This window comes from Copadichromis virginalis, linkage group LG23, assembly GCF_057382275.1.
Source record: "Copadichromis virginalis isolate Kocher_CV1m ecotype Utaka linkage group LG23, C_Virginalis_male_GT1.1, whole genome shotgun sequence".
Classification (NCBI taxonomy): domain Eukaryota; kingdom Metazoa; phylum Chordata; class Actinopteri; order Cichliformes; family Cichlidae; genus Copadichromis; species Copadichromis virginalis.
This window is the reverse complement of record NC_140639.1, coordinates 53,796,606-53,940,784: the sequence shown is the minus strand read 5'-3', so window position 1 is coordinate 53,940,784 and position 144,179 is coordinate 53,796,606. Positions and strand designations below refer to the sequence as shown.

Genomic DNA, 144,179 nt, shown 5'->3' with positions numbered 1-144,179 from the left:
TTACAACTCTTCTCCTGTCCTGTTGTCACCACAGAAAAAGCTTTGTAAAGGAAATTGGATCAAGGTGTTTTGATCTTCTTGGCTCAAAACCTCAAGTGTTCATGATGTAAATGTAGACAAAAGGCTTCTCTGTTTACATCCTTCTTGCAGAAGACAAAAGAATAAGTGATGTTGCCATGTTCCATGGTTAATCTCCAACTTGGGCTAATCCATTGTCCTTCGTACACATAGGCAATTGGCCTGTTTCCAGTTCGTTTAACTGTATAATGTCCTGCAACAAGTCATATTCTTTGAGTCAGACGAGCAGGTCTGTCCTACCAGAGCAGTTCACCTTCCCAGCTACTGGTGAATCAACCTTCCATTCAGGTTCAGAGCAGTTGAAAAGTTGGCAGTGTTCCTGGATGTGTTGCTAAAGCAACCAAACAAACTGTCTCGCTCTCAGTGATGCTACAGGGCCACAGTCCAGAAGAATGTGTAGCCAGTGGCATCACAAGCATAACCATTGGTCTCGTTCTTTATGTGAGTGGTTGTGTTCTTAAACTGCCACCAGTAGTTGTTGAAAACCCATGCTGGTACTGGGTGTGGTTTGCTCTGTTCCAGTGCGCTCCCTGTCATCCCACTCAGGGTCCACAGGCACAAGAAGATGCACAGCACATTCCCAGCCATTCTGATGAGTACCTGTGGCTCAGTTGGTTTCTTCACCGGATTGAGACGAGGGGCCCTGGAGGCTTTCCCCCCCCTTTGTTCCCGGTCTTCCTGCCACTTACTCCGAGCTGGCCTGGATGTGTGTCACCTTCTTGCAGTGCGCTTGATATATCCAAGTGTTCCTTCCAGCAATCTTCACTGCTGTGGTCGTCGTCAGCAGCATCCGATATGGACCTTCCCACCATGGACTGGACCAGCACTTCCTCTCCATGGCCTTATCATCATCCAATCTCCAGACTTCAGGCTCTGCTCCTGCGAAGAAACAGAATCATCTGGCAGATCATTTGTTCTCATGACTACTTTACTTTTAAACATTTTCAAGCATCTAATCTGCTAATATGCTCTCTCTTCTGCTTTTCTATCATCACTACAGAAGACTGGAACTCTAAATGCTCTAACATGTGTAATCTCAAAGAGTCAGACCATTCTCTGTTGGAGTAATCCTCGTGTACTTATTCTATACAGTCTAACCATGTCCTGCCTGTCTTCCTAAATCTTAACTTTACTATTCCATTAGTTCTCTCTGCAAAAAAGTTTTTTTTTAAAAGTATTTAATAATCCTAGAGTGAGTATAACGACTGCTCATCTCCCTCCTGTTTGAGACATGGCATAGCCAATGGCTCAAAATAGCAGCAGTCTTATACAAATTATTAGGCAGTACTGGTTTATCACACAGATAAAAAATCATCCTGCAAGCTTGCTCCCTCTGTAAGTCACAACTATTGTCCTGCAGTAGGTGAGTGGGCCTGCATGTCTGCTAATGCTGTACTGATAAAAGGTTAACACCATGTTTAACTAAAGCTGCCTCTTTTGCGATCTTATCTGCAAAAACTTTCCCTAATGCAACCGGATCTTTCCCTCACATGTGTGCTGCACATTTACAAACGGCAATTCCACTGGTTAATAACGCTGCCTCCAGCAGATTTTGCAAGAGTTTGGTGTGTTCTGCAGGTTTCCCTGTAGAGGTTGTCACCCCTCGTCTCACTCACTGCACTACAAAGAAATGTACAGTAGCAAATGTATACTGCCTATCAGTGTATATTGTCTCTCTACAGCTTTACACGCTTCCGTTAAAGCTAGCATCTCTGCTGCTCAAGCAAACATGAAACATGCTAGTTGTCCTACATAGATAACTCTCTCTCACTGTCAGCTACAGTAAAACGTGTTCTAGTCTGTCCCTCTGCTGTTGTAAAACTCAAATCATCAACAAACCAAACCTTTCCCTCAACGAGTGGCACATCTATTAAGTCATCCCTCAGCTTACACTTCTTCTCCTCGCGCTCTCTACACTCATGAGAAGTGCCCTCCTCCGTTGGCAAAAAGGGTTGGACAGATTCAGAATTCTGCACCACTTTATGGTAATATGTGTGGTTGTGAGAGTAACATTAAAGACAAGTGTCTTGTAGGTGTCAGAAATGTAAGTTTAGTCTGCAATAGTAAACATCTACCTCGTGTGGAACTAACAATTGCAAAAGGTGAAATAAACTATTGAAACATTGTACAGCTTAAGCTGCTGCACATACTGATCTCACGCATGGAGGTAAAGCACGAGCAACTAGAGCTAATCTTTTAGGATAGTGAGTTACTGGCTTCACTTGTGGATAAAGTGCTGTTAGTTATTTTACAGTCACCTGGCATTTGTGCTGTTCACAGAACCACAAGTCCATCGCTGGACCTCCTCTGCGCTGTCACTTTTTGGAGCTTGGCACGCTCCCTCAGGTTCCATTTTCCAACGCTGAAAGTCTCCTTGTGACAATCCTTTGGAAGCCCAGTAGCACAGCTCTCTGTGCTGAAGGTGATCTCCGATCCTCCTGAAGACTCTCTCCAGGCCTCAGCTTCCATCTTGTGGACGATCCTCTCAGTCACTCCTTCTCATCATGGCACCTCATGACATCTACAAATTGAAAAAATGACACTCCTCTCGCCACACGGCTTTCGCCATGTGTCAACTCCCCAATGAGACATGTACAAGAGTGTTGCACAGTCTCCCTAAAACAATCTCCAGGGTTTGTCCCTTGGAGCAGCTTCACTCCAAGCTGTAACCCTGTGTAAGAACATTAATCAGCACTTAAATGTTCAGCTTGTTTAACTCCCAGCTCCTGTATCACAGAAGACAAAGTCTTAAATTTAAACAACTTCACATTTGCAACCAACTGTAGATCATAAGAGTAATAAAGTATTCAGCATCACAGAGACAAGTATCATTGCGGGTTTATTCTAAACTCATTAAACTTCTACTTTTTCCCATAATTTATTCCAAATTATTTAACATCTCAACGTCATTCCACATTATAATCAGTGAACTTCACTTATAGGCCATCAAAGCCTCATCTGAACATGGATGCACCACTTGCATAGGTTTAATACTTGTAAATAAACAGCTAATCACACAAATCACTGCAACAATAATAGTAAACATTGTTTAATATTAATTCTGGACCCCACCTCTTGACGCATGGACACTTCTCATGCATCAACTCACCAAACCTGGATCCCTGTCTTAAAAACTGGCTCCACCAGGAGCCTGCATACACAAAATCTGGAATAAAATCAAACTTCACACGTATAAACAATTATATCAAAAAAGTAATACGCATTCAGCACGGGCGAGACAAGTGTCATGTGCAGGTTTTCTCAAATCATTAAATCACTATCATTACCATAATTCGCCTCAAACATGGATCATCCCATGTGCTCAGTTAACATTAATGTAATCGGTGACTTCTCTTAAGCAAAGTCACTCCACTCATATATTTATTATGGGTCCAAAAGTGGCCAGCAAATGAGCCCATAATAAACTATTCCATAAATATCGTAATCTCTTATTCGTTTTACTCATGTCACTTGACCGCTTCTGCCGAATCCTCCACAGCATTCTCAGAGAAACAAACATTAACAATACCCATTGACTGTGGTCAGACGGAGGTCAGACACAGGTCAACAGGTTCCAGAGGTGCCATAAAAACACCATAAAGTTAGCTAACCCTAGCCGTGGAAAGAATGTCATTCACATATAAACCCAGAAATCCTGTAGTGGGAAAGAACATCAACCAGTTGTCCTGGTATAAATCGCATCATCAATTCACATGAAGAACTGGCATGCTGTAAGAAAAGAAAATGCAAATATTAGCACTGCGCAGGTGTGTGCATACTTTGTCACAGTTATCTCTGTGAGCAACACAAGCCTATGAATAACACACACATGGTAAATTCACAGACACAGAAAAATATAAACTAAAAGGTTAAATTTTCAGAGTTCACATAGTCATGTGACCCAAGTTTCCTCCTGTGGTCTCCTGCTCCTGCAACAGAGACACACACAGAGATACATCCACACCTTTGTCAGGTGGGGGTTAACTTCACACAATGGTGTTAAGTCAGTCAGTCTTGTCAGCTTTTGTCAGTCAGTCAGTTCCCCATTTATTTTAAAATTCTTACTCATTCACTCAGTGATTCCTTCTTTTGCTAATTGTGGAAATTATCGTCGCATTCGTTTCCACGCTCAGCAAAACAACGTCATTTCAAAAAGAAAAATAATTTAGACTGGATTTCCTCGTTGAATCCTTTTGGACAGGAATTTGTTTCCTGATTGTCCCAAATAAGAGCCCATTTTAATTTTGGAGAAGCTCACTTTGCAACAGTTTTCTCGACGACGCTTCGATTCTAATCGTGCAGATCTGCTCAAACAGAGATCATCAAACAAAACTTTCAGTGCACCATGAAAGTAACAAAATAAAAGAAAGAAAATAAAAGAAATCAAAGAAAATAAAGGAAAGATAGGCCTTGTTTAAATCATGACACGTGTTCTTCATGCCAGGGGGATAAATCGTAACAACCCAATTGGCAGGTTCAACTTTAGTAATAAAAGACAAATCAAACAGCCAGTTTAATCTCAAACATTCATCCAATCAGCCATACACACAACATACAGCATAACCCTGTTGTCTTAGCACATAATAAGTTTTAGTTCTCATGTAACTAAATGTGTGCCATGGTAAAACTTCTTCACACACCAGAAACTCACAATCAGCTCACTCAACTCACTCATTTAAGACCTCTCATCAGCATTCTGTTTCCTCCTCTATGATGCAACCATCTGTCCTCCTATAATATTCAGTCCACTAGTCTATGTATCACCTTCATCTTACTAGTGACTTGGACAAGATGACAAACAGAATCTCATGCTTAAGATGCTGTCTGGTCTCATGAGTATCATTGTATGTGTATATGCATGTGGGGTTAGTATAGTTAATGCATTTTCAGTATGTTTTTGTGTTCATCTCTCACCACACTTCCATTATTCTCATCACTGCTTAAAACAACACACATCTCTCTCTGTTTTTTTTTTCTTTAACTGTACTTTTCTCCAAAACAGAAAATAGCATTACAGCTGTTTCAGACTGAGAAACACCAAACACTCATCATGCTATCATTCATCCACACAACTATTTTATTTCTTTTTGTCCACTGGGCAGGTGACATGCAGAATCACGTCTGCCCCAGCTGGATACCTTTCACACACACCATGACGTCAGACACTCTCACACTCGCGGAATTGATCAGGAGAAAAACTTTCTTCATCTTTTCTGTCTCCTCTCTTGCCTAGTCTGTCTTGGACTCAATGCTGCTCCTAATATGCCTCTAATCTCTCCTCCACTTCTACCTCTGCTCTCTCACGCTCTTCTCTGACTCTACTTTCTGCTAACATTCTTGCTCTTCCTAATGCTTTTCTACGGTGTTGTTCTAGAGTAGTTGCAGTGGATTGAGCTGTAGTTTCATCCTCAGGTTTCACAACTACTTCTTGCAATATTGCTCTTTTAACATTCTGTGCTTCTCTCCTCTTCTGAGCCTGCTCCAGCCACAACTTAGCAACTGCTAACTGCAATTCCTTCCTCTGCTTCGCTTTACCTGTTTTACCTGCTACACTTACAGCTATTCTTTCTACCAGCATTTTACACTTAACTTCCACTAATGTCCCTTCAAATCCACATTTCTTATACCAACAACCTACATACTGCGTGCTGCCTGGTAAAACTTTCTGCATAACTTTTACATCTCCTTCTAAGGCAGACTTACACATTTTATTCTCCATTACAAGACAACAATCAGCCACACTCACGCAGACCACGTCTGGCCCGCACACACACACAACATAGGCCTATCGCTTGCGTCTGCACGCACAGCTAGCGCTCTCTGTTGAAAACTCTCAAACGCCCCATATGGCGGAGAATTCAACCTTCGGACACTCTCCAACGCCCCAAATGGCGGAGATTCCGGACTCTGAACCTAGGTTCTCTCCACGCCCCAAATGGCGGAGAACTCTCCACGCCCCAAACGGCGGAGAAGCCTGCGTCTCTCTCACGCGGCTAGCGCGCTCCCGGACTCACGTTTAACGCACAGCCCGTAGCCGCTCTCTATTGTTTTGGGTCCACGTGCGCTCTCGTGACCAGCGCTCCCCGGGACTCAAACGTTTCACGCAGAATCACGGTGACGCGTTTCTAGGATCCCACATTCATTCACGCGGTTATAGAGACGCTCTCTAAGGCCTTCTGTACTCACTGTTTGTTTACGTTCATGGGAAGAGTCTCTGGATCCCGTCAATCGTCATCCATCCCGAGGGGAGGTCAGGCGCAAACTTCCCGGCCTGGTGGCAAGCCAAAAACACCAGGGCTTTACGTCAATCATCCCAGACGTTGCGGTGGCGTCCTCTCCCTCTCCTCGGTGGATGCAATGTGTTAGGCTCCGGCTCCGAAGGACCAAATAAATGTTGGGTCTGTGTTTCCACAAACCCCGCTAATTCTAGAGACTTATTCATCATGAAGAAAACAAGACAGTCGATCGATCCATTACTTGCACAAGGGAGGCCTCGTCTGTGTCCAGCACGACAAAGAACCCCAAAATGGTGGCCTCCTCTCGCTGCCTTTTATTGACAAACTTCAAACAATAGTTTACAAAGCACCTCCCCTTGCAACCCCCCTTTGGTTACAAAGACAAGGCACTGTATGTAAATGTATACACTGTGTGTGTGTGTGTGTGTGTGTGTGTGTGTGTGTGTGTGTGTGTGTTATGTGAGAATGTGTGTGTGAGACCTCCTGCTGACCAAAGGGTCATAAACCCAGGAAGCTTACATCAAAAGAAACAGATCTTTCAGATAGGATGTATCTACAATAAAACCTCCCCCAGCACAGAGTGGCTGGAGAGGTGGTCAGGATCAAAGGAATGGCTTTGATCCTACTGCTTAAACTAAGACTGTACAAATTTAAGAAACACAATGGCAACATTCAACAATTAGACTTAACACAGCCTATTTCAGTGCCAGCTGGAGGGCCCGGGGAGCCCGTCCGGCCTCGCGTCTCGTCTGCTGGAGGTTCAGGAGAACCCAGCCAGCTTCATGTCTCGTCTGCTGGAGGTTCAGGAGAACCCAGCCAGCTTCATGTGTCATCTGCTGGAGGTTCGGAAGAACCCAGCCAGCTTCATGTTTCGTCTGCTGGAGGTTCGGGAGAACCCAGCCAGCTTCATGTCTCGTCTGCTGGAGGGCCCGAGGAGCCCGTCCAATTTCACACCTCGTCAGCTGGAGGGCCCGAGGAGCCCATCCGGCCACCATCCTCGTCAGCTGGGGGTTTAGGAGAACCACACCAGCCTCATGCCTCGTCAGCTGGGGGGCCCGAGGAGCCCGTCCAGCCTCGTGCCACGTCAGCTGGGGGTTCAGAAGAACCGCACCAGCCTCACGCCGCGTCAGCTGGAGGGCCCGAGGAGCCCGTTCAGCCTCACGCCACGTCAGCTGGAGGGCCTGAGGAGCCCGTTCAGCCACCTTCTGCTTCACCACCTGTGGCTGCAGCGCCACCTCCTGCAGGACCACCACCTGCTGCACTACTGCTTGCTGCTTCTACGCCTCAGCCTGAGGACGACGCCTCGCCTGGTTCTGCCACACCTCAGTCTGAGAACACATATAAACTCATTTCACCCAATATAGACTGTGTGTTGCTGCAACTTCCGCAGCCTCCTGCCATGTCGGCTGGGGGGCCTGAGGAGCCCGTCCGGCCACCACCTGTGGCTGCCTCACTGTCACCTGGTTCTGCCTCTGCTACGCCAGGACCAGCTCCGGTCTGTGCTTCGCCCGGTCCAGCTTCAGCCTCTGCTTCTGCTTCGCCTGGACCAGCCTCTGGCTCGGCTTCTGCTTCGCCTGGTCCTGCTTCAGCCTCTGCTTCGTCTGCTGCAGCTCCAGCCTGTGCTTCGTCTGCTGCAGCTCCAGCCTGTGCTTCGTCTGCTGCAGCTCCAGCCTGTGCTTCATCTGCTGCAGCTCCAGCCTGTGCTTCGTCTGCTGCAGCTCCAGCCTGTGCTTCGCCTGGTCCAGCCTCAGCCTCGGCTTCTGCTTCGCCTGGTCCAGCCTCAGCCTCGGCTTCTGCTTCGCCTGGTCCAGCCTAAGCCTCGGCTTCTGCTTCGCCTGGTCCGGCTTTAGCCTTTGTTTCTGCTTCGCCTGGTCCGGCCTCGGCCTCTGCTTCTGTGTCGGCCTCACCTGGTCCTGCGGCTGTGTTCCTGCCGCCCAAGCCACGTTTTGCCCCTCGGAATCGCTGGCCGCTTTCCGGGCCGTCAGCTGGACTTCGTTGCCATCAGGGTCAGCCGCCTGAACTGATGAACTATGACCTGCTGTGCTCTCGACCTCCGGGTCGGCCCCCTGAACTTTTGGTCTCTGGCCTGCTGTGCTCTCGACCTCCGGGTCGGCCCCCTGAACTTTTGGTCACTGGCCTGCTGGACCGTGGGCCTCCTGGTCGGCCTCCTGAACTTTTGATCTCTGGCCTGCTGTGCTTTCGACCTCCGGGTCGGCCCCCGGAACTCTTGGATTTTGGGCTGCTGGACCGTTGGCCTCCTGGTCGGCCTCCCGACCTTTTGGACTCTATTTTGTTTTGCTGTCAACTCCCAGAATGTCCTCCTGAAGCTGGGTCTCGGACTCTTGTGCCCTTGTTGTTTTTGGCCTGTGTGCTTCTGGTGCTTTGTTTTTGGTTTTGTTTCTGGCCCTCCTTCCTGGTCCCCCTCCGCCCGCCCTGGGTGGGTTGTTGTGGTTTTTGTTTTCTGGTTGTTTTCGGGCGTCTGGAATCCGCCCTTAAGGGGGGGGGCTCTGTCACAGGCTGGGTCTCTGACCCAGCGCTCTGAGTTCATGTTTGTATTTGTCTCATTTTGTTATGTGATTAGTTTTGTGTCATTTCGTCTCTGTCTTTAGTTTGGGCAGCTTTTGTTTATTGTTCCTCTGGTTTTCTATGTTTTGGGTTCTTGTATTTATTCATTATGTATTAGGTCTGTTAGTTTGTGCTGTCATGTCTAGTTTTAGTGTTTCCTGTTTTATTCTGACAGTGTCATGTGTTCTTTGTTTATTGTATTTAGCTTTCCTCTCCTGGTCCTGTCATTAGGTTTATGTTAGTCAGCTGTTCCCCTCATGTGTCTCTACTTCCCCTGATCACCTCTTGTATGTATTTAAGCCCTTTGTTTTCTTCATGCCATTGTCGGTTCGTCTGTTTACCTCAGCCATAGTTCTAGTTTTCGTCTGTTAATTCCACGTTAGTCTTAGTCTGTTTATTTCACCAGAGTTACAGTTATAGTTTTAGTCTTTGCCTGTTATTTTCCACCTCAGTTATAGTTATAGTTTTTGGTCTTAGTACCTTTAGTGTTTTGTTTCTTAGTGTTTTGCCAGTTTGTTTTGGTTTCCTGGTTTAACCCTGCCGTCATTTAAATAAAGCCTCACCTTTCTGTTAAACCTTACTACTCCTCATCGTCATCTGCTTTTGGGTCCTGTTTCCACACACACCGGCGCACCCCGCCGTGACACTTAGTTCTTCCTAGGACTGTGCCCTCTGTATTTCTCAAGCTTCTTGTGTTCCTTCTTCCTGATGTTGCTGTCATTCGGAAATGCTACGTCTAACACTACAGCCATCTTCTTCTGTGATTTCCACAGAAGAAAGAAAACAGTAGAAGTCCAGTTGGTTATCCATCAACATTTTTTCTGTCTGCATCTAGAAGTCCCACAAGATTTTAGTTCGGTCATTCTCGATGACCCTAGTGGGCGTCTCCCATTTTAACTTCCAGGCCATATTGGCACAGATGTTCCTGTGTACTATTCCAGCCACTTGGTTATGATGTTTCATGTATGCTCTACTTGCTAGCATCTTGCACCCTGCTGTTATGTGCTGGATTGTCTCAGGGGCATCTTTACACAGACTTCACATGGGGTTTTGCCTGGTGTGATAGACACCCAGCCTCTATGGACCCTGTTCTCAGAGCTTGTGCCTGTGCTGCCATGATTAGGGTTTTGTTAGCAGCTGGATAGCGTATGTATGTATATGATTAATTTGTAGTTGACAATACTTTGGGTGTCAGTAGGACTACCAAGACTCTGTATAAGTAAGCATATCATTTTATCTACTTTATTTAGACTTACCCACAACACTGGTCGTAATTGTTGTATTGTTCATAATGTTTGCACTCCGTGCTGATTGTCCCTTGGTTGAGAGCATGCCTGGATCTAAACCTAGTCAAGCTGGTCATGTCAGTACAGACCACAAGTGTCATGGAGGAGTTTGCTGATATGTTCAAGGGCATATTCCCAGGAGAATGCGACTTACACATTGACCCAGACGCCATGCCCGTCGTGTGTCTCAATCCAGAGAAATGTGTCATAGGTGCCACAGAAGTGAGTTACTTTGGACACAAACTCACCCAGGAGGGCATCCAGCCAGACCCAAAGAAACTACAGGCCATCAAAGACATGCCGCCTCCTGAGAATAAGAATGAGCTAGAGACAATGCTTGGAATACTCTCTTTGCAAGCTCCTTTGACTTGGAATGGCGAACTACCTGTCCAGATTCGCACTGCGACTATCAGAAGTGAACGCACCGCTGCGTCAGCTGCTCAAGCAAGACTTGGAGTTTGTCTGGGATCAGAATCACGACAGAGTCTTCCAGCAAATGAAGCATCTCATAACCAGAGAACCAGGCCCCATACTGGCATACTACGACACGACCAAGGAGCTACACCTACAGGTAGATGCATCCAAGTATGGTTTGGGAGCTGTGTTGATGCAGGACGGACACCCAACCGCATATGCTTCAAAGACACTGACCCCAACAGTGGTTAACTATGCACAGATCGAAAAAGAAGCGTTTTCACACCTACATATATGGCAGAAGAGTCATCGTCGAGTCGGACCACAAGCCGTTGGAGCACATACTGAAGAAGCCAATCTCTGTAGCCCCTGCTCGTCTGCAGCGCATGCTATTACAGCTGCAGAGATATGACATATAGATTGTGCACCGGCCCGGAAAAGACATACCCGTGGCCGACACACTATCCAGGAAACCATTGCTCGACCAAGACAGCACGCTAAGCGAAGGCATGGAGGACCAGGTCCACTCAGTGATAAACAGCCTCCCAGTAAGTGACAAAAAGCTTTCAGAACTACAGGCTGCAACAGGACGCGACCCGCAGCTCACCCTGCTGAAGCAAACCGTGCATGATGACTGGCCTGAGGACAGGAAAAAATGCCCTAAAACCCTTTTGGACTTCTGGAATTTCAGAGATTAAATCTCGCACTTCCATGGCATCATCTTCAAAGGTGACAAAATCATAATGCTAACAGCCCTAAGAAACAATATGCTGGAGAGAATCCACACTGGGCACATGGGGATTGAGAGGAGTAAGCAGAGAGCAAGGGATGCCCTCTTCTGGCCAGGCATGGGCAAGGACATAGCTGCCACGGTGGAAAACTGTTCCATATGTCAGGAGAGGTGCACAGCGAACCCCAAAGAACCCCTCATTCCACACCAGATTCCTGAGAGACGATGGCAGGCCGTGGCCTCGGATCTCTTCACATGGCGTGGACTACTTAGTAGTTGTGGACTATTACAGCCACTACTTTGAGGTTGAAAGGCTATTCTCTACCACTGCAGGGTCCGTCATCAAAAAACTCAAGGCCATATTCGCCAGACACGGTATACCAGAGAAGCTTATCTCAGATAACGGCCCACAGTACAGTTCTCGAGAGTTCAAGGATTTTGCAGTTACATGGGACTTTGTCCACACGACCTCAAGCCCCTTGTACCCACAAAGCAACGGCCTTGCCGAAAGAACAGTCAAGTCGGCCAAATCAGTTCGGGATAAAGCTCATACTCAGGGAGTAGATCCCTACTTGACTCTATTGGAGCAAAGAAACACGCCAGTTGACAGCTTAAGATCACCTGTGCAGCTCCTCACGAGTCGACGTCTACGCTCAGTGCTTCCCATCACCGGATACCAGCTGGTACCTCGCATCATAAGCCAGACGGTTGTGCAAAAAACACAGATGGAAAGACAAGAGCATCAGAGGCATTACTACAATCGCTGCGCCACACCACTACCGAGGCTGCAGCAGGGGGACCACATCCGCTTTCAGCTTGAGTCCGGACGCTAGAAACCGGCTGTCATCATCCGACCTGCAGAAACTGCCCGCTCTTTTGTGATCCACACTGGCGAGGGACAGACTATACAGCATAACCAACGGCACCTGAGAGGTGCTAAGGTGTCACTGGCACCTTCAGCACCAGGACCCGATCTGGTAACCCAGCCTGATAGTGCAGCTCAACAACAAGCAGAGCCCCTGTCACCATCTAGAGACACTGAAACACCAACCATGGACACTAGCTCTGTACTGACCACCAGATCAGGACGAGTGGTCAAACCAAGGGTCATCTTTGACTTGTGATTGTAAAGGGTGTAGGCGGATCGCTGTCCTAAGAAAAACAAAAGGGATAAACATGTCGAATGTCGATGTACTAATGAGTGCATATCCTGTGTTGCATTGTTGTTGTTGTTCTCATGACGCAGTAATTTTACACATGACAGTGTTGAAAAACTGTTGCTTATCGTCATGTTCAGGATGCTCTATTTTGAAATGCACACCAGCTGCATAACTGGCGGACATTTAAAAAAAAGGGAGATGTTGTATTGTTCATAATGTTTGCACTCTGTGCTGATTGCCCCTTGTGGTTCGCCGTAGTGGCAGCGGGGCGCGTCGGATTATGTAAGTGGGGGTGTGTTATGTTGGACTGAACGAGCGGCAATAAAGAAAATGGTGGCTCACGAAGCAGATTAGGAATGCGTTATTCGTAAGTTTGAGAACGGAATATTACAATAATCTTCATAAATCGGCTACGGCCTTGTAAGGCCACCCTTGGTCCTGGATTGTTGATTACCTGATAGGACGACCACAACAAAGCCATCTTCCACACAAGGTGTCTGACAAAATGATGGGCAACACAGGGGCATCACAAGGGACCATCTGCTCCCCTTTCCTCTTCACTCTCTACACCTCAAACTTCAGCCACTGCACAGAGACCTGCCATCTTCAGAAGTTTTCTCATGATTCTGCAGTTTTTGAATGCATCATTGAGGGTGATGAGATGGAGTGCTGGGTGCCGGTGCACTCTTTTGTCACATTGAACTGCAGATGATTCTGCTGTTCAGTGTAAGAAAGACCAAATAATTGACTGAAGACCAGGAAACTTGTGATTCCTGTTTCTATCCAAGGGGTTGAGCACTGTAAATATAAATACACATTGAAAAAAAAATGGATTGGGTAGAAAACACTACTGCACTCTAGAGGGCCCAAGTAACTTTTTTGAGGTGGCTGAGGATTTTCTATGAGTTTGTTGTGGCCAGTGCCATCCTCTTTGCTGTTGCATGCTGGGGCAACAGGTTGAGGGTTGCAAATGTCAACTGGCTCAATAAACTGGTCCACAAGGCCAGTAATGTTGTGAGGATGGAGTCGGAGTCCCTCAGGCTGGTCTGGGTGAGGCACATGGTGTCCGAAACAAGGACAATGCTGGACAATGCCAGCCACTCCATGACGTGCTGGTCACAGGAGTACGCTCAGTGAAAGGCTGACAAATGCACCACTGAACGACACAAGAAATAATTCCTGCCTTTCGATATCTCTGTGCAACTTCCCCAACTAAAGCACAGTACACACTGCCATAGTTATACAGCCTTATTATCTGCACATGCTCTACACAGAAAGGGAAATTTTACACCTTTACATTACCTCAATGTCAACTATATATATTTAATTTGTGCAGTGTATTGAGGTTTTTATTATTAGAACTATTTGTACCTATTAGAGCTATTCTGTTATATTTAGTAACCATATAGTATATTGTATTTATTTAATTTAGTTTGGTCAGTAACTGTTCCTACTGTCTTGGAGCAATTGTGAAAAGTGAGAAAGGAAAATCTTCTTTTAAAAGGACAAAACATGAGACCACTAGGGGGACGTAAGGAAGATGGCAGCATAAACCTGCAGCTCCCGGTCAAAACTCGAAAGAGAACCAGAATTCGAATATTTCCACCGCTAAACCGTGTAATAAATGCCATGGAAGGTGGAAGAAGGTCAAAAAGACAAGGAAACATTAAGGATTTTGTGAAACAAGTGGAGCTGTTAAGAGGGGGCAACGCAGACATGTCCGAGAACAGCGTGCAAGGCGAGCAGATGGAAGGAGATGTAGCTAGCCACCCTCACGCAGACTTCCAGGACATCATTAAGGAAATTCACTCACTTAAAGCAGAGTTTAAAACTGAGTTTGCCACGTTTAAGAAAGACATCACACAAGAAATGAAGGACGAATTCGACAGCTTCAAGAAAGACATTAATACAAAGCTGGCAGAAACTGCGAACGAGCTAGCTAGCCATGAGACCAGACTCGAAGAAGCTGAGAAAAGACTGGAAGAGATGGAAAGGTGGAATTTGGCCGCAAAAGACGCTCTAATCCAGTCGCTTCAGCAACAACGGAATATTCAGACGAAACTGGCTGACTTGGAAGGCCGTAGCCGACGGAACAACATTCGCATTTTTGGCCTAAAAGAGGGCTCTGAAGGAAACTCTGTGCTGCAGTGTGTGGAGGACTTGTTGAGAGCTGAGCTTTCGCTCCCGCTGGATTCTGCTCTAAATATTCAGCGGGCGCACAGAGCTCTGGTGCCAAAACCCGGACCAGAAAAACCTCCGCGATCGGTGGTGGTTAATTTTCTTCAGTTCTCAACCAAGGAGATGGTGCTGAAGGCAGCGTGGAAGAAAAAGGTTGTACATCAGGATAAGCAGCTTTTCTTTGATCATGACTACGCTGCCGACGTGGTTCAAAAGAGGAAGGAATACGCTGGAATTAAGAAAGCCTTAAAAGAGAGAGGAATTCGCTTCCAGACGCCTCTGACCAGAATCAGGATTCACTGGGAGAGCGGCGCCAGGACATATGACAGTGGCCGGGCGGCGGCGGAGGAGCTAAGGAGGAGAGGAATACAGGTGGAGGTGCCGCAGCGGAGCGGGGAAAGCACGATGCTGGAGGAGCGACTGCAAAATGCATTGGGATGGCAGCGATCTAACACCGAGAACTTATAAGTGAGGATACAAACATTTGAATCCGGTGGAAATGACTGAACAGTAGAACTCTGAAACTAAAGGTTCATTACTCTGTTACTTTTCAAGGCAAGGTAGACCGGAAAGTGGTAGGTTTTCTTTTCTTTTTTTTTCTTTTTTCTTAAGGAACCTATGTTGGATCTCACGGGGGCCCCTAATCTGAAAGGGATATACCCCACGAACCACAGGGACGCTGTGGGTAAGAAATACGTATTTTCAGTTTCTCTTAAGTTTCTTGTTATCTTGTTCCAAGTTCTTAGAGTTAGTGTGGGATGCTATGATAGTGATAAGCCAAAAATAAAGCAAAACTTAACAGTGAAAAGATGAGGAATATAACGCTGGTGTCAATGAATGTCAATGGGATGAATAACCCAATTAAAAGAAGCAAAGTGATACTCAAAATGAGAAAGCTTAATGCCAATGTAATATATCTACAGGAAACACATTTGTCGCAGGAAGAGCATGATAAATTGAAGAAATTTGGGTACAGAAATTCTTACTATAGTACTTGCAAGAAAAGTCGTAAAAGGGGGGTAGCAATACTTATTAAAAATTCAGTTAATTTTGAATGTTCTAAAGAAATTCGGGACAGTGAGGGGAGATACATTATTGTAAGAGGTAAACTAGAAGGGGAGGCGGTGACACTAATCAATCTCTATATTCCCCCTGAGAGCAACCAACAAAATGTGAAGACTCTACTTACTACAGTCATGTCAGAATCTGAAGGGACTGTGCTGTGTGCAGGAGACTTTAATGTGGTATTTGACCATAGAATTGATACAACAAGCACAAATAGAAGCAAAAACAGCCTGGCGAGAATGGTTAATACATTTATGAAGGAGCATGGAATGGTAGATGTATGGAGGGAACACCACCCACTGGATAAGGAGTATACACACTACTCAAAGACTCACAACACTTACTCAAGAATTGACTATGTCTTAATGAACAGATGGGATCTACACAGAGTAACTGAATGCACAATTGGAGTGGCAGATATTGCTGATCACTGTGCCATTCATTTAAAGCTAAATCTAAATAGTAGGCGTAGAAATACCTGTTGGAGGTTAAATCTGAGCTGTCTGAATAAAAAAGAAACGAAAGACCAAATCAAGAAAGATATAAAGCAATACATAGAGGAAAACTCCACTGAAGAAATTAGCCCAACGGTGTTTTGGGATGCATTCAAAGCTGTGCTCAGAGGGAAGCTTATTGCTATAACTTCAAAACAACACCAAATGAGGAAGGCCCTGTACCTAAGCCAGGTGGAGGAATTGAAAAACACAGAAATATTATACCGAACAACTCGGAATGTTCAGCTCCAAGACAGAATTAAAACACTAAAAAAGGAAATTGACAATATATTGACTGAAGAAGTGGAAAAAAAACTTAGATTTTTGAAACAGGATTATTATGAGAATGGCCCAAAGGAAGCTAGACTGATAGCACGGCGTCTTAGACAGCAGCAAGCTGTTAATACGATTCACAAGATTAGAGACCCATCTACAAATAACTTGCAGTATACCCAGGAAGCAATAGAAGAAACATTTAAGACATATTACGAAAACTTGTATAAACAACCATGTTCCTCAAATAAAGATAAGAAAACTGCTTTTCTTAACTTCCTAGACTTACCACGTATTGGTACGCAGCAAAACAGCAAACTGACTGCCCCCATCAGTCATGAAGAAATATCTAGAGCAATTTCCAGTCTGAAAGCTAATAAATCACCGGGGGCCGATGGGTTCCCCTCAGAGTGGTACAAGAACTTTAAGGAGGAGTTGATACCAATGCTTCAATCATCATTCAATCATACCCTTGCGGAGGGTGTAACACCTCCCTCATGGAGAGAGGCGATTATCTCAGTAATCCCTAAAGAGGGAAAAGACACCGAATATTGTAACAACTACAGACCCATATCGGTTCTTAATGTGGACTACAAAATATACACATCTATAATCGCTAAGTGATATGGAGCAATTATGACAGACTTAATTAATGAAGACCAAACTGGCTTTATCTCAGGACGTAGAACTCAAGATAGTATAAGAAGGACCCTCCAAGTAGTTAACTCGATACAAACAAAAAAGGGCAGTGCGGCCCTAGTAAGCCTGGATGCAGAGAAGGCTTTCGACAGTGTAGATTGGAACTTCCTATATGCCGTGCTTGAAAGGTTTGGTTTTAATGACGGTGCTGTGATGTGTATCAAATCTATTTACCAATCTCCTACAGCTCGAATTAGAATCAATGGCAGCCTAACGGAGCAAATCTCTCTCGAGAGGGGTACCCGTCAGGGTTGTTGCCTCTCACCTCTTCTCTTCACTCTATATATTGAACCCCTGGCACAGGCCATCCGACAAAGTGAGGAGGTGAGAGGAATAAGTATTAAAGGGGAAGACCACATCATCAGCTTATTTGCAGATGATATCATACTCTACCTAGAAAATCCAAACCAAACTTTAATTCCAATGTTTAATGTAATTAATATCTTTGCTGAACATTCAGGGTACAAAATTAATGTGACCAAAACTCAGATACTGGCTTTCAACTATTTGCCATCTGAAGAGGTTAAAAATAAGTTTAGACTGAACTGGACTGCAAAACAAATGAAATACTTGGGTGTAACCGTGACTAAACAATTGAGTGACCTTTTTAAAACAAATTATGATAGGCTGACCACTCAGATTAAACACGATCTAAACCGATGGTCAACTCTTACACTAGACTTTAGTGCAAGAATCACAACAATAAAAATGAGTGTCCTCCCACGGTTATTGTACCTTTTCCAATCTCTGCCAGTTAAGATCCCAGTGGAAAAATTCAAGGACTGGGATAGGCTCATCTCTAGATTTGTATGGAATGGTAAAAGGCCTAGAATAAAATACACAACATTACAACTATCTAGGAAGCAAGGTGGTGTGGGACTCCCTAATCTAAAAGATTACTATCATGCGGCCCAAACCAGACCGGCGATAAAGTGGTGTGATCAGAACTTTAATGCTAAATGGAAAGATATTGAAATAAAAGTACGGGATGTCCCAGTCCAGACTTTTCTTGGAAATGAGCAACTTAAGAAAACCTTACAGCATTTCCTTGATCCTATAACATCCCACACTCTAGAGATATGGTTTGGCCTAGTTAAACAAAGTAAGTTGGAAAGGGAGGTTAAGATGTTAAACTGGGCTGCCTATGTTGTTGGTGATATACTAAGTGCTCACGACCCAGGATTCAGGAAGTGGGAACAAAAAGGAATAACAGCGATTTGTACAGTAATGAAAGATGGCCATTTGATGAGTTTCCAAGATTTAAAAGATCGGTATAGTCTAGAGAAAACCGATTTTTACCGGTACCTGCAACTCAGAGACTACTTTTCAAAGGAAATACGAAGTTCGCGTACGTCTTATGGAATCCTGAATTGTATAATTAAATCATACAGGGGCCTCCAATTCAAGGAGATTTCTGTACTATATAAAAATCTAAGAGAGAACACGGCAACATCAACTGAATACATAAAAAAGAAATGGGAGCAGGAAATAAAAACTGATGTCTCAACTGAGGAATGGTTAGATATGTGTGAAACCCAGAACACAACGACTAACTCAAGATGCTGGAGAGAATTTGGGTGGAAACACCTTACTCGATTCTTTATTACACCAAAAATCAAAAGTAAACAGACTCAAGACAGTTTGCCATGTTGGAGAAGATGTGGTAACATGGAAGCACATCATACGCACGTGTTTTGGGAGTGCCTGAAACTGCATAATTTTTGGAAGAACGTGAGTCTTGTAATAGGCAATATCTTGGGCTACCAATTACCACACAATTTTAAAACTGTATATCTTGGGAATATTAGAGAGTATGTTCTGTACGACGACTTGTATTTGACAAAAATCCTATTGATAGCTGCAAAGAAAGCTATAACAAGAAACTGGTACAAACTGGATCCGCCTTCATCAAAAGACTGGTTAAATATTGTTGGAGAAATCTATGCAATGGAAAAAATGACTTACATTCTCAGATTAAAGGAAGATATTTTCGTTGCTAAGTGGGAGAAGTGGACATTGTATGGCACCAAGGAAAATTAATGAACGAACAAAACATTTAAGGTCTATGACTCTGTATATCTATTGATGCATGCCTGTATAAAAGTACATATATAAGCTGGAGTATGTATGCTGCTGAGCAAAGGCAGGCATGCATACGGTAGTTGATTAGAATTGGCACCCACACCTTTTGTTCGCTTTAGTTCTGTTTTGTTTTGACTGTGTGCTTGCATGGTTATTTCTCCTGTAATGCAAAACATGTCTATGTTTAAACTGTGACAAAACTATTAATAAAAATTACAGTGTCAAAAAAAAAAAAAAAAAAAGGACAAAACATCTGGCAGGACGGGGGAGAGACGGCCATTTGTCACGAATGGTTGGGGTGAGATTCATTTATTTATTTAGGTGTGTTTCTGTCAGGAATGCGTATTCTAAAGAAAATTCCCTTGCTGGTAGTGTAGCAAATTTTGATGGTCTGTGGTGGGTGGCTGGAATTTTCATAAGGCTCCTGAACCTACATGGGATCCGCCCCTGGACAGGGCCACCTCCTCCAGTTCCCACACACCTGGAGCCAATTGCAGGCAATCAAGCCAGAGGGATTTAAGCCGCACATTGATGTTCATTCACTGCCAGTTCGTCATCAACCCATGTTGGTAACAGGCCCTTATGCTTCAAGTTCTCGCTGTGATTATCTTGTTAACAAGACTTTCTTGTGCTGCAGTTGCTGGATTCACCTTGGCTCACGCTCTACCTCCGGACTCATGATACCAAGCAATCACTTGGAAAATCACTCTGTGCCTCACCTGCCTGCCATCACACTCCATCTGAAGACCCCAGATCTCAGGTCAGCCTTGCCACGCCATTCAGCTCCCCTGGATTCTCGTCACTCCCCTCTCAACACTCTGTGTCCCCTACTGCAAGTAAGAATTGCTATACTTACAACTTACCACTTCAGAGCTACCTCCACTACCTCCCTAACTCCACTGTCTTCTCTCTTCAGTGTGACTGTTCCCTGCTCAGCTCCACTCTGCATCTCAGGCCCCGTTCCCTCACCCTAGCCACGTTTCCCAGGCCACGCCACATCAAACTCCACATCTTATTGTTTTTGTCCTTTCTACGTTTCTAGCACTTAAGCCTAATAAAATATTGTTACACCATCTGCTGTCTCTGCTCTGGGTTTCTGCGCCTGAGTCCAGTTCAGTACAGACCACTCGGTCCCGTGACACAAATACTGGTAGCTCCTCATACATAGTTTTAGTTTTAATTCAGTATCCTCTCTTTTATGAAATAGATTTTTAAAACGTTTTTTAAATGTTATAAACAATTATTTTAAAATCCATGTAAACATAAATCCTCTGAAGGTGCAGGCAATGCTGAACGATTTAAAACTTCAGTGTATCTATATTAAACGTAAATAAGGTGATTAAAATTTTTAAGGCAGTATATTTGCTGACAGTTGTTAACTATTTGAAAAAAGCTCAGCAGGGCTCTAGACTAACTTTTTGACATGGGCGCCCAACTTTAAAAATTTAGGCGTACCGGCACAAAAGTTAGGCGCACTCAAATTTTTCAACCGCATCGCTTAACACCGCAGTTTTACATGTGCACTTTCTTTGGGGGGGGGGGGGGAGTCCATACAGATAATATTAATTTCTAAATTATTAACTAACAAACTTGTGCTTAAAGTGCTTTGTCAATATTGTAGAAAATGTTAAACTTAATCATCATCTTGGCCTCCTCTGACGACCTGTTTGCTGCTGTCTGCTGCTGAAAGGCCGTGGGGAGAGGGGACACTTGGGCAGTGCATTTATTGCAGCATATAATGTGTTTTCTGGATACACTGTGCTTTTTCAGCATTCAAATATTGATGGCACCGTGTCAGAGCACTGGCTATGAATTTCAGACAGATCAGGCCTTAACTTAACAAAAAAGTTATCAATAGTTCTTTTCATCTTTTCTTATTACCCACAGCTACATCCACTTCTCTCAGGCCTAGGCTGCTCACTAGGGCTGAGTATCATCACTGATTTCTATAATCCATTCAATTCCGGTTCTCAAAGTCCTGATTTGATTCAATTTAGCCTCAGACAGTCAGAAATATTATAATTCTGATCATTTATCAGTACTGACTTCATCATAATTGTGAACATCACAGCAGAGGCCTTTGTGTGAAAGTAACTGAGAATAAAACACAGGAAAACATGAAGGAGATTTTCCTGGTCTGGCTTTTTATAGCAGATAACCTTAAAAATATTCTGCAATATTCTGCAATTTTGCATAATTTTAAGAAATTAAAATTTCTTCAGTATTGAACAGCAGAAATTAGGCTTTCTTGTCCAAGGTCATTTAAGTGAAAAAAGAAAAAGCGCTGTAAACAACGCTAGACTGGTGGGTAATAAGCGAATGAATAATGCAGAAAACAGATTTGAGACGGGAAACTGTTCCTGAAGTACAGAGAGAGAGAGAGAGCTGTGCAGGAAGTGTGATTTTTATCGTGGTGGAAGCAAAACAGCAAAAGTCAGAGGGAATTCATGACGACATTGATCAAATGTGAAGCGCAGTTTGCTGCTTCTTTTGCTGCTGGCTCGGTGAATTTTGGTTGGAGAGAGGCAAAACCTGCAGCTCAGAATCAGCGCAAAAAGACGTAAACACAGCGCGGACCCGAAGAATCGCTAATCTCCGACAGCGTGTCCGTGTCCGGGCCGTCGGGTGAGAAAGCCGAGAAAGACGAAGCTGATTCTGATGTGTTGGGTCCGCTCCGTGTTTAGGTCTTTGTGTGGAATCCGTTAATGAATTGATACCGCTTTATTCAAGCTACTCACCTCTCTCTTCCACCTGCACTTTCAACTGGACCACGGCCAATCAGAGAGGTCCCGCCCCTGACTATCTCTGATTGGTTTAGTCCACGATAGGGGCATAATGTGTGTCTGTTGTTGACCACACGGAGAGTTACAGAGATTTTTTTTTTGTTACCGGAACAGTTGGTCGCACCTGTGCGACCAAATATTTATTTTTAGTCGCACCACTGAAAAATTTGGTCGCACTCTAGAGCCCTGAGCTGTCTCTTTAAAAAAAATAAGTATACGTTTTGATAAAGAAATATATGCGTAAATAAGTAGTCACACTAATGTGTTCATGAATGTACTCACTGTTGAGCTTAACTCCCCTTCATGTCCAAAAGACAAATCTATCTGTCTACAAAATAATGTTTGACTTGTAAAACAATTTGCATACAGTATGTTCAAAACACATTCATGGTCTAATCTTAAATTCTTAAAGGTTAAGATGTATACTTCTAAATTTATGATATAATTACAAAATAATTAAAGAATTACTTTGAATGGGGAAATGTGGTGTTTAAACTTTTAGTGATATGTTTTTAATTCTTAGAATAGTTATTACTTGGGATACAAGATTTAGAAGAATTAGGGAATGATATTTAAAAAAACTTTCCTTTTTGCTAAAGCATATAGTTAGGGCTGGACCCGGTGACCCTGAATCCTCCCTTAGTTATGCTGCAATAGACGTAGGCTGCCGGGGGATTCCCATGATGCATTGAGTTTTTCCTTTCCAGTCACCTTTCTCACTCACTATGTGTTAATAGACCTCTGCATTGAATCATATCTGTTATTAACCTCTGTCTCTCTTCCACAGCATGTCTTTTATCCTGTCTTCCTTCTCTCACCCCAACTGGTCGCAGCAGATGGCCGCCCCTCCCTGAGCCTGGTTCTGCCGGAGGTTTCTTCCTGTTAAAAGGGAGTTTTTCCTTCCCACTGTCGCCAAAGTGCTTGATCATAGGGGGTCATATGATTGTTGGGTTTTTCTCTGTATCTATGAAGCGCCTTGAGGTGACTTTTGTTGTGATTTGGCGCTATATAAATAAAATTGAATTGAATTGAAGTGAATTGGAAGAATTAGAGATCTGGATGGATGAATAATTGATTTATATTTCACTTATTTTTAAACAAATTTCTAAAAATGGATTGAGCCCTTCAGCAAAGAAGAACTGTTGAAAAAGATGTTAGTGTTAAAGAATTTCAAGGGTCAATGTCTCTATGTGCTGATTTCTGTATGTGTACTTATTTACTGTAGGGCTATGTTCCTTTTTGATTTGACACATAATCTGTCTAGCAGGCAGATGAAGCCTAAAAACATTTTTCACTCAAAATGATACGCAGATAGTACGATTAAAATAAATTCAATGGGCGCTCACAGACAATTACATAGGTCTTAATGTGTGGTGCTACAAGGTATAAAAGTATGAACAAAATAAAAACATTTTGTTACTCACTTGTTTCTTGACTGTGACAATATGTCACCATTCACGTAGGAATTAAGAAAGGAAACCTAAAAAAATGAAAAAACGAAATAAGAATAATGGGAAACAGGGAAATTAAAATCTTTTAAACATTAGTGATTTATATTTAATAGTTGGAATTTTACTATTTAAATGTTACAAAAGAGATTAGGGATTGGGATCTTACAGTTGGAAGGACTTAGTGAATGTTATCCCAACTTACCTCTATGTAATTCCACAATCTTCAACTGAAACACTAACAGCTCTGCATATAACCTACGGGGATCCTAGCATTCAGATCTTCCAACCCATCATGCCCTCTGCTTCTATCATGTGATTTCTTACCAATAGTGTATATCTGAACTTGGAATGGAGGATTACTCGTTTGGAATTTTAAATGTAAATAATGTAATTGACTTAACAAACATAATTTGCATATCTTCCTTTGGGAATGTTGTTAGTGCGAAGTATCACTCATTTGAATTTATTACTCATGTTATAAAACAAGTTTAAATTTTGAACCTAGAATGTCTTTTTAGCATAAATCACATTTGAAAATGGCAAAAAAAACAAAAAACAAAAACAAAACACAATTCCCCTCTCGCCCATAAGGGCGGTCTATCCTACAAGCTCAAATCTGCTACCAGAGTCCTGGGAGCTTGAGGGCCATGCGCAGTATCTTGGCTGTTCCTAGGATTGTGCACTTCTGGACAGAGATCTCAGATGATGTTCCTGGGATCTGCTGGAGCCACTCGCCTAGCTTGAGAGTCAGCACACCTAGTGCTCCGATTACCACTAGGACCACTGTTACCTTTGTTAGAGTTTGTATTGTTGATTGTTATTTATGCTTAGAAATATTTAACCATAGATGCTTAGAGGTGTATAATCAATTGTGTAGTGATAAGTTGTGTGATCTTTAACAGGCTACAGAGGCTTGGTGTGCATTCCACACTAGAATGCACACCTACATCCTGGGAGCACGGGAAGAGGTCGCATCTTGTTTTAATTGTTTTATGGTAGGATTAACGTAGCTACGTCTGTTCTAGTCTAAGTGCTTTTCTGTTTAGATGAACTGCTGGACTTCCTCACCGGGGGGGGTCTAGTCTACCCTCTTCCTGACCAAGGATGTTTGACCCTTTGATCAGCAACACACACACACACACACACACACACACACACACGCAAGGTACTCTTTGTTTGTATGTAGACGTCGTATGTTAATGAACCTATGCATATTCATGTAACCTCAATAAAAGGACAGTGTTACGGGAGGACGGACGAGAGCTACTGGGGTCAAGCGAAGGAACGGCGTTTGTCTGGTTCTCTCCCGTGCACGAGTACCATGAAGAAGTTTGCCTACTTGCGTCTTGCTTGCAGTGTAATTATATTGTCTTAACGTTCCAGCGAATAGGTTTATGCTACAAACCTATCATTAATTGGTCCTTCGATGCCGGAGCCCTGGAATCGCATTCACCGAGGGGAGGAGAGGCACGCTGAAAGACTGACGTCAGCCAGGAAGTTCCTGTGGATTCGCGGTCTGTCTTTTCTCCTCGATGAATGACGGTCGGCGGGATTCGGGCTGATATTACACTCTAAGCAATGCCAAGTAAGTTTAAAGAGGCCGACTCTATAACCGTGTCGTTGTGCAGTCTCCGCCACTGTGTGAGGCGTTGAGAAGTTCGCTGCTTTGTGGAGCGATAACTGGGTTTGTGTCCCGAAAAAGAAGTTTTGGTTAAATCGCCCAAGGGTCCCAAGCGTCCGGTGTGTGTCCGGTTTTGAAATCGCCCTGGGTGTGTGTCCCGAGCGTCCCTTCATTGGGTTTTGTCGCGCGAGTGGGTGAGCGTCCCACAGCTGGGTTAGGGTCCCGAGCGGTCCGGTGTGAGTCCGGAGTAGGCCTATTTTGTGTTATTGTCATTTTCGTCGTCGTCTCGTTGTTGTTGTTGTGTGTGCGGAGCAGACCGCGTGGTGTGTGACGTCAGCAGCTGTTGTTGTTATCATGGGTTTCCTAAGCAACCAGGAGTGTGTGGAAAAGGCCAGCCCACATCAGCAGCTGTGCTCTGGTGGGTGGCTTTCCCCCCACCCCTTCCTGACACAAAATGTTAACAGCCTGTGTGCCAGACCATGGACGTAATTGAGGTGGATAGTTGTTAAAAGTAATCTACATTAAGCTTGTGGTTGCTTAAATTCAGTACAATGACATGTGAGGTGAAGTGATATAGATAAATATTTAAACTAATGAAGTGCATAGAGGCACTTGACCTGTGTGGAAGACTGTCGTCTTATTATGAGCCATTGTTGAGATATAGAGCACATCTGTGAAAACAACTAATATGCTCAACCCTGTATGAAACATCTAAAAGTACATGATGGAGAAGCTGAATTGAATATGAAAGTGTAAGACTTTGCCGCTGTGGGCAGAGCAACTACTGTGTGATGTTGCGTTGCAGTTTTTTTTTTCTCTTCTGAGCTGATGAGCAGGCTACACATTATCAGATCGAGAGCTGTCTGAGAACTACTCTAAGAGAGGGAAACAGCACTATGTTAACTGTGATAACTGGAGTGTGCAGCGTTTCCATGAGCAGTTTTCCTGAATCTTGACTCTTGTGTGTGGAGTGTTCATAGCATCAGCATCATGTTTTTGTTTATTTGTTTTGTTGGGTTGGAAATAATTAAATAAACGTGTGATCATGCCTATGGATCACCATGGCACATATCTCCAGCCATATGATTTATTTATGCAGCTGACAAAGTGAGTGTGAATGTGTCTGACATCACAGTGTTTTTGTGCACTGTGCAAAAGTGATTGCCTCTGATTGTGAGTGAGAGCGGTGATTTTGCAGACCACCAGCTATTGTGAAGAAAAAAAAAAAGAGTGAAAAAGAGACAAATTACATTGTAGACGAAGAGAAATAATCATAGGAAAAAGGTTTTGTGTTGATCAGCCGAAAAACAACTACAATGTCATTTTCTGCTTTTAAGAAAGGATTGTTCACACAAACACAGACAGAGAGAGAGAGAGAGATGTGTGTTGATTAAACAGTGATGATAATAATGAACATGTTTTAGTTTGTCACTTTCAGGTGAAAAGCAGACCTGAATCAATTTTCCACATGCAGCAGTCGGAAGAAAGTTATAGTTTAACATCATTGGAAACATGCAGGCCAAGTTTCTGGCTGACTTATTTAAAGCGCAATGTGTATGTGTCTCTCAACCTCACAAGCAAGCAAGCTCTCACCCCTCCCTGAAGACAAGGAATGCAGCTCCAAAGCAATAACATGATAAAGAGACAGCATCAAGTCCTGAGCAAAAAAGTCCCAACAAGCAGCAGCAATGTGGATAAACAGCAGCAGAAGAAGAAAGCAAACCCATCTTCCTGTCTGATTGGATGAATTCCACGGAAGGGCGAGCAAGATGGCGGCGTGAAGAAGAGTTTTTGTTTGAGTTCTCAGCACGAGACACTTATTTGACGTCTTTCTGGCTTTCGGGACTTTTTTGGAGATCAGCGCGCTAAGCTTGCTGGATCTGAGGCCAGGTTCTGCGGCGGCAGCATGTCGAAATGCTCAAAAAGGACTGAGTGACTCGGGCAAGCCACATGAAAGAAATGGACCCTTCATGATGCGTTCAACGTGCCAGCGCTGTGGTGGGAAAGGCTCCATCATAAACACGCCCTGCGCCCTGCGCCGAGGTTCAGGCCAAGAAGAAGAAGACGATGACTTCCAAGCCCAAGAAGGTCGGCCTCAGAGTGGGCGAGCTGATTATGAAAGCCGTGGCCACTTCCAAGGAGCGCAACGGCCTGTCTGTGGCCGCTCTCAAGAAGGCTCTGGCTGCCGGAGGCTACGATGTGGACAAGAACAAGGCCCGTGTCAAGACCGCCATCAAGAGTCTGGTGGCGAAGGGCACTCTGGTGCAGACCAAGGGCACCGGGGCCTCCGGATCCTTCAAGATGAACAGGGTTACTGAGACCAAAGCCAAGAAGCCCGCCGCGGCCAAAGCCAAGAAACCGGCAGCAGCTGCTAAGAAGTCGCCCAAGAAGGCAGCGGCAGCACTTCAGACACTAGCACAAAGTCAACCGCATCAGAGGAGGGACAGGACAAAGCTGAAGGAGAAACTGCCTGCTATTGGACTATTGAAGTGGCAGAGGACAATAGTGAGAGTGGCTGTGACTTCACTGTGCATGTGAAGAAAACGTTTGAGGAGAACTGAACAGTTGGAGTTTGACATTTGCCACCTGTGGAGTAAAATGGCAAGAAGAGACAGTGGGACACAGGACAAAGCTGAAGGAGAACTGCCGGCTGTTGGACTGTTGAAGTGGGAGAGGACAACAGAGTGAGAAGACTAGGTGAGAACACATAGGAATTATTTAATGTGGGAAATCAAAATTTGGGTTAGCAAACCTGGGGAAAAGAAAACTGACTGCTTAAGTTGGAAAATTGAGACGGAGTCTGAAACATTGCGAAAATAGAAACATATACAAAATCACACACACACAAGCAGAACATGCATTAACCCTACTAACAATTCCAAACACAAAATGACTCATGAAGACTCATAGCACATTAGTTAAGAAATGATTAAATAATAGCAGAGAAATGTGTAGGAAAGGCAGCTTTAAGAACATGCTCTGCTGGAGATGCAGCTCCACAGACATGCATTAGACCTGCCTAATAACACAAACACATGTAATGAAAATTAGCTTGTTATCTTTCATCAGTGTTACAATAGTGTCAATTTAGCAGACACTTGTTATCAAATGCTGAATTTATCCTAAAGAAAAAAATTGACTCTCCAAGTTGCAGGACAACAATTTAACTTTTGTGGGAAAAAAAAAAATCCTGGTTTGATAAATCAGTGATCAGGCAATAAATTTAGTGTTAAAATGGTAAATTGGGAGAAGCTTCCTGCTTGATTGAGGCAGCATAAGTAATTTACTGTATGAGGGAAATTGTCTTTTGTGATACTATTTTGAACATGCTTTTCTGTCGTCCTGTCAACTTAGTGGGTTAATAGCTGATATGCAAATTAGTTGATTGGTTTTAGATTAATGAAAGGTGACTGAATTCTAGCACGAGTGAATGAGATGTGTTGGAGTTTGTTGTGTGTTGAGTAGAGACTCTAAAACACTGAGTTTCCTGCTTTGATGTGCGAGTGATTCCTGTATTTAGATACACAACTCTGAATACGTCAGAACAAACGTCTTTTGTGAAGTGCATGACAGCATGTCACATGTTTTATGATGAAGGAAAAAGGTAAATTGAATAAAATAGATCTGTGACCTAAATGAGTGAAGAGCACAGACCTGGGGATTAAACTCATAGCTAATAAGGCATTAAGGTTATGTTGTTTTGTGCAGCTGATGGTTGATTTGGAGTGAATCTAGCTGATGATTTTTCTTCTTCTGTTGTGAAGTCGAGCCTGCCGATTAGTATGATGGTATGATAAACCATGCTAATGGTATGATTTACCCTCCTGAGATGAGGAGTTTGTGTCATGACTTAACAAGGCCTTTTTATTTTGATACTTTCACAGTGCACTGAAAGTTTTGTTTGATAATCTCTGTTCTTTAAGCAGATCTGCACGTCGGGAATTAAAAGCGCTACACGTCGTCGAGAAAATTGTGACAAGTGAGTTTTCTCCACATTAATTTGGGCTTTGGAGAAGACCACTTATTATAAGTGTCCCAGCCTAAAAAAAAAAAAAAAAAAAAAGGATTCAGCGAGGTAATCCCATCTAAAAGTTCTTTTTCTTTTTGAAATGACGTCATTTTGCTGAGAGTGGAAACTAAATGCGACGATAGGTTCCACTATCAGCAAAGAAAGAAAGAATGAATGCATGAATGAGTGAGTGAAAGGAAAACAAAACTGACTGACTGGTAAAAGCTGACAAAAGCTGACAAGACTTTACTGATGTAACACGACTGTGTGAAGTTGACCCCCGCCTGGCAGGGGTGCAGATGAGTCTGTGTGTGCTTCCCTTTACAGGAGCAGAAAGATGACAGCAACACTCGAGGTTGCGTGATGATTTAACATTTTAAATGCCATTTTCTGTGTCTGTGAATTTACTATGTGTGTGTCATTCACTAGCTTGTGTGCTCACAGAGATAACTGTGACAAAGTATGCATACGCCTGCGCAAGCGCTAACATTTGCATTTTCGTTTTTATAGCATTACGGTTCTTCATGTGTTTGATCATGTGATTTATAGGAATACTGGCTAATGTTTCTCTACTACATGATTTCTGGGTTTATGTGTGAAGAAAACTGTAGTTACAGGCTATATGTTGATGGAGAAATTAATATAGTTTGAGACATACTGTGATGAGACCAGTGTTACTTTTTCCACAGCGAGTGTTAACTTTATGGTGTTTTATGGCACCTCTGGAATGTGGATGGCCGACGCCTGCCCACCAGGATGGTCAATGTGTATTGCTAATGTTTGTTTTTCTGAGACTGCATTTAGAAGATTCAGCTGAAGCGGACAAGTGACATGAGTAAAACAAATAAGAGATTATGGTAATTATGGAATAGTTTATTATGGGCTCATTTGCTGGCCACTTTTGAACCCATAATAATAATATATGAGTGGAGTGACTTTGCTTAAGAGAAGTCACTGATTACATTAATGTTAACAGAGTACATGGGATAATCCATGTCTGAGGTGAATTAGGGTAATAGTTGTAGTTACTGATTTGAGAAAACCTGCACATGACACTTGTCTTGCTGATGTTGAATGCTTATTACTCTTATGATACAATTGTTTACAGGTATGAAGTTTGATTTCACTTCCAGATTTTGCTTTCCTGGCCGTGATGGTGTGTATGCAGGCTCCTGGGAGAGCCAGGTGTTAAGCAAACTTAATATGCAACACACGCTAACATCTTTTATTGCAGGGTTACGGAGCTACTCCGGAGGAGGTGCCCTGATGTTGCCTGGGACATGTTCTAGCTAATCTTTTTCTTTAAGACAGGGATCCAGGTTTGGTGAGTTGACGCATGGGAATGTCCATGCGTCAAGAGGTGGAGTGCAAGGATTAACATTAAACAATGTTTACTATTATTGTTGCAGTGATTTGTGTGATTAGCCATTTATTTACAAGTATTAAACCTATGCAAGTGGTGCATCCATGTTCAGATGAGGCTTTGATGGCCTATAAGTGAAGTTCACTGAACTAAAGAATGTGGTTTGATGATTGTTGACATGCTCTCCAAATAGAAGTTTTTCTTCTTAGCAAGGAAATACAGGTGCAGCAGTAATCTCCTGAGAAATCTTCAGAGGCCCAGTGAGAAGCGTGAACCATTCCAGGCATAGCTGACAGCCAGGCAGTGGTTGAGGTCAAAGGTCAAGCTGGTTGGGGCCCATCATGAGATCAGACCTTGGAGCCACAGCAAGGACCATGAAACTGCCTGCAAAATAGAGGAGAGGATCGTCCACAAGATGGGAGCTGAGGCCAGGAGAGAGGCTTCAGGAGGATCAGAGATCATCTTCAGCACAGCAGACATCACACAGAGAGCTGTGCTACTGAGCTTCCAGGAGATTTTAAATAAAATGAAAGATTCAATATTGACGCTGAGGAAGACAACTAAGGTGTACGACGTGCTCTGCCTTAAACCTTCAGCAGCGTTGGAACATGAAAACTCGTGGGATGAGGGGAGCGTGCCAAGCTCCATCGACAGCGCAGAAGGAGTTCGGGGATGACATCATGATTCTGTGAAAGCACAGGAACCAGAAGCTATGGTGGTGATGACAGCAGTTTCCTATGAACATCACCTAATGCTGTGCCACTATATTGTGCATACGATGACACTCTGAAGGCTGCTGGGATCATAACAGCAGTAAGACAACTGAACCCTGCACCCTTTCCACAGAGGTGTTTCTCTGCAGAGCGTGGACAATGAAGGAGTCATAAATATCCCCCTCGCAGGATGAAGGCCTGAAGTGAGGTGATGGGAGGCCATAAAACTAGAGTGCTGAGAGGTCTGCAGCTTTGGAAATAGCTGAGACCCATGTTGACAAACAACAAAACTAACTGGTATGTTTGAATGTTTATTCTACATACATTTGGACTCTGGTCCTATGGACAACGAAACAACTAGAAGAGACATTCATGACGCCCTGCAGAACTCAAACCACTCTGCAGAGAGACATGTGATTTGCACACCCGGAGGAAGCATCACCAAGCTGAGATGTTTTTGAAAATGTTACTTTCTTAGTTTCACTATTAAATTAACAATTTCTTTGGTTGCTCGTAAGATGCAGTTTGCCATGAGATGAGCTCAATGAATGGGGCAACTGCTAATACATTTATTAAACTGTGTATCTTTGCAATAATTTAGGGTGATTTGACATATGCTGAGTAAAAAAATGTTTGCATTGAAACTGTCAGACATGAGGTATGCATAACTGGGAACTTTCTAGCATAAAGGTCAAAAACGGGGGAATGTTAGAGTTTGTATTGTTGATTGTTATTTATGCTTAGAAATATTTAACCATAGATGCTTAGAGGTGTATAATCAATTGTGTAGTGATAAGTTGTGTGATCTTTAACAGGCTACAGAGGCTTGGTGTGCATTCCACACTAGAATGCACACCTACATCCTGGGAGCACGGGAAGAGGTCGCATCTTGTTTTAATTGTTTTATGGTAGGATTAACGTAGCTACGTCTGTTCTAGTCTAAGTGCTTTTCTGTTTAGATGAACTGCTGGACTTCCTCACCGGGGGGGGTCTAGTCTACCCTCTTCCTGACCAAGGATGTTTGACCCTTTGATCAGCAACACACACACACACACACACACACACACACACACACACACACACACACACACGCAAGGTACTCTTTGTTTGTATGTAGACGTCGTATGTTAATGAACCTATGCATATTCATGTAACCTCAATAAAAGGACAGTGTTACGGGAGGACGGACGAGAGCTACTGGGGTCAAGCGAAGGAACGGCGTTTGTCTGGTTCTCTCCCGTGCACGAGTACCATGAAGAAGTTTGCCTACTTGCGTCTTGCTTGCAGTGTAATTATATTGTCTTAACGTTCCAGCGAATAGGTTTATGCTACAAACCTATCAACCTTCACCCACCATTCTTCTCGATCTCTTCTCTGAGACTTCTGTATTTCTCAAGTTTCTTTCTTCCTGATGTTGCTGTCATTCGGAAATGCTACGTCTATCACAGCTGTCTTCTTCTTTTATTCCATCACCACTATGTCTGGTTAGTAAGCCATCACCATTTTGTCCATCTACATCTGGAAGTCCCACAAGATTTTAGTTCGGTCATTCTCCACGACCCCAGTGGGAGTCTCCCAATTTGACCTTGGGACTTCCAGGCCGTATTCAGCACAGATGTTTCTGTATAGTTTTCCAGCCAATTGGTTCAAGGTTCAAGGTTCTTTATTTGTCACATGCATAGTTATACAAGTATAACACACAGTGAAATGTAGCCTGACACGCTCCTCGACATGTGCAAAAATTTGGGGGGTGTAGAGGAAGAACATTATATATATACAGTGGGGCAAAAAAGTATTTAGTCAGCCACCGATTGTGCAAGTTCCCCCACTTAAAATGATGACAGAGGTCAGTAATTTGCACCAGAGGTACACTTCAACTGTGAGAGACAGAATGTGAAAAAAAAATCCATGAATCCACATGGTAGGATTTGTAAAGAATTTATTCGTAAATTAGGGTGGAAAATAAGTATTTGGTCACCTCAAACAAGGAAAATCTCTGGCTCTCACAGACCTGTAACGTCTTCTGTAAGACGCTTTTCTGTCCCCCACTCGTTACCTGTATGAATGGCACCTGTTTGAACTCATCATCTGTATAAAAGACACCTGTCCACAGCCTCAAACAGTCAGACTCCAAACTCCGCCATGGCCAAGACCAAAGAGCTTTCGAAGGACACCAGGAAAAGTATTGTAGACCTGCACCAGACTGGGAAGAGTGAATCTACAATAGGCAAGCAGCTTGGTGTGAAAAAATCAACTGTGGGAGCAATCATCAGAAAATGGAAGACATACAAGACCACTGATAATCTCCCTCGATCTGGGGCTCCACGCAAGATCTCATCCCGTGGGGTCAAAATGATCATGAGAACGGTGAGCAAAGATCCCAGAACCACACGGGGGGACCTGGTGAATGACCTGCAGAGAGCTGGGACCAAAGTAACAAAGGTCACCATCAGTAACACACTACAACGGCAGGGAATCAAATCCCGCAGTGCCAGACGTGTTCCGCTGCTGAAGCCAGTGCATGTCCAGGCCCGTCTGAAGTTTGCCAGAGAGCACATGGATGGTACAGCAGAGGATTGGGAGAATGTCATGTGGTCAGATGAAACCAAAGTAGAACTTTTTGGTATAAACTCAACTCGTCGTGTTTGGAGGAAGAAGAATACTGAGTTGCATCCCAAGAACACCATACCTACTGTGAAGCATGGGGGTGGAAACATCATGCTATGGGGCTGTTTTTCTGCCAAGGGGACAGGACGACTGATCCGTGTTAAGGACAGAATGAATGGGGCCATGTATCGTGAGATTTTGAGCCAAAACCTCCTTCCATCAGTGAGAACTTTGAAGATGAAATGAGGCTGGGTCTTCCAACATGACAATGATCCAAAACACACCGCCCGGGCAACAAAGGAGTGGCTCCGTAAGAAGCATTTGAAAGTCCTGGAGTGGCCTAGCCAGTCTCCAGACCTCAACCCCATAGAAAATCTGTGGCGGGAGTTGAAAGTCCGTGTTGCTCGGTGACAGCCCCAAAACATCACTGCTCTCGAGAAGATCTGCATGGAGGAATGGGCCAAAATACCAGCTACTGTGTGTGCAAACCTGGTAAAGACCTATAGTAAACGTTTGACCTCTGTTATTGCCAACAAAGGTTATGTTACAAAGTATTGAGTTGTATTTTTGTTACTGACCAAATACTTATTTTCCACCCTGATTTACGAATAAATTCTTTACAAATCCTACCATGTGGATTCATGGATTTTTTTTTCACATTCTGTCTCTCACAGTTGAAGTGTACCTCTGGTGCAAATTACTGACCTCTGTCATCATTTTAGGTGGGGGAACTTGCACAATCGGTGGCTGACTAAATACTTTTTTGCCCCACTGTATATATATATATAGTATATACACTGGGTGAATGTGCAGTAGTAGCACATAGTAGTAGTAGTAGTAGGTTATGGCGTTCCAAGTATGCCCCATGTCATGAATCACTGTGTGGCAGGCAAGCAGGAGTGGTGGACCCAAAATGCAGAACTCAGACACGGAAGTGAAACTTAAGGCGCAGCTTTATTGCTGGGAAAAACCTCGTACAAACTAAACTCACCAAAAGAAAACCAAAAGTCAGAACAGAGGAACCAAGGACTGAAACACTGGAAAGAAACACTAAACTGGAGCAGGAGACCAAACACTAGGAACATAGAAGCAGAACACACAGCTAGTTGAGGGTACGACGCGACACTGACACAGAGAAACACAGGGCTTAAATACACAGATGGCAGTAATCAAGGGATGAGAGACAGGAGGGGAACACACCTGGGAGAAATCACAGCTGATGAGACAGGGGAAACGTAACCTGAGCACACTCACATACGACACAAACCTTCACAATAAAACAGGAAACTCAGACACATGGAACCAGACAAGACATTGAACTAAACAGACAGATTCACAAACAGATGGGGTGACACCATAGACAGAGACAGACTCAAAGGCAGACCAAATATAACACACAGAACTCAAACAATAATCATCATCATCATCATAAACTAGAAAATGATAACTAAAAGCGCTGGGTCACCGACCCAGGACCATGACACCCTGCCTGCTAGTAGGGGTGGGTTTTGATTATTGATTTATTGATTAAAATCAATTAAAATTTAAATGTGTGTATGTGTGTGTGTGTGTGTGTGTGTATATATATGTGTATGTGTGTGTGTGTGTGTGAACCGTTCGATACAGTGCTTTCGGTTCAGTACGCATATGTATCAAACAATACAACATTTTTTATTTATTTTATCAACCTTTCTTCTGACGATGCTGTCTGTGTTGAGCGCTCAGTGGATCTGCGTTCGACTACTCCGCCTAGGCTGCACTGTTGAGTGCAGATCCACTGAGCGCAGCGCAAGCTAGCAAGACAGAAGCTAAACTCATTGCAACATGGCAACTGCCTCAACGCAACCCGAAACCTCCCCCACCCTCATTCAGATCTGGTGTTTGGAACTATCTTGGTTTTCATGTGAAGTATGACCCTGATGGTAAGCGCATCATGGAAAAAAGTAAAACAGTATGTCGGATGTGCCACGCAATGCTCAATTTGTGGGAACTAGTGCGCAAGACCCTCAAGCTCCCAGGCCTCTGGTAGAGGACCCAAGCTTGAAGGATAAACCGCCCGCAGGGGCGTGCTGGGTGTTTTTTTTTTTTTTTATAGCTTGAAGGATAAACCGCCCGCAGGGGCGTGCTGGGTGTTTTTTTTTTTTATATAGATATATATATATCTATATAAAAAACACCCAGCACGCCCCTGCGGGCGGTTTATCCTTCAAGCTATAAAAAAAAACAAAAACACCCAGCACGCCCCTGCGGGCGGTTTATCCTTCAAGCTTGGGTCCTCTACCAGAGGCCTGGGAGCTTGAGGGTCCTGCGCAGTATCTTAGCTGTTCCCAGGACTGCGCTCTTCTGGACAGAGATCTCCGATGTGATTCCCGGGATCTGCTGGAGCCACTCGCCTAGCTTGGGAGTCACCGCACCTAGTGCTCCGATTACCACGGGGACCACCGTTACCTTCACCCTCCACATCCTCTCGAGCTCTTCTCTGAGCCCTTGGTATTTCTCCAGCTTCTCGTGTTCCTTCTTCCTGATATTGCTGTCATTCGGAACCGCTACATCGATCACTACGGCCGTCTTCTTCTGTTTGTCTACCACCACTATGTCCGGTTGGTTAGCCACCACCATTTTGCCCGTCTGTATCTGGAAGTCCCACAGGATCTTAGCTCGGTCATTCTCCACCACCCTTGGGGGCATCTCCCATTTTGACCTCGGGACTTCCAGGTTATACTCGGCACAGATGTTCCTGTACACTATGCCGGCCACTTGGTTATGGCCTTCCATGTATGCCTTGCCTGCTAGCATCTTGCACCCTGCTGTTATGTGCTGGATTGTCTCTGGGGCATCTTTACACAGCCTGCACCTGTCATGGTCCTGGGCCATGTGGGCCCAGTATTCTTAGTTTTCATGTATTTTTGTATTTTGTTCTTTATTTAGGCCATGCTTCCTGGGTTGATCTGTTACGTTGTTCCTTATGTGTTTTCCCGTTGTGACTCTCACCCCCTGTGTGCCCCTCTGTGTATCTGAGCCCTCGTCTCTCCTTATGTTTTATTCCATGTTTCCCCAGCCCGTTATGTCTGTGTTTTCCCCGTGCTCTCTCTCCTCCTGTCTGAACCTCTGTGCACTTCCTGTTTACTTTGTGACTCTCACGCCTGTACATGTCATGTTCAGTTCACCCCGCCCTGTCTCGTTATGATTATCAGTATCACCTGTGTTCCCCGTGTGTGCCCACTTTCCTCGTTTACCCTCTGTGTATTTCTGTCTGAGTCTCCCTCTGTTCGGCGTCGCGTTCTCCCTCATGCTGTGTGTGATTCCCCTGTGTTCCTTGGTGAGCTTTATGTTAGTTTTTCCCAGTTTAGTTTTGTATTGTTTCTCATGGCCAGCAATAAAGCTGTGTTTTTGAGTTCATCCCCGTGTGTGTGAGTTTTGCGATTGGGTCCTCATCCTGCCTGCCACACAGCCGAAACATGACAGAAGAACGCGACCACAACATGGACCCAGCAGTTCACAACCCCTCCGCGGACCTCCAGGACGGCACGACCATGTCGGACTCAGCGGACATTTCAGAGGAGGTAGGGGAGGAGCTGAACCGGCTCTGCCGCATTATGGATCGCATCATCGGATGCGCGGATCCAAGTGTGGTTTCCACAGGATTGGCGGCCGTGGACACCGTTTTGTTGCGGGAGCCACGGTTGCGACAGCTCCCCCACCTCGTCGAGGCGTTTGACTCCCTGGGCCCCCTTAAGGAGGAGCTTCGTGCCCGTGCGCTGGCCCAGAGGGTCCTGAATGCCGCCTCAGCACCCACACCTCCGTCCCGTGAACGGGTGTCATCGCCGCTCTCTCAGGAGCCAGTAGCGGTCAGAGTTGGAACGGTGAGGCTCGCCACAGACACACCTTCCGCCCGCACCCCGCCGGCTTCCGCGTCTTCACCGCGGTCTGGCCGCACGGCGTGGCGCACGGAGACAACGGAAGCCATAGACTTTGGCGAGGAAGAGCGGCAGCAGGTGTTACGGGCTTATCGGGAGGACGAGCTCCGGCGGAAACCCTGGCTCATCCCGGAGGAGGACCTCTCACCTGCTGCACAGCCTACCAGCCGCTCGCCGTCTCCGATCCGCTTAGGCTATTTTTCGCCTGTCTCATTTCTGGCAAGGATGGGGGCGGACGACGGGGAACTCACCACTACGTCACCCTCTGTGTTGGCGCCATCAGCGCCCATCGCGCCAGCTTCCTCTGCTCGAAGGAGGCGGCGCGCCCGCCGCCATAAACCGGACAATGCTAAAACTACAAAACATGAAGTGGACGGCGGGTTCATTTTTGATAGAGCTATTTTTGTCGACCCTGAGCCTGCCATTTCTCGGACAGTTTTTTCTGAGCCTGCTCCTTTTCCTGCTCGTGTTTCTCCTCCCAGGCCAGTTCAGTTAGCTCCCTCGCAGCCACCCTCAGTTCAGTTAGCTCCCTCGCAGCCACCCTCAGTTCAGTTAGCTCCCTCGCAGCCACCCTCAGTTCAGTTAGCTCCCTCGCAGCCACCCTCAGTTCAGTCTCCAGTGTCCCCCTCAGTTCAGTCTCCAGTGTCCCCCTCAGTTCAGTCTCCAGTGTCCCCCTCAGTTCAGTCTCCAGTAGCTCCAGTGCCGCCTGTAGCGCAGGCCCCAGTAGCTCAGCTCCCCGCGTCTCCAGTAGCCCAGTCCCCGATAGCAGTACGGTCCGCTGGTCAGCTTAACATTCAGCCAGGGGTCTCAAATCTCTCTGGCTCTGCATCAGCTCCTGCTGGGAGCTCGGATGAGCTCATCCAGGACTCCGCGGCTCCCACGCCGCCATCTACCTCGTCAGCTGGAGGGGCCCGTTCAGCCTCCTGTCTCCGCTGGAGGGTCCGAGGGGCCCGTTCAGCCTCCTGTCTCCGCTGGAGGGTCCGAGGGGCCCGTTCAGCCTCCTGTCTCCGCTGGAGGGTCCGAGGGCCCCGTTCAGCAACCTTCCTCGTCAGCTGGGGGTTCAGGAGAACCGCACCAGCCTCATGCCACGTCAGCTGGAGGATCCGAGGGGCCCGTTCAGCCTCCTGTCTCAGCTGGAGGGCCCGAGGAGCCCGTCCAGCACCATGCCACATCAGCTGGAGGGCCCGAGGAGCCCATCCAGCCACCTTCTGCTACGCCTGGTCCAGCCTCTGCTTCTGCTACGCCTGGTCCAGCTTTGGCTTCTGCTCCTCCCGGTCCAGCTCCGGCCTGTGCTTCGTCTGCTGCAGCTCCGGCCTGTGCTTCGTCAGCTGCAGCCTCAGAGTCTTCATCCTCGCCCGGTCCGGCCTCTGCATCAGCTGCTCCTGCTCCGCCTGGTCCAGCTCCGGCTTCAGCCTCAGAGTCTTCGTCCTCGTCTGGCCCAGCCTCAGAGTCTTCGTCCTCGTCTGGCCCAGCCTCAGAGTCTTCAGCCTGTGCTTCGTCTGGCCCAGCCTCAGAGTCTTCAGCCTGTGCTTCGTCTGGTCCGGCCTCAGAGTCTTCAGCCTGTGCTTCGTCTGGTCCGGCCTCAGAGTCTTCAGCCTGTGCTTCGTCTGGTCCTGTGCCCACCGGGCCATGGCCAGCACGCCTGACACTGGAGAGCCGCCGCTGCCTTCCGCGCGGCCGGCCTCCTGAACTGCTCCGTCGTCTCCCTCGCCGCCGCCGCTGCCTTCCGCGCGGCCGGCCTCCTGAACTGCTCCGTCGTCTCCCTCGCCGCCGCCGCTGCCTTCCGCGCGGCCGGCCTCCTGAACTGCTCCGTCGTCTCCCTCGCCGCCGCCGCTGCCTTCCGCGCGGCCGGCCTCCTGAACTGCTCCGTCGTCTCCTTCGGCCCCCCGACCGTGTGACCCGTGAACTCTTGTGCCTGTGGGCTCTGGGTCGGCCCCCTGAACCTTATTTGGACTACGGTCATGTGCTCCTGTGTTTTCTGTTGTTTGTTTTGTTTCCCGTTCTGGTCCCTCCGTCCTGGTCCCCCGCCTCCCGCCCTGGGTGGGTTGTTTTCTGTTTTAGTTTTGTTTCTCGGGTTTGGGCTGTCGGGAGCCAGCCCTTTAGGGGGGGGTGATGTCATGGTCCTGGGCCATGTGGGCCCAGTATTCTTAGTTTTCATGTATTTTTGTATTTTGTTCTTTATTTAGGCCATGCTTCCTGGGTTGATCTGTTACGTTGTTCCTTATGTGTTTTCCCGTTGTGACTCTCACCCCCTGTGTGCCCCTCTGTGTATCTGAGCCCTCGTCTCTCCTTATGTTTTATTCCATGTTTCCCCAGCCCGTTATGTCTGTGTTTTCCCCGTGCTCTCTCTCCTCCTGTCTGAACCTCTGTGCACTTCCTGTTTACTTTGTGACTCTCACGCCTGTACATGTCATGTTCAGTTCACCCCGCCCTGTCTCGTTATGATTATCAGTATCACCTGTGTTCCCCGTGTGTGCCCACTTTCCTCGTTTACCCTCTGTGTATTTCTGTCTGAGTCTCCCTCTGTTCGGCGTCGCGTTCTCCCTCATGCTGTGTGTGATTCCCCTGTGTTCCTTGGTGAGCTTTATGTTAGTTTTTCCCAGTTTAGTTTTGTATTGTTTCTCGTGGCCAGCAATAAAGCTGTGTTTTTGAGTTCATCCCCGTGTGTGTGAGTTTTGCGATTGGGTCCTCATCCTGCCTGCCACACAGCCGAAACATGACAGCACCTGGGGTCTTGCCTGGTGTGATAGACCCCGGCCTCTATGGATCTTGTACTCAGAGCTTGTTCTTGTGCTGCCATGATTAGTGCCTCTGTGCTGTCTTTCAGTCCAGCTTTGTCCAGCCACTGGTAGGATTTCTGGATATCAGCCACCTCCTCTATCTGCCGGTGGTACATACCATGCAGGGGCCTGTCCTTCCATGATGGTTCCTCGTCTCCCTCCTCTTTCTTGGGTTTCTGCTGCCTGAGGTATTCACTGAGCACTCGGTCAGTTGGGGCCATCTTCCCAATGTATTCTTGGATGTTCGTTGTCTCATCCTGGACTGTGGTGCTGACACTCATCAGTCCCCGGCCCCCTTCCTTCCGCTTAGCGTACAGCCTCAGGGTGCTGGACTTGGGGTGAAACCCTCCATGCATGGTAAGGAGTATTAGATTATTCTGTTATTATATGTTACCTTATATACAGTGGGGCAAAAAAGTATTTAGTCAGCCACTGATTGTGCAAGTTCCCCCACCTAAAATGATGACAGAGGTCAGTAATTTGCACCAGAGGTACACTTCAACTGTGAGAGACAGAATGTGAAAAAAAATCCATGAATCCACATGGTAGGATTTGTAAAGAATTTATTTGTAAATCAGGGTGGAAAATAAGTATTTGGTCAATAACAAAAATACAACTCAATACTTTGTAACTTAACCTTTGTTGGCAATAACAGAGGTCAAACGTTTACTATAGGTCTTTACCAGGTTTGCACACACAGTAGCTGGTATTTTGGCCCATTCCTCCATGCAGATCTTCTCGAGAGCAGTGATGTTTTGGGGCTGTCGCCGAGCAACACGGACTTTCAACTCCCGCCACAGATTTTCTATGGGGTTGAGGTCTGGAGACTGGCTAGGCCACTCCAGGACTTTCAAATGCTTCTTACGGAGCCACTCCTTTGTTGCCCGGGCGGTGTGTTTTGGATCATTGTCATGTTGGAAGACCCAGCCTCGTTTCATCTTCAAAGTTCTCACTGATGGAAGGAGGTTTTGGCTCAAAATCTCACGATACATGGCCCCATTCATTCTGTCCTTAACACGGATCAGTCGTCCTGTCCCCTTGGCAGAAAAACAGCCCCATAGCATGATGTTTCCACCCCCATGCTTCACAGTAGGTATGGTGTTCTTGGGATGCAACTCAGTATTCCTCTTCCTCCAAACACGACGAGTTGAGTTTATACCAAAAAGTTCTACTTTGGTTTCATCTGACCACATGACATTCTCCCAATCCTCTGCTGTATCATCCATGTGCTCTCTGGCAAACTTCAGACGGGCCTGGACATGCACTGGCTTCAGCAGCGGAACACGTCTGGCACTGCGGGATTTGATTCCCTGCCGTTGTAGTGTGTTACTGATGGTGACCTTTGTTACTTTGGTCCCAGCTCTCTGCAGGTCATTCACCAGGTCCCCCCGTGTGGTTCTGGGATCTTTGCTCACCATTCTCATGATCATTTTGACCCCACGGGATGAGATCTTGCGTGGAGCCCCAGATCGAGGGAGATTATCAGTGGTCTTGTATGTCTTCCATTTTCTGATGATTGCTCCCACAGTTGATTTTTTCACACCAAGCTGCTTGCCTATTGTAGATTCACTCTTCCCAGTCTGGTGCAGGTCTACAATACTTTTCCTGGTGTCCTTCGAAAGCTCTTTGGTCTTGGCCATGGCGGAGTTTGGAGTCTGACTGTTTGAGGCTGTGGACAGGTGTCTTTTATACAGATGATGGGTTCAAACAGGTGCCATTCATACAGGTAACGAGTGGGGGACAGAAAAGCTTCTTCCAGAAGACGTTACAGGTCTGTGAGAGCCAGAGATTTTCCTTGTTTGAGGTGACCAAATACTTATTTTCCACCCTGATTTACGAATAAATTCTTTACAAATCCTACCATGTGGATTCATGGATTTTTTTTTCACATTCTGTCTCTCACAGTTGAAGTGTACCTCTGGTGCAAATTACTGACCTCTGTCATCATTTTAGGTGGGGGAACTTGCACAATCGGTGGCTGACTAAATACTTTTTTGCCCCACTGTATGTAATCAAAATAGTTGAATTAGAATACTGCTGTAGATCATATTATACCCTTTAATATAGAGTGTGTAAGCTGTATGTAGTTTAGTTCTCATTATACTTTTGAGTTAAAAGAACATATTCACTTATTAGTTTATTAGACAAGTGTGCATCACTCTGTATCCTTGATCTGCTGTGAATGTGTTACATGCTTAATTGTTGAATCATGAAGAGAAGATTGTAAGCAGGAGACTCTGTGTCTAAAGACAGGGGAGATAGATAGACCACATTCCACACCCCCACCGTACAGAAAGCAGAGAAACAACTGCCGAGGTCATAACTTAGGCGCTGTAACAGAGAAAAAATGTGATGTTTTGGCTTTTACGACTAGCTGGGGGCCACTAGAGACTATAAAAAGCTGAGCAACCCGTCACCATTTTGAGACATGTGCCTGACCCTCTGGTAGCATCTCTCCCGTCCGGACGTTGTAATGCTCTGACTGTTGAATTGTATGGAAATAAATGATTGTTGATTGAGCATTTATACACCGAGTATTGTCCCTCCTTCAGCCCAAAGATTCTTGTCTTTATGTCAGTGGCTTCTATCTCCTCCTTTGGCCAGCCTATTACCCCAGCAGGGTACCTGATCACGGGCAGGGCGTACGTGTTGATGGCCCGGATCTTGTTCTTACCATTCAGCTGACTCCTCAGGACTTGCCTGACCCTCTGCAGGTACTTGGTGGTTGCAGCTTTTCTAGCGGCCTCGTCATGGTTCCCATTCGCCTGCGGGATCCCCAGGTACTTGTAACTGTCCTCTATGTCTGCAATGTTGCCTTCTGGTAGTTCAATCCCCTCAGTTCTGACTACCTTCCCTCTCTTTGTTACCATCTGACTACACTTCTCCAGTCCGAACGACATTCCAATGTCATTGCTGTATAGCCTGGTAGTGTGGATCAGTGAATCGATATCTAGTTCACTCTTGGCATACAGCTTGATGTCATCCATGTACAGTAGGTGGCTGACAACTGCTCCGTTCCGTAGTCGGTATCCGTAGCCAGTCTTGTTAATGATCTCACTGAGGGGGTTCAGGCCTATGTAGAACAGCAGTGGGGACAGAGCATCTCCTTGGTAGATCCCGCACTTGATGGTGACTTGTGCTATGGGCTTGGAGTTGGCCTCTAGTGTTGTACGCCACATCCCCATTGAGTTCCTGATGAAGGCTCTTAGGGTCCCATTGATCTTGTACAATTCTAGGCATTCCAGTATCCAGCTGTGGGGCATTGAGTCATAGGCCTTCTTGTAATCAATCCAGGCAGTGCACAGGTTGGTCAGTCTGGTCTTGCAGTCTCGGCTGACTGTTCTGTCTACCAGTAGCTGGTGTTTTGCGCCTCTGGTATTCTTGCCAATCCCTTTCTGTGCCCCGCTCATGTATTGACCCATGTGCCTGTTCATCTTAGCCGATATGATGCCTGACAGGAGCTTCCATGTAGTACTGAGGCAGGTTATTGGTCGCTGTCCAACTCTTCATACTGGAGACCCTTTCTTGGATATCTGCCACTGTGATGGTTACTGGACCCTGTTAAGGGAGGTTGCTGTGGTCTGCCCTCAGATCCACTAGCCACTGATCATTGCCGTTATGGGTTGCGTCCTTCTCCCATATGCTCTTCCAGTATTGCTCCGTCTCCAGCCTTGGTGGTGCTGTTCTCTTATTATTATTGTTCCCTTGCCACTGAGAGTACACCTTTGCTGGTTCTGTGGAGAACAGCTGGGTTATTCTCCTGCCTTCTATCTCTCTGGAGTACCTCCTCAAGCGGCTGGCCAAGGCTGTGAGTCTTTGCTTGGCAGTTTCCAAGGCCTCAGGTATGGACAGCTTGCTGTATTTCTTATGCACCTTCTTTGTCGCACCTTTCTGCAACTCCGTTAGTTGGCTAACCTCCCTCCGTGCTACTTTGATCTTGCCCTCTAGCCTCCTTCTCCATGGAGGGTACTGCCCCTTGTGGCTGTTCAACTTGTAGCCAAGCATCTCACTGATCACTGCTGCCGTATTGTAGATCAGCTTGTTAGTGTGGGTAATCGTGGTGGGGGATGATCAGGGGAAGTGGCCACACATGGGAGCACAGCTGACACACATGAACCTAACGACAGGACCGGAGAAGTGAAACTGAAGACACTAACATTGAATACAGACTTTCAAAGTAAAACAGGAAACATGGAGATTAGACATGACCTGAACTAAACATAACCACGCAGACATGACGCACGAACCAGGGAGACTTAGTACAGGGGGAGATGACATAAACAACTAAGAAACAAAGGACTAAACAGCAACCTTGAAATTAACTAGATGAACTAAACTAGGGCACAAATGAATACCAAAATATATATAAGAACTCAAACACTGGGTCACAGACCCAGCCCATGACACTGTTTCACCCTTTTATTATTTCTTATCTTATGTGCAGCACTTTGTGATTCTGTCTAGAAAGGTGCTACATAAATACAATTATTTATTTGTTTGTTGTTTTTTGTTGCACACATTAAAACATGTCTTTGCACATAGTAGTAAATGATGCCCAAGGAGTCTTCTAATATTCAATTCAATTCAATTTTATTTATATAGCGCCAAATCACAACAAAAGTTGCCTCAAGGCTCTTAATAGGTATAGAGAAAAACCCAACAATCATATGACCCCCTTTGAGCAAGCACTTTGGCGACAATGGGAAGAAAAAACTCCCTTTTAACAGGAAGAAACCTCCAGCAGAACCAGGCTCAGGGAGGGGCGGCCATCTGCTGCGACCGGTTGGGGTGAGATAACAGAGACTTTCAGGAGAGAAACCTAATATTTAATAATCCACATTTCACTGTTTTACTCTTTAGTTCAGATGTGGATTATATATTGTTCTTTCTTTGTGATTGTTTATGTTTAAGTTGTTTATTGCTGGCTTTTAGTTTGTTTTTGTCTGTTTGGGAGCTGACACAGTCTCTATGGAGATGGCTTTTTGACGGGGTAGCATCAGGAGAGAAGCTCCAGAAAGTCGTGTTCCATGTTAAAAGCTAAAATATAACAAAAGAAGTTAAGCTCAACAAAACAAAACCTTTCAATTGCCCAACCCTATCTGTCCTCTCAACGGGTTGTATGTTTTCAATGTTTCCTTATTATTTTTGTCATAAAAATAAATCAAACAAATAAATCAAGCTGTGTGACAGCACCTTGCGTTTACGCCAGGCTGTGAACTGTCCTAAATCTACTTCCTTCATCCCCTTTTCAACTAGGATCCCAGTTTAATTTTCTTTCAATCCCAGTTTAAAACTATTCCTGACTTCCCTCAGTGTACACTGTAAACTCCAAAAGATACAATTAGCTTTTCCTGGTAAAAGGTCCTAGATTATTTTGTCAACCTTTGGAAACATCCTCTATAGAGTTCACCCGTTTCATCTTTAAAACTTAGAACTGGTTTCTTCTCCCCCTTTAACGGGTAGCACATATCCTGCCTGAACACTGTGTTTGGGCAATTTACATAACATAAAAATCCTGCAGCTATTCCTAGAGTCCCTCTCATTACTTTTATGCTCCCATTATAACCTGTGTCTAACAAGCTTTTGATCTTCTTTGCAATGTCAACAACTAGGTGTCTTTGTGCTCTGTTCTTCTCCTTTCTCTGGTTGGTTCCATTCGGTCTCGGGCTTCCAGGATTCTCGCCACCCCTGTGGCCGCTGTGGTCCTGAAATCTTAAAAGACCCTGGCCAACCCTTGTGATGGGGTGGCACCGCCCACCAGGCATGTGAAAGAAAGCCTGGCCTCTTTCTTCGACCGCAGGGATTAGACTACTCTTTAGCCGGTGCACAGATCAGGGGATTATTCTGCCCCTATTTTAAAAATCTGTGTGTTCTGGGGTCACAGCTGTGTCCCCTTTTTTACCAAGAGCCTTTCTATCCTCGTTGGTCTGGTGTTCCTAGATTTCCGGCAATCCTTTCGTGTTTATTGCTGTGCTTATATAATCCATCCTCTTGAAGTGCCTAGCCGAAGCCCAAACGCCATGACACTTGATCCCAGTTGCTGTCTTGGCACTCTCTGTGTATGTCTCCCCACGCTCCGAAACCCTGGCCAACCCTCGTGATGGGGTGGCACCGCCCACCAGGCATGTGAAAGAAAGCCTGGCCTCTTTCTTCGACCTCAGGGGTTAGACTACCCTTTAGCCGGTGCACAGATCAGGGGATTATTCTGCCCCTATTTTAAAAATCTGTGTGTTCTGGGGTCACAGCTGTGTCCCCTTTTTTTACCAAGAGCCTTTCTAGAGAACTATGAATAAGTTGCCCCTCTACTCCAAATTACTGTTTAATAGGCAATTTGTTCTTTACTAGTTTGTTCCGTGATTGTAAAATCTGGTATTTTTGCAAATTTGTCCACAAACAATCTAATGGAGGAAAAAAAAATTCCCAAAAAGACTAATTAAGATTTCTATCAGAGCAAAATTGAGCAGATTGAGAAGAAATCTCTTCTCAATCTGCTGTCCTCTTTTGCTTGCATCTTTTTTTCCATCTGAGACTGACATTATTCCATGTTAATTATTTTTTCTCCATGAAAAACACAGCAACTCATCTGATCCCAGGCCGCCAGGCCCACGAGCTCCGGATCTCAGCAGAAAAGTGCCAATAAAAGTTGCAGACTGATCCAGGTATCAGTCTGATACAGGTTCTAGTATGTGACGTCACTGTTGGAACACTGTTACGCCTCTGCGTAACCATGGTTACAGGGGGACGCTTTGGAGCTCTGCTGCTCAGCAGCCAAAGATTTCAGGTTAAACTCTAAAACCAAATAAAATCAATATACTGTATATGTGTACTGTGTACCGCGTAAGCGTTCATTTTCTGCAAGAGGCTGGAAAACGGACGGTTAAAAGGTGACCGATGGCAGCCATACTGAGGTGAGTTGTTGAGGATATGTCGAGCTGTCGATAAGCACGGCTGTTTTTGTGCTCTTATTTACTGTTAGCCTGTTTTGCTGGCGTTAGTGAAGCTGTTTTCAACTGGATGTAACATTGTTGAACTCTGATGATTAATGAATAAACTCTTGATGTGACGATGGTAGAATGTAATTGTAACCCTGTGTTAATTTAGTCGTTTGATGCCGTTTAATATCCAGTACATCTGTTTGGTGTTTTGTTTTTAACACGCCCTGGAATAATTTAAAGTTTTACAATGCCGGTGATTTACGACTCTTTCGCGACAGTCAGCTGGGGAGTAAACTGTGGGGTTCTCAGAGGTAGCTCAGGGTTAGTATTTGGACTGAAGGACTCACAGACACGTTTCATATTTAGCTCTATACATTTTAAAAATTAAAAAAAAAATTCCTGGCCAGCCATTTTCTTATTCACAAAGGCTGTATGGTTATTGCCACAGACGCTTTCTCTTACTACAGATGCAGGGTTTTGTGGTTTTACAACCCATGGACTGAGAAAGGACTCAATAAGTAATCTGTTCACATATTCCAGGGTTAAACACAAGTGAGTCTCAATTTGATATTAAGTGAAGTGTTGGGACTGATGCCAACATTTTCTTCTTTCTCCCTGTTTAAATCCCATCATATAAGGGACCCTCATTTTATCCTGCTACAAACATATTCAGCCAGTGTTATTTAAGTTTCCTGTAAACTACACATGTGAAGTGGATGTGAGAGAGGCTGTGATGAAGTCCTGGAGTTTTTAAGGATGTACGTGCTCCAGTCCAGAAATGTGTACGATATGTTGGACACAGGTGGTAAAGTGCTGTCACACCCTGAATAAACTGTCCTCTGTTCTTTGGTAAGCTGACATATTTGTTACATAATCATGTGGTTTCTCAGAGGGGAAGTGGGGATTTCAGAATACTGGAGCCCAAGGTTAGGTGCAATAATATTCAGCCGTAATATTAGCTTATAACTAGGTCTTGTCAGTTAGCCAGTGTTGTGTCAAAAAGTCATATCTGCCATAAGCTAATTCCCGGTATTTGTCAAAAACCAGTTGATCATATTTAAACTGCTATAGATAACTTTTTGGTCTATAATATGTGAAACATGTCAAATGTATCCCTCATGAGTGATATCGAGTCATCTTGTGCCACAAACAACATTCCTGTCACAAGGTAGAAGCTGCAATCACTTTTTGGCTTTTTTTACTTCTTATTCATTCATTTGACATTAAAATGACTGTTTTAAAGAGTAATCTGGCCAAGAGGACAGCAGAAATTGCAACAAATATAATAATAGTTCTCTAAACATATTTTAAGTGTCCCAAAAGGACTGGGTTGGTTTTGATATAGTTACAATAACACAGAGTTATAAATATACTTGGAAAAATGGGTCATTATTAAATTTGATATATACCCTTTTTAAATCATGTTCACTAAAGTCTATTTACCAATATAAGTAAAGACATTGGAAATCAGTTTTTGTCAGACGATGACTTTTTGGCACAACACTGGAGGTAAAACAGGTTTGATCCTTCATATCTGGAGTCTGAAGGTGCAGACATATATTCAGACATCTCTGGGATGTTTAGGAGTTTAGAATTTCTCTGGTTCATTGGCTTTATTCAGATAATTCAGTAATCACTCAAGATTAGTTCCCAAGTCCTCCTGAATTCAAAGAAATATTCAGGGTATCCGGCGCTGTGCTTTCCCACAGGTGAACTCAGGTGAAATGAAAGAAGTAGTGGATGCCCTCCTCCTCTGGCACAATGATAACTCAGAAAAGCTCCTTGGAGTAAGGAGATCAGGCTCAGAAGTGGTTCTTTCTAAGAACGTATATCTGTATTTATAAATGACATACTAAGGATGAGTAATGCTTAAATAATGAGGAAAGTAAGCAGTGACCAATGACACGTTTAACAATGTGTCATTGTTATCCACTATTCTGTTTGTTTATGAGTACAAGATGCTTTTTTCTATCAAATAACCTAAAAAATGACTGACTGCACCTTTAAAAATACTAACTTAAATAAACCAAGATAACCCAGCAGTCCATAGGAAATAATGTGTGCACTATGTCACTAAAGTTATTTTAACTGCAAATGTAAAAGTAAACATAAATGAACCAAAGAGGAAGTGACATGACTTTGAGGACAGATGTGATCAGGTGGAAAGTGCAGAAAGCTGACTGATGTCCATCTGTGGCTGCATTCAATGTTGGCCTGTCCTGTATCAGGCATTCAGGATTTTCTTTGATGGCCATTTAGCTCTTATGGCATGAACTTGCTCAGTGCATTATTATTGGCTTTTCTACAGTCTGATATTTGTTTACTAATTGATTGATACAGTGCTTTCAAATAAGTTGATAAATAAGATGTTAAAAACTTCATCATCATATCAAACATGATCGATTTGGAGCAAGTTTGTTTGGCACATGCTGATTGCATTCTAATTATAACCAGAACAGGAGGCGAGAGCAGAGAACAAGAGTGCAGCAGTTTGGTGAAAGGAACAGGAAAGGTGAAGAAGAGGTGAGCATCCAAAAGACGAGCAAGAGGACAGTTTCAAAGGAGACATCACGGCACAATAAAAGCTGTAAGAGCAGAGATTCATTCATGTTTTTACTATTTTTTCTTTAGGTTTTACTCCCGCTGCTTACAGTAAATCAAATATAAAGAACAAACAAGAAGAACTCAAATTGCATTGTTGTTCAGTATAGTTCTGTGACTTCAACCTTTAGCTAACGTATAATGTTTGACATTTTATTATTATTATATATATTAAAAAGGTGCTGTTACTGAGTGAAACAAAGATTTCAGGTCTGGATTTAGCCCCAGTGTTTTAAGATCCCAGCAGCGCTCGTATTTATGGCCACATTTTTAAAAGAGACGAGCTTTCTGGGTGCTGACTCACATGGGACCCCTTTAGTTCATTGAAACTTTAATGCCAGTTTAGTTTAAGACATTAAACTGGACACGTTTTGAATCAAATTGATAATAACAGAGCGATGCTGGACATAAGCAACTGCGTTAGTGTGACGCCCTGCATATTTGAAGGATTGCGATAAACTTCTGTTCTTACTGAATCTGTAACATTGCCTTGATCTGCCTACATCATTTTTTAAATAGTTTGCGTTGCTGAATGAGTTTTGTGTCACTGTGCACAGAGAAAAACTCACCTGATGTAGTGGTAAGGCCATGTTCACCACTAGATGGAGACAACCTGGCACAGGTATTTTCTCTACACACTAAATTTCACAATGAAAAGCCTTGGTGGGAATTTTTGTTTACATAGAAAGCAAAAGAAAAAATGTCTTGAGGTCTTTCCAGTGTTTCCAAAATTGTGCTTTGAGATACTATTAAATTCCATTCTTTTGAATTTTTTTGGCGACAGACAAAGACTGGACTCAGAGTGGTCAAGCTCCAAAAATGATCTTTATGTTTGCATTTCCGAAAATGGAGACCCGCCACACGAACACACAAGCTCAGGTCTGAATTCTTTGCCAGCTAAATCCGTATATATATTTCTGCACTGCGTCACACCGACACACAGTTTACTTAGTTCTGCTTTTTGTCTGGTTTCCTGTATTTTATTAATACGCCTGTGCAGCTCTGCACTAAAACTTCCTGTTCTCTGCAAAAGCATGCAGTTTCCTGTCAGTACTCTGTGACATTGTGCTCAAACTGGCGTTCTCCTAGTCTGGCCTCTATAAAACAAAAATTAAGAATATATATTTATTTCATAACAATACACATCAAAACTTCACACAGACAAACACACACACAAAACAACAAAATATGTCAAATTACATGCATGTCTCATTCGTTTTTTGAGAATTTCACCATTTTTACTTTTCATGGAAAATAACTTGTGTTATTCATGACCAGTGTTGGTCAAGTTACTTGAAAAAAGTAATCAGTAACTTATTACTGATTACTTCCCCAAAAAAGTAATCCCGTTACTTTACTGATTACTTATTTTCAAAAGTAATTAATTACTTAGTTACTTAGTTACTTAGTTACTTTTTAAAACCACGATTTACAACCTGAAGTTATAAAGCGATAGATCTTTCAGCCCAGTTCTACTTTTTCTACATAACCCATCATACAAAATGTAATCAAATGGAAAAGTCTCTTTTTTTTTAACTTGTTTTATCAGTTTTAATCTTTTAAGTTTATGCATCAAGCAAAAATTTAATTATATGCAACATTCTCTGACTTGAATAAATTAGTTTAACATTTAAACCTATTTTCTACATATTCCAGCACATAAAATAAAATATTTTTTGTGTTTACACTCACTCTTTCAAATAGATGCAAGTAAAAAACAGCAGAAAATAAATAAAGTCAAAGACTCAGCGGTCCTGTTGCTCTATTTTCACCTGTAAAGCAGGAGTAGGGCAGGCGGAGGTTTACCCTGGTGCAGGTGTGCCACGGTCAGTTGAAGAATCCGCGAGTGTCTCTGTGAATTTCCCATTACGTAGTAGCGCACTCGGTGCTTGCTTGGAAGTTTAGGGGGTTTTTTTCGCTATAAAAAGAAGTTTTCTTCCCACGCACGATGGACACTAATGTTTTTGTCACTTTTTATGGAATCAAACTCAAAGTAAGGTCAGTACTTCCACGCTTTAAACGCTGCACGCTCATACTCTCTCCCACAATCGATATGTGATCCATTGTTGATCTGCACACAGCTGTTGTCACTAACGGCGCACTCGCTTACGTCACTATCGTGAGACATTCTCGCAAAAAATCACGGTTTTAGTAACGCAGTAACGCAGCGTTCCTATGGGAAAGTAACGGTAATCTAATTACCGTTTTTGCAATAGTAATCCCTTACTTTACTCGTTACTTGAAAAAAGTAATCAGATTACAGTAACGCGTTACGCGTTACTGCCCATCTCTGTTCATGACATGATATCATTTAAAATAACTTTGTCAGGCCAGTGAATAGCTGCCACATAAGTATAAATCTAAATCATACATGTGGGTAGGGGTGCATAGTCAGTAAAAGTCGCCAAGTCTCTGCCGAGCTCCAAACCTGCTCTGCCACAGACAGAAGCATCAAAAAAGTGTGCTGGGAGCTTCATGGAAGGATTTCTTCAGCCAAGTATATCTATATGTATGTGGCCAAGAACCTTGTAGGGCATCTTAGCACAGTTTACTTGTGTCAGTTAGGTCAGCTAGTGGGATAGCAGAAAGGGCAGCCTTTTCATTATTTTATTGTAGAGTGACAGTAACTGCCTATGAGCTTCTAATCAGGCAGAAGTATTGACAGAAAAATACATTGATGAAAATCAAAGAAGAGAAAATTTATGTGATGTTCCATTTTCCTGAGAACTGATTGGCTGTGATGACTCCTTCAAGTACTACATGCTACTTTGTCCTGCTAGTTACGCCTGCTGTCTGTTCTCAGGCCTCCTCCTGTTTTACTGGCATATATCCGTCACCAGAGGGCTCCACTGACCTGCCTGCTGACATCAGAGCACACTCCTGTGTCATGTGACCTGGCAAAGCTGGACTCAGACCTGGCCCAGGCAAGTTAACCCTAACCCACAAACAATACACACATGCTTTCAATTGTGTAATTTCAGTGATCTAGGTAGCTCTGTTTTGGGAGTTCAGTTAACTCTAGAAATGTGTTTTGGAGTTTGTACGTGCTTTGTCTCTAGGGGCTACCACACATATTTATATATAAACATATATAAATAAAACCACTTTTTTTTACATCAGTAATTCCTTTTGTGCATAATTTTATATTATTGTTAATAATAAATTAATTCAAGCAACAAAACAACCTGAAGAGCCGGTTCGGAGCCGAAAGAGTCGACTCTTTTTAGTGACTCGAGCCGAAAGAGCCAGCTCTCTAAAAAGAGCCGGAAATCCCATCACTAGAACAGACACATGCAAGTTTGTCCGTGACCGCAGCCGCGTCGTCAGTGTTTTCTCCAGTCATTGGTCAGCATTATAATGTATGCAAATACCCACCCCCCCCCCCCCCCCCCAGCGCGACCCCTGACGCCAAAACAGTGCCAGCAGAGTGAAACTGAAAAATGGTTTGAAACCGAAAAATGGATTGAAACTGAAAAAAAAAATTGTAAGCGGAAACAAAGAAATTAGTTTCAATTAATTGTTTTTCACTATCAATTTTTTTTCAGTTTCAATACAAGATTTTTCAGTACATTTATTTCAGTTACAATATTTTTTTTCGGTTTCAATATTTTTTTTTCGAAGCAGGAGGTGTGTGCTCAACAGAAAGTCCATGCAGTGTTGTGTGAATCAGACCACATTTCCCATAATGCTTAGAGTTCCCAGCTAAAATAACCAATAACAAAGAGTCTCATGCTTAGGGTCAAAGGTCCTTATAAAACACCGTTCTGATTGGTCGCACACAGGCATGTTGCTTTCAGGAACCGTTGGAAAACAAATTATCAATCTCCACATTATAAGACCGTACCAATGAACAGTAGTAAGGCAAAATGGCCGTTCAAAGTCTGTAAAACATATAAACATACTTATCATGTCATGAGTATAACCCATAGAACAGTTTGCCATGACATGGGCTTCCTCAAAAAAGTTTCTTTTATGTTGAGCCCATCATGCTTGTCCATAAAAAGTCCTCATAATAACATAAATTGTCCCAATAAGTGGGTTAGAGCTTTCAGCTGCTCTGCTCCCAGGCTGTGGAGCTCTCTGCCCCCAGAAATAAGAAACATTGGTTCTCCCCCAGTTTAAATCCCAACTCAAAACTCATCTGTTCAAATCTGCATGTTCACTGTGAATCCACTGCTAATTTTACCTTGTGCTTTTGTTTTATTGTTCTTATTCTGCCATTGTTTTACTAAGTGTTTTATCCTATTGTAAAGTGTCCTTGGGTGACTTGAAAGGCGCTCATAAATAAAATTTATTATTATTATTATTAAAAAACATCAAATCAGAATTGGGCTTCAGATTGTAAACAATAATGGATGTACAGAGCTTATAATGATCCTCTGAGCTATGTACACAATCAAAATACACAAAAGGCACATCTTTTTATTGTCCAGTTCAGCTGATGCCCCTAGTTGGGGACCCCTTTTCCTCTCAGTTGTTGCAATGTGAGGACATAGGGTGACCCGAGTGGGGGGCCAGGCGGCACGGGCGGGTTAGGGGGAGCTCAAGTTGGGAGGTTGGCCACCAAAGGTGGCCAAACTCCATGCACAGTCCATACCTGTTCCCATCCCGGGCCCCCACGTCACTCACGGATTGCTCTCCAGGAGGGAAGTGTCCTCTCTTGTCCCGAATAAGGGGGTTGAAGCTGGGCTTAGGGAACCCAGAGGTTAGGTTTAGGACTGGAAGAAGATGGGGATTGAAATTAGGGCCCAATGTCCGGTTGGGGCTCCAGGCGGTTAGGTTTAGGGCCGGAATGAAGTCCCTGCATGGGGTTAAAGGGGGTTAAGGTTAGGGAAGGCCTCAGGGCCAGGAGTTTATAATGGGATGGCCATAAAAGGGCCTATACAAGTAAAAAGTGAAGGAAAAAAGAAAAAAGTAAAGAGAAGGGGAAAATTCACTTAATTGGAGTTACAGCACCCTCTAGTGGGTTGTATTGGGGTTAAACTCTCACATAATGGCATCTGAAGCCTCCCTCAAGCACAGAAATACATAAAATCAGTCACTCAAATTGGTTTCATGGAGATGCCCCATTAACATGATCATTCCAATGATCCAACATGTGCTCTGCAGTCTTGTCAGTCCAGCGGAGATTGTCTGATTCCATGCTGAATTTATCCGCAGGTAGTGCAGGTATGTGCTCCTTTAGACCTGTAATGAAATTGTTTATGTGCAATAATGTGTCTTGTTCTGTTTTGGGAAGAGCAGAAGAGAAGTTAATCACTGGGATATAAATGTCAGCTTGGGGGAACTTTTCTTGTGCCGACCTCAGCGTTCTTCTCAGCTCCGTTATTGGTGCATTTTTATCCCTCTGACGCCTGTTATTCAGGCCGAAGGAGAGAACCAGCTTCTCCACCGATGTGTCATAGTCTGCTTCATCTAGATGGATCTCTGCATGGCCCCATCTGGCTCCTGGGAAGCTGTCAATTTGTACTCCCTCCGCTACATATGGAGGGATCATGCCCACATTGGAGTCTCCGATGATCACCGATGCTTCCTTTGTGTGCAGTCTCCACTCTCTGAGCTTTTTCTTTGTGCTTGGGTGTCTCTTCCGGTGTTTGAAGACTTTAAGAGGTAACCCTAGGTAATGAATGATTGTGTTAGTGTACATATATTCAGGGGTGCACAAGTGGGCCGCAGGTGCGCATGCGCTGTTAAAATAAAGGATGCGCGCCAGATAAGAAGTTGCAACGCACGTTTGCTTACATAAGATTTTATCTTATGTACGCAAGATAAGGTGAGCTGGCTTCAAATGATTTTCACAGCATATTCTGCACCACATCTCTGTGCGTTCTTCATTGCTTTGAACCCAGCTCACCTCCTGCAACCACTTTTCTGAGAATACGCACTTCTTTTGCTGTTCGTACTCCTGCTGACATTTCTTTGGAAGTGGAGGAACACCAAAGTAATTTCTTCGGTGGCTGTAGCTCAGCAGATAGAGCAGGTCACCTACTGATCGGAAGGTTGGAGGTTCGATCCCAGGCTCCCCCAGTCTGGATGTCAAAATCCTGCTCCTCACATACAAGGTCTTAAATAATCAGGCCCCATCTTATCTTAATGACCTTGTAGTACCATATCACCCTATTAGAGCACTTCGCTCTCGCTCTGCAGGCCTACTTGTTGTTCCTAGAGTATTTAAAAGTAGAATGGGAGGCAGAGCCTTCAGTTTTCAGGCCCCTCTTCTGTGGAACCAGCTTCCAGTTTGGATTCAGGAGACAGACACTATCTCTACTTTCAAGATTAGGCTTCAAACTTTCCTTTTTGCTAAAGCATATAGTTAGGGCTGGACCAGGTGACCCTGAATCCTCCCTTAGTTATGCTGCAATAGACGTAGGCTGCGGGGATTCCCATGATGCATTGAGTTTTTCCTTTCCAGTCACCTTTCTCACTCACTATGTATTAACAGACCTCTCTGCATTGAATCATATCTGTTATTAACCTCTGTCTCTCTTCCACAGCATGTCTTTTATCCTGTCTTCCTTCTCTCACCCAACCGGTCGCAGCAGATGGCCCCGCCCCTCCCTGAGCCTGGTTCTCCCGGAGGTTTCTTCCTGTTAAAAGGGAGTTTTTCCTTCCCACTGTTGCCAAAGTGCTTGCTCATCATATGATTGTTGGGTTTTTCTCTGTATCTATGAAGCGCCTTGAGGCGACTTATGTTGTGATTTGGCGCTATATAAATAAAATTGAATTGAATTGAAGTATACTTGGGCAAGATTCTCTTTTGTTCTCTCTGTTGAGGTCAGGAAAGCGATTCCGCTCCCTGAAGACCAACACAGAGACTAAGGAGGAGCTTCTTCCCGCAGGCGATACGGTCTCTCAATCACACCACCACACAGTACTGACCCACACATATAGTTCTTACACACACACTGGACATTCTGGACATTGTTTTCACTTCATCACTTAAATCACTTTAAGCATATTTGCACTGCACAAGACATAATGTGGATTGCACAACACTGGTCACTATATTCTTCATTTCCAGTTAATACTTGTACAGCTGCTGTTATTGTGTATATATATATTTATTTATTTATATTTCTTCATACATTCGTATATATTTCTATACTGTGTATTGTGTATTTTGTTGTACAGTTATTTTATTTTCAATTTTAATTTATATATTTTATCTTATTCTTTCCCAGTTAAATTTACCCTTCATTCTAATTTGTGTTGTACAGTTATTTCATTTTTAACCTTAATTTATATTTTATTCCTTCCTAGTTAAATTTACCCTTTTTAATTTTTCATATTTATTGCCTATCTTATTCATAGCCTTTTCATTTTTTTTTTCTTTAGGTCACAAGCAGTTGTCTAAGCATTTCACTGCATATCGTACTGTGTATGACTGTGTACGTGACAAATAAAATTTGAATTTGAGATACTAACCCCAAGTTGCTCTCCGATGCATCCATCGGAGTGTGAATGTAGTTAGAAAGCACTCAGTATAGATGAAGTGCTTCTGAGAATGGGTGTGATTGGGTGAATGTGGCATGTTGTATAGAGCGCTTTAAGTACTCCGAGAGAGTAGAAAAGCGCTCTATAAGAATCAGTCCATTTAAAGGAGCTTGCTTCTTCGACATTTTTAAGAGTTCTAAACAAATGTCTGTCCTCCTCCAGAAAATCTTATGTACGCAAACGCGCGTTGCAACTTCTTATCTGGTGCGCGTCTTTTAGTTTGACAGCACATGTGCACCTGTAGGACCACTTATGTGCTCTCCTGCATGTATTTAAGGAAAGAACTGTGTTTAATGGAGACTGTCAGTGACAGTCAATGCCCAAAAGGTTTTTGTTCAAGCAGTCCTGGCAGACGGCCTCGCTCTTACTTTCCTCATGTTCTCCTTTTATTTAACTGGAGTTGATAAATGACTTCATCCACCCATCTAATATGTTGAAAAAATCAAAGCAAGAAACTTGCTCACCATGTTTTCTTGATACTGCAGTTAATAAATCTTTCGAGCTCAGTAACTTTAACAATTTATTTCATCAGCATTCCAGTACCTGAAAACATTCCAGCATTTATCGTTGATAAATCTTGTATGAGAAGAAAGATTAAAAGTAATTGAGCAATATAGAGTTTAATAAATAATCACATCCGGTGCAGTGCAATAAAGTTTGCTTAAAAGAAACCTCAACATAAACAGACACTTAAGCTGTGTACATGCCGGAAGTGATTCACTCATCACACATTGCTTTGAAGCTGGTGGTTGGTCGCTTGCTGACGCCCCAGTTGCCCAGATACCACTACCCTGTAAATCAACAATATTCTTCATTCCCACAGGTAGCACTTCAGGCTTTCACCTGACGCCTGAAAATGAATAAACTTTTATTCTGAATCCCGTCTACTTCACATCACCAGTGGTTATTTTGCCCGCTGTAGTCGTGGAACACCCTTCACTTTCTGGTCAGCGTGTAGCTGTGAATCTCTTCCAGTATGCACACAGCGTCACAGTGGAATCTGAGTTTCAGGATTGCAGCTGTTAACTCAAATTAATGCAAACTTCTTTGTGTTGTGTAAACTCTCAGCACTTTCTTAGTTCTTCCATGTGTAGCTGTAGTTGTTCATGGTGATGTGTGTCAGGGCTGTCTTTCCCAGGGTGGAAGGCTGCTGCAGCTGCTGGATGGAAGCAGGATGGAGACCACAAGAGGACAGTTCTACCGAGGCCTCGCCAACCTGCAAAGTGTTCACAGAATAAATACCCCTACACTAATTCACACTTTCTCTCCAACTCCTATTTTAGAATAAATCTGAGGTTGCTAGCTGGCACTAAGTGCTGTGGACAGCACGTTGACACAGGTTAACAGACAAACAGCAAAACCAGCCATGCAAACTAGCTCGTTCAACATCTGCATTATTTAAATTACCAATGCACGTGCCAGAAACCTGAGCGCCTCAGTGGGTACATTTAGTAAATTATCGTGAATTAAGTGGCTGGCCCGACTGTGTGAAGAAGACAGAGGCTTCACACATGTTACATGCAGATAACCCTGGTTATGGTTTAGGCATCATCTGCAGGTTGCTTGCTAAGAAGTAAAGTTGACATTAAAGTTGATTTGATCACATTCAGGCTACAGCTCATACATGCATGACATTCATGAATCAAACAAAAAGCAGCTTCATGTTTTCTGTGTGTTACCTGCTGCTTGGTGCTGTGTACGTTCATAACCGCGGTAGGAGTATGTGTGTAAAGCGCAGCTGAGAAGTTTCCTTTCTGCGCAGGCCGAAGTAACGTTAGGATAGCATGGAGAGACGAGGGGAGGACAGGTCCTGCAGTGTGGCAAGTACAAGTATACTGAACACTAACACACACAGTGGGAGCTGAGAACTGATACGAGACAAAAGTCTGCTTGTCCAGCTGCGTACCTGTGATCTCCAGACTGCTGATGTTCTGGTAGGAAGAACCAACTTGACTTCTCACGTTCACACAACGGCTCTATCAAAGCATAAATCACACACAGTGTCAAATTCAACTCAGAAGTATAAATGATACGTGAGATGGTTACAGACAGAGCTTCGTGTGTGTGCTCCAAACACCTTCAGAGTGTGCATTGTAGCTCCTCTAAAAGCACTGGGAGCCAACAGTGTGGGCGGTAACCCTGCCTGGGAGCCGGATGAAGCAACCACACCCTTCCAATTGATGAAGAAGTTGATGAGAGTGAAAGTGTGAAGTCCTTTCACACATATCACAGACTCAGGCTTATGGTCCACAGACATGACGTGGCCCTCCTTATGACTAGAGAAGAGGTCAAGGAGTTGTCACAGAAAAACACACAGAGTACACGTAAAACAGACTAACGTGACAGTGCTAATGAGGATACAGCTGTAGGGTGTGGAGGTCTGGCTTCTTGATTTTGTCCTGGACTCCCATCTCTTTCAGCCAAGACAAAGTGCTGTCTTCATCTCTGTAGTCTCCATCATGGTCTCCTCCATCAACTGTATCGCTCAGCTTGGAGCACCTATACATTGAGACCACATTTACACACGATGGCACAAAAACACCACAACAAAAGGTTCTTCTTACGTCTGACTGATTACACTTGTACAATTTCCAGGTTAATAGTGCCTCATTTTTCCTTATGGTATATTTAAAGCATGACGACTGGTTATATCTAGTTCCTTCTACAGGCCTTTATGGCTTAACTTACCATCGTTAAAGTAGACTTTCATATGTGGTGCTCCCTGCTTCTCCTTGCTAACAGTTTTATGGTCCTTGGGTCTTTATCATAAAAATAACTAAACTTTTTACTTTTCTTATCTTTTGTAGAGTGCTTGTGTTAAGTCTGTAGGGTGCAGGTTTCTTTTTATTGCCCAAAAAGTTATTCCAGTCATTCCCCGTTTAATTAACATTTAATTTAACCTAATTAACAAGAATAATCCAGGCATCTGAGTCTCTTAAAAGTATTAGATCAGTTGTATCTGACGCATGAATATCCTAATCTCCACTGTGTATTCGGACTACCGAAGCCTCTGCTGCAATCTAATTAAATCCTTTCTTTATTCCTCTTGATTGGGTTGTGCAAACCATTTACATGAAGGGTAATCATACTACGTACTTGATTTTGCATTTGGTTGGTTTTTGTTCTAACAGTTGAGTTACGTGAGCTGTAGCAGAACTATGAAGCACACTGATGGATATTTTCAAACAGAAAGAATGACAGAGAGAAAACAGAACTGGAAGAACTTCATTTTAGCGTTAGCTATTTTGGTGTGCGAGGGATAATGTAGCTAACCCAGCAGAGCCCCCTTAATGCAACAGGAAAAAAAACAACAACTTCTAAAGTGTGTTCTGTGCATTTTGTCCATTTAGATTCGATCTTTCACCAAATGTTTCATTATTCAGTGGATAGTCTGAATTATGCTTATGTTAGGCATAGGGGTACCTGGTCATCATGCACATACAAACAGTCATAACCCACCAAGTCATTGAAAGTTGGGTTCAATGATATAGTAAGGCCAGACACTCCCTGGTGCACTCGCCTTGCTGTCAGCGGTCCAAGCATCCAGTGCAAAGGCCAGGAAACTATGAATGTTAGAAGAAACATCTGTAGTACTAAGTGTTGCCAGTACTTGGCTGCTCCATCCAGTATTTGAATCCATAGTGTGGTACTGCGCTTGTATGAACGTCCACACGAACCAGCTTCAGTGAATAATTCTGTGAGAAGGCGACTCCGCTGAGAACCGGAGTTCTGTCCACGCAGGAACCAAGAAAATGTGGTTCCATAAAAGTGAAATGTGAACCACGATCAGTTATTAAACATTCCAGCGATGGCATTACTCCACATGCTTGGTGTCGACTTCTCTACCTGCACATTCTCTTACCCAAATTCTTCATTATTGCCATGCAGTTCTTTCAAACTGTTGCCTTCAGTTGCAAAGTTGGAATTTAGCACAGCCATTGGAAGCTTTGCAGGGTTGCTCTGTTAGCTCTCATATGTCCTCACTGGAGATGGACTGATCCGATATTACGTATCAGACCTAACTTACTGGATCGGATATCAAAAAGAAATAAAAAATGTAATCCGATCCATTAAATATCAAAAAAGCAGCTCACAGAACTTGCGACAACTCCTAACTCAGCTCATAACCGTAGCACGTGGGAGCAGTATGCATCACGTGATAGAGCGGCTGTGGTGCGCCAGACCTGTCGGCGGTCTGGTTGAGCATTTGTAGCCTTGCTACCAAACCGGCATTTCATCTCCGAGAAAGTGATCCCAGAGAGAAGTAAAGCAAGTGTGTAAGTTCATCTCTGAATGTTTGTAAAGCATTCCAGCGTTAGCGACTGCCTCTCTCTCTCTCTCTCCTGCTGCTACTTCAATCATGAAACTGATCAATGATCAGCTGATCGGCTTTTCTGTCGCGAGTCCGTCTCTCCTGTTTGTTTATCGCCCACTTTGCACCAGAAAGAGGAAACCAGCGGCTGAACAACAGCAGCTTGATAAGCTTAAACGTGTATTTAATATTACTTTCTACACCAGGATCTTTTTCTACGCAGCTGACGGCTGGTAACTGTGCAGGGGCGGATCTAGCAAAGTTTAGCCAGGGGGGCCGATAGGGCATGAACAGGGAAAAGGGGGCACAGAGACATACTTTTCTTTCTTATTCTCATTTAAAATGTCTAGTTTTTAATAAATAATTATCTGACTCTTACACCCAAAGTTTTAATCTGATGTAAAATGTATAGAAGTCCATTACTGTATATAGTAACTGTTAAGTCTAATATACCCTAGTAAGCTATACTACTTTTTCCATCTGTGCAGTTCTGTTGAAGAAAGATGTTGAATCTATTTAATTATTCTTGAAAAATAATTTATTTCTGTGCATTTTTTTTTCACACTGCATCAAATTAAAGTTGATTACGTCGATTAAGCATCATGAGGTGGAGGGTGGGGGGGGGGGGGGGGGGGGGGGGTTCACTATTTTCTTTTTTTTGCTGGGAGTTTGCAGCCCTATTAGTTAAGTTGTTTAATATTTCTGCTAAGTACTATTTAAAATACCAGAATAGGGAGGATGGAGCAGGTTTAAGTTTATTAGATTGATCAGTGTTGCTGAACTATGAAATATTTTGGGTGCAGTGTGTTTTTTACATACAGGTATAACAGAATAGCTTTAGTGTTTGTTTGTTTATTTAAACTTTAGTATGAACTTATACAAAATGCAGCAATACATTAAAAAAAAAAAGTTTCATTGATTAAAAAACACTATATCGGATTCATATCGGTATTGGCCAATATCCAAATTTATGATATCGGTATCGGACATAAAAAAGTGGTATCGTGCCATCTCTAGTCCTGACTTGGGCGCTTCTCAGTTTCCGCCTCGAGGTGTCCTGTGAAGCAGATCCCCTTGGTCTCCTTAAATCCTTCACTGCCTTGTTTGCCCTGCTGTACACTACCAGCCTGTACACTTTTATTGTGGCAGCAGGGCTGGTGTCTGGGATCAAATGTCTTGCTTCGAGTTTTGCTGCTGTATTCTGAGTTTGACTCCACTCAGGGCTCTTGAGCTGTTTTAATAAAATCATTTATAGAATCAGATGTTGTATCCTTCCAAGGCCTCCACATGGTGGGAGCCTCCAGGTCTGCTCATGAATGCAGATTCGAGTTCCACTCTTCCATATCAGCTGCTGCTTCTTCCGCTTCTTCTTCGGGGTTTAACAGCAGCTGGCACCCTTTTACATGCATTGCTGCCATCTTCTGTTTCAGGCGTTATTACACTCTTAAGTCCTGCTACTTATTCCTGCGTTTTTCGGGATCCTACAAAGCATCAAATGACGCATCTACTATTAAATTGGCTCATGGCCGCTCAGACATCGTGTTTGTCTCTTCAATCGTCTTTTTAAAAATCTTTCCCATCTGGCAGCTCCGCCAGATGTGAACTACCCAATGATTTTTCATTTTAAAAAAGGAAGTATTATTATTTATTATTAGCTGTATGAGAAGTCAGCTATTCTAGAATGATATGAAGCTGTGTGGAAACTGCTGAGTGAGTCCAAACTGATATTTTACACATATTTTCAAAACAGTGATCAGAATCAGAACCCCGACAGCTCCCAGCCCTACTGAGCACAGACAATGAAAGAGCAGCACTTACGTGACCTCTTGTTCCTCCTGCTCCTCCTCTTGGTGAATGGTCTGCTTCTGTGCCTCCCTGCACCTCCTCTGTTCCTCCAGCAGAGGGAGGGTGAACTCTATACCTATATGGGTAAACTGATCAGTAAGGAGCAGCGAATGATGAAGCTGTCATGTCCTCTGTTCAGTCCTAACCTCAGGCTAGAGGTCTGACATTGTTTGACTCCTACAGCTAATTTTTCTTGTACTTTTTTATTTGAGTCATGTCTTAAAGAATAAACTACAGGCAAAGCTTTTTCATACAGCGGTCAGGTTTGTGGACTATTTTACTGCCACTACATGTCACATTTCAGACGAGTGGAAAGAAAATGTTGGTTGTCCACGCTGCCTGCCCGGCCGGCTGACAACAATACCTTATCAGCCTTTTACGGCTGTAAATGTATCAAATGAAAATTAATTTTGAGACCAAAGCTACAGTTCAGCTCTCACCTTCAGCCTTCATTGCCTCTCTGAGGCCCCTCGTTGTGGGGGAAATGAAAGCAGTGATGCTGCTGGATCCTCCAAGACCTGCTGCCCGGAACAACACTGTGAACTGACAATGAAACAGATGAGCTGAAGGACGGTGTTGCTGAGCACAGTTCAGATTGCATATTAACACCTACCTGATAGGAACAGAGGTAGAAGTACGGACACAGTCTGGCCTTTAACAGACTGTAGAGAGATGACAGACTGACGGACCTGAGCAACAAACATGGACAAAGGAAGGAGTGTGGGAATAATGCCACTGAATACATGTACAGTACACAGAACACAGCAGCCAGTGTTCAGCAGTTTCACAGTACACACAGCATTCATTTGACTCTGGCTGCATCGAGTATTTTGAATTACAAAAAAGACCTCAACAAGGCAGCACCTGTTCCTGGAAGCTCCACTAAAACCTTTACTGGATACAGGCTGGCGTTAAAACACCCGTTTCACTTTATAACTACACCTGACCTGTTTGTCACAGCTACAGTAAAGTTACATTCAAACTCACAGCTGAACACACGCATACGTCACCTGGTCCAGGAGATACAACAATGTCAGAAGTCTTTTTGCAGAGCATCACCATGGAGCTCCACCTAAAAATGCTACTTCATTGTGTGGCTGCTCTTACTTGGCCATGAAACACTTCACTGTACAAAGGTTCATTTAATGTGCAACCCTGCTGTGTGAGATTTAACCCCACCTGTGAAGCTGGATTCAGGAAAGAAGTGTTTAAACATGTTTAGCGCTAGTACAGAGCATGATGTCACTGGGTCCGATGGTTAGCTGGCTGCTGCTAACAGACTGGGTTTGTGTTAGCTAACTGTGACAGAGCTGATAACTCGGCGGAAAAAAAGGTCCCTGATACTAAAACACAGTCTAAGGAGGTCGTAACTTCCTTCTCTCTCTGTCAGATTTATTGGGGCTACTCAGCCTAAGAATGACCTCTTTCATCTACATCTCTTCGGACCTCCAGTGTAAAGATCTCAAATCTTAGAATCAAGTTCAGTTTTTTTTAATGATTCATTTATCAATAGGACATATCAGTGAAACCACCTATCAGTCAGTTATACATAAAAATGGCTGCAATTCCTAAACAAACAATATTTTTATTAAAATCCGTCGAGTTAAAGCTGAAAGTCTGTGATTCAATCGCATCTTGATTCATTTAAAATCAGGACAGAGAGAAAAATGAATCATTGCAGTAAAACCTTGTCACCCTGTCAGCCTCACCATTCTGTCATGAGACTCTGCTGTATCGTTGCATCATGAGCCCAGGGGGCGCTCTTGCCAAAGAAGCTCCTTTCAGCGTTGATCCTAGGGAACAGAGACAGCCAGGGTATGGAGGGATGCTGCCAGTAGACCAGGCTTTGCTGGAAGGCACAACGTAGCTCTGAGCAGGACCTGGGATCCTATAGCAGGCACAGAGACAGGTCGGGCTGAGGAACAAGCTACTGAAGAACCCAAGATAAACTAAGAGCTGTCGGGTATCCATATCAGCATACTTTATTAATACCTAAGGAAATTATGTGGGTTACAGTTGCTCCAGTAAAGTAACAGTAACAGACGAGTGGGGCTGCCACGATTAGTCACTAGTCACGAGTATTAAAATCGTCGATGACAAATTTGATAGTCGACGCGTCGTTTGAAGCTTTGTAAGATCCCAAAAGACGCAGGAATAAGTAGTAGAATTTAAGAGTGTAATAACGGACTGAAACAGAAGATGGCAGCACTGCATGTACAAGGATGCCAGCTGCCGTTAAACCCTGAAGAAGAAGAAGCTGTGTCCCACAATTCATAGCGCAGCCCAGCTCAGTTTCCAACAATGGTGGCAGCTAGTTAGTTTTAATATTACTCTTATTATTCTTTCTGGGTCACAAAATAAACGTTTAACATATTTTCAGGCGAGAATGTAGCTGTGTAAACCTCAAATATCTGCTCAGTTTATCAAGACACCACATATTTTCAAAAGCGCTCCGACGTTTTCGGAGACGTCTGTTACCCACTAGCTCGATAGCTAGCCGGGGGCTAGGCTAACTAGAGCCGTGAGAACACCGGACTCCCCGCAAATCGTTTTCAAACCCACCGCTGTCTTTTGCTACTCAGGTTAAACAGGATATATAAGTCATTCAGATAACTTACAAATGTTATTGTTTGGCTTTTTTTCAGTATTTTATTTGTTCCTGAGTAAATCGGTTTGGCTGAGATTAAAGTTTTTACACAGCTGAATAAATGTCAAGCAGACAGCTGATTATCAGAAGTGTGAGATGCTGGAGAATTTACTCCGGTGTCCTGTTATATTTTAGATAGTAAGGAGCAGACGGCTGAGTTTATTAAACTCCACTGAAACAACCTGCAGATTTCATTAAAATTTAATTCATCTTGTCTTTACTTTTAGTTAGCACATACGTAAACACTTAAAGCTGTAAGCTAATGATAGTTATATAAGAGCAGATGCTGCTGGTGCAATAAGCTGTACGTTTTACGTCCAATGGATGATGATCTGATTAGTCGACTAATCGCAAAAATAATCGGTGACTTGTCGACTATCAAAATAATCGTTTGTGGCAGACCTACAGACGAGATTATTTAACGATACAGTATGTTACACATGTGTATTTAGTTCTATACTTCTGGAGATAATTTGTTCACTCTGGTGCTCTTAAACTGGTGCAGATTAATTGTCATCTGGTATTGACTAATAACAAATACACACATGCATTTTGTGTGATAAGCACAAGTATTAAAACCTAATGGTGAAATAACTAGTAGCTCAGTGTTCCAACATGCAGAAGAAGCAACTGCTATTGCAACTAGAGATTTGAAAGAGCTGCTGACCTGAGAGGAAAATCTGGACCCTCAATGATTACGAAGACTATGTGAAGTAGGGCTGGGCGATATGACCCAAAATTCATTTCTCGATATTCTTTAGCTGGATGACGATATATATCTCGATATTTTTTTAAAGCCATAAAGTAAGAACAAAAAGAGAGTTCTTAGTCAAAGCTGTGTCCCAGATGTCACACAGGCACTTTCATTATCATACAGCACAGATGTACATGAAAAAATTACTCAGAAATAAATTATGAGCATTTATTAAATAATAATGCTCCATAAATAAAAGAAAACAATGTTGTTTTTGTGCATAACAAAAAGCTCACAATTGTGCAGTCAAAACGTGAACTAACAGACGCTGAGCATAATAACAAAGACCATAGACTTCCGCTATGGTTCGCTGCTGAGCAGTCGCGTGGTAGAGCCGCTCCTAACTTTCAAGAAGTTCACTACTAATTTAATCGAATTTACATCAAATTCTAGCTTTACTGGAAGTGCCAAATTCAAAAAAAATATATACGATGCCTCCCAAAACTACAAAGCAACACTCAAAACAGCAAAAGCCTAACCTGGTTCAAGATCCGGAACAACAAGCTAGCGAGATCACGGAAGATGAGCTAACTACGGATGCTAATGCTAGCGAAGTTGTCCCGACATCCGTACTTCAGTTAATGCAAGTAGACTTTGGGAAAGATTTGATATTGTGCTTGCCGAAATCAATGCCGCAAGATGTGATATACAACTTCTGGCAAACCGTGTCGCGCTGGCAGAGGACAGAATTGGAACAAACGAGGACGACATTGCTGCTGTTAAAGCTACGAATACTTTGGAAACGAAGTTGGAGATACTAACACGCAAGGTAGAAGAGCTGGAGAATGACAGCCGAAGAAATAATATTCGCTTGGTGGGTCTCCGTGAAGGAGAAGAGGGCACAGATATGTGTGAATTCCTAACTAAGTGGGTCCCAGAGGTGCTTGGGATTCAATCTTTCCCAGTACCCATAGTGATTGAGCGAGCCCACAGAATCGGGAGACCCCGGGATGTTTCAAAGTCAACAGTAAATCCAACACGGCCCCGCGAGGTGTTAATGAAGTTTTTAAACTCTGCTGATAAGGTTCGGGTTCTAAGAATCGCCAGGCAAAAGGGCAGCGTACTTTATGAGGGCAAGAGAGTCATGTTTTTTTCCAGATTTCTCAGTGGAGCTCTGTAAACAACGAAGGTTGTTTGACCCGGTAAAAAAACCCCAGCTGTTAACACTTCGCATCCCGGACCTCCGTTTTGGCTTCATCTACCCAGCAAGGATGTTGATAACCTTTCAAGGGGACCGACATATTTTTGTTAATCCATCTGAGGCAAGTTCATATGTACAACAGCTCAAGCCAAATGGACAAGAGAACGTTACGACCTGAAAGGCAAATGTTCACTTACCGGTAAAGCTTCTGTTGTCATGATTGTAATGTTGGATTTAAGGATAATTTCATTCCAGGCCATATAGTTAGTGAATAACAAATATACTTTGAGTATAGAAGTGTCATGGCCTGATTTAATTCTTTTTCGTTGTGGTGGCAATTTACTGTTATTATTTTATAATATCTGACCATCCACTCTTAGTTAACTTTTCTATTTTATTAGTTTTATTATTAGAGAGCGGCTCTGTTTTCTTTTGTTTGTTTGCTTTTTGTTTTTTTCCCAGAATTGACTATTTCTTACTTTCTGCATCTTTGGTACCCATGGTAACTAAATCCTGGTATGATAGTATTGTTATATCAGATCACTCCACCGTTTCCTTTCAACTAAATTTACCTAACTTACCATTATTTACCACTAGATGGCGACTGCAATCTTTCTGGTTAAAGGATCCAGAATTTTTAGAATATATTGGAAAGCAAATAGATTATTATTTTGCTTATAACACTACTCAAACTACGGCGACTATAAAATGGGAGGCCTTTAAAGCTTTCCTGAGAGGGCAAATGATCAGTTTTACAAGCTTTTTAAAGCATCCGGGATGGAACTGGTTCATTTGGAGAAAAAGATAAAAGATATTGAGGAAGAGATATTTATATCCAAATCTAATGCTCAAATTCTAGAGTTAAATAAACTCAGAGCTAAATTTAATATTTTGTCATTAAATAAAGCTACTAAAAGTTTACTAAGACTGAAACAGTCACAGTATGAACAGGGTGAAAAAGCAAGTAAAATACTGGCTTGGCGTATTAAACAAACTCAGGCTGAAAGAACAATAAACTCTATAACTACAGATGAAGGACAGATCACAGCTGATCCTAAACATATAATGACTCTTTTTGTACTTTTTATAAACAGCTATACAAAACTGAGCATTTAAAGTCATTTTCATCAAAACAAAAAATCTTTTTGGATCAACTGCATTTTCCTAGACTACCAGAAAACGATATGGATGAACTAGAGCTTAATATAACAGTATAAGAAATTACTAATGCTATAAGGAACATGAAAGGGGGCAAAACTCCTGCACCTGACACAATACCAATAGAAATATTTAAAATATTTAAAGATAAATTAATCCAGCCTTTATTGGATATGCAACACATTGTAGTTCTTATAGACCAATCTCACTGTTGAATTATGATTACAAGATACTTTGCAAACTATTAGCTATAAGACTAGAGACACTCTTGCCTAAGATGATTCATTCAGACCAGAACGGCTTTATCCAGGGGAGGCAGGGGTTTCACAATATACGGAGGGTCATGAATATCATTTATGAGAAAAAAGAGACAATGCGTTAATCTCAATGGATGCGGAAAAACACTTCGACAGGATCGAATGGCCGTTCTTATTTGAAGTTTTGAAAAAGTTTGGTATTGGAAACAGATTTTTTAAATGGATTCAATTGATATACTCCAACCCTCAAGCAGAGATTTTAATTAATGGTCTTTTTTCCGCATCATTCAGATTATATCGTGGAACTAGACAAGGGTGCCCCTTGTCACCTCTCTTGTTCACCTTGGCAATTGAGCCTCTTGCGATGGCAATTCAGAATCATAAAAACATATCAGGAATTAAAGTAGGCAATGTTGACCACCGTATTGCCCTATATCAGGGCTCTAGACTAACTTTTTGCCATGGGCGTACCGGTACGCCTAACTTTAAAAAGTTAGGTGCACACAAATTTTATAATAATTGATATAATATAATGTGTTTTTCTGGATACACTGTGCTTTTTCAGCATTCAAAGATTGATGACACCGTGTCAGAGCACTGGCTATGAATTTCAGAAGGATCAGGCCTTAACAGAAAAGTTAGCAATAGTTCTTTTCCTATTACAGCTACATCCACTTCTGTCGTGCCTAGGCTGCTCACTAGGGCTGGGTATCATCACTGACTTCTATAATCCATTCGATTCCGGTTTTCAAAGTCCCGATTCGATTCAACTTAGCCTCAGACAGTCAGAAATATTATAATTCTGATCATTTATCAGTACTGACTTCATCAGAATTGTGAACATCACAGCAGATGCCTTTGTGTGAAAGTAACTGAGAATAAAACACAGAAAAACATGAAGGAGATTTTCCTGGTCTGGCTTTTTATAGCAGATAACCTTAAAAATATTCTACAATGTTCTGCATATAAAATATAAATTTCTTCAGCATTGAACAACAGAAAAAACAGGCTTTCTTGTCCGAGGTCATTTAAGTGAAAAAAAGAAAAAGAAAAAAAAAAGACAGCAGCCACAGCGCTGTAAATAACGGTAGACTGGTGGGTAATAAGCAAATGAATAATACAGAAAACAGAGATTGGAGACGGGAAACTGTTCTTGAAGTACAGAGAGAGAGAGAGAGAGCTAGCTGTGCATGGAGTGTGATTTTAATAGTCGTGGAAGCAAAACAGCAAAATTCATGACGACATTGATCAAATGTGAAGCGCAGTTTGCTGCTTCTTTTGCTGCTGGCTCGGTGAATTTTGGTTGGAGAGACAAAACCTGCAGCTCAGAATCAGCGCAAAAAGACGTAATCACAGCGCGGACCGGACGCATCAGGATCGCTGAGCTCCGACAGCGGGTGAGAAAGCCGAGAAAGACAAAGCTGATTCTGATGCGTCGGGTCTGTGTTTACGTCTTTGTGTGGAGTCCATGTACCTGCTCTCGTTTGCTGTTTGGTTGTTGTTGAAATGGTTTTGTGAGCTTTAATCTGAGAATCTGGCGTTTCTGGCAAAACACAGTTATATTTAAAAGTCGATTCAGGATTTAATGAATTGATATGGCTTTATTCAAGCTACTCACCTCCCACTTCCACCTGCACTTTCAACTGGACCACGGCCAATCAGAGAGGTCCCGCCCCTTACTATCTCTGATTGGTTTAGTCCACGATAGGGGCAAAATGTGTGTCTGTTGTTGACCACAGGGAAGGTTGCAGATTTTTTTTTTTTTTTTTTTTTGCTACCCGAACAGTTGGTCGCACAGGTGCAACCAAATATTTTTTTTTAGTCGCACCACTGAAAAATTTGGTCGCACTCTAGAGCCCTGTATATGCAGATGATGTGATCCTGTTCTGCACTAATTTAAACAAATCAATACCATCCATATTAAGTCTCATTAATACATTTAGTACATTTTCGGGTTATAAAATAAATTTTGATAAATCCGAAATATTATTTTTGAATAAAAATGAACGACAAAATCCTCCAATCAACACTCCCTTTCTGCTATCTCAAATTCAAATTTTATTTGTCACGTACACAGTCATACGCAGTACGATATGCAGTGAAATGTTTAGACAACTGCTCGTGACCTAAAGAAAAAAAAAGAAAAGGCTATGAATAAGATAGGAAATAAATATGAAAATTAAAAAGGGTAAATTTAACTGGGAAAGAATAAGATAAAATATATAAGTTAAAGTTGAAAATAAAATAACTGTACAACAAAATACACAATATACAGTATAGAAATATATAAGAATGTATGAAGAATTATAAATATATATATACACAATAACAGCAGCTGTACAAGTGAACATGGGTTTACTTATCTGGGTGTGAAATTAACTCACTCAATTGAAAATATTCTGGCATCCAATTATAATTCCTTAACGACGTCAGTTACTACACTTCTAAACAGATGGATGAAACTACCTATATCTTTAATTGGTTGTATTAATATACTAAAAATGTCAATTTTGCCAAAATATCTTTACCTTTTTCAATCAGTATCTCTCTCTCCACCAAACTCTTTCTTCTTAGATTTGCAAAAACTATTCCGAAACTTTATTTGTAACAACAGAAGACCAAGACTCAGAGTCTCATTACTATACCTTCCTTATGAAAGAGGGGGTTTACAACTTCCAAATTTAAAGTGGTACTTCTGGGCTGCTCAAATCAGAGCGGCAATGTTTTATTTTGTTAATGAGCAGACTTCAGTGTGGGTTTCTATGGAATCCACAGAAATCAAAATTCCCCCGAACTTATATCTTTACTCAGCCGACAGAAGTACTTTTTCTATTCCTGTCAAACATTTTTTTAAATTTCTTCAATTAAGAAATTTTATCTTAACCACAGAAGGTAACAGCTTAGAAATCCCCACCTACTCCTCTCTAGAGAGCACAGTTATAAAGCATCTAAATGGGAGAGGCCGAGTTTCTGCATTGTACAAATTATTTATGGGCAATTCCAAAGAATCAACACAGTCTATTTTAGAGGCTTGGAGGAATGATTTGCAAATGAACATATCTGATGATGAGTGGTATAAATCATGCTCCTTGGCCCAGAGTAGGGATGGGTATCGAAAACCGGTTCTTGCTGAGAACCGGTTCCCACTGTTTCAATTCCTTGGAATCGTTTGCCACTTTTATAAACGATTCCCTTATCGATTCCAGTCGCCCCGAATGACGTCATCACGTTGAGTAACGTCTTTTACCCAGTAGGAAACACGGCGCCTGAGCGGCACAAACGCTCAAAAGTTTGGTTACACTTTATGAGAAAGGATGACAACAGGGCAACGTGCAATACTTGCAAAGTAGAGATTTCATCAAAGGGAGGAAACACTACGAACATGCAAAAGCATTTGCTCAAAAAACACGCGATTGCGTTCAACGAATGTCGTGTTTTTGATCCGCTCCGGACTAGCGAAGCTCAACCCAGCAGCAGCGGTAGCGTTTCCACGTCCTCTCCCGTTAATACTGCAGGTAACTAATCAATTAGCATTGCACATTATGTTAGCGCGATTTACCTTATTACAAAACCTGCTATTACTGTGCGTTGCATTTAGATAACCATGATGAGAGAGACAGAGTCTGGCTGGCTCAGATGCTGGCAGTTCTCACTGCAGTCTACCGGTAGCGTCTCCTTTCAGGCCAGGATAGACGAATGTCACCGAGCAGTGACTCAGTTTGTGGTCAAAGGCTTGCACCCATTTGCCACAGCAGATGCCCCCGATTTCACTTTGGTAAGTGAATGTGTTTAATTGTAGGCAGGACATTACTGGATATTCTTGTGTAATTGCTACAGAATAATTTATGTTAAACTTTGTTATTGCTACAGGAGAATATTTATTTTATTATTTTACATATACATTTTTTTTCCTGGGGACCCTGTGACACCCCATTGAAGAGCCGTAGGCTGTGGATCTCTTAAGATCTCACTGTTGGGTTTGTAAGGCCATGTTACTCCTAAATTTCTATCTTGTTCAAAGAGAAGATATAAAACACAGTTCTAAGCTAATCGACTTTAGTGTTCTCCTTTTTAAAAAAAAAGAATCGATAAGAGAATCGATAAGGAATCGAATCGTTAAACAGAATCGAAAATGGAATCGGAATCGTTAAAATCTTATCAATACCCATCCCTAGCCCAGAGTCAGACAATTAATGTGCAATCTCGACTACTTCAATATAAATGGTTAACAAGACAATATCTTACTCCGTCAAAAATGCATCATTTTAACTCAAACATCCCAGACTCCTGTATTAAGTGTGGAGTGGACAGGCACTTTATTTCACTGTATATGGGACTGTCCACATGTGAAAATCTTTTGGGAAAAGGTAATAAATCTGTTGAGTCAAATTATTGGTGATGTGATTCCACTTCATCCTAAAATATGTATTTTAAATATATACCCGAATAATTTTGTACCTGCTGCAAACAACAGAGCTCTGTTAACGACTGGACTTGTGGAAGCCAAGCGCTGTATTCCTGAGTTGGAAAAATCAAAAAATATGTGGACTATCTCAGTGGCTTAATGGACTGACATCTATACTAACTATGGAGAAAATAACTTATGCATTAAGAAATAAACTGGACAAGTTTGGGGCTCTATGGTCAAAATTCTACAACTTTCTGGAGAACTGCAGCGTGCACACTGTGGACTTAACGGCCTGAAACTCTAACTTGATTTGTATATCTGTCCTTCCCTTTTGTTATGGTTTGCTTTGTTTTTGTTTCTATTACTATGTTGTTTCTGTTGTTGTTGTGGTTTTGTTTTTATTTATGTATTTATTTATTTATTTTTAATGCTCGCGGTGCACCATGTAAAACCGGTTAAAACCAATAAATAAATGTTAAAAAAAAAAAAATAACAAAGACAGATTTCACAGCTGCTCTGTTCCCAAGTTTACTGCGCGACTGACAGCCTGGAGTTTGAAATTGGCTTCATAACCACGTCTCTTAACAGGTGCCATTTGTGGTGCTTATACGCACACAGTCCGGTAGTATTGCGTTGAAGCACAGTACGTATCACTCCGTAATGCTCCGACAATCCATCAAGCGGTGCAGCTTCGTAGCTACCAAAGTCGTACTACAACATTTTTGACAGATTGCTGAGCGCCGTGTAGCACATAAAATCGGTTCACGGTCAGTAAGCACAACCAGAATTCATACATAAGGTGCACTGTCGATTTTTGAGAAAAAGAAAGGACTCGAGGCCGTGCAGCCCCCGTGCGATGTGAATGCAACATTACAGACAATCCCCACTGTGGTCATCAATGTAACCAACCAACTGATCTACCCCACAACAGCAGTGATCAGTGAGATTTTTGGCAACAAAATGAGCACCCACAAGGAGCAGTACCCTCCATGGAGAAGGAAACTAGAGGCCAAGGTCAAGGCAGCATAGAGGGAAGTATCGGAGCTGCAGAAAGGTGTGATAAAGGAAGGGATGTCTAAGAAGTACAGCAAGCTGGTCATACCTGATCATCAAAGACTCACAGCCTTGGCTAGCAGCTTGAAGAGGTACACCAGAGAGATCGAAGCCATGAAAATCAAATCATCTGAGGTGTGAGGTGCTGGAGATGGAGCAATATCGGAAGAGTATACAGCAGAAGGACACAACCCGTGACAGCAATGCTCAGTGTTCAGTGGATCTAAGAGCGGACCACAGCAGCCTCTCTGAACGGGATCCATTAAGCATCACAGCAGCAGACATCCATGAAAGAGTCTCAAGCATGAAGTGTTGGGCAGCACCAGGCCCTGACATCATCCACGCCTACTGGCTAAAGAGCTCATTTATACAAAACCCCTACTAATGACAGCAGGGACCTGCAATTTTCATTATTATTATAAATAATAATTATTAAGACACACATCTTTGTTTTAGACTGAGACTCAGAATCATCAAACTGATCCAGGTTTACATGGAAACGGTGACACGGATCATCTCTGTTATTCTGTGATATCATTTTTTAATTTGGTTACAGAAAAAAAATCTGGCTGAATAAAAAACAAGATTTTAGGTTTAAACATCTGAAGTAGGTCTAAAATCGAAAAGTCGTGAGATGGTGAGGGCTCAACAAGTGCTGAAAAAAATATTTATTTGGAGGGCTGTAACTGGTGTCACTGGTGTCTCAACATATGTGACTATTGTGTGCCTGTCCATCTTCCACATGTATGCAATGAGCCTACCTGTGGACTGTGTGGCAGGGAACTGAACTGTGCCCTGCAGTGCTGGCTGAGCCCCTGAGCTTCTTCCTGAGCCTTGAGCTGCTCTGCCCATGAAAGGGAGACCAGAGAGGTCAGGAGGAGACGAGTCTTCAGGCTCCAGTCTGCTGGATACTGGGTGCACACAGGAGCTGCAGTGGGAGCACTGGCTTGGGGGCTCTAGAAGGACAGAGGGGAATCCTTTGAATACACGGTTATACACTGCACAACAGAAAACCTGGGAAAAAGTGACAATTCTCACAGATATGTCAGTCAGCATTTAAAAAAATACAGAAAAAATCCCCACCTTTAGCAGGGGGCTTTTAATATGCTCCGGTTCTTCTTCCAACAACACATCACTCTCAGACAGAGATCCAGATTTCTGCAGCAGGACACAGACAGGAAAGGTAAGAGGGGGTCCGTCATGTTTACATCTCTACCACATAAACACAGGAGCTTTCTGATGATACGGGCAATGCAAAGGACCGAGACCAACCTGGCTGGAAGTTTGTCGGTACTCCTGTTTTTGTGCCTCATCGAGCCTGAAACTGAGAGCCAGATCTAGCGCGCCTTCTCTCTTCGATGATTCTTCATCTCTCTCATTGTTTGTGATCCCGGAGCTATCAGAGTTTTCGGGGTTACAGCTGGCGTCGCTGAAAGTCAGACGTTTCTTCTTGGGACTGTAAGTGTTTTCTATTTTTGCGAACGGGTTCCTGCGTTTTATTCCAACCCCGGAATGGTTCTGGGCGCCGGAGAGCGGTTCCGGGGAGAAAGTCCGCACGCACGTCGGAGATGAGCCGCTTTGTTCGGGGCGGTCTGTGGACCCGGCACCGGTGTCGCTTCGGGCTCTTTTGCACCTCATTCGCAAAATTTCCGCTGGTCGCTTGAAGCTGGGTGAGTATCCAAAGTGTTCCGACATCCTGTGGAGATGTAGTTTGCCCCAAACAATCCGCTTTTAGCGCTGTTTCCTTTAGAAAGCGCAGGACCCGCGGCTGTTTTTGTTTTGCGCTTTCTGCGCTGTAAAAATTTGGCGCGCAGCGTGCTGACGTAGAGTCCCCGCGTGTTAATGGCTGTGAAAAGGAGCTAAACGGACGTCATTTCCTTACGTTTGTTTTTGTGACGCACGTTAAAAATAAATACACAATAATCTACAGTGTTAAATGCAATTATTGTATCTGTTGGAGCCTTTACTCATCGGGAACTTTGGACATTATAGTACGTCAGGATGTGACGTCGTGTCGGGTTTTACTACATTTGAATTGTATGATTTAAATTAATAATTTAATAATAATCAGAGACGTATACACAAGGAGATGTTGTAATAGTTTGAAAACTTGAGGGTTTGTGGAAAGACCTTTTCAGAAAAACACAAGGCAAAGCCTTGACTTCCGGCTTTGACTTCTTCTCTTCCTATATCAGCGCTTATGTGGCAATATTGTCTGAGTGGCGACGCCTATCATCCAGGAGAATACTGCAGCGGCTTCCTGTGCCTTACCGGCGGATATACAGTGACGAGTACCTGGAACTTAGAGGGGATTTGAGACAAATTTAACGTCGCCAGCTTCGCACAGATCTACAAATGTAAGCTGCTTTCAAGTTCCAGTGTAAAACTGGGACATTTGGGCTTCCATTGTATACCTGCATTTTGTTTTCAGATGAAGTAGTCTTTTCTTTCTAAAAAACAAACAAACTTGAAAGCGTGATTTATCATTGCAGACACTATACAGTAGCCTGTAAAGGTTAGTATATGGTTTAAATAATCTGTTGTTACATGCTGAACGCTCTTCTGTGGGGAAAAGCCAACCAGTGCTCAGCTGCAGATAGAGGGAACAACATGGTTGTATCATCCTCTCGAGTGAGTATAGTTTTCCTTTTCAAGATCAGCTCTATAAATTCGCTATAGGCTCCTCTTGTTCATGTGTATCTTTTATCAGTTTATTTATTCGTTTCTTTTTGTGTCATTTCAGTTATTACATTATGTGTGGTACAGGGAGTGCATAATTATTAGGCAAGTTGTATTTTTGAGGAATAATGTTATTATTGAACAACAACCATGTTCTCAATGAACCCAAAAAACTCATTAATATCAAAGCTGAATGTTTTTGGAAGTAGTTTTTAGTTTGTTTTTAGTTTTAGCTATTTTAGGGGGATATCTGTGTGTGCAGGTGACTATTACTGTGCATAATTATTAGGCAACTTAACAAAAAACAAATATATACCCATTTCAATTATTTATTTTTACCAGTGAAACCAATATAACATCTCCACATTCACAAATATACATTTCTGACATTCAAAAACAAAACAAAAACAAATCAGCGACCAATATAGCCACCTTTCTTTGCAAGGACACTCAAAAGCCTGCCATCCATGGATTCTGTCAGTGTTTTGATCTGTTCACCATCAACATTGCGTGCAGCAGCAACCACAGCCTCCCAGACACTGTTCAGAGAGGTGTACTGTTTTCCCTCCTTGTAAATCTCACATTTGATGATGGACCACAGGTTCTCAATGGGGTTCAGATCAGGTGAACAAGGAGGCCATGTCATTAGTTTTTCTTCTTTTATACCCTTTCTTGCCAGCCACGCTGTGGAGTACTTGGACGCGTGTGATGGAGCATTGTCCTGCATGAAAATCATGTTTTTCTTGAAGGATGCAGACTTCTTCCTGTACCACTGCTTGAAGAAGGTGTCTTCCAGAAACTGGCAGTAGGACTGGGAGTTGAGCTTGACTCCATTCTCAACCCGAAAAGGCCCCACAAGCTCATCTTTGATGATACCAGCCCAAACCAGTACTCCACCTCCACCTTGCTGGCGTCTGAGTCAGACTGGAGCTCTCTGCCCTTTACCAATCCAGCCACAGGCCCATCCATCTGGCCCATCAAGACTCACTCTCATTTCATCAGTCCATAAAACCTTAGAAAAACCAGTCTTGAGATATTTCTTGGCCCAGTCTTGACGTTTCAGCTTGTGTGTCTTGTTCAGTGGTGGTCGTCTTTCAGCCTTTCTTACCTTGGCCATGTCTCTGAGTATTGCACACCTTGTGCTTTTGGGCACTCCAGTGATGTTGCAGCTCTGAAATATGGCCAAACTGGTGGCAAGTGGCATCTTGGCAGCTGCACGCTTGACTTTTCTCAGTTCATGGGCAGTTATTTTGCGCCTTGGTTTTTCCACACGCTTCTTGCGACCCTGTTGACTATTTTGAATGAAACGCTTGATTGTTCGATGATCACGCTTCAGAAGCTTTGCAATTTTGAGACTGCTGCATCCCTCTGCAAGATATCTCACTATTTTTGACTTTTCTGAGCCTGTCAAGTCCTTCTTTTGACCCATTTTGCCAAAGGAAAGGACGTTGCCTAATAATTATGCACACCTGATATAGGGTGTTGATGTCATTAGACCACACCCCGTCTCATTACAGAGATGCACATCACCTAATATGCTTAATTGGTAGTAGGCTTTCGAGCCTATACAGCTTGGAGTAAGACAACATGCATGAAGAGGATGATGTGGACAAAATACTCATTTGCCTAATAATTCTGCACTCCCTTTATAGTATGACAACGTCTAAGGCAGGACAGGCAAGAGGAGAAATAAAAGGGGGAAGGAGGGAAGAAATAAGGGAAAATATAATAAAAGGATAGTGGCACGAGCCGAGAACAGGGTCCCAGGGCTCCAGGCGCCCAAGAATTGGCCAGCACCTGAGCCAGAGCCCCCTAACAAGGAAGAGGTCCAAGCCATCCCATACCAGCAAGGGAGCGGCTCAACAACCACACCAGAACATCCAGCCACGTGCCGTTGATCCCTCCTGGGATGCTGCCCCTCCCCACATCCCAGTGAGGGGCAGCATCGTCCAGCGGAAAGTGGTAGGAAGAGGGAACCACTCCCTCCATGACTATTTCCCAAAGGGGCCAAGGCTCTGCAAGCCCCAGGTCCGGTCATGAGCTTACACTGGATTTTTGAGCCAGTATTTTGTACTACTCTTACTGAAGTGCTCTTACTGCACCATTGCTTATAAATTGCTCCACACTGCAGTTTTGACATCACAATAATTTGCCTCGCTTAGTAAATCTGTCCCATGGCATATAAAATTAAATACATCTTATTTTCTTATATTTTATGGTTGTGGTCCAGTTTAACCCGTTTCCTCCTTCCTGGTTAGAATTTCAAAATAGGCCAGGGGTCAAAAAGAGGAACACCAATGCCCTGTTCCACACTAATATAATCAGTGTTCTCACAATCGAGGTAAACAAGGCAAACAAGCTAGAAAACGTGGTCCCAATATGATAGAGAAGCTTAAACATGACTAGAGTTTGCTTATGAAGAAATCAATGGCATTAACAAAAGAAAAAAACAAGCTCTTGAGAAAATATTCAAAAACAGCAAAGTGATATCAGTAACAGATTATCTGAAGCAGAGTGCTACAAAAAAGGATGGCGTCTGCATCTGTACGCTGAGAATGAACAAGAGAACAGGACATGAGACAGAAAGTATCCTGAATCTGTCAGAAAGCTGCTACCGAGCTCAGACAGAAGGCAATGATTGATGTGACGCACACGCTGGGCAGACGAGCCATGTGCAATCATCGTCCTCTGCTCTGTGAGAAACATCTGAAAGAGAGCAAACAACAGTTCCTTCCTGAAAGAGAAGAAGCTTCATTTTGGTGAGAACGAGAGTGGTCAGAGCAGCGCTGTGGAAACGGCTTACATCCAAAGATTCTACTCTGTCTATAATCACTGAATATAAATGAGGCAGACATTTTTCCTGCTATTTTGAAAGACCACAACATTTTGACACTGACACCAAATATCAGTAAGTGGAACAATAGAAGGGGTTAGGCTCAGACTAGCTCACTTCTGAAGAGTGAACAGCCCATATCAGATATCAAGGATGTTATAGGAAAGTCCTGGAATTTGGCCTCAAAAAGTAATGTATGTGGAAAATACTGGGAATTTCTAAGGTTTTAAATGAGAAAGATAGCCACTGCATATGGCAAAAAAACAAGCACATAAAAATAGCTCAAAAATAGAAAAAATAATGATGTTTCTGCTGTCAATTTACCAATTAAATGATTAGCTGCTCTCTTTAATGAAGCGATCTGTAAAAGAAGAACTGTCCCCTTCATTGAAGAAAGGACATCTCCCTTTAATTCCCCAAACCAACAAAGATCCTTTATTTATTGATAACTGGAGACCAATTACACTCAACAATGATTATAAAATGACAATTTTCATAGTAGCAAAGCTTTGAAACACTGATCCAAATAAAAGAATTCAGGAATCCCACTGTGCATTCGTGAGTGGCATTCATATCTCAATAATATTCACCTGTTTTTGGAGCTAACTACAAATAATGGCTTGTTGGCAGTCACCTGATTTTATTCTTGATTCTCTACAGTTCTCCACAATTTTATCTTTAACCCTAAATTTTTAAAAATTTGATAACTTTTTTTATCAAAGCAATCAAGACCTCATCGGTGAAACTGCCATCACTCAGATTAAGAGGGGAATTTCGTTATGGCCGTCCCATCTCTTCTTAGCGGTAAGCCAAATTCTGAACCTTTCAATAATCTACCATAAGTTTAGTTGCATTATCTTTAAATATACACAAGTCACTGTCTCTGGGGTGACTGTAGCACAGGAGGTAGAGTGGGGGTCACTTTAGTGGTTTGATCCCCGTCTGCATAAATAACCCCAAGCTGCTCTCTGATGCATCCATTTGAGTACGAATGTGTGTGACTGTTAGATAAAAAGCACATAAGTATAAGAAAAAAGTGATTGTATTAATGGCAAATGGACTGATATGAATGGTGCTTTTCCACTCTCTCAAACACAATAATAATAATGTGTACGTTGCTCAGGGGTACCTCAGGGGAGCCGTTCAGTGGAGTCAAACCCCCGACCTTCCGATCATGGGGCAACCACTCTACCTACTGAGCTATCCCTGCCCCTCAATGTGTCACAATGACACAAATGAAATCTCAAAGTCTGATCTGTTATTAACATCAGGCTTAAACCTTAATTTAAATAATTTTGACATTCTTGCTTTAAAAGACATTGCTGATACAGAAATATCCCAGTTAAAAATATTGTTAAATATTTGGTAGTTTTGATCCCAGCGGAGGACAAAAGCTTGATGGATGATAACATAGACCTGGTGATTTGATATGTTCAAATGAAATGTAGCTCCTAGCTGGCTAAAGACTTCCTCTTTATGTGTAAGTGCTGTTAAGCGAAGAAATAAGCTGCACAACATTTTTCCCTGCAGATTATCACAATTATTGGTCCAGTTGCTGCATCCACACAGAGGATGGCTACACGGATTTCTTCACCATTGAGACCGGTGTGAGGCAAGGGGGTATCCTCTCTCCCTTCCTCATCCTTCTTGCCATTGACTTTGTTATGCAGAGGGCCATGGACCAAGATGGCTTTGGGATACCTTGGCATCCACCAACATGCCTCAAGGACCTCGACTTTGCAGACGACATCGCTTTGTTGGCTGACGTCCGGAAAATCATGACTACTATGACATCATGCTTGGAGCAAGAGGCAGCCAAAGTGAGCTTATGGATCAGTGGAAACAAAACCAAGGTCATGAGGACAGGTTACGTGACGAAACAGGACCCCATTACGGTAGGACTGCAACCACTGGAGGAGGTGAATCAATTCACCTACCTGGGCAGCATCCTGGCAAGTGATGGAGATGCTGAGCATGACGTTGTGTGTCGAATTGTTAAAGCAGGTGCGGTCTTTCAGCAGCTCCGGCCAATCTGGTCGACCCCAAAGATCGTGGTCAACTCCATCGTTATACCTACTGCAATCTACACTTGTGAGACGTGGAAAACATAAGCCAGAATTGCAAAAAGACTCCATGTGGCCCAGCAGCAATGGCTAAGACATATTCTGGGGGTCTCCTACCGGGACCATGTCACCAACGAATAAGTACACCATCGAACTGCCACACGTCCCCTCCAGGACATTGTGACTGAGTGGCGTGTGCGGTTTGGAGGTCATGTTCTACGTCAACCCCCACATCAACTGCCCAAGATTGCCATCACATGGAACCCACCCCACGGAAGACGCAAACCAGGCTGCCCCCATACAACATGGCGGAGGACCTTCATCGATGACTTATGCACCATAGACATTGCATGGGATGAGGCCGAAGCAGCCGATCGAGTAGGTTGGTGGACACTTGCCGCCCAATGCGCTGAACAGCACAGGAGGACCTAAGTCCAAGTAAGTAAAGGTCTCCAAAGAGGAGATCCCATACTAAATATATTAATATATAAAAAAAGATCTATTTAAAAATATTTTTTAAAGCTTAAAAGAGTATGAATATGTAAGATTTCCATGGGAGTGCAGAGGATCCTCTTTCACAGCATATTTTATATCTAAAGAGACTTTTAATAGAACATATTTTAAATGTCCAGTACATGAAAATAAGATGCCAATCCAGCAGTATTAGTTTGTCCCACTGTTGGCAGTAAAACAGAACTGTTAGTTCACCCCTGACAAAAAACTACAGGACTATCACACTTTCACTCAGGCATCACCACACAGCAAATTCAAAAGTGTTAAATTTTTTGGTGTTAATAGTCTCCTTGCAAAAGTAGAGTTAATTTTACTCTAAGCAGAGTCACATTCTTTTAATGTAACTCTGAGGTGTAAAATGATAGTAGTTAAAATCGAGTGTTAAAAATGAGTGTTTCTATTTCAAATCTGGAGGTGTTACAATGGAAACATTAACTCTTGACCTCTTAACTCTGAACTCCTACAGGGGGTATGACACCAACAGAGTAAATTCACAGACTCCGCCCCCAGCACGGCTCCAATCGAAGCTGAAGTGAAACCGTTTCAGAACATTTTGCTCTACATATTTGAGTTGTTTGCCATGCTTGGTAAGTCATTTTTTCAAAGATTGTTTCAATTGTTATTATGAGCTTTTACTTCTGTGGCTCTTTGGAGTTGAGACAAAGCTGTGTGAAAGGCATTAGCCATGTTGCTCGCTGATAGCATAATATTCTGTTTTAGCTAGCTGAAAGGTATTGTTTGCGGGCAAATACCACAGCCTTGAAAAAAGCTTGCATGTGAATTTTCAGTCAAACGTTTGGTCAAATACACCTAAAACAATGTGTAGAATGTGAAATGTTGGTATAATGGTGCTACTTGAAGCCTGAAAACGATCGCCCATAAAAAAAAAATAAAAAAACGAGCAAACAGCAGTAGCAGACGTCCTGACTGGATTCTACGGTAGCATTTAGATCCCTCCAGAGTTTTGTGCACACGGTTTAGGTAAAAATGAAAAAAGTTGAGGTTTTACATTTAGTTCAGTATTACCTGTTGCCTGTGTCTTTGTCTTTTGGGAAAATACTTTACACAAGTAATGGCTCAAAGAGGATTCCTTTTTTTTTTTTTTACTGTGCTGCAATTGTTTACTGGATTATTTGTGCCGTTAATTAGTGTCAACTAATTTTTATTCAATCTCCACACAGGATATGCTTGTGAAGATGGAATATGGGGGAGAGCAGAAGTGCGTTGAAGTTCCACAAAGGGATGAATGAAGGACATGCATATTGTATTGAAGAAATAAGTGATGAGAATGCTGTTATTTGCATTTACCATGTCAGACCTTTTGATAAACAAAATTCTAATGAAAGTGAGAACATGTACACTGTTACATCTTTCAGAAAATGTTTTGAAATTGTGGTGCACAGTTCAGAATAAATGTTTTTCAAAAACCATTGCATCTTTTTAGTAAATGTTTATTTCCAAAAGAAATTTCTAGAAGTTCAGAACAGTAAAATTCCAGCTTTTTAGAATGAATTAGAAGATAACTCTTACGTAGTTAAACTAAAATACTCTTTGAGAGTTAATATATAAACTCTTAACACCAAGTGTTAAATTATCAACTCCAGACAGATTTGGTGTTTAACACTAAATCAGAGTTAACGTACCAACTCTCCAAAAAGAGTTAAATTAACACTCTCTGGTGTGGACCCATATAGACACTTTAATAGTGTTGAAATCAAATCCGACAGTGTTAATTTGGACATGCTGGATTTGCTGTGCAGAGTACACAGACCAGAGTTTTCCTCAGTACTTTCATTTTGATTCGCCCATGGTTATTATTCCAAAAGGAAACTATACCAAGTTCATACTCACACTTGTATAATAAATCCCTGAACTCAACAGGCTTTAAGAGCAACAGATGTTAACTAGTTACTTAAAAAAAGTCAACTTCTAATGTAAAGTTTGACTAAAACTAAGGGTTTACTGTTTTTGTTCAATGTGTTATTCATTATATTGTATTAAAAGTAGACAAATGCGTGTCTAAGAGTGATTCTTTTTTTGTTCAGTCACAAGGCATTAATGCAGAAACCAGCGCAGTGCTTCAGATGGATGTCAGAGCCTGAAGATTTGATATATGCTGTTAAGGAATATTGAACACATTTAAGGTATTTCTGAAAATCGTGATATAAATAAATGTTTAAGTGGATCTGTAGTTATTTAGATTCAGGAGTCTCCTGTATTTGTAGTTGGTATCTGTGGCAGTTCCCTCTGAACTCAGATGTTTAATTTGAGATGGAGGGTTAGTTAGAATCTCTAAAACACTAATGCGCTTATATTATCATTGTATTTGACAACACGTGGACCCAAATAAATCAAAGGGATATATTTACATTGATGTATATATTAAAACTGGCCTCTGGAGATGAAAGAAGGGCAGCAGGACAGCGCAGGCTGAACAGGTGAAATGCAGGGAGTTAAGTAGGTAGGTGCTTGGTCATGAAGCATGATGAAAGTGTCAGTGGCGTTTAGGTTGGGTCATGAGCATGGTGGGTGACACTGGAGATTCAGGGGAACAGCGAGAACCATGGTTAGTACAGTGAAGATCAGACAGGACCAATCAGACAATATCACGTATGTTATGCAGTCAATACAAGGAAAAAAGTAAAAGTAAATCTATAAATTTCACTTCAACAGGTCCTGCGATGGTGGAAGATGGTTTGACTTCAAGTGACATGTTTCTTTCTTGGTCTTTTTATATCCTGTCTTTTTCAAATAAAGTTTTTCTATTAAATGTGCTTTAAGTTGTGGAAAATCTTTCCACTGTGAATGGCAAGTAGAAGTAAAGATGAGGGCAGCTGCGAATGAGACCTCTCAGTCTTTTGCTTTCTGATTGGCTGACTTCCACCCCCACACCCCCAACCGCCACTTCCCCCCTTCAGCTACAAGTGCAACAAGTGTTGCAAAAGTCAAAGCATAGAATATGTAAATATGTGCAGTTGAGCACTTGTATTCACTGATTTAAGAGCTCACAGAGCTGTGTTTGTAAATATTAAAATAATAAATAAACATGAATAAAATGTGAATACAGGTTTGGAGATTTAAACTGTAACTGTAATTTCAAATTTGTGTGAGAAATTTTACAAATGAAAATTTCAAAATACAAGTTTAAATTTTTAACGAGTTTGTTCAGACTATTGAAGGAAAATCATAAACAGCGAAACAAATAGTCTCAGGTTTTTTTTTCTCACTGTAGCTCCTGTTTCCCTGTCATGATGATCACTGAGACTTTATGAGAATCCAGCTCCTTGTTAATCTGTCATCAGTCATACAGAGCTCAAAAAATGGAGCACCTGGATCAGAGTACAGTATTACATTTCTGGGATACTCATCTGGTCAGTTGTGTGGGGGGTGTTAATAAGGGGGAAACAATTGGCTGACTCTATCCTCATCTTTTCAGAGTTTTTTCCACTAGTTTTGATTTGGCGAGGCTCAGTGTCACTATGGGTAGCATGAGGCGATACCTGGACTCTACCATTGCCTGAGGGTTTGCTGTGTCTCCCAGCACAGTCTCAGGAGCATGGAGGAGATTCTAGGAGACACACAGCTACTCTGGACAGTTGAACAAAAACTTTTTAAACAGTCAGCAGCAACAGTATCCGGATGAACACTGCCAATCCCTTACAAAATGACCTTCAGCAGGCCAGTGGTGTGAAGGTCCAATTGTCATTTATTGTGTGGATGCTTTAAGCATCCACACTATTGAGTTCCTGTTTCTCTTTATTCTTTATCTTTATTGTGTGGATGCTTTAAGCATCCACACTATTGAGTTCCTCTTGGGACTTCCGTACACTTTTTGGCACTTAACTACTTCCACAATTTTCAGCCGATTTTCACCGTTCAAATTTTAAAATATTCTGCTATTTCTGCTAATTCCTGCTATGTCTTTTGGTATTTTTCACTATTATACTTTTTAAAATATTAAGCTTAATTTGTCCCATTGAAATGAATGGGAAACTTCTGCAATTCTGCTAAAATTTGCTTGTTTCTGAAACTTAACTACTTCCTCATATTTTCACGTAGAACAACCATTCAAACTTTAAAATGTTCTCAAATTATTGGGCTATTCAGGTATGATTCAGCTTTTTCAAATCTTTTACCGTTTTACCTTTATGCCTCTTAAAGTTTTCAGTTGCAAAATTGTGATTTTTCACAAAATACATGCGTTGTTATGGTTGCTATGCACTTGGCTTCCAGTGTGCCACTGAAGGTTTTGCAGTCTTCTCTTCATGTCCGAACAACTTCTTGCTACTTGCTCAATCTTCACTCAACTTCCACAAATTATACATCAAAACATAGGTATTTTTGCTGGGTTTCCGAAAATGTCACTATCATTGTTGTGGTATTCATAGAACTTTCGCAAATCTCCTCAGACCAACACAATGTCGGAAAACTCTCCATATAAAGTCAATGGAGAGTTTGTTCAAAATCACCGCTGCATTTCTGTAATGAGAGGCATATTCGAATCGTCATATCTCCTTAACGAAGCAAAGTTAAGACATGAGGCTTGTCCCGGTATATCTTCAGACACTCGTGACGCTCACAATTCAAGAATTTCTTTCTCACGTATTACCGTTCTGAAATGAGTTGGACTTGTTTGAGGGTAGGAAATTCGTCCGTCGCTCAGATTTCTTCAAATTTCAAACCCTGGAAATGAACCACTTTTTTCTCTCGTCATAACTTTTTGTTGGATTTCCACAGAGACCTGAAAATTTCCATGACTGTTCACCAAAGCCTGCTGTCTCTTACGGTGAAAGAATGATATCGATACTCCAAATAGATTTCGAGTTACAAAGCGTTGTTTGAGGGCAAGTCAAGCCAGTTTTTGCTTCGCTCTACTCAGTTATGGTGCATTAGAAGTCAAATATCTTTAATAATTCACATTTTAATGATAAATTGTCAACACTGGAAGATTCCCCCATCTCTTCTGAACAAAACGGTGTAAGAATGACCGCTCTAGCCCCTACGGTTAGGAAATTATGGTAATTTGTTTGAGGGGAGTCGTCATTATGAGAAATAGGCTGCAATAATCCTGTGCCTCTCTGTGCTGCGTGTGTAAATAGATGCACCTGTTTTGGCGGGAAAAAGTACACAGGCTCTCTGATTGGTGGATTCAAATTCAGTAGCTCCCAGGCTGACCTAGAAACTTACTTCTCTCTCCCTGTGCATTTTTTTGCTGATTTTTTCATTTAACAAGTATATTTGAGGGACCCTCAGCATGTTCAGCATTTTTTCAGCTGTCCATTTTGCTTTTCCAATTTTTCTGTTTAACTTATTACTATTGTGCTAAATCATAATATTTCTGCTATTTTATAAGATTTGTGCAAAATATAGTATTTCTGCCAAATATAGTATTTCTGATTATTTATAGTTTTTCTACTAAATCATAGTACAGTATTTCTGCTTTTTATAGGATTTGTGCTAAAACATAGTATTTCTACTAAATGTAGTATTTATGCTTAATCATACTATTTCTGCTTTTCATAGAATTTGTGCCTAATATAGTATTTCTGCTAAATTACAGTATTTATGCTTTTTATACTATTTGTGCTAAAACATAGTATTTCTACTAAATGTAGTATTTATGCTTAATCATACTATTTCTGCTTTTTATAGGATTTGTGCCTAATATAGTATTTCTGCTTTTTATAGGATTTTTGCTCAAACATAGTATTTCTACTAAATGTAGTATTTATGCTTAATCATACTATTTCTGCTTTTTATAGGATTTGTGCTTAATATAGTATTTCTGCTAAATTATAGTATTTCTGCTTTTTATAGTATTTGTGCTAAAACATAGTATTTCTACTAAATGTAGTGTTTATGCTTAATCATAGTATTTCTGCTTTTTATAGGATTTGTGCTTAATATAGTATTTCTGCTAAATTATAGTATTTCTGCTTTTTATAGTATTTGTGCTAAAACATAGTATTTCTACTAAATGTAGTATTTATGCTTAATCATAGTATTTCTATATATTTCTGCCAGGTCCCCAGGCAGCCAATCCTCTGTGAGGACTGAGACATTCAAATTTTCAAATCAGGGCCTACACGGCTTCCCAGCCAGCCAATCATATATGTGGTCTGAGGCATTCAAATTTGCATATTGGGGAATTCGTGGCTTCTAAGTCAACAAGTCATCCATGTCATATATCTCTAAAAATTCATATTTTAATGATAAATTGTCAACACTTGAAGATTCCCCCATCTCTTCTGAACAAAACGGTGTAAGAATGACCGCTCTAGCCCCTACGGTTAGGAAATTATGGTCATTTGTTTGAGGGGAGTCGTCATTATGAGAAATAGACTGCAATCCGGTTGTTCAGTGATGACGCGACGAATCCTACTTCCGGGTCTAAAGTAGTCTGCGTTTAATATGGCATTTGTGTTGTTAACATGTTTAATGTTATGTATTTTCTTCTATTTGATCTCAAAAAGCTCCTAAAACAGTCAGCGATCACTGTTGACCTCCCTCGGCTTTTATTACCGCTAATCATTTATTTAAGCTCAGTTTTTAAAACCTTAGGATGTAACTACAGCCCAGCCCATGCAGCAGTATATGAATGACTAACCTCGTATTGTGGATGGATTATCTCAGTTGTTCTCCTGGCTGAAGTTTGGTCCTTTTACAGCATCCTGCCATGCAATTACATTTGTTCCTGACCACCGAGAACACTCACGGTAACTTTTATCAAGTGGAAAAAAAGTTAGCTTGTTTATATTATGCTAACATAGCTGTGTCGCTAGCGGTCACGTAGCACATCATTATATACCAGCTAGCCAAACTTCAGTAACCCTACAAACGTCACTGCTGTTTAGCTTTCTGTCTTCATTTATGTTGGAAGTGATAACAGAGCTGTACGTTTTAATTTGTTTCCAAAACCCCGCAGTCAGGACATGCTATATTGTATTTAGATAGAAGCTAGCGAGCTAACTCCCTGCTAACTTCTAACTCCGTTAAATGTCATAAATTCCGTTTTCATGGATGCCTGGATGTTAAACTCAATTGTTACACCTGGTAGAGCAGAACGCTGATCATTTTATTAAAGATGAAAGACTTTAGACAGTTTTTCAACTCTCAGTAATGCCATAGTGATCGTTTGATATATGGACCTGCAGCGGAGTTTAGACCCAGACACGGCTAGTGACGTCAGACTGAACAACCGGATAATCCTGTGTCTCTCTGTGCTGCGTGTGTAAATAGATGCACCTGTTTTGGCGGGAAAAAGTGCACAGGCTCTCTGATTGGTGGATTCAAATTCAGCAGCTCCCAGGCTGACTGAGCTAGAAACTTACTTCTCTCTCCCTGTGTGTGTGTGTGTGTGTGTGTGTGTGTGTGTGTGTGTGTGTGTGTGTGTGTGTGTGTGTGACAGAGAGAGAGAGAGAGAGAGAGAGAGAAGGCCTTTTAATGGGATGATCTCATTCTATGATTCAAATTCAATATATTTAGACTGCTTGACTGAATTGGATCTTGTGTGTGTGTCTCTCTGTGCATGTGTGTTTCCTTATGTGTACATATTTCTGATTGTGTGGCTGTTATATATTTTTTTGCTGATTTTTTTCATTTAACAAGTATATTTGAGGGACCCTCAGCATGTTCAGCATTTCTTCAGCTGTCCATTTTGCTTTTCCAATTTTTCTGTTTAACTTATTACTATTGTGCTAAATCATACTATTTCTGCTATTTTATAAGATTTGTGCCTAATATAGTATTTCTGCTAAATTACAATATTTCTGCTTTTTATACTATTTGTGCTAAAACATAGTATTTCTACTAAATGTAGTATTTATGCTTAATCATACTATTTCTGCTTTTTATGGGATTTGTGCCTAATATAGTATTTCTGCTTTTTATAGGATTTTTGCTCAAACATAGTATTTCTACTAAATGTAGTGTTTATGCTTAATCATCCTATTTCTGCTTTTTATAGGATTTGTGCTTAATATAGTATTTCTGCTAAATTATAGTATTTCTGCTTTTTATAGTATTTGTGCTAAAACATAGTATTTCTACTAAATGTAGTATTTATGCTTAATCATAGTATTTCTATATATTTCTGCCAGGTCCCCAGGCAGCCAATCCTCTGTGAGGACTGAGAAATTCAAATTTTCAAATCAGGGCCTGCACGGCTTCCCAGCCAATCATATATGTGTCCTGAGGCATTCAAATTTCCATATTGGGGCCTTCATGGCTTCTAAGCCAGCCAATCATATCTGAGGGCTGAGGAATTCAAATCCACAAATCAGGGCCTGCACGGCTTCCCAGCCAGCCAATCATATATGTGGTCTCAGGCATTCATATTTGCATATTGGGGAATTCGTGGCTTCTAAGTCAACAAGTCATCCATGTCATATATCTCTAAAAATTCACATTTTAATGATAAATTGTTAACTCTGGAAGATTCCCCCATCTCTTCTGAACAAAACAGTGTAAGAATGACCGCTGTAGCCCCTACGGTTAGGAAATTATGGTCATTTGTTTGAGGGGAGTCCTCACTATGAGAAATAGGCTGCAATAATCCTGTGCCTCTCTGTGCTGCTGCGTGTGTAAAAAGATGCACCTGTTTTGGCGGGAAAACGTAAACAGCCACTCTGATTGGTGGATTTAAATTCGGCAGCTCTCTCCCTCTGTGTGTGTGTGTGTGTGTGTGTGTGTGTGTGTGTGTGTGTGTGTGTGTGTGTGTGTGTGTGTGTGTTTAGTGGGAGAGAGAGGACCCTGCCCTTATTTGGCAGCATGTCATTGTAGGATTTAAATTGAATATAGTTAGACTGGTTGACTAGATTAGAGCCTGTGTTTGTGTGTCCCTCTGTGCATTTGTGTTTCAATATGCCTCCATATTTGTAATTTTGTAAGTTATTACTATTCTGCTAAATCATAGTATTTCTGGTACTTTTCGGTACTTGTGCTAAATACAGTATTTCTGCTAAATCATACTATTTCTGCTTTTCATAAGATTTGTGCCTAATATAGTATTTCTGCTAAATTATAGTATTTATTATTTTTATAGGATTTGTGCCAAACATAGTATTTCTGCTAAATTATAGTATTTCTGCTTTTTATACTATTTGTGCCTAATATAGTATTTCTGCTTTTTATAGGATTTGTGCCTAATATAGTATTTCTGCTTTTTATAGGATTTGTACCTAATATAGTATTTCTGCTTTTTATAGGATTTGTGCTTAATATAGTATTTCTGCTAAATTATAGTATTTCTGCTTTTTATAGTATTTGTGCTAAAACATAGTATTTCTACTAAATGTAGTATTTATGCTTAATCATAGTATTTCTATATATTTCTGCCAGGTCCCCAGGCAGCCAATCCTCTGTGAGAACTGAGAAATTCAAATTTTCAAATCAGGGCCTGCACGGCTTCCCAGCCAATCATATATGTGTCCTGAGGCATTCAAATTTCCATATTGGGGCCTTCATGGCTTCTAAGCCAGCCAATCATATCTGAGGGCTGAGGAATTCAAATCCACAAATCAGGGCCTGCACGGCTTCCCAGGCAGCCAATCATATATGTGGCCTCAGGCATTCAAATTTGCATATTGGGGAATTCGTGGCTTCTAAGTCAACAAGTCATCCATGTCATATATCTCTAAAAATTCATATTTTAATGATAAATTGTCAACACTTGAAGATTCCCCCATCTCTTCTGAACAAAACGGTGTAAGAATGACCGCTCTAGCCCCTATGGTTAGGAAATTATGGTCATTTGTTTGAGGGGAATCCTCACTATGTGAAATAAACTGAAAGAAGCAGGTCTATGTCTCTGTGCTGCGTGTGTAAAAAGATGCACCTGTTTTGGCGGGAAAACGTAAACAGCCTCTCTGATTGGTGGATTCAAATTCAGCAGCTCCCAGGCTGACCTAGAAACTTAGTCCTCTCTCCCTGTGTGTGTGTGTGTGTGTGTGTGTGTGTGTGTGTGTGTGTGTGTGTGTGTGTGTGTGTGTGTTTAGTGGGAGAGAGAGGACCCTGCCCTTATTTGACAGCATGTCATTGTAGGATTTAAATTGAACATAGTTAGACTGGTTGACTGGATTAGAGCCTGTGTTTGTGTGTCCCTCTGTGCATTTGTGTTTCAATAAGTTATTACTATTCTGCTAAATCATAGTATTTCTGGTACTTTTCGGTACTTGTGCTAAATACAGTATTTCTGCTAAATCATACTATTTCTGCTTTTCATAGGATTTATGCCTAATATAGTATTTCTGCTAAATTATAGTATTTCTGCTTTTTATAGGATTTGTGCCTAACATAGTATTTCTGCTAAATTATAGTATTTCTGCTTTTTATAGGATTTGTGCCTAACATAGTATTTCTGCTAAATTATAGTATTTCTGCTTTTTATACTATTTGTTCTAAATTATAGTATTTCTGCTTTTTATAGGATTTGTGCTTAATATAGTATTTCTGCTAAATTATAGTTTTTCTTCTTTTTATAATATTTGTGCTAAAACATAGTATTTCTACTAAATGTAGTATTTATGCTTAATCATAGTATTTCTATATATTTCTGCCAGGTCCCCAGGCAGCCAATCCTCTGTGAGGACTGAGACATTCAAATTTTCAAATCAGGGCCTGCACAGTTTCCCAGCCAATCAAATAAGTGTCCTGAGGCATTCAAATTTCCATATTGGGGCCTTCGTGGCTTCTAAGCCAGCCAATCATATCTGAGGGCTGAGGAATTCAAATCCACAAATCAGGGCCTGCACGGCTTCCCAGCCAGCCAATCACATATGTGGTCTCAGGCATTCAAATTTGCATATTGGGGAATTCGTGGCTTCCAAGTCAACAAGTCATCCATGTCATATATCTCTAAAAATTCATATTTTAATATTAAATTGTCAACACTTGAAGATTCCCCCATCTCTTCTGAACAAAACGGTGTAAGAATGACCGTTCTAGCCCCTACGGTTAGGAAATTACGGTCATTTGTTTGAGGGGAGTCGTCACTATGAGAAATAGACTGCAAAAATCCTGTGTCTCTCTGTGCTGCTGCCTGTGTAAACAGATGCACCTGTTTTGGTGGGGAAAAGTGCACAGCCTCTCTGATTGGTGGATTCAAATTCACCAGCTCCCAGGCTGACCTAGAAACTTACTTCTCTCTCCCTGTGTGTGTGTGTGTGTGTGTGTGTGTGTGTGTGTGTGTGTGTGTGTGTGTGTGTGTGTGTGTGTGACAGAGAGAGAGAGAGAGAGAGAGAGAGAGAGAGAAAGGCATTTAATGGGATGATCTCATTCTAAGATTTAAATTCAATATATTTAGACTGGTTGACTGAATTGGATCTTGTGTGTGGGTCTCTCTGTGCATGTATGTTTCCTCATGTGTACATATTTGTGATTGTGTGGCTGTAATAAATTTTTTTGCAGATTTTTGTCATTTAACAAGTATATTTGAGGGACCCTCAGCATGTTCAGCATTTTTTCAGCTGTCCATTTTGCTTTTCCAATTTTTCTGTTTAACTTATTACTATTGTGCTAAATCATACTATTTCGGCTATTTTATAAGATTTGTGCTTAATATAGTATTTCTGCTTTTATAGGATTTGTGCTTAATATAGTATTTCTGCTAAATGTAGTATTTATGCTTAATCATACTATTTCTGCTTTTCATAGTATTTGTGCTTAATATAGTATTTCTGCTAAATTATAGTATTTCTGCCAAATTATAATATTTGTGCTAAAACATAGTCTCAATTTAAAATTACAATATTCATAGTTCATCACAGTGTCTCTGGTAAATCACAATATTTCTGCTCTGTTGTACTATTTTTCTAAATCATAGTGTTTCTGTAATGTTTAAGTATTTTTGGCTAAATATATTCTTTCTGTTATCTTATACTATTTCTCCTAAATTCTTGTATTTTTGAGAAGTTATCATGTTTCTGGTAAGTTACAATATTTCTGCTAAATTCTGCTATGCTATTGTATTTCTGCCAAGTATTATGTTTCCTCTAAGATATTGCAGTTCTGCTAAGTTATTCCATTTTAGCAAACTTCTTTTGCTTCTGCAAAGTTTTTACAATTTCTGCAACTTTTCAGCTTTTTCAGCTAGTTTTTGCATACAGCTTCAGCTTTAAGCATCCACACTGCATTTTCGCAGGAAATGCAAATTTTTCTAGTGTTGTTTGTATCATCGTTCTACATAACCATTTGGGTACTGTGCCAGTAATGATCTGGGAAGACAAATCAATGAATGGATTGCATAGACCTCTACAGGCTAGGCAATGGCACCCTGACCACCATTAGATACTGGGATTAAATTGTCTTAACACATTATTAGACACTACACTGGTGCAGTGGGCTCTGACTTCCTCTGACAATGCATGACAATGGCCTCCCTCATGTATTAACTAGAGATGGCACGATACCACTTTTTTATGTCCGATACCGATACCGATATCATAAATTTGGATATCTGCCGATACCGATATGAATCCGATATAATGTTTTTTAATCAACAAAACTGTTTTTTTTAAATATCTTGCTGCATTTTGTATAAGTTCATACTCAAGTTTAAAACAACAACTACACTAAAGCTATTCTGTTATACCTATATGCAAAAAAAAAAATATTTCATAGTTCAGCAATACTGATCAATCTAATAAACTTAAACCTACACCATCCTCCCTATTCTGGTATTTTAAAGAGTACTTAGCGTAAATATTAAGCAACCTAACTAATAGGGTTCCAACTCCCAGCAACAACAAAAATAAATAAATAAAAAATAGGGAACCACCCCTCACACTCCACCTCATGATGCTTAATCAACGTAATCAACCTTAATTTGATGCAGTGTGAAAAAAAAATGCACAGAAATCAATTATTTTTCAAGAAATATTAAATAGATTCAACATCTTTCTTCTACAGAACTGCAGACTGCACAGATGGTACCTTCCCAAAGGAAAAAGTACTATACCTTACTAGGGTATATATATTAGACTTAATAGTCACTATATACAGTAATTGACTTCTATTCATTTTGCATCAAATTAAAACTTTGGGTGTCAGATAATTATTTATTAAAAGCTCGACATTTTAAATGAGAATAAGAAAGAAAAGTATGTCTTTGTGCCCCCTTTTCCCTGTTAATGCCCTATCGGCCCCCCTGGCTAAACTTTGCTAGATGCGCCCCTGCACAGTTACCAGCGTCAGCTACGTAGAAAAAGATCCTGGAGTAGAAAGTAATATTAAATAAATTCTAACAACAGCTTATCAAGCTTAAACGTGCTGCTGTTGTTCAGCCGCTGGTTTCCTCTTTCTGGTGCAAAGTGGGCCAAAAGCAAACTAGAGACACGGACTCGCGACAGAAAAGCCGATCAGCTGATCGTTAAGCAGTTTCATGATTGAAGTAGCAGCAAGAAGAGGCAGTCGCTCCATATATCGTTTGTTAAGCTTAACGCAGGAATGCTTTACAAACATTCAGAGATGGACTTACACACTTGCTATACTTCTCTCGGGATAACTTTGTCGGAGATGAAATGCCGGGTTGCTAGCGAAGCTCCACATGCTATCCAGACCACCGACAGGTCCTGCATGCCACAGCCGCTCTATCACGTGATGCATACTGCTCCGACGTGCTAACGTTCTGAGGTGAGTTACGGCGTGTTGCAAGTTTTGTGAGGTGCTTTCATGATATTTAATGGATCGGATTACATTTTTTATTTTTCTCCGATATCCGATCCAGTAATTTAGGTCAGTATCGGACCGATACCGATATGTAATATCGGATCGGTCCATCTCTAGTATTAACAGTAGTTCATCCTTTTGGATGGAGGAAATAATATAATGCACTGGGCTCCACGCTTGCCTGATCTAAGTCCAATAGATCATCTGCTCAGTACTCAATTTTCTGAAGGGTCAATTACTACAGACCTCCAAGCTTCATGTGGCCTTCAGATTAGCTCAAGAACAAAGAGCTTAATCGGAAGGGTTTCCATGAATGAGGACCTACATCTAAGCTTTACATAACCAAGCACAACACAAAGTGTTGGATAAAAATAAAGCATGCTGCCACTAAACTCTAAAGCAGTGAAGATGTGGTATCTGGAGTGAAGAGTCATGCCTCTCCATTTGGCAGTCTAATGGGCAAGTCTCGGTTTGTTGCCAGGAGTTAGTTGTCTGACTGCACCGTGCCAGGTGTAATGGTTGGTGGAGGGGGGATTATGGTGTTGGATAGCTATTCAGGACTTGGGCTGGGACCCTTAATTCCAGTTAAAGGAACTCTTAATAATTTAGGATACCAAAGTATTCCAATTTCAAGCACCAAACTTTGTTCCAACAGGAGTGCACACCAGTGCACAAAGCGGTTTGGAGTGGAAGAACTGGACTGGCCTGCATATAGACCTGGGAATGAGTTAGAGTGGAGATTGCAAGCCAAGCATTCTCGTCCTTCATCAGTGACTCACATCATAAATGCACTCCTGGAAGAATGCTAAAACATTCCTATAAGCACACTCCTAAACGTTGTGGAAAACCTAATCGATTAAGAATGGGATATCATATGTATGTGAAGTCCGACAAGCAAATGCTTTTGACAATATAGTGTATACTGTGTCATATATCAAAACTCAAAAGAAAGCACCAATACCTGTCGTCATGAGATGGAAACATCATGCTACACACCTTAGAGAGTACCAACTCTCTAAGGTGTACCAACTCTCACCCCCATTCTCTGCGGCCTGCTGGAGCGGGAGGGCTAGTAGGAGGAGTTGGCCGTCCGACTGCGGTCTGGGGTGTGGGACCTCCCTGCTGCTGCGGAGTCGGGGTGGTCTGCCTCTCCCCACCGCAGGGAAAGGGGTAACACCACCTGGGTCTGGGTGCAATTCCCCCCTCCAGGGACAAGGGTACCTAGACCCGGTTTGTAGAGTACGCTTGGGGAGTGTGATTGTGTGTACAGCGTCTCTTTATGTCTGTCTCCACGTTGGTTGAGTGTGGAGTGAGTGCATATGAGAGCATGAGGGTGAGAATGGATGTTTGTGTCTGTGTGTGCCTGTATGTCTGTGTCTATATGTCAGGTTGGGTATCAGACGCCACCTCTCTGGGGACACCTCAGGCCCTCCAAGGTTTGGAGGCCTATCTCCACCCACCACCACTTCCCCTGCCGGTGGCGGACTCCCTCAGGTGTCGGTGTGTTGGTGGTTCTTTGTGTCTGGGGGTGGGCGTCCGGGTACACACCGGCTCACTCCTTGGCGGCCGCTTGTCGGGGCCTGGGGCCTGGGGCTCGCTCGGGCCCCTTTGGAGGTGGGGTGCCCCCGGCCTCTCGGCCTGGGGCTCGGTCACTCAGGCGCAGCTGGGGGCCGGCGGAGCTCACGGGCGCGTCACTGCAACTCCCCCTGACTTCTGCTCCGCGGCTGCTGGGCGAGCCCTCATCTGGGACTCTCCTCAGCTCTTACTGGAACAGTGGCGCGGCTGCCCCTCTGTTGGTCTTCCATGGTCTCTTGTGTTCTGGGGGCCTCTGGATGTCTGGAGTTTTGATCTCCTCCATACCCGCTTCACACCCTGGAGGACGGGGCTGTGGCCCCCCCACACTCCCTAGCAGATCATTACATGGAGAAACCTTTGGAATGCAAGCATGCTGATCCACACAGGTATGCACACATGGGTATTCACAGACGCGGACTAAAGCTTTCTTGGCTGCTACCTCAAAGCACACTGTGCGCTGTCTATCTTGCGTGCTGCACAATATCGTTTATTATTTAGTAAATATTGATATCTATGGCTAGCTAGTTTATTGTGATGGTGCTTTGTTTTCTCTATTATTATGTTGCTCTTTGTTGTTTGCTGTCTCCTCTGTTTGTTTTTTTTGTTTGTTTTTTTTTTTTCTCCATACAGGTGACCCAGGAGTTCTTTTTTTTTTTTTCTCTCTCTTCCCCCCCCTTCTCACCGTCTCTTCTCCCCTTTGGTTTTCTTTCTTTCTCTCCCCCTCTTTCTCTCATTCATTCCCCCTGTCCTATTTATTAAAAAAAAAAAAAAAAAAAAAAAAAAAAAGACAAAGGATGAACTGAAGCTCTGCCATCACGTAATGTCGCATACTGCTGTTTCTGATGTCATTTAAAAAAAAAAAAAAAAAAAAAAAAAAAAATAGAGAGTACCAACTCTTGTTCTTACATTTGGGAACAATATTAGGTAAAGAGTTTGAGAAATAAATCCAAGAACTTTGAACGTTTCTATTTTGCACACAACCTCAACTGAAATAAAAACTGTTTAAAAATAACATTTCATTCACAACAGTTTGGAGAGTAAAGACTCTGAGTTTCATTTTGTTAGAAATATATCCAGTTGTCTCCAACGATACCTTGGTGTCCTTTTTATATGAATAGATCCAGTCATCTACAAACTTGAATTACTCATTTGGTATTAAATTCCAGGCTGCAGGTGTCAGGTATCTCAGTTGACTTTTAAGTGTGTTGGTGTTGCACTTCAGGTTCAGGGTCAGAAACAGCAAAAGATCATGTGTGTGTTGTGTGTGTGTATTTTGTCTTAGGGCAGATTATTCATGAAGAGACAAATAACAATGAAAACATATTAAAGGACCAGGAAACAGTTGTGTTTTCTTTATATTTACATCAGTCTAATTGAAATATACACAACAGTGTTATAGCAAACTATGACGTAAGTGTGTGTGTGTGTGTGTCTTTGTATGTCTCTCTGAGTCTGTGTGTCTATTTGAGAGAGACAGTGAGAGAGAGGAAGGGGTGATGAAAACAATCTTAGGGTGTCATATACAGTCATTGCTATATATGGTACAAATCAGTAGTGGATCACTGGAAAATTTGACACACAGACACACAACTACATGGACTCTCACCCAAACACACATATGCACACAGACAGGAACAAATATGAAATAAACTCTAAAAAGGTGTCATGAACACAAATTCAATGCTTTTACAATGGTGCAATCTTTGGTGCGATGGTTTGTTGGTTCAAAATTAAATGGTGGTGGATTTGGAGAACAGAGAAGACCATCTTGGATGAACACAGCTAATGGAATACAGTGAACTTTGGAAATGGAAACAATGGAAAACTTTGAACTATTTCATGTCTAAAATTATATTTCTTGAACTTTAGTTGAGAAAGAAAAAAGGGAGAAAGAATGCTGATGTATAAACAGACAGAAATTGCTACAGTAAACACAACATTTGTCAGGAGCAAATAATATATTCACATCATCAACCACATTATGACGAATAAGTCCTGGTACTGAACAAAGGATGCTTGGCTGAGATCAGTCCAGTCCTGCTCAAGCACAGTGTCTTCAGTTTGTTGTTTCTCCTCTACAGAGAGCAATCCTATCTTGACAGACCCTGATGTGACAGTATTTCATACTGGCTGTACTCTTCTGGCTCCTAGTTGTATGATGTTTGGTACCGACATTAGCCAGTTCTAACATAAACTGGTCTTAACATGCAGCTTAACTTGAAACTCAATATTGCTTGCTAATTAGTAGGCAGACCCACCGGATGTTACCGTTTCATTTTATTTGTTCCACCCTTGCCAGTGTGTGCATCACATGACAAAGTGGGTGGGTGCACCCTTCACTTCTGCCATTGCTCATTTAGTAGGGTCTCCAGACAGCTTCAGCAGGAGCCATGTTTGTTGGTGAGCTACTGTGACTGGACTCCACCTCCGCACCCACCCCTTCGTTCTGACTGGGTAAAGAGGGGTGCAGGAGGGAAGAACCTGTGGAGGCATTGGTGCATGGTGGCAAGATCCTTGGTGGTGAGCGTGAATCACTGCTGCCTGCTCCGCTTGTCATCATGGAGAACTGGTAGGAGCCAGCGGCAGTGGAGTAGTAGAGATATGGTGAGGAGGTGGACTGGAAGGGCCCGTTCTGAGCTTGGGGAGCATTTGCAGGATAGGGTGGAGGCAGGTAGGTGTGGTACCTCCCTGCAGGGGTGGTGGCCATGGCTGTTGCCATTGTGATACCGAGTGCACCATTGGAGACTGGATTGTGGGATGGGGTGTAGGTAAAGGCAGCTGCAGTGGGAGGATAGTGCACCCGGGGATCAGAAAAACGTGAGTCAGGCAAGGAGGGCAGGGAACTGAAAGGCCGTTCTAAGGTCATCCTTGGGTCACCAAAGGCAGTGAGCTCAGAACCTGAAAGAAGACAAAGGTTGATTGTTACAACTTAATCACAGTGTTCCCTACGTGTGTCACCGCACATAGGTTTGTTACCTGTTAGTCGAGAGGACAGGTCACTGAGAGAAGAACGACCAGGTGATAGAGAATTAGCCGTGGGAACAGTGGGTGTAGTTATCTGGCCAAGATAAGGATACGATTGATCGTAAGACCATGATGGTGATGACTGCATCTGTCTGGAATCTGAAAGAGATACAAGCAGACAGGAGAAAGGGACTGTGAGCGAAAATACATGTAATATATAATCACTGATACCTTTGGAGCAGTAAAATGTTTCAAGAAATGTTTATTCCTTCAACAGTGCTAGTTTCAGTTACTGTGCAAATGTACTGTATATAAGGTTGGAATCCTGCAGTCAGCTGAGACTGAAGAAGTCATCTGGATGAAACGTTTCTCCCACTGAAAACGCTAGATCCAGATGAACAGGATCAACGTTTGAGGTTCAAGAAAAGTTTTTTTCACATGACTTTTTCCTGTGCTACTGACACTCCCAGTTTATGTTATGTTGCATGTGGGTGGGGTGATTAGCACTGTTTCTATTTAGTGAGAAGGTCTTGAGTTTGATTCCACCCCCAGGTTTTTCTGTTTGGAATTTGCATGTTCTCCCGTGTTCGCGTGGGTTTTCTCCAGGTACTCCGGCTTCCCCCCACAGTCCAAAGATTAGCAGTTGGGGTTAGGTTAGCTGGTAATTCTAAACTGTCCATAGGTGTGAATGTGACTATGAATGGTTGTCTGTGTTAGCTCTGCGGCAGGCTGGCGACCTGTCCAGCCCTATGACAGCTGGGATAGGCTCCAGCCCGACCCTGACAAGGATAAGTGGATGAGACTGGATGGATGTTGAATGTGACTATTAAAAACTTCAAAGCCACACTTTAAAGAAATGTTCATGTTCAAAGTAGCCATTCATTTTACCCCAATCTCTCCTTTCCTAATTATGTCCCTCCATCTATTTTCTTACAATGTTAATTATGTCTTCCTTACTCTGTTGTTGGGGCTGCAATTAAATCGAAACTCTTACCTCAGGATTGAGGACTGGTATGATATGTTCGTGCTGAAATACTGTGTTTTTTTTCCTTTCACCAAACAAGCCAATTTGGCCAAACATATCCACATTAGACTTGTATATCCAACATCGTCCCAGAAGTCTTGTGGCTTGCTCAGATGCCATTTTGCAAAGCTAAGGTTTTAGGGATACAAGGCTTTTGGCTGACAATGCTACCAAACAAGCCATACCTCTTCAGTTTTTTCTAATCAAAAGAAAAACATTGAAAGAAACCTGGAACTGATGAGCCTCTAACATTGATCTCTTTCTACCTTGGTGTTGCATTAAAACCCAAAGGAATACCCCACAGAGCAAACGACCAAAAATGTCTGCCTTTATAGAGGTGGGCACACTTGCTGATGATCATTTAATCATGACCATTTGATTAACATCTTCATGGAAGTAGTAATGGTGTGCTTGGTTTTTTATACACTGCTTCTGCATTTTGGCTTATTTTCTTTAGTAAATAAATAATAACACAGTGTAATATGTCACATTTTATAGTTTATCTGAGTTTGTATTAAACTAATGTTAAGACCTACTACAGACCACATTATTTTTTTTACATGTTCTGAGATATAAAACTTTAGAATTTAATTTTAATTTGTTAACTATTACACTGAGAATTTGGAGTTACATCGTAATAAGCAACTGTTCTATGATAAGAAAAACTGTGTGGTACGACTGATTCAAGAAAAATAACTGTCCTGCTATACTGAGATTAAATTAAGGGAAGAGGTTCATGTCAGTAACTCTTTAAGCATAAACTAAACATCAAATGAAAAATAAAATTACATGACACTTCAAGAAATGATCATGTACGAGCTTAACAAATTAAATGATGCATTGCATCAGCTTGCATGAAACAATACAGAAGTCTTTCTAGATAATTGATTTTGGCCCCTGATTGTTTCTTTTTTTTGAAGGAATTATGGACTGATGCCGCATACAAACAAAAATCGCCCTTCTTACAGCTTTATTAGAAAGGTGGAGTGAAGACTGACAGGAAAGCAGAGGGGGGAGACGTGGCAACGGGCCACGGGTCGGACTCAAACCTGGGCTGGCCACTCTCAGCCATGCAGCATTTGATCGCCTGCTTATCCAACTGAGCTCAACCAGCACCCTGGTTTGACATTTACTTGCTTTGTTTATTTCAAGGCTTTTACCAAGGCTACTGGCTCATGGGTGGCTCCTGGTTAGTATTTAATGAAGTGGCAGGACAGTGTATTTCCACCTCCAACTTGTGGTGGTATTCTGTACCCAGAGCTTAAGTATGGAGGCTTGTTCTCTGGATTTTCTCCCAGTCACTCACAAATGGAATTGGTTGGGTTGGCATGGGTTTTCACACTGGTATTGATGGTAGTCCTATGAGTTAAAGGGCTATCTGCCTGTATCAGTATTAGTAGATCCTAACCTTTCACACAGTGAGGATACATCTGAGCATTCCTGGTGCTATAAGAGGCAAACTGGGTCTTAATCAGCCCAATAGGTAATGTTTGTGGGCAGTGGAAGACTTGAAAATTGCAGCTATGCAGACAAAGTATGTAAAGATATATAAAGCTTTTTTACACAACACGTGTTAATTCTAACTCTGTATTTCTTGGACTCACTTTGTCAAGTCTTAACAAAATGATCAAGTCTTGAGCTGTTTGAGGTCCAAAAGACTGGCAGGAACAGGAACTTTGAAATGCCTGTAGAAAAGCCAGTTCAGCATCAGAGTCCTTTGATTTTAATGGTCCTATCTGATCTCTTCAGAGGTTTTGTAACAATAACGGCACTGATCCTATTAGAAGTCCATCTGTAAGGAAGACCATTGATCATTGATCAACAACCACTGATCAATAACCATGAGTCCCATTCACAGAGAGTTGGGGAATGGCTGCAATCACAGCATGTAAGATGGTGTAAGACGCTTACAAATGTGGATTGCACAACACTGGACATTATATTTCTTCATTTCCATTTAATACTTGTACAGCTGCTGTTATTGTATATATATATTTATATTTCTTCATACATTCTTATATATTTCTAAACTTTATATTGTGTATTTTGTTGTACAGTTATTTTATTTTCAACTTTAACTTATATATTTTATCTTATTCTTTCCCAGTTAAATTTACCCGTCATTCTAATTTGTGTTGTACAGTTATTTCATTTTTAACTTTAATTTTTATATTTTATTTTATTCCTTCCTAGTTAAATTCACCCTTTTAAATTTTCATATTTATTTCCTATCTTATTCATAGCCTTTTCTTTTTTCTTTAGGTCACGAGCAGTTGTCTAAGCATTTCACTGCATATCGTACTGTGTATGACTGTGTATGTGACAAATAAAATTTGAATTTGAATTTGATTTGGTGACAGATGTACCCTTAGGCCCCCTCCTCGATTCAGAGATGGTCTTTCCCTTTTCACGTAAATGGCCTCCTTGATTCCGCCCTCAAACCAGCGTTCCTCCCTGTCCAGGATGTTACATCCTCATCATTGAAAGAGTGTCCACTGGCCTGTAGGTGTGAATAGACTGCGGAGTCCTGGCCTGACAAGGCGGTAAATGGTAAATGGACTGATTCTTATACAGCGCTTTTCTACTCACTTTCTACTCTCCCGGAGTACTCAAAACGCTGTATACAACATGCCTCATTCACCCATTCACACCCACTCATACAGGCACTTCTAAACTCAAGTGCAACAAATTAACATTCACACACATTCACACTTCGATGAACGCATCGAGGAGGGTGGGCAAATTGGGGTTAGTATCTTGCCCAAGGATATTTGGCATGCAGACTGGGGAGCCAGGAATCGAACCACCAACCATCCAATCAGCAGCTGATCTGCTCTACCACCTGAGCCACAGCCACCCCACAGCTGTTCTGTTTTGTGCCATCTCCTTTGCCAGAGGTTTTTTGGTTTCCCTGATGTATAAATCCTGGCAATCCTCCTGGCACTTAACAGCGTACACTATGTTAAGGATTTCCCAAGTCGCGTTTCCAATTCACTAAGCCTGGCCTCCAGAGCTGCAAATAGGCTACATTTCTCACAAATATTTGTAAAAGATGCTGAAGAGTAGCTATATGTCTGACATGCTGAGCAGGAAAATGTGGGAGGGACAAGTAAAGAAGCCACGCTGCTAGTGACTTGGCTATGAGCTAAGGTAGCGAATACCTAAAGACAAAATGAATGAATACTAGAAACTTATCAGCTGGTTCAGTGGCGTGTGCTTTGGATAAGGCACGTAAAGATGAAACTATGTGATAAGTCATTATCTGAAGGTTTCAATTAAATTGGCTAGACAAAATACCACTGTGCATTTAACAGGAACTGGAAGTGATACAATAGCGCAGAGAGAGCCAACAACACAAATGTGTAATAAGCTGCCATTTCAAATGTAACGGAGATACAGCTACGTGCATGTTTGTTTATTCACAGCATGGAGAAATTATAGATGTGAAAGAAAGGAAGACAAATCAGAAATGAATGCTTGGTGGGGTTAGTGAGAGCGACAGGTTGTTCAGAGAAGAAAGGGCGAGGAAAAAGTAAGTTAACTGCTGAACGTTGATTTTTTTTTTTTCATTTTAACAGGGTCCATGACAGTAGGAAGCACTTAGAGATCACCTCTGTTTCTTTTTCACTCAGTGTACACACACCTCTTCTGCTACTTTACATCTCCGCTCATTGTCACAGCTTGAAAATACATGAAAGAAATATCAAACTGTTCATAGAAAGCAATCATCCACCACAGTCACATTACCTCCATGCCTCCATGCCATGCTACAGTACAGTCATCTTAAAGGTAGTAAGAATGTTATAACAGGAATCCAACAAATGTATATATATTTCTTTGCGTATTTGAACTTAAGGTTCCTTAAAACAGGTTCGTTTGAGCAATGTTATGATGTTTGGCTGCTTAGTTATCTGGAATTTTACTTTGAGTTTTATTCCTTTTAACATATTTTTAAACAGCACAAAAACAGTTCAGTTGATTCACTTCTGAACTGTTTCAGCTGGAAGGGGCATTTAAGCTACATATGGCAGCTGTAGTATGCGAGCTTTTTCTTTTTAGTTTGTGACAGTTACATACAATTTTTTTTTCTCACAGTAGCACTTCCTGCTAGCTGACTCTCATTTCCTCCTTAAGATGCCAGTTGTGTCCTCACACACACACACACACACACACACACACACACACACACACACACACACACACACACACACACAGATATATTAAAATGCACACATTAGTAGGAACTGACATTCTGTGTCACCTCCACTGAAGACGAGGAGAAACAAATACTTTCTTTTGGTACAACATAGAGCATCCAAGGAGAAGATAACAGATCTCATTAACTAAAGCCACAAGAAGATAAATGACACACAAATGCCTGTTATCACTAGAAGCGGAGTTAAATGGACTAGCTTTTCTTTTCCTTCTTTTCCTGGGTTGCTGATCGAGGATTGTGAGCTTTGGCATTTTTGGTGGTTGTCTTGTTTTTATGATTATTCTTGGTTCTTATTTATGGCTATGGGTTTTGGATTATTCCTGTCATCTGTGCCTTTAGTTGGTTAGCAGTTATAGTTTCTCTTCGTGTTCCCATTCTCTTCCCTTGGTCTTGTCTCCATGATTTGTCTTCTGTCCCTGTGTCAAGCTTGTTTCTTAGTCTTGGTCTCAGTGCTACTTCCACTTTTATTCACTTGTCCTGTGTGTGGCATATTCAGTTTTGCTTCCCCTGTCTTGTTACTCCTGATTTGTCCCTGATGTGCTCCCAGCTGTCCCAGCTGTCCCCACTTCCCTAACAACCCTCCAATATTGTGTCCGAGTCTCCCTTTGATCTTTGTTCGTGTTCTCCCTGGATAGTATGATTTCCTGTAGACAAATTTGGACTCATCAGCCCAAATCCCCGTTAGTTAACGCGTTGGCGCGGCTAGCTCGTTAATGCGTTGATGCATTAACAAGCGTCATCTGGACCAAGTACCCGTCGCCTTTGCCAATGCTGGTCCCCTACCAAGCCTCCAGAGGTGTTCCATTGACTCCACCTTCACCGATCCCCGGTGTGTCCGGTACAGCCATCTGATGGGGTCTGTCAACTCCACTGCCTATGTGGACCTCCAACCCAGCTTAAGGAAGTCTGTCACTCTAATCACCTTACAGCCATCTGAGAGCTTCCTTCGATGCTGTCCTCCATCCAAACCACCGGAGAGGCTCTGCTGCAGTCGCTGGAATCCAGTCTTTGCCACCATTGTCAGCCTCCAGTCCTGTCGCTCAAAGGTTTCTGACACCACAGTTGGCGTCCAATAAATCATCGCCGGAGTAAAAAATAGCCTCCTGCCATATAACTGGATTGGCCACATCTCCTCAAACACTGTCACCCATGATGCCCCCTCAATTCTTTTCTAAATTGTTGGCCTCCAAGGCAGACCTCCTCACTGCCTGCCTGCATTGAGGAGGTCTGCCTGTAGACCTTGCCTTATGGCCAAACCAGCCACTCAAGCTGCTGCAGCCTTTCAGCCTAACCTCTTGGCCAGGCCAACTCCCTCATTATCTTTCCTTGAGGAGACACTCTCGCAAAACATCACGGTTTTAGTAACGCAGTAACGCAACATGCTTCATGACCTTTTTTGCAACAGTAATCCCTTACCTTAGTCGTTACTTGACAAAAATTAATCGGATTACAGTAACGCGTTGCCCATGTCTGTTCTCAACACAAATGATTAAGAGATTAGAGTTTGGATTTTTTCCCCCTTAATCATAAACACCTTCATTTAGAAAATGCATTTTGTGTTTCCTTTTTTTTTTGTCTAGTATTTAAATTTGTTTAATGATCTGAAGCATTAAATGTGACAAACATATATAAAAAAGTAAATCGGGAAAAGGACAATCCCTATTTTCAAACAAGTATATACAGTGTGAAGACCTGGATGTAGTGACCCACTTGGACTGGCGAGTGGGTCACTACATCCATGTCCAACTTAGTTTTCTTTTGAAGAGTTGAGAAGTTCATGTGTGTCTTTCCTTTGATCTAACGTGAAATAAACCCAGACCCACTTCACAATCGTTGATGGTCATTTCTCTGCCCATGGTGATAACAACTTCATCTCACCTTCGAACTTGCTATTTAACACTGACACATAGTACAATGAACCTGGGTCTGGTTGAAAAACAGCTACTATATCCTTTACACCTACATCAGGAAAGCTGGATGACTGTCATGGATATGGATCCACATTAAAGGGGCATCAGTTAATGAAAATGGTGATATATATAACAGTTGTACAGTTGTGGACAGGTAGGAACATGAGTGACTGATTTGAAGGACATAAACATCCTTACCAGGAGTTATCTGAGTGTGTGTGGGGCTGGAGAAAGCGGCAGAGTTGAGAGTTGGAGGTTGGCGACTGTTGGCTGACGATTGATGATGGTGATGAGGAGGTGTCACCCTCATGGAGCTCCTTCTCAGCTGTTCCAGTTCTGTTAGCCTCTCAGAGAAAGCCAGGGAGCCTGGTTTGACTTCGTCCATCTTCTGACGATGACCTGAGGCAGAAAGTTAAGAGGAAATCATTAGAATTTCAAGTATCACACCTGAGCTCAAAATTCCTGAAATTTATTGAGTTGTCAGCAAAGCACTCCATGCTTGTGATGTGATTACACTGTGTGTGTGTGTGTGTGTGTGGCTGCACTTTAAAGCTCTGATACTGAGCTCCAGTTACAGGCACTTCCTCACAACAAGGGAAGTGTGCATTTGTGTATTTATACTGTGTGTGCATGGGTGAGTTATAGACGAGTGATGGGTATTCACAGCTAAGCAGATTTGACAAGTGCTCCTGTTGTTTTGTTACTTCTCCTCTTGTTCTGACCAGTATCACTTTGTTCATGTTATATGGAAGTGAAGTGGACTAATGTTATTTTAATGACACTTATTAGCATTTATTAGAAGAAACACGTCTATCTTCTTTCTTCTCACATTCGTAAGCCTAAAGAAATCCCCATGTTTCATCATACTCAGTGGGAGAGGAAGTAAGTGTTGCATCAGGTTCCCCTTATGAAAACACTCAATTGAAAGTTTGTCTGCAGGGGTGCGTCTTCGCTGAGTATGCAGTTCACAAAATAAAATGAAATTGATGAAATAATGACATTAAATAAAACATATTATCCAAGAAATTGTTAATAATATTATTATAATTCAAAGTCTTTATTGTCATGTGTACAGAAGAAATAGCATTTCTCTATGCAATGAAATTCTTCCTTTGCTGTCCATACACAAATGCCTAGTAGGTAGGGTTGGAGGAACAAGATAAACAAGGATAACAATAAGACAAGATATTAGATATATAAAGATAAAAATAAGGATAAAAATAGTGAAAGATAAATAAATAACTACAAAAATAAGTAAGTGAAGACAAGTGAGGTATGCAGATGTAAATGGATGTATAAAGGAGCTCAATGTGCAAAATAAAGTTAGTGTGCAAAGTGTAGTGATGTGCAAATTGCAGTTGATGTAGGTCAGCTGTTGTTGAGTTGGGACAATTAAAATGGCATGATATAAATGCAGCCTAGCACCAAATACAGTAAAAAGGTCTTACATTTGGTAGGTCGACCTTTTGTAAAAAACTAAATAAAAAAAAGTTGTTTATTATTGGTGAGTCTAATGTGTTGTTAAAAGGAAAACCTTTAACCAATGGCACATCAGAAGTTTGTTTTTTAGTTTTCAGGTTCATTTATTATTACCATGCCTTGTTCTGCGAGCCCAATAAACAATGCCAAAATACAAACCGGATTCCAAAAAAGTTGGGACACTAAACAAATTGTGAATAAAAACTGAATGCAACGATGTGGAGATGGCAAATGTCAATATTTTATTCAGAATAGAACATAAATCACAGAACAAAAGTTGAAACAGAAAATTTATCATTTTAAGGGAACAATATGGTGATACAAAATGTCATGGTGTCAACAAATCCCAAAAAAGTTGTGACAAGGCCATTTTCACCACTGTGTGGCATCTCCCCTTCTTCTTACAACACTCCACAGACGTCTGGGGACCGAGGAGACCAGTTTCTCAAGTTTAGAAACAGGAATGCTCTCCCATTCTTGTCTAATACAGGCCTCTAACTGTTCAATCGTCTTGGGCCTTCTTTGTCGCACCTTCCTCTTTATGATGCGCCAAATGTTCTCTACAGGTGAAAGATCATGACTGCAGACTGGCCATTTCAGTACCCAGATCCTTCTCCTACGCAGCCATGATGTTGTGATTGATGCAGAATGTGGTCTGGCATTATCTTGTTGGAAAATGCAGGGTCTTCCCTGGAAGAGATGGGAGCACATGTTGTTCTAGAACCTGAATGTATTTTTCTGCATTGATGGTGCCTTTCCAGACATGCAAGCTGCCCATGCCACACGCACTCATGCATACCATCAGAGATGCAGGCTTCTGAACTGAGCGTTGATAACAACTTGGGTTGTTCTTGTCCTCTTTGGTCCGAATGACATGGCGTCCCACATTTCCAAAAAGAACTTCGAATCGTGACTCGTCTGACCACAGAACAGTCTTCCATTTTGTCACACTCCAGTTTAAATGATCCCTGGCCCTGTGAAAACACCTGAGCTTGTGGATCTTGCTTAGAAATGGCTTCTTCTTTGCACTGTAGAGTTTCAGCTGGCAGCGCGGATGGCATGGTGGATTGTGTTCACTGACAATGGTTTCTGGATCCTGAGCCCATTCGGTGATTTCCTTTACAGTAGCATTCCTGTTTGTGGTGCAGTGTCGTTTAAGGGCCCGGAGATCACGGGCATCCAGTATGGGTTTACGCCCTTGACCTTTACGCACAGAGATTGTTCCAGATAACTGCAAAGTCTTTGCAATTTTTCGCTGGGTAACACCTTTCTGATATTGCTCCACTATCTTTCTGCGCAACATTGTGGGAATTGGTGATCCTCTACGCATCTTGGCTTCTGAGAGACACTGCCACTTTGAGAAGCTCTTTTTATACCCCATCATGTTGCCAATTAACCTAATTAGTGTTAATTGGTCTTCCAGCTCTTCGTTATGCTCAAATTTACTTTTTCCAGCCTCTTATTGCTACTTGTCCCAACTTTTTTGGGATTTGTTGACACCGTGTAATTTTGAATCAACATATTTTTCCTTTCAAATGAAACATTTTCTCAGATTAAACTTTTGATCTGTCATCTACGTTCTACTCTGAATAAAATATTGACATTTGCCATCTCCACATCATTGCATTCAGGTTTTATTCACAATTTGTTTAGTGTCCCAACTTTTTTGCAGTCCGGTTTGTACTTCACTTGGACATGAATGTCATGGTTATTCTTTGCTTTTAATAATTCTTTTGTTTTGTTTTTTTAAAGTGGAATGATTGCACTGCATACATTTTTAGTGATTTAAAAAAATGAGAGGTGGGTTATCAAGTTTGACTTTATTTGGGATTTTCTCTGCTCACAGGTTCAAAGATGATTCTGACGGTTCACAGGGCTCTAGACTAACTTTTCGCCACGGTTGCACTGGTACGCCTAACTTTTTTTCTTTGGCGCACCAGCACAAAAGTTAGGTGCACTCAAATTTTTCAACCGCATCGCTTAACACCACAGTTTTACATGTACACTTTTTGGGGGGGAAAATTGCAGTCCATATAGACATATAGACATTTGTAAATGATTAACTAACAATTTTGTGCTTTAAGTGCTTTGGCACTCTTTGGCAATATTGTAGAAAATGTTCCACTTAATCATCATCTCGACCTCCTCTGACGACCTGTTTGCTGCTGCCTGCCGCTGAAAGGCAGTGGTAGAGGGAACACTTGGGCAGTGCATTTATGACGACATATAATGTGTTTTCTGGATACACTGCTGCTTTTTCAGCATTCAAAGATTGATGGCACCGTGTCAGAGCACTGGCTATGAATTTCAGACAGTTCAGGCCTTAACAAAAATGTTATCAATAGTTCTTTTCATCTTTTCTTATTCCCCACAGCTACATCCACTTCTGTCTGGCCTAGGCTGCTCACTAGGGCTGGGTATGATCACTGATTTCTATAATCCATTCAATTCCGATTCACAAATCCTGATTCAATTCAATTTTGCCTCAGACAGTCACAAATATTATAATTCTGATCATTTATCAGTACTGATACATGTGAGACTTCATCAGAGGTGTGAACATCACAGCAGATGCCTTTGTGTGAAAGTAACTGAGAGTAAAACACAGAAGAACATGAACAAGATTTTCCTGGCCTGGATTTTTATAGCAGATAACCTTAAAAATATTCTGCAATATTCTACAATTTTGCATAGATTTAAAAAAGTTAAAATTTCTTCAGTATAGAACAGCAGAAACTAGGCTTTCTTATCCAAGGTCATTAAGTTAAAAAAAGAAAAGAAAAAGTGGCCGACAGCGCTGTAAACAACGGTAGACTGGTGGGTGATAAGCGAAAGAATAATGCAGAAAACAGAGACTTGAGATGGGAAACTGTTCTTGAAGTACACTGAGAGAGAGAGTTGTGCATGAAGTGATTTTTATCGTGGTGGAAGCAAAACAGCAATAGTAAGAGGGAATTCATGACGACATTGATCAAATGTGAAGCGTAGTTTGGATCTTCTTTTGCTGCTGGCTCGGTGAATTTTGGTTGGAGAGACAAAACCTGCAGCTCAGAATCAGCACAAAAAGACGTAAAGACAGCGCGGACCCAACGCATCAGAGTCAGCGAGCTGTCGGATTTCAGCCCCGACGGCGTGTCCATTTACTGTTTGGTGGTTGTTGAAATGGTTTTGTGAGCTTTAATCTGAGAATCTGGCGTTTCTGGCAAAACACAGTTATATTTAAAAGTCGATTCAGGATTTAATGAATTGATATGGCTTTATTCAAGCTACTCACCTCCCACTTCCACCTGCACTTTCAACTGGACCACGGCCAATCAGAGAGGTCCCGCCCCTGACTATCTCTAATTGGTTTAGTCCACGATAGGGGAATAATGTGTGTCTGTTGTTGACCACACGGAGACTTTCAGAGTTGCAGAGATTTTTTCTTGTTACCTAAACATTTGGTCGCACCGGTGCGACCTACGATTTTTTTTAGTCGCACCATCGAAAAATTTGGTCCCATTTGTGACCAAATTGGTCGCACTCTAGAGCCCTGGTTCATGTTTTAAAGGCCAAGCTCTATTAACTTCATGTTAGCAATTAGAACTTGTGTGGCATAAAAAGAGTTTGCTCGACAGCGCTTGTTGGATTGACCAATACTCAGAACCATGGAACTGGGGAACGACAAACTCAGTGAAGATCTAAGGAGAACTATAGATTACCCCAAGTTGCGAAGGTCTTTTGGAACCATTTATAAACAAAAATGCAGTATTGATCAAGGATCAATCCTGGCATGGACTATGAACACTAGTGTCACCATCGACTGTCAACCCCTATTCCAAAATCAAGACCTTCAAGCGTGGCTAAAACTAAATATTTACAAGAGAAGAAGAAAAGAAGAAGAAAGAGATATACAAGAGAAAAGCTGAGCTATTTGGCCAAGGTGTCCAGAGGTAATTTTTCTAGGTGTAAGTCTGAAACATTCAGGCCTAATAACACTGTACCAACTGTCAAGCATGGAGATGGTAGTGTTAAGCTCTGGGGCTGTTATTCTCCTAGTGATGAAGGAGGAGGATGACCTCCAAATTCTTTAACTTCAGTCAACAGCGAGATGGTTAAAACTTTTAAACAACAATATATTTAAACAACAGGATAATAATCTCAAAGATAACAAAGATACATTAAACTGGTTTTGTAATGGATAAAGCAGGCTAACATAAAGATTCTGCAATGCCCTTCCCAAAGCTTCCCAAAGGACAACATTTAACCGGATCCATGCCAGGAAAGGAAACAATTTAACCAGCCTGTGTAGATCCTAGAAAATCCAAAATGAGTTCAAACTTGTTCACCCAATTCCTCATTTTTAGTCACCTTGAGGCAGCTGTGGTGATCTGATGCTTTATAAATAAAATGAAAAATGAAAATGAAATGAAAATAAATATATACATATACAATCATTCCACTCTGAAAAAAGACCAATTTAAACCTCACTAAAACCCCCAAATTACCATGACATTCATGCCCATCATGACTGTACGTAAACTTCTGACCACAAGCATATGTATTTTTGTAATTTGATTTGATCTACAAGCGAACTGTATTTAACACCAGGTTAGCGTTTGCCTAGGAGGAAAATGTGAACATTTGTATGTCAGTAGTACTCACGCCGCGGCTCTCTGGGACCATCCACTGTGATTTTAATGGCTCTTTGGTATGTGGCCACCTGTGGAGGGTTGGTGAATACTGTGATGGTCAGTGTGAAACTTTTCCCTATGAAAACACAAGAAAGGGAGAAAAAGAAGGGTGAAAAGAGAGAGATGACGAGAGAAAGGGAATGGACAAAAATCACAGGGCAAAACCTTTATACAACATATGTATATATACAGTGGGGTAAAAAAGTATTTAGTCAGCCACCGATTGTGCAAGTTCCCCCACCTAAAATGATGACAGAGGTCAGTAATTTGCACCAGAGGTACACTTCAACTGTGAGAGACAGAATGTGAAAAAAAAATCCATGAATCCACATGGTAGGATTTGTAAAGAATTTATCCGTAAATTAGGGTGGCAAATAAGTATTTGGTCACCTCAAACAAGGAAAATCTCTGGCTCTCACAGACCTGTAACGTCTTCTGTAAGAAGCTTTTCTGTCCCCCACTCGTTACCTGTATGAATGGCACCTGTTTGAACTCATCATCTGTATAAAAGACACCTGTCCACAGCTTCAAACAGTCAGACTCCAAACTCCGCCATGGCCAAGACCAAAGAGCTTTCGAAGGACACCAGGAAAAGTATTGTAGACCTGCACCAGACTGGGAAGAGTGAATCTACTATAGGCAAGCAGCTTGGTGTGAAAAAATCAACTGTGGGAGCAATCATCAGAAAATGGAAGACATACAAGACCACTGATAATCTCCCTCGATCTGGGGCTCCACGCAAGATCTCATCCCGTGGGGTCAAAATGATCATGAGAACGGTGAGCAAAGATCCCAGAACCACACGGGGGGACCTGGTGAATGACCTGCAGAGAGCTGGGACCAAAGTAACAAAGGTCACCATCAGTAACACACTACAACGGCAGGGAATCAAATCCCGCAGTGCCAGACGTGTTCCGCTGCTGAAGCCAGTGCATGTCCAGGCCCGTCTGAAGTTTGCCAGAGAGCACATGGATGATACAGCAGAGGATTGGGAGAATGTCATGTGGTCAGATGAAACCAAAGTAGAACTTTTTGGTATAAACTCAACTCGTCGTGTTTGGAGGAAGAAGAATACTGAGTTGCATCCCAAGAACACCATACCTACTGTGAAGCATGGGGGTGGAAACATCATGCTATGGGGCTGTTTTTCTGCCAAGGGGACAGGACCACTGATCTGTGTTAAGGACAGAATGAATGGGGCCATGTATCGTGAGATTTTGAGCCAAAACCTCCTTCCATCAGTGAGAACTTTGAAGATGAAACGAGGCTGGGTCTTCCAACATGACAATGATCCAAAACACACCGCCCGGGCAACAAAGGAGTGGCTCCGTGAGAAGCATTTGAAAGTCCTGGAGTGGCCTAGCCAGTCTCCAGACCTCAACCCCATAGAAAATCTGTGGCGGGAGTTGAAAGTCCGTGTTGCTCGGCGACAGCCCCAAAACATCACTGCTCTCGAGAAGATCTGCATGGAGGAATGGGCCAAAATACCAGCTACTGTGTGTGCAAACCTGGTAAAGACCTATAGTAAACGTTTGACCTCTGTTATTGCCAACAAAGGTTATGTTACAAAGTATTGAGTTGTATTTTTGTTATTGACCAAATACTTATTTTCCACCCTGATTTACGAATAAATTCTTTACAAATCCTACCATGTGGATTCATGGATTTTTTTTTTCACATTCTGTCTCTCACAGTTGAAGTGTACCTCTGGTGCAAATTACTGACCTCTGTCATCATTTTAGGTGGGGGAACTTGCACAATCGGTGGCTGACTAAATACTTTTTTGCCCCACTGTATATATATACAGGGCTCTAGACTAACTTTTTGCCATGGGCCGGTACGCCTAAAAAGTTAGGCGTACCGGCACAAAAGTTAGGCGCACACAAATTTTATAATAATTGATATAATATAATGTGTTTTTCTGGATACACTGTGCTTTTTCAGCATTCAAAGATTGATGACACCGTGTCAGAGCACTGGCTATGAATTTCAGAAGGATCAGGCCTTAACAGAAAAGTTAGCAATAGTTCTTTTCCTATTACAGCTACATCCACTTCTGTCGTGCCTAGGCTGCTCACTAGGGCTGGGTATCATCACTGACTTCTATAATCCATTCGATTCCGGTTTTCAAAGTCCCGATTCGATTCAACTTAGCCTCAGACAGTCAGAAATATTATAATTCTGATCATTTATCAGTACTGACTTCATCAGAATTGTGAACATCACAGCAGATGCCTTTGTGTGAAAGTAACTGAGAATAAAACACAGAAAAACATGAAGGAGATTTTCCTGGTCTGGCTTTTTATAGCAGATAACCTTAAAAATATTCTACAATGTTCTGCATATAAAGTTTAAATTTCTTCAGCATTGAACAACAGAAAAAACAGGCTTTCTTGTCCGAGGTCATTTAAGTGAAAAAAAGAAAAAGAAAAAAAAAAGACAGCAGCCACAGCGCTGTAAACAACGGTAGACTGGTGGGTAATAAGCAAATGAATAATACAGAAAACAGAGATTGGAGACGGGAAACTGTTCTTGAAGTACAGAGAGAGATAGAGAGAGAGCTAGCTGTGCATGGAGTGTGATTTTAATAGTCGTGGAAGCAAAACAGCAAAATTCATGACGACATTGATCAAATGTGAAGCGCAGTTTGCTGCTTCTTTTGCTGCTGGCTCGGTGAATTTTGGTTGGAGAGACAAAACCTGCAGCTCAGAATCAGCGCAAAAAGACGTAATCACAGCGCGGACCGGACGCATCAGGATCGCTAAGCTCCGACAGCGGGTGAGAAAGCCGAGAAAGACAAAGTTGATTCTGATGCATTGGCTCTGTGTTTACGTCTTTGTGTGGAGTCCATGTACCTGCTCTCGTTTGCTGTTTGGTTGTTGTTGTTGAAATGGTTTTGTGAACTTTAATCTGAGAATCTGGCGTTTCTGGCAAAACACAGTTATATTTAAAAGTCGATTCAGGATTTAATGAATTGATATGGCTTTATTCAAGCTACTCACCTCCCACTTCCACCTGCACTTTCAACTGGACCACGGCCAATCAGAGAGGTCCCGCCCCGACTATCTCTAATTGGTTCAGTCCACGATAGGGGCAAAATGTGTGTCTGTTGTTGACCACAGGGAAGGTTGCAGATTTTTTTATTTTTTTGCTACCCGAACAGTTGGTCGTACCGGTGCGACCTACGATTTTTTTTTAGTCGCACCACTGAAAAATTTGGTCGCATTTGCGACCAAATTGGTTGCACTCTAGAGCCCTGAATATATATATATACATATGTGTGAGAAGGCTAGGTCTCGGGGGGGAAAGGATTCAGGCTCGGGTCCTCTAACAAAGGCCTGGTTGGGTCCTGCGCCATTCCCATTCAATTACCAGCCAATATATATGTATATGTATAAGGAACCAAGGAAGATGTTTGTGGGGGTGCTTGTGGGGGAGCTTGTCCTACAGCATGATTGTATTCAAAGCAGAATTACGGTCCACAAAACCATTATACTAAGTTCCTGCAGAGTTCAGATGCTGGATGATGAAGTCTAGTGCCATGCTAACTACATCACCTACTGATCTGTTGGCTCTGTACGCAAAACACAGGGAGTTCAAGAGAGAGGGGGTCAATCACTGACTGTAGATGGGACAGGCAGAGGTGAGAGCGACAGGTCTGTAGTCATTAAGGCTTGTGATCATTGTTTTTCAGAACAGGAATGATATTGGCAGCCTTGAAGCAGGCTGGCACATGACATATCTGCAGTGAGGTGTTGAAAATGTTAGTGAACACTGTCGACAGTGTTTCAGGGTGGATAAAGACATTGAGTGCTGAGGTGCTTTGTGGGGGTTCTGGCTCTTTCTATATAGTAATCCTGGAAATTACATTGCATTTGGTTTTTATTGGTAATGGTCGATGTGTAAACTTTATTCCAGCTTCTGAGTGTGATATACAAAAAGTGAAAGAGTTTCTGAAAAGCAAACAATATGTATGAGAATAAAAAACTATTACTTTGTCCTTTGCTGGATGTGACTTGATTCCTGAGATTGTGGAGCAAAGAAAAAAGGATGGTGTACATAAAAATGTTTTTTCATGCAAACTTGTGGTCATAGACAAAGTTAAGAATTCAAATGTAGAATATTACATATTCTACAATAATACAGAATGTTATCTGTAATCATGAATATTACAAGGTATTATGAAGCTATTCGCACATATCTGCAGTCAATCTTTTCAAGTAGATATTTTTAAAAAATGAGAGAAAAACTAAAAAAATGTCTTTCATTTATAAACGAAATTCTCTGCTTTACCTTAAATGTTATAAAAAACAATTTTTTGGAAAGGTTTGATCATTTAAATGACAAATACTTTTTTGAGTGACTTAAAGTTTGGCTTTGGATGTAGCCTAATTACTTATTTAGAAAACTACTGTGTCCCATTTCTAATAGACACCTGCCAGCCAATCACAAACCAGTGTTTAACTGCGGTCATATCTAAGAGATATGAGTGTATGTACCACACATTAATAGGACTATCTCTGTGTCTGTGTGAAGTAGCAGTCACTTAACACTGTGCTCTAGCACAGTGTTAAGTGTTAAACACTGCACATGGCAGAGCCCCACTGCTGTTGTGTGTCGGGTGTTACTCTCGTTTCCCTCTCCCTTTCTGTCTCCTCTCATTATCTTAAATTATGATACATGAAACGTAGTCAGTCAGTTATATAACATATATAGTGATATACAAAGCTCAGAACTGAATAACAGTTTAAGTTGTCTAGAACCCTTCTATAGGAAACACTAACGATTAACACATGATATTCTCAGCTGTATTAATGGCCACTAGATGGCAGCTGACATCAGTGTGTCTCTGCTGTCTTTGTGCAACCAACAGGAAGAGATCGTGATCCTGGTCTACACACAGTGTTTTCTCTGCTCTATATAAGCAAAGGAAAAGCACACCATGAATGAAAAATGTATAACAGCATTTCTGTTCCCTTGTTTACAAAAAGAGTTACATGCGTGCACACACACACACACACACACACTACATTAACAGATAACAAAGAGCCTGCGTGCGTCTCAACAAATGTTTTCTCTGCAGTCACTCTTGCACATCTCACCCTGGGAAAATAGGACGAGATTTGATTCATGAATGTGCACATCATGTTACTCAGTTTAGCTAACAATCAAAGTTAAATACACACTGTGTTTGTGTGTGTGTGTGTGTGTGTGTGTGTGTGTGTGTGTGTGTGTGCACATGTATGTAACCAATTTTCAGTCTTTTTCTCAGTTCCTCTTTCAAGACCATGATTTCTGTATTTCACGATATATGGCCACACACACACACACACACACACACACACACACACACACACACACACACACACACACACACACGTCTGGTTTGCTATTCTCATGGGGACATCTCATTGGCATAATGCTTTCCTGAGCCGGTTACCCTAACCATCAAAAATGCCTAGCCCTAACTATAACCATAACCTAATTGTAACCATGACACTAAAACCACATTTTGAGTGTGAAAAACGCCTGAACCCCGTGGGGACGTGGATTTTGGTCCCTACGAGGGGACTGAAAAGTCATCAGAAAGCATAAACAAAGAAAAAATACAGGTTAGCGAGGCAAACGTTCTAAAGTCAGAACATCTCTGTGCAAAGCAAACGCAGCACTCGTGAATAAACGAAATCGGGCTTTGATCGAGTGAGCATGAGATGATGACATCTGCACAAAAAATAATCTTGACTTGAATCCATAAGTGTAAAGGTTTATCAAAAGCAAACAGAAACACGGTGAGATGTGATTTTACACATATAGAAAACGGTAAGAAATAAAATATGTATTTACTGCACGAGGCATATTGTATGCACCTGTCTCCACTACATTTATTCAAAAATGAAGAAGCAAGGTCCAGATTTTTCACCAGATTATTTCCATATTGACTGCTTTATTTTTCCAGACAGATTCCAATAACTGCATTCTGAGAACTGATCCACGAACCAGCAGTTTTGTTACCAAGTCTGTAACAAATTTTTCACCAATTTCCAATTTAACTTTTGGCCATTTAGTGGAAATGAAAGTGACATTTGTGCAGGTTTGTATCGTCTCCGTCACATCTGTACGTCTTACACATGTGTGTGTAAATGATTTGCGTCCTTCCTGCGTGTTGTTCCTGTCACCTTATCATGAAACGCATTAATAAGAACTAGACGCACAGAGAACAAAGCACTGCGTGTCACAGCAGTTTGGGTCAGACACTGTTTTACAGACAGATGCAACTACAGTCTTCCAGCTGTAAGTCAACATTACAAAAACACTATCTTAAAATACTGCTGGGAGAGAAAATGGTCCCATTGTATTCTGTGCTGTTAAATTTGCATGAAACAAATTTAGACTCCTCACTCTTCTTCATTTGAATTCTGCTGCACTTGAAATATTAATATGCTCATTTTTTCAACTTAAGGTCTGCACAGCTGATAAAATATTGACAGTTATACCAATTTCTTTTGGCTGGGGGAGGATTTATCAATATTGTGTGTGTCTGTATGTTAGCAGGGTTTGTGTACACAAGACTGGTGTTTTAAATAGATAAGTAGGGACATTTGCCTGTGCCTGATTTAGAGTAACTGTGCTTGTGTGTCCGTTAAAAAGAGAGGGAGAAAGAAAGAGGCAGACACTGGATGGGATATTAGGAGGAAGTTGTGTGAATGCTGTTTTTATTCACATGTACTTCCCCTAATTTAATGCTGTATGCTTGTACAAAACATGTCTATTAATTTTCAACCTGTGGAAGATTTAAAGGTGAAACTCTTCTGACTAATGTCACTCATACTAATAAACTGGTGCCTGCTAATTTCACACTGTACAACTTTTACACTATACAGTAAATCTGCATTCACATTTCCATGGATGTATTTGCGTGTCTGTGCGTACCTCTACCGCTGCGGCCCACAAAGCGGAGGTCGTTGAATCTGGCCACTTGGTTCTTGATTGCAGCTGTCGCATTGCGAAGCTCTGCTGAGTAATTCTCATCATTTCCTGCCATCACTGTAACCAAGGTGCCATCTGGAATGTCGCCCAGGGCAACCACCTAGTGACATGTTGGCACAAACAAGAGAAAAGCACGAGTGTGCGCTGTGTCTGCGCGAGGGTTTAATCCAAGTTTGAGGTTTTCACAACATCTTTGTATCCAACCTGTTCGGTGCCATTTTTCAGTGCACACGTCCCACAGAGGTTTTTACACACCTGATGCTACTTTGCACCAAATGTCAGTCCATGCAAAGCAGGAGTGCAAAACTCCTGATTATGCAGATGGGATGATTGTGGGATGATCCAAAGTAGAGTACAACAAAAAAGTCATCTATTAGTGACTGAGCAGCTAATGTTCATATATAAAGACTGAATTGCTGAGAGGCTAGCACAATTTCAAACTGACCATACGCTTGGTTTGACTGAGAGGCAAAGAGGCAGTTTTACACTGAACTTCATGGACAGTAAAAGATGCAAATGATTAACTAAAAGTTGTTGAATAAAGCTTTTGTGCATACTGTTAGGCTTTACCCTCCACGAGAGCTCAGCGCACTAGAAAGCACACTCTCCTTTTCCACACCTACACAAATATAGAGCCAGGCAGGCTGATTTCCATATTATGGCTAATCACACCAAAGCATCATTGTGCAAATAAGCAGGGCAGATATAGTACTATGGAGCATCTCTGTCTGTGACCCAGAGCGCTCCAACCAGCGCTGACTGCCACACTAGTATTAAAAGGACTCAATTATACCTTCCACCTATTGGTAATCACTTAAAGTGGTGTGAGACTGAGTACCAGTGCCGGTCACAGTAATGAGATAAGTTGATGGAATCACACTGGCTGCAATAAGCATTTCACTGGGTTTGGAAATTATTCAAGAACAAACAGTAAATTCACTGTCGGGCAGACTGTGGAGCAGCAGCAAAAAAGCAGCCCAGCAAATATGTGTGTCTGTATACAGAACAATACCTGCAGAGTGTGTGTTATCAGCTACATACAATATGGATGTGCGTCTTTCGCTGTGTGCATAAAATGTGCGTGTTCATCTCAACAGTCATCCATTATCAGTAAGAGGCAGTGACATCCGCTCATGACACTCCATAATGATGCATAATGCACCAAACTCTCTCTTACACACACATGTATGCGCAAACACTAATGCATAAAACTCAGTAAATCAATCCACTGTGTTTTCTGCAGCTAAAAGCCGCTTTTCCACAAATGCATTTTGTCTCAAAGTGCAGGAAAACCATCCACATGAGGGAAACGCAGCAAAAACAAACAAACTTGTGTTAAATCACTGAGGGTGGATGGATCATATGACCCACTGGTAAGACAGTATAAAGGTCTGTAAAAACGGACCTTTGTGAGTGATGCTGGAAAATGTACAAAATGTTAGATTTGGTACATTAAACACTAAAGTCGTAAATCATCCGGACCATTTACATCAATTAACTTTTAAAGGCAAAATGTCAAAGATTTGTTCCCAGATGTGAGGAAATGCTGCTTTTCTCTGTTTGTCACTGAATATACTGAACAGCATGTTGGACAAGAACAGTAAAGGCAATCAAAGTAATAGAGAGATGAACTCATGATGATGTAATAATATATAAATGCTACATGTTATTATCAGGAAACTTTCAGTAGGTGAAAGGTTCGTGATCACTTGGTTAGAGGTGGAGCTGACTGCATACGTAACAGTAAAACCTGGTATGTATGTGAACTCTAAGTACGCACAGTCCATTACGATGTACAGCACGGCCCGTGCTAAAATGACAACATACACACCTTAAAAGCAATGGGCAGAGTCTTATTACACCTCCAGTGAGTAGGCAACACAGAGCACAGGAAATTGGGACTGTCTGTCTTCACCAGCTCTCCTGGATGATCTGGCATCACCTGAAAAAACAGCAGCACAGTTATTTTAGTCTAAGACAGAAATAAGCAACCAGTCCCGTGCTGCCCTACCTCCACCATGCCGTGGTCTGCAATTCGCAATTTTCCCACCATAGCAGCTCCACCACCGGCCTCCTGGGCTCCGAGAGGCAGGGCCTCGGCCATCTTCCCCCCCGAGGCGAGGGTGGTAGAGGGGGGAGTATAGCGGCGACCGGGGGCAGGGTCTGTGACAGAACCCAGGAAAAAATAGTCTTTGAATCACGTAATCATCAGAACAGTATGAGGATATATTTTCACTCTTCATTCATTGTTTAAGAAATAATTTCAGCAGAGAAAGAAAACGTAGCGATTCTGTTTGCTCACAGATATTTTCTTTCCCCCCCAGTCTGCACTAACAAGGACTTTTTTCACTATTCTGTCACAACTTATGATCAATCAGTAAGTAGATTAGTAGGTAATGACTAGAAAGATTTCTATAGATAGTGTTTGACAAATTATGACTACGCTTGCTTTTTATTCAGGTTAAAGACACACACACACACACCTGTTTCACTGTACAGGTGTGTGTGAACTGGGATCTATAAAACACACACACAGAGTGAGACTGAGAGATGTTTAAGTTGTACACTTGTCGGGGCACCACAACCACAGGAGAAGGTAACCAGGTGAACAGGTGTGACCGTTTATTTTGCTAATAGTTACATTTGTATCTAAATGTTAAATTGACTGATTCTTATATCTGATTTTTTAAATTTCTAATCTGGAGCCTTCAAAGTATTTTATACAACACACCTCATTCACGTCCTTTCATACAAGCGCTTTTGGTCTAACATTCACACACATTCACACTGAGAGCACAGAGAGTACCCTGGGGGTTCGTATCTTGCCCAAAGATGGCATGCAGACTGGACCAACCTGATGACCTTCTCAGTCAAATCCAAAGTTTTGGATCCTAGTGAGCTCAGGTAACACTCATTCGTATTATAGCACACATTTGTTAGTTCAGAATGAACACTTCAACACATGGTTAACATTTTGCATCAATCTCTGAAGAATTCTGGCAGCAGTGCAAAACTCAGACTCCACTTTTTCCCCTTTTACAAACACTACAAACCACATTCACCAGTTCACACAATAACTCTGTTTCCATTCACGAACGCAGTCACTGAGAAAAGGTGGGGTTGTATATTTAAATCTAAGAAACTTTGACTCGTGGACTGGATCAAACCAATAACCTGACAATGATCGTTTGAGCTGATTTGGATGTCACAGAGTAAACCGGTACACGAACGCTGGATTGTGCTATATTATGTATAAAGCTACAGTTTTCTACAGGCCTGTAAATGACAACGTTGTTGTACAATGACACACATTCCAGTATATGGATATCACCATCACTGCTCACACACAAACACACACGGACCGACAAACCACGGACTAACACCGCGCCATCAGAGACCATTTCTCCAAAAGCTCAGTCAGTCAAACTAATGTGACAGCTGAAGAGAACAAATATGTTCTCTGCGCATGTCTTCATACTTTATCGTGAACAACAACCAGAATAATACGTCGTACCGTATTTGGCGTCCCACGGAAACACCATCTGTGCGTCCACAGTCTCCTCTCGCTGACTTTCACTATAAGCCTCCTGCTTTCCTCCTGTTTGCGGCCAAGAAGCGGATTCCTGTGTGCGCGTCGTCCAGTACTTATCTGTCAAACTACCCCGACCAAACGCGACACATTTAAATCCGTGCAAACATGTCCCCGACGCTTTCAGATGTGTTTGATGCGTCCTCCATACAGAGTAGAAGTCAAAGGCAGACTTGAGATGGGTTCTGTAGTCTTCAAAGCTCAGCAGAACAAACTTCCGCTCATACTGAAAGTGGAAGGAAATGGGCAGACGTTGGAGGGGAAAAAAGAGAGAGTATCTGACTGTATTTCAAAGTAAGTAAGCGCTTTCATCATAACTACTTCTATGTCCTTTCCGCTGCAGATGAATGGCCATCTCCGATCTTGGCGTCAGCCTTTTACCGGCACCGCTCTGGATTTGCATCTCGTCTGCGCAAAGACCTGCTCTCAGCCAATCAGGACACGTTCTAGAGGCTGTCGCCGAAAACACAAGACCAATCAGCATCCTGTGCGTCCGAAAGGAGGCGGCTTTAGCTGAGAAACAAGGAGGCAGAGCTGCGCTTCTTCCTGCGTGACACTGTGGTTATGTGCGTTATCCACACATAACAAACTAACGACATATGAATGCATCACTGCGGATCAAAGTCAGAGTCACATGCCTCCAAATCTTTGTTTTCTTATTCTTTTCACCACAGCAGACCGAGGCGTGACAATCTGTGTGCTTTATATATGCAAGCTGTCAGTAGCACATACAGACGATAGAGGGCAGCAGGTGATCTAAAGCACGTTACTGATCCTAAATGAAGACGGCACAGGCCGAACGAGCCGACTCACATGGATGACACTTTCATGTGATTTCATCTGTTTCTAATAGTAAGAGTTCGAATACACATTCAAACATCTGCATTAGTACTTTGATATAAATGATACCTCTGAACTCCTGACCGTTTTATAATGCTCTCAGCCTCTAACTAAATTGCATTATTGTGATGTTATCATCATAACTGTGAACACTGTGTTATTGCTGCCTATACTGACCAGGGATAGTTTGAATCCCGCTCAAGTTTTTACTGGAAAGTATTTCACAAAACAAATTAAGCACCAAAAATAACTTTAAATGAAGGAAAAGCTCTTTTTATTATATTGCTATTATATTAATTTCACATTTGAACAACATTTGCACATGCACATTGTCTTCATGCACACACAAAAACTTTAATGCACAAAAAAATGGTTTAGATACTGAGTTCATTTCAGCACTCTGTCTTCTGCATGTACTGTATGTAAAGTCTATATAAATGAAGATGACCAGGAAGGTTATTATTATGGAGCTATTAACCATTTCTGGAAGAAAGCAGCAACAGGGAAAGAGCTGACAGATGAAAAAAGTAACTATGACTTATCTGCTCAACTAAAAAAAGTCTCAATGATGAAGAACTAAACTGTGTTTAAGCTGCTGCTGAAACTCCAACAGCACTTACAGAGTCACACAGTAACCACGTGGGAGTTCATGTGTTTCAGTTTTACATTATGTTCTAATCTTAAAGACTAAAACGAGTGTAGGAAATCATGTTTTTCTTTCTTTTTTTATCCAAAAATGAGAAAATGATCCACTCATTTGTGTGTGCGTGACGTTAATGTTCCTCTGTGTCTGTGTATATCTGTATGTCAAACCGCAGCACACCAACTTATAAGTGAACGTATCTCTGAAATCATTTTGCAGTTGTTTGCTTTGAAGCCAAATTCAAATATCTGTTTTCCTCTTCCATTAATATTCCTTTGGAGGAAATAAAAACTAAAAAATGAAATAAAAATTTCTGCTCATTCTGTTGGTTTATGTCTTTTGCCCTTCTCCCCCGTCCCTCTTCTCAGCTGTTTCTCTTTCCCTCTTTCTTTCTCCCCTTCTTTCCCCCAGTCAAGTCTGTCCCGTATTCAGTAAGTGAAAATAAAATAAACAATAAAAGGTGAATCAAATGGACCATTACGGCAAGGCTGGGATGGTCAATTTGGTAAAGTAAATCCGTTGGGCATCTTTCTTTGCCTTTAGACAACAATTCTGATGGCAAAAGAGCCAAACGGGACAGGCAAAAAATAAATAAAATTTAAAAAAAAAAACAAAAAAAAAACCAGGAATCAGCAGCTTGGAGTTTTTCCAGAAACAGGAGTAAACCTATGCTGTACACACAGTAGCGATGATTCCTTTCACTATAAAACTATATTAAATACAGCTTTGTGTTGCCTGAGAAACACATGCTGTCCATGCAGACACCCGTCTGTCTTTGTAGCCAACGGGGGATAATAAAAAATGTAAATGCCCCAGCCCCAGATGGACACGGTGTGTTTTGCTCTTGGAAATATCCATTTTTCACATCATGCCTGTTTGTCCACACTGTGCAGGTCATCAGGAGTTAACAGAAATCAAAACGTTAAACCTATTAAAGGCTGACTTCACAGCTTTTTACCATTATTTTCCTTCAAGTACAAGTACAAGTTGTTTTAAAATATAGATTTTTTAAACGTGACATTTCCTTTTCTTATGAGTAAACTGCTAAATATTCCAAATACTGAAGGATTGTTTGAAACAGTATATCTCTGAAGACAGAAATAGAGTTCTGGTGCTCATCACAATAAAAGAAAAAACAAAGAGCAGCCTGCTAAACACTATTTCAATGAAAGTCCTCTGTAGACATCTGAGAAGTCAAATAAAACAACAGATGAAGAAAGAAAGAAAGAAAGAGTGATGACAGTGGCAGTGGAGTTGGATTTCACGAAGCCAGCATTTACCGCTGACTATCTTGTAATGTGAGCTGCTTACTGCCCTCTGATCTATAATCAATACTCAGCCACAGTGTCCTATCAACGTTATTGATACTAACATTGCTTGATATCTTTCATAGAAATACAGTGTGGATCAGTAGTGTGCATGCAACTGTTTTCCTTTTCTAATTATTTATTAGACATAAAAATTTCATTGTGAAAACCAGAAGCTGCTTCTTTAAAATAGCAGGAGGACAAGTTTACTAAAGAGATATGTCCTGTCCAGGGTAGTGATTGACACTGATCGATATCTGCAGTCAGAGTCAGCTGTGCTTCTCACACGTTTGATGTTTTTTTTGTTTATTTCTCTTTTAAAGTTAGATGATTTATATCAATAAACAGGCACGGCTGCAGATCTGAGACAATGCAAACTTTGGTAGCCTTTAGCCAGAACCAACTGAAGCACCCAGCAGAATTTCAAAAAGCCTTGAAACTCCATCTACAAATGCTTGTAGAAATCCAAGAAACAGAATTAGACAAGAAAATGGAACAGGTAAGAGCCATCTGATGATGGGCAGCACAGTTCAGTTTAACTGTTTGTACTGTGAGGATTTAGGTCATGCAAAACCTCCCAATAAGGAGCCCCAACAGAACAAATAGTTAAGAACAAAAACAACATAATCACGAACAGAGCAGATATGATAGTGATCGAGGTGACGTCAAACATGAAGAAGAATCAGCTTTACCAAAGAGTCCGCTGCCTGTCCGGCCTTTCCTCATCAGATACATAGCCCAAGACAGAGGCCCAGAGCTGGAGAAAGCCCCGGGGTTCATGCTCCGGTCCTGTGTGTAGAAGCACCAACAACTGGGGCCCAATTTCAGATACTCAGAACGTATGAGGGAAAAACTGTACGGAGAAGGATAAGAGGGAGGAAAAAGAGAACTTAAATAGGAAGGGAACAAATCAAGTATTTGTGAAACTTAAGAACAACATGTGTAAGAGAGTCCAAAAAGCTGTTCAGCAATGAAGTGCTCCAGCCTGCCCTTACCTTCATCATTTGCTTTTATACCCCTCGTTCATCTCCTCAACCCCCTCCCTCTCCCTCCATGTCACCCTACATATTAGTGCAAACCAGAAGAAAAGTGAGGGAGTTAAAAGTGAGAGCAAAGAAGAGGAGGAGGAGGGAGAGGAGCAAGTCAAGCTTAATTCATTCTCCCCTTCTTCAAAGCATAGCCACGAGGGACACAACTCCATTTTGCCCTCAGGCTCTTTAAAGCTGCTAATTTTATTTAAGCGCTCAAATAATTTTCTCTTTTTTTCTCCATCTCTCGATCTGCTCTTTGCTCTTTCTATTTGGTTCTGCTAAGATCTGCTTGAACACTGAGGTCAAACAATCAGTATGATGAGCTTTATTTAGGTGTTGAACTTGCAGATAGCTATTGTGTTCAATTTGAAACCATGCTAACTAAATATTACATCACTGATATTTGACATATGGACCATCCCAGTCCACCAAAAGCAGCATTATTCATTTCAAAGACCTGCACACAAAGCAAATTAGTAATAGAGCTGTTTTGTAATAAAATACAGCCCTCCCACAGAGCACTGTGTACCCCAATTTCATGAGTGGAGAGTAGACTTGTAGTCCGTCACATCAGTGTAGCAGCCATCCTGTGAAATGTTACCATTCATATCAATATTTCCTGTTTAGAATGTGCACTGGCATTTTTTAAGTGTGCTACTAGAAAGCACAGATCCTTGAAATACACGAACAATTACTTTATAAACAATAACGTTTGTTTTTCAGCTAACTTCACTGTTTGCTCCGTCGTCCTTCCTGTACCCGTACCACCTCTCTGTGCTCTTTCTTAAATATTATAAGAGCCCAAATAACTGATGAGAGTACAGTACACTGCTTAGTTATGTGAAATCATCATCAATAAATGTGGGCAAAACAGAAGCTACAGCTTTGTAATAATGACATGTTCTCTGTCGTTTCTTAGTGTTTGTGCCGTTACCCAAAAGTGAGATTTTACACTGAAAGACATAAAAATATTCAAAGTGATACAGGCTGCTGCTGGACACTGTCACCATAGCGACCAGTGACAGCTCTGTGGGTTGTTTAAAAAGATGAGCTCAGGCTAGCTCAGGAACCTGAAACCCAACAAACTCATCCTGGGCAGGTTTGGCATCCCTGATGTGCTGGTACATGTCCCAGTTGTTATAGACCAGGGGTAGGCAACCTTTCTGATGACGAGTGCATCTAAAATTTCCTCAGAGGTCAGTGTGCCATATGACTGCATTAGCAATAAATTTAATAACGCTCTATATGAACAGTTACACACTATATAGAACCACTTTATAGAATTATATGTGTTCGCAGATGTTGGCAGCTATCAGTGAATAGTTATCAGCTATTTGGAAACAAAAAAAAAGACTTTTTATCCATAACAGCAAATGAACTGTACAACTGAAAATACAAATGCTCTCTATGGTCTCCTCACAACAATGATAAGAAAAATAAACTGGGCCAATATGGCATGTTTGTTAATACAGAGACACATGTTAATGTGATCTCTGGTCTCCCACTCAGAGACACAGGTCTCCCAGTGTCCAGCATTCAGAGGCTACCTGAGGACTCATGTGAGAGAAAATCTGCTCACACAGATATTAGAGCCAAATACTGTCAATAAGGCCTCTGCAATGTTCTGAAGACAGTTAAACTTGTCAGGTAGTGATGTCCAGCAGGTGAACATGCAGCTCCATGAACACGCACAGCTGTGGATTCCAGCTGCGTGTTGCATTAACTGGCATTAACTCAGCCAGTTAATGTGAGACAAATCCAGCTGCTCATTAAAGATTTCTGGTTTGATCAGAAAAGAAAACATTGGTCCAAACACCTGAAAGTCCCCAAAACACATTGTGAATTCTGTCTCGAGTCTACGGATGTATCCGTGTATCTCCGTGGTGCTGATGCTGCGCTGAGCAGACAGCTGCTGAAACTTTTGAAGTGTCAGAATGTGGAAATTTTAACATCGCTTGAAAAAACTGCCAGCTAGCAACGTCCCTCTCACCGGTAGCTAAGTTATTTTTAGCCAATTACAAGGTGAATCTGGTAGTTGGGGTTGTTAGCTAAGATACTGTCATTAAGAAGCAGCACAACTAATGTGTCTATGTGAGCTAGTTTGCTATGTGCATCGCTGGCGCGGTTTAGATTAACTCACTGTGTGTCGTGCCCAGGGCTGGACTGGGACAAAAATCAGCATTTTGACTAGAGACCGGCCCCCCAGGTATTAAAGCCATAAAGCCTTTGAATGAAAATGCTGTTGTGACAGTGATGTACAGTCTTGTTGGTATATGTATGATTTCTATACATTTTACATCAGATGAAAACTTTGGTTGTAAGATTCAGATAATTATTTATTAAAGCGAGACATTTTAAATGAGAATAAGAAAGTATTTCTTTGTGTCTCTCAGAAACAGTTCATAACTTCAACTCATCCATGTCACCTAAAAGGTAAACCTGTTTCTCCATCACCTGTTCAGCTCTGATGATCCAGTAAGGACATCTCCTGGTTTCATCTTCATGTTTCCCTCTCACCACATATCCAAACCGACATCATGACCAGCAGCTTTACAGCTGTGGCTCCAGCAAACATCAGCTGATACTAGAAATTAATATTAAATAAATTCTAACAACAGCTGATCGAGCTTAAACGTGCTGCTGTTGTTTAGCGCGACATCCGCTGGTTTCCTGTTTCTGGCGCAAAGTGAGCGATAAACAAACAAGAGAGAAAAGACAATCAGCTGATCATTGATCAGTTTCATGATTGAAGTAGCAACAGGAGAGGGAGGGGAGAGAAGAAGAGGCAGCTGCAGCATAAAGACAGAATAAATCCAGCTTTGTGTCTTTTTCCATTGTAGCTGAAGTCCGGGACAAACTGTTCCTTTTCAGCTCAACACGAAACTCGTAATATTTTCTCTGAATGCGAGATGATTCAGTTTTTTACGGGACAGTTGGCAACTCTACTAACTAACCTTATGAATAAAATAAAGTTCACTATCAGTAACATCATAGCACCACCCAGCTGTATAGAAACTCCGTCATGCTAGCTAGCACGCAGTACGAGTTATTGTAACTGACTGTAAAAAGTCAGCACAACGAAAATAAACTCCACCTAAACTTGGTTCATATCTGACCCAGAGAGACTGCAGGTCATAACTTCTTACCTGAAGTTCAGTTCACCTGATACTCGGACCGGCGGCCGCCTCGGGTGTCTCTCCTCCTCCTGCCTCTCCTTTCCCTCATCCACCTGCTGGCCTCCACCACTTGCTAATGTTACTGAATCTGTGGAAGCTCCGCCATAGCCACCACCAAACAACTGAGTTATTTTTACACACTGGCCAGCATCTGGCCAATCCACCACCTCTCATTGTTTATACCGTTACAAAAAATAATCATCGGCCCACCAGCCAGTCCAGCTATGGTCGCGCCATCAGTTAACCCGTCGCATGCCAGCTGTGGCATGCGTGCCTAGGGTTGCCGACCCCTGTTATAGACACATAAATGTGATTTTGATGTGAGTTTGAGTTTAATGGCCAATGGGCAAATGAGTTTAATGCACCTCAAGGGGATTAACAAAAGTATTACATGAATATTTAGGAGAATGGACATTTTTATACATGGCCCAAAGGTAAATGTTGCTGGTACTCTGTGTGTTTAGTGACACTAGAAAACTCCTATATAAATTCTAGTCCACCAACATGCTTACATGGTATGTGCAGATTTACATTTCAACATAGATGTAAAAGAGTATTATACGTGGCAGAGATGGTGCATGCTGCCAGACCTCACACCAACATCGGTGCTCACTTAGCCTCCCACAGAGGATTTTTAGCTGGTGACGTCTATCTGTCTCCCCTTAGTGGCTCTGGCAAACTTATAGCGTGTATGTGACTGCTGGACCAAAAACTCTCTGTGATTTTGGTGAGCCGCTGTGGTCGTGGTCGAGGCCTGCTTCAGATCTGCTTGCTTTGATGCTTCGACATAATGCAGAAGTGAAAACCAACACAGACAGTTACCTTGATCCCTATGATGGTTTTCCTTGGATGCAAATACATCACTGCTTATCATCGCGTTGATGTATTTAGTGGATAATAATAATAATAATAATAATAATAATAATAATAATAATGGATTGGATTTATATAGCGCTTTTCGGGACCCCTCAAAGCGCTTTACAATTCCACTGTTCATTCACTCTCACATTCATACACTGGTAATGAATACTGACAGGAAGAATGGCGCATAGATATTATCTGACCAAATAATGGTTTGAGTAAATGTAGTAAATGTTTTAAATCAATATCCCATAGAATAAGTTGACATAACAGAGTCACATGTTTGAGTTTAGAAAACGGTTCATTTCTGTGATCCTTTTGAATTGTTAAACAGAAGTCAGTCAGCTGAAATTCAGAAATCTCCAAAACATGTAACACAAAACTCAAATACACTGAAAATACAAAGCAAGATAGCGTGCTCTGAAACAGACTCCAGCTGTACTCTGAATGAATGCAGTGTAGTACTGTAGGTATGGTGCATGCATCAATTCCTCAGCAGTTGGTTGCAGTTTCAGACTTCCACACCATCGCTTTGAATGATGCTGGACTCGACAGGCACCTTCTCAGATTCGGCTCATCAGATGATGATTTTACAAATCTCCAGTTTATTATTTAATGCTCGAAAGCTACGTATTATATTAGTTACTTTGTATTTTTATAATTGTTTTGAGAACAAACGGAGAGATCAAAACAGATCGCCTGTGTATGGTCACCAAACCCAGATGACAAACAGAGGAAAGGCTGAGATGGTTTAGACTCCAGCAGGAGGAGGGACAGTGGGCACAGTGTGCAAGGATCTACAAAAGCACTAAAAAGAGGAAGAAGAGAAAGAGGAAAACAAAGTAAACTACTGGTCAAAAATCACATTTTGAGGTTCACATTAAACGATCTCTTTGCACTGTGAAACTTTAATGTTTCACCCAGAACCTTTGCTGATTTGACTTTTTTGGTTGGCAGGCTGGGAAGTTTGGTGTAGAAAGTGTCCTGCATCCTCTGAATCCTCCTTTAAATGTTGAAACTCTGAGTAAACCTACACTGAAAAAAACAACAAAGATGCAGCGTGACTACTGCTGCGGTATTTGTTTCAAACACAAGTGTGAGGGATGTTCTGACCGGCCGTCATCCTGGCTGTAGATTTCTGCATTGCTTTAACTGAGCAGATGTGCAGCAACATATTCCACCCAAAATGTTCAGCCATTTCTTTACGTATCATACATACTTATTATATCATCCATCCATCCATCCATTTTCATCCGCTTTGTCCGGGGCCGGGTCGCGGGGGCAGCAGCCTAAGCAAAGAGGCCCAGACCTCCCTCTCCCCAGCCACCTCCTCCAGCTTATCCGGGGGAATACCAAGGCGTTCCCAGGCCAGCCGAGAGATATAATCTCTCCAGCGTGTCCTGGGTCTGCCCCGGGGCCTCCTCCCGGTGGGACATGCCTGGAACACCTCACCAAGGAGGCGCCCAGGGGGCATCCTTATCAGATGCCCGAACCACCTCAGCTGGCTCCTTTCGATGTGGAGCAGCAGCTGCTCTACTCTGAGCCCCTCCCGGATGGCCGAACTTCTCACCCTATCTCTAAGGGAGAGGCCAGCCACCCTTCGGAGGAAGCTCATTTCTGCCGCTTGTATCCGTGATCTCGTTCTTTCGGTCACTACCCACAGCTCGTGGCCATAGGTGAGGGTAGGGACGTAGATCGACCGGTAAATTGAGAGCTTCGCTTTTACACTCAGCTCCCTCTTCACCACGACGGACCGGTGCAGCGTCCGCATTACTGCAGCTGCAGCCCCAATCCGTCTGTCGATCTCCGGCTCCCTTCTCCCATCACTCGCGAACAAGACCCCGAGATACTTGAACTCCTCCACTTGGGGCAGGAACTCATCCCCGACCCGGAGTGGGCACTCCACCCTTTTCCGGCTGAGAACCATGGCCTCAGATTTGGAGGTGCTGATCCTCATTCCCGCTGCTTCACACTCGGCTGCGAACCGCTCCAGTGCGAGCTGGAGGCCCTCACCCGATGAAGCCAACAGAACCACATCATCTGCAAAAATCAGAGATGAGATTCTGAGGCCACCAAAGCGAAAGCCCTCCGCCACTTGGCTGCGCCTAGAAATCCTGTCCATAAAAATTATGAACAGAACCGGAGACAAAGGGCAGCCCTGGCGGAGCCCATCACCCACCGGGAACGAGTCCGACTTATTGCCGGCAATGCGAACCAAGCTCTTGCAACGGTTGTATAGGGATCGAATGGCCCGTAGCAATGGGCCAGACACCCCATATTCCCGCAACACCTCCCACAGGACACCCCGAGGGACACGGTCGAATGCCTTCTCCAAGTCCACAAAACACATGTAGACTGGTTGGGCAAACTCCCGTGTGCCCTCAAGTATCCTCGAGAGGATAAAGAGCTGGTCCAGTGTTCAGCGACCAGGACGAAAACCGCATTGTTCCTCCTGTATCCGAGGATAAAAATTCATTTCTCTTTACCTGGGAATAACTGCAGGTGTTTTTCATCAGCTCTCTTTCATCCACTGATTCCCCTTCACTTTGAAAGGTTAGACTTTGTTATAATGTGCGTCTGTCCATTGCACCAAATAAGAATAGCACATTGTCTATAATTTAAAAACTTAGAGGTCTGTCTCAGCTCCCAGATGTCCTGCAGTGATAGCACAGCTCCATGGTATACATGGTATGTATAAAACTCTACTGCTAACTTCCAAATCCATGAAACTTTGTAAATCCTTTTTTTACAGGAAGGAACAGCTGGAAGGGTTTGGGTCACTGAGTTTTGGTTAATTATATTAGACTTGGGAGACAAACTGAAGACACTGTTGGACAGCAGATTACCTCACATTATTTAATGACCTCAGAAAGAAATGCATTTAAAAAGTTAAAACCCTAAATTAAAAAGTCGGTTGACTCTTTTTAAGATGTTCATACTGATTTTTCCCCTGCAGTTTACAATAAATAAATAAAAGCAACCCAAAAATGATTCAACTTAAACATAATGGAAGTGCAAGAACTTGTGAACAGCTGACAAAAGACTTAAAACAAAAGATTTCTTTATGTTTGGGGTCAAATCGACCCAAACAATAAAACCTTCCAAAGATGAAATTAATGAGTAAAATTACATTATTAAAAGAAATAATCACATTTTAAGTAGCAGGAATGTAATATGCAAACTAGCTGAAGTTGATCAAAAATAATAAGTTGAAGAAAATGTTGGATGGGTTTATTGAATATGTTAGAGTTTGTAGGACTGCTTTAAAAAAACATAACATAAAGGGGAACTGCAATGATACTCCACGTGTTAAATTCAACAATTTAACAGGCAGAACATGTTGAAAGCTGAGAAACTGTCTTTCTTTTTCTGTTGTTTTTCACCATTTTGGCTGAATGAGGAACCAAATGCAATAATTTGTTTTGTGATTTCATTTAAATGACCAAAAGTTCTGTACTACTTGAACTGTAAGTGTTTAATTACAACAGCTTGTAATAATAAATACATGCTATTTGATATTGTGTGCAGTTTATGTAACTAAGTTGTGTATAATCAGAGTCCGGTGAAAAAGCACTCAGATAAAATGACCTCATGGTCCCCGCCCCCACCCATGCCAGTGGCTGTCAGTCCCTGTCGTCGCCTGAACTGAGGCCAGCCTGAGGCTAATGACAGTGCTTGTTCAACACACACACACACACACACACACACACACACACACACACACACACACACACACACACACACACACACACACACACACACACACCTTCAGCAGGGGATCAATGGATTGAGAAACCAGTGGCTGTATTGAGGGTGAATCCTTTGTTTTTTCTAACATGTCTCATCATATTTTCTCAAAAGCAGAATTTCGAGTTCAGACTGCGATAAAATCCAATCTTTACGAGCATCACTGAATTTCTCCAGAAAATGATACAGAGAGATCACACAAAGGAATGTACAGCAGTGAAATGTTTTAGACATCACGTTAAATGCTTTATTGGATTTTCATTAACTTTTGTTTCTTTCATGTTACTTGACATCTTTGTATTATTGTCCTATTATTCATTTCAGTTGCTTCAGACTCTTCACAACTCAGTGGATTTGTGTCAAAGCACTCTCATCAAGTTATTAGGGACAGAAGAGCTAGCAATTGTCTCTAGTTAACAGAGAAACCATTGGTATTGCACACACACACACACACACACACAGAGACACACAGATTATTTGCACACACACTTCATCTATAATTCATGGGGTGTATTGTGCGGATGCAGTTAACTGCCACTTCAAAGTAATTAATTGATTTTCTGACATATCAGTTCGCAGCAGCACTAAATGACACAAATAGACCCAAAGAGTCTGGATAAAACGCAGACCTGCACCACGATGTGCACTAACTGCACATTATAGAATTACACAGTAAACTGTCTCATTCTGCCCTCTTCCCATTTGATCGCTCATAAACGTAGACAGTCCTTAACTGAATCATTGCCCCTTTGGATTTGAGAATTTATCCTGATTACTGTGATGAGTACAGCATGTTTAACGTGGTGCTAATCACTCAGATTACTTTATGACACAGATGGGTGCTTTCACAGTTTGTCATTGCAAATTGTGGGAGAAGTAAAAGGCTGTCAGCCACAAAAAATCAACTCCCTGTGACTACCTATGAATCATTAAGGAAGTACAATGTGCTGCAAAATATTAGATTTATTATTAATATTATTTGTCATATTTCAGGAATTCTTTTGTTACAGCAGTTAAAATGATGATGACACCATTATTATTGTTATTATCATTAACAACAACAACAATAATAATAATAATGTGTGGCAAACAATGCTCTAGACAGCTCTGTTGTAGATGATGTATCAAGGTTTCTTGTTTGCAGCGAAGCTTAAACAGTGTGAAGGTACTCCGCTGCCTCTTCTGTACATGCTGTGGTCGAGTTTATCCACAGTAACAGGTAATAATGACATGCTTCCACCGCAGAGCCAGCTTTCCTAAGGGATGTTGCTCCTCCAGCTTTCACGGCTGGCTCATAGAAAACCTTCATTATTTTACTGCACACACTCACTGGGAGATCTCATCCTCTTTAAGGAAATAGAGCCTGCTTCTTGTATACACTGTGTTGGTTTGAGCGGGCAGGTGGACGGGTGGACAGGCGGGCAGTCAATAGATGGACACTGGCATTAGATCTCCAACATCTTGCTGCATATGATGAAGGATCTGAGCTTCCTCGGAAGATAGAATCTTCCCATTCGCTTCTTGTGCACAGCATAACTGTTGGCCCTCCAGTTCTGCTGGATTACTCCACAGAAATCTTACCAGTTCCTTATTCCCCAGTTCCTGCCCAACTCTAAAAGACCCCGCCACTGTGGTGGGAACAGAGAACTTCTGCAGGTGGCATATTTCACTGTTTCACTGGACTGGAAAGCTTAGGAGTACAGGCATCCCCAGCACAGTACTTCTGTATGTTGTTTCTGTTTCTGTTTCTGTTTCTAAAGCTGTTTCTGTGCTGTGATGAGCTCTGAAACCTGACTGAAACTCTTCAAATAAACCATTCCTCTGCAGATGATCTGTTAGCTGTTTGACAACTACTCTTTCAAGGATGTTTGATATGAAAGGAAGGTTGGAGATTGGCCTATAATTAGCTAAGACTGCTGGGTCTAGAGATGCTTTTTGAGTAAAGGTTTAACTACAGCCAGCTTGAAGGCCTGTGGTACATACACCATTAATAAAGGTAGATTTGGTTTAAGATCATATTTAAGCATTAATTAATAGGACTCCACACATACCCTGTGTTGTTTGGTCTCCACCTTTCCTGCTGTAGGAGTCACTGAAATACCTCAGAGCTACCTAAAAAGTTCTGAAGCCAGAAACTATCAGACTGTCAAGTTTGAGATCAGTATATAATACTAACGTCGTTGTATTTGCTCTAGGTCTTAAGCAATGCTCTAGGCTCATCCACTATATTGCCTCATTCGCTAGAGGACCTCAAAGAATCCGTGCTGACTGAACGGATGGTTTCATTTGCCTCGTCTTAGTTTGCTGTGACTCCAAAGCCCTGTTTTTTCCTTTGTACCTCAGTCTTGCTGGTGTGAATTCGTTTTGCCCTGTGTATCCACTGCTGGCTGACTTCTGGCATGGTGAGTGGTATGTCATCCAGATTTGGGCTTGGCCTGGCATAGATGGCACTGTTTATGTGATGGCATGTCATATCTGGCCCGATTGTGGTTTGGTTTACGTGGCCCAGGCTCATAGAAAACAGGTCTGGCCTGGATCTGGCATCAAGCAGGCACTTCGGACTGACTGGTGTCATGGCAGAGTGTATGTCAACCAGATGTGGGCCAGGTCTGGCAATGATGACACTGTTTATGTTCCTATTTTCCTATTTTAGTTAGAAGATCCAAATGCCATGTTGCAATACTATACTGCTATGGTAGCCAACGTTTCAAAAGCAGGTTTGTGAGTGTACACTTTATCCAAAACCTAGTGACGATTTACTCAGGTTTGCCACTGGGTGGCTGTAGCTCAGGTGGAAGAGCAGGTCACCTACTGCTCGGAAGGTTAGTGGTTCGATCCTTGGCTCCTCAAGTCTGCGTGCCAAGAGTGTGAAAGTGTATGAACGCAGTAGGAATCACTCAGTTTAGAGGAAGTGTCTGAATGTGGCATGTTGTATAGAGCACTTTGAGTAACCCAGGGGAGTATACAGTAAGATTCAGGTAATTCATTGTCTGAACAGAAGTTTGTCATGTTAATTTTGCACTATTATGTTCTGGCATATTCTGTTATTACATGGCTTGAGTAAGGTACACATTATGCTGACATCTGGAGCCAGAGCTGAAACTGTTGTGGGCCAGCAGTCTGCAACTGGCCCGTGGCTGCACACAACTTACACATGGCACAGATATCGCAAAGAATGACAGCCCTTTGGTGGCCCAGACCAGGTTTGCCAGAGGTGGCCCACACATGGGCCAGCACAAGGCCAGGAGTGTGTCGGCAACTGGCCTTGTGCTGGCCCATGTGTGGGCCACATCCGGGCCATACCAATTTTGCTATGTGGGTCAGTTCGAGAACACCCTTGGAGTGGTTGGATTATGCATCTATGTATTTGAGAGTCTATTTGAGAGTCATGTAAATAGGAGTGGAGTCCAATAATGAATATGTTATTGTATTTGATTTTTATGGTATGTTGTAACAAAAACACAGAGTAGATTTAATGTCTCGGAGGGATATCTTTAATAATTCTCTAAAATGTATCAAAATCACAGACACACATTGATGTAAGAAAGAAAAATGATAAAATGCTCAGCAATGTTCCTTTTCACAAAAAGTACTTTACAAGTGCAAAAGTGTGTAATTGTTTTTTAGGTGTATGTGTGTGCATATATGTACTCAATTATTTAGCCAGCCTCTGCGATGAAAGGAGACAGGTTTATTCTTGCTAAACTAAAAATTGATTTTGTGACAAGAAATGTGGTGATGGTGATGTTGGGGTTGGGTTTGGGGGGAGGGGAGACATACCTATTCAGTCTTGCACACAGTCAGAGTTATTTAAATCTTCATTCTTTTAACATAGAAATGGACATAAAAGGGAGCAAGACAGAGAGAGTGATAGAGAGGGAGAGATAGAATCGCCTCAGGCTGTGTTTAGTGCAGTATGAATGGATAACAAGGTGCATTAGAGCAGAAACTTTTAACTCTCCCCCTTCTACTCTCTCTCTCTCTCTCTCTCTCTCTCTCTCTCTCTCTCTCTCTCTCTCACACACACACACACACACACACACACACACACACACACACACACACACACACGTCCATCTGTGACCATCGAAAATTTAAGCATATCTCTCCTGCTGTGTGGATGTCGAGACTGAAGGTACTGCAGATACAGTGGGGCAAAAAAGTATTTAGTCAGCCACCGATTGTGCAAGTTCCCCCACCTAAAATGATGACAGAGGTCAGTAATTTGCACCAGAGGTACACTTCAACTGTGAGAGACAGAATGTGAAAAAAAAAAAAATCCATGAATCCACATGGTAGGATTTGTAAAGCATTTATTCGTAAATCAGGGTGGAAAATAAGTATTTGGTCACCTCAAACAAGGAAAATCTCTGGCTCTCACAGACCTGTAACGTCTTCTGTAAGAAGCTTTTCTGTCCCCCACTCGTTACCTGTATGAATGGCACCTGTTTGAACTCATCACCTGTATAAAAGACACCTGTCCACAGCCTCAAACAGTCAGACTCCAAACTCCGCCATGGCCAAGACCAAAGAGCTTTCGAAGGACACCAGGAAAAGTATTGTAGACCTGCACCAGACTGGGAAGAGTGAATCTACAATAGGCAAGCAGCTTGGTGTGAAAAAATCAACTGTGGGAGCAATCATTAGAAAATGGAAGACATACAACACCACTGATAATCTCCCTCGATCTGGGGCTCCACGCAAGATCTCATCCCGTGGGGTCAAAATGATCATGAGAACGGTGAGCAAAGATCCCAGAACCACACGGGGGGACCTGGTGAATGACCTGCAGAGAGCTGGGACCAAAGTAACAAAGGTCACCATCAGTAACACACTACAACGGCAGGGAATCAAATCCCGCAGTGCCAGACGTGTTCCGCTGCTGAAGCCAGTGCATGTCCAGGCCCGTCTGAAGTTTGCCAGAGAGCACATGGATGATACAGCAGAGGATTGGGAGAATGTCATGTGGTCAGATGAAACCAAAGTAGAACTTTTTGGTATAAACTCAACTCGTCGTGTTTGGAGGAAGAAGAATACTGAGTTGCATCCCAAGAACACCATACCTACTGTGAAGCATGGGGGTGGAAACATCATGCTATGGGGCTGTTTTTCTGCCAAGGGGACAGGACGACTGATCCGTGTTAAGGACAGAATGAATGGGGCCATGTATCGTGAGATTTTGAGCCAAAACCTCCTTCCATCAGTGAGAACTTTGAAGATGAAACGAGGCTGGGTCTTCCAACATGACAATGATCCAAAACACACCGCCCGGGCAACAAAGGAGTGGCTCCGTAAGAAGCATTTGAAAGTCCTGGAGTGGCCTAGCCAGTCTCCAGACCTCAACCCCATAGAAAATCTGTGGCGGGAGTTGAAGGTCCGTGTTGCTCGGCGACAGCCCCAAAACATCACTGCTCTCGAGAAGATCTGCATGGAGGAATGGGCCAAAATACCAGCTACTGTGTGTGCAAACCTGGTAAAGACCTATAGTAAACGTTTGACCTCTGTTATTGCCAACAAAGGTTATGTTACAAAGTATTGAGTTGTATTTTTGTTATTGACCAAATACTTATTTTCCACCCTGATTTACGAATAAATTCTTTACAAATCCTACCATGTGGATTCATGGATTTTTTTTCACATTCTGTCTCTCACAGTTGAAGTGTACCTCTGGTGCAAATTACTGACCTCTGTCATCATTTTAGGTGGGGGAACTTGCACAATCGTTGGCTGACTAAATACTTTTTTGCCCCACTGTATGTCCAGAATATCGGGAAACTCCCTTCTGACAACAGAAAGTGCTAAAAGAAAGAATGAAGGCGTGCTCACATAAGGCAGTTTCTACCATCCCTTTTTGTTCCATGCCTTTTTAAGCCAACAATTCAGCTGGGCACAGTACATATCGAGTGTGTGTGTTATTCCTGCCCCAGCACAGACCAATGCTTCCATCAGGCACCCAGGGAACGATCTATACTCTCATATCTGAAGCTTGACACAATATATTTTATTCAATGTAGTGTTCATGGAACAAATATGAGGAATTATTGAATAATTAGGAATAATATGAACTTAAATATAACATAACATAAATACAGCTTTTACAAGGAAATGGTGATGTATTTGTAAATGTGAGCATGCCTTTATTCTCTCTCTTTGCAGTATTCTTCAGACACAGGTAATCCAAACATAACAATACAAAAGTTTTAAAACGCAAGTCTCCTTCCCACTTAGTGCTATTCAGCCAATGCACATCACTATTTAATATGAAATAATCCTAATTTCAGCACAAAACACTGTCAAGTAAAAACGATTTCTATGCTAAATAAATATTTCAGTATGAGAGAATCCTACATATCAAACTTAGAAAACAGTCTCCTTTGCTGACTGACTGATGACAGTGCATCACCCTCTTTTAGCCACATCTGCAAACCTTCCTACAGGGAAGGAAGCAGCCCGTTTGTTACTGAGATCAGCATCAGACTGTAAGAGCTAATAAATATATGAAAAGGATTCAATGATTTTAAAGGATGCAGTAAATGATGTTCAGATCAGGGCTGATCTTTTACACAGCTGCATAATCAAACAAAGCCAACAAATTGAGCATGTAGTTTCTTCAGAGATTCCTTTGGCAGCAATACCTAGTGACGGTTTAGTCATCTTTTCTAGTGGGTGGCTGTAGCTCAGGAGGAAGAGCAGGTCACCTACTGATCAGAAGGTTAGTGGTTCGATCCCTGGTTCTTCCAGTCTGCAAGAGTGAGAATGTGTGTGGCTGTAGTTAGGAAGCACTCAGTTTAGAGGAATTGGGTGAATATGGTCTGTTGTATAGAGCACTTTGAGTAAACCGGGAGAGTAGCAAAGTGCTATATAAGAATCAGTCTGAACAGAGTTTCGTCATGTTGCTTTTGCACTATTAGGTTCCAGCACATGTCGTCATTACAAGGCTTGATTAAGGTACACATTAGGCTAACATCTGGGGCCAGAGTTGAAACTGTTGTGGGCCAGCAGTGTGTCTGCAACTGGCCTTGTAATGGCCGATGTGTGGGCCACCACTTGTCAGTTTTGGCCGGCGGTCATAGGTTCTGTCCAATAATATGACGCGAGCCCGGAGTAAAAGACATCCATGGATTGGCACTTTATTAAAGAAGGAGCATGATAACACTAACTACAACTAAACAAAATGGCTTCCTTTTATACTCTACCTTTTCAGGTGAGCATCCGGAATAGCCCAAGTATGGGGGTTAACTAATCAACATGAAACATAACCCTCCACACAAACAAACATACAATAACATTAAAGC

At 42.2% G+C, this 144,179-nt stretch overlaps 3 protein-coding genes and 1 pseudogene across 3 annotated transcripts; 2 read left to right on the top strand and 2 right to left on the bottom strand.

The window, feature by feature from the left end:
- Positions 1 to 27,070: 27,070 nt before the first annotated feature.
- Positions 27,071 to 28,851, top strand: LOC146682286 (histone H1-like; annotated as a pseudogene).
- An 8,489-nt stretch (positions 28,852 to 37,340) lies between these two features.
- Positions 37,341 to 52,973, top strand: LOC146682285 (uncharacterized). The gene is made up of 2 exons (XM_085448822.1): positions 37,341 to 38,104; positions 52,844 to 52,973. The coding sequence occupies exons 1-2, from the start codon at positions 37,341 to 37,343 to the stop codon at positions 52,971 to 52,973; spliced, it is 894 nt and encodes a 297-aa protein (XP_085304948.1).
- A 5,068-nt stretch (positions 52,974 to 58,041) lies between these two features.
- donson (DNA replication fork stabilization factor DONSON) lies at positions 58,042 to 77,078 on the bottom strand. Its single transcript, XM_085447978.1, has 12 exons — positions 76,382 to 77,078; positions 76,193 to 76,267; positions 75,871 to 76,065; positions 65,401 to 65,579; positions 64,305 to 64,380; positions 64,132 to 64,234; positions 63,665 to 63,767; positions 59,896 to 60,033; positions 59,612 to 59,810; positions 59,441 to 59,510; positions 59,214 to 59,344; positions 58,042 to 58,750 (listed from the first exon to the last, which is right to left on the bottom strand). The coding sequence occupies exons 1-12, from the start codon at positions 76,802 to 76,804 to the stop codon at positions 58,610 to 58,612; spliced, it is 1,833 nt and encodes a 610-aa protein (XP_085304104.1). The 5' UTR covers positions 76,805 to 77,078; the 3' UTR covers positions 58,042 to 58,609.
- A 22,696-nt stretch (positions 77,079 to 99,774) lies between these two features.
- Positions 99,775 to 125,622, bottom strand: runx1 (RUNX family transcription factor 1). The gene is made up of 8 exons (XM_085448143.1): positions 125,205 to 125,622; positions 123,702 to 123,853; positions 123,522 to 123,632; positions 121,634 to 121,790; positions 114,675 to 114,779; positions 108,750 to 108,950; positions 101,414 to 101,560; positions 99,775 to 101,335 (listed from the first exon to the last, which is right to left on the bottom strand). The coding sequence occupies exons 1-8, from the start codon at positions 125,230 to 125,232 to the stop codon at positions 100,794 to 100,796; spliced, it is 1,443 nt and encodes a 480-aa protein (XP_085304269.1). The 5' UTR covers positions 125,233 to 125,622; the 3' UTR covers positions 99,775 to 100,793.
- Positions 125,623 to 144,179: the final 18,557 nt, after the last annotated feature.

Excerpts from the sequence above, each read along its gene's own strand:
- LOC146682285 (XM_085448822.1), top strand. The coding sequence starts at position 37,341 with ATGTCGGACTCAGCGGACATTTCAGAGGAGGTAGGGGAGGAGCTGAAC. Across the intron at positions 38,105-52,843 it reads AAACATGAAGTGGACGGCGG|GCCTCCTCCTGTTTTACTGG; the intron begins GTTCATTTTTGA and ends GTCTGTTCTCAG.
- donson (XM_085447978.1), bottom strand. The coding sequence starts at position 76,804 with ATGTCGGAACACTTTGGATACTCACCCAGCTTCAAGCGACCAGCGGAA. Across the intron at positions 65,580-75,870 it reads CCCTGCCACACAGTCCACAG|GATCCCAGGTCCTGCTCAGA; the intron begins GTAGGCTCATTG and ends TGCCTGCTATAG. Across the intron at positions 59,511-59,611 it reads CTACAATGCACACTCTGAAG|AGCCGTTGTGTGAACGTGAG; the intron begins GTGTTTGGAGCA and ends ATGCTTTGATAG.
- runx1 (XM_085448143.1), bottom strand. The coding sequence starts at position 125,232 with ATGGTGTTTCCGTGGGACGCCAAATACG. Across the intron at positions 121,791-123,521 it reads CTCTGCCCATTGCTTTTAAG|GTGGTTGCCCTGGGCGACAT; the intron begins GTGTGTATGTTG and ends ACATGTCACTAG. Across the intron at positions 101,561-108,749 it reads ACACACTCAGATAACTCCTG|ATTCCAGACAGATGCAGTCA; the intron begins GTAAGGATGTTT and ends TATCTCTTTCAG.